General features: G+C 37.8%; 5 protein-coding genes across 7 annotated transcripts; 3 read left to right on the top strand and 2 right to left on the bottom strand.

The window, feature by feature from the left end:
• The first annotated feature begins 727 nt into the window (after window positions 1–727).
• Window positions 728–5,201, top strand: LOC130546198 (myb/SANT-like DNA-binding domain-containing protein 2). The gene is made up of 4 exons (XM_057321329.1): window positions 728–1,181; window positions 1,918–2,173; window positions 2,722–2,785; window positions 2,927–5,201. Exons 1-4 carry the CDS (start codon window positions 741–743, stop codon window positions 3,765–3,767), a joined length of 1,602 nt encoding a protein of 533 aa, XP_057177312.1. The 5' UTR covers window positions 728–740; the 3' UTR covers window positions 3,768–5,201.
• Window positions 5,202–6,963: 1,762 nt separating this feature from the next.
• Window positions 6,964–39,049, top strand: esama (endothelial cell adhesion molecule a). Of its 2 annotated transcripts, none has more exons than XM_057321048.1 (7): window positions 6,964–7,405; window positions 32,208–32,350; window positions 34,523–34,724; window positions 35,262–35,417; window positions 35,582–35,704; window positions 36,062–36,191; window positions 36,293–39,049. In XM_057321048.1, exons 1-7 carry the CDS (start codon window positions 7,336–7,338, stop codon window positions 36,756–36,758), a joined length of 1,290 nt encoding a protein of 429 aa, XP_057177031.1. In that variant the 5' UTR covers window positions 6,964–7,335; the 3' UTR covers window positions 36,759–39,049. The 2 variants fall into 2 exon arrangements, with proteins under 2 accessions (XP_057177031.1, XP_057177030.1); XM_057321047.1 differs by lacking the exon at window positions 6,964–7,405 and adding an exon at window positions 8,529–8,637.
• A 117-nt stretch (window positions 39,050–39,166) lies between these two features.
• fez1 (fasciculation and elongation protein zeta 1 (zygin I)) lies at window positions 39,167–49,301 on the bottom strand. Of its 2 annotated transcripts, none has more exons than XM_057321050.1 (10): window positions 49,000–49,301; window positions 46,400–46,765; window positions 44,807–44,858; window positions 43,040–43,126; window positions 42,721–42,886; window positions 41,461–41,738; window positions 40,494–40,574; window positions 40,305–40,380; window positions 39,836–39,901; window positions 39,167–39,492 (listed from the first exon to the last, which is right to left on the bottom strand). In XM_057321050.1, exons 2-10 carry the CDS (start codon window positions 46,711–46,713, stop codon window positions 39,476–39,478), a joined length of 1,137 nt encoding a protein of 378 aa, XP_057177033.1. In that variant the 5' UTR covers window positions 46,714–46,765; window positions 49,000–49,301; the 3' UTR covers window positions 39,167–39,475. The 2 variants fall into 2 exon arrangements, with proteins under 2 accessions (XP_057177033.1, XP_057177032.1); XM_057321049.1 differs by having other exon boundaries at window positions 44,807–44,906; window positions 49,000–49,297.
• Window positions 49,302–53,689: 4,388 nt separating this feature from the next.
• Window positions 53,690–58,238, bottom strand: vps26bl (vacuolar protein sorting 26 homolog B, like). The gene is made up of 6 exons (XM_057321230.1): window positions 57,792–58,238; window positions 57,064–57,220; window positions 56,620–56,784; window positions 56,262–56,437; window positions 56,027–56,169; window positions 53,690–55,947 (listed from the first exon to the last, which is right to left on the bottom strand). Exons 1-6 carry the CDS (start codon window positions 58,012–58,014, stop codon window positions 55,813–55,815), a joined length of 999 nt encoding a protein of 332 aa, XP_057177213.1. The 5' UTR covers window positions 58,015–58,238; the 3' UTR covers window positions 53,690–55,812.
• Window positions 58,239–59,263: 1,025 nt separating this feature from the next.
• On the top strand, window positions 59,264–84,077 carry foxo1b (forkhead box O1 b). The gene is made up of 3 exons (XM_057321229.1): window positions 59,264–60,069; window positions 80,356–80,547; window positions 80,635–84,077. The coding sequence occupies exons 1-3, from the start codon at window positions 59,494–59,496 to the stop codon at window positions 81,772–81,774; spliced, it is 1,908 nt and encodes a 635-aa protein (XP_057177212.1). The 5' UTR covers window positions 59,264–59,493; the 3' UTR covers window positions 81,775–84,077.
• Window positions 84,078–105,696: the final 21,619 nt, after the last annotated feature.

Genomic DNA, 105,696 nt, shown 5'->3' on the forward strand with positions numbered 1-105,696 from the left:
ATCAGCCGGTTAAAAATAATCTTTACTGGTTAAACACCTTCAAACTGTCTATGATTAAGTGAATTATTCATGAATAGCCCTAAACCGGGAAAATGGGTAAACAACACTACAAAGGCCAATAAATAAAATGTAAACTTTTAGCCAACGTAACGTTAATTGTTCAGCAACCTTTTCTCTTCGACAGCAAGATTATGGCGAGAAAACGATTGATTACGTACATTTACGTGCATTGTTAACAAACTGAAGGATTTGGGGCTTTACTCACTTTTGCTTAGTTATTTCGGGTGAAAGATCAGCAATCATGATGGTTAAATTTTAGTGGTGTACAGGTGTAAAAAAGCTTATCAACTCCGCCTAGCGGTCAGCAGTATGGAGGACGATAAATGTCAATGTATCGATGCATGTAAAAAATTAAATATAAAACAAATAAATATGTATAGAAATAGATGAAACAAATAAATACAATAATACAAAAAACTTTGTTTGTCGTCCTCCATACTACAGAAGGTATAAACATTGCAGGACAAAATAACACTCTAAAATGAGTAAATTGGATTTTCATTGCTAAATTTGTTAATCCAAACTTTCATTATTATTAAAATATATTTTTAACTGTTAACTCAAAACTATATAAAGATTAACAGAATGACAGCTGTCAATCACGCTGTTATCTGTCCGGGAGAGAGCGTGAGTCTCTCACGCGCCTCTCCCTTCCCCCTCCCCTTAGCAACAGAGGCAAGATGGCGGCCCCCAGTAACGCCGAGCGTTCTCCTGATCTATCGGTGCAGCTCAAGATCCCCAAAACCGAGGTTCCCTCTCCGGAGTCCGAGGATCTGAGTGACAGCAACCAATACCATTCCAACCCTTCCACCCCTAACAGATTCTCACCTCTGAACGTCGGGGTGTCGCTGTCCGGGGGCGCAGGCCGGAGTGGATCGGCCTCTGCATCCAACAGCTTCACCGCCTGCCGTGGCATGTCATGGACACCGTCGGAAACAAACGCGCTGATCGCCGTGTGGGGTAACGAGAGGCTAGCGGAGGCGCGGATGCAGCAGCTGGAGGTGGCCGGGACGGTGTTTTCTGGCAAGGCGCCGGGACCTGCGATGTACGAGCGGGTGTCCAGATCGCTGTCAGAGCTGGGTTACGAGAGGACCCCGTCCCAGTGTCGAGAGAGGATGAAGGTAAATATGAAATGTGAACACATGGCTGTCACTTAGATTTGATCATAGACTTGTTGTCATGTTTAGCTTTGGTTCACAGAGCTTTGGTTAAACTGTCAAAACAGCAGTGACTGTATGTCTCAACTCAAGCTTCAGACTAGTTGCTGTCACGAAGTTATAATCAGACTTTCAGTTTTTGTCTTATTAACCAAAGACTTTCACTTAGTTATGATCAGAGAATTGTCATGTTCATTTGGCATCTTGCATGATCTCCACCGAGCTCACACGAAGCTGTCAAAATAAAAACAACTGCACTGGCTTGATTTGACTGAATCATATCATCCTAAAGTTGCCTTTTGATTTTATAACACACATCACCAAAATGTAACGTGTCTTTATACCATCCTTTCCCGCTTATCTGATTTGCTGTTTTGTAAACAATTCTGCTTTCCTCATGAGTTGTTGTACTTACCTCTGCGGTAATAAATCAAGGTCAAATCTTGCTCAAGGAATATTCATAAATTCATATATTTTATGAATCAACCCTTTTGGAGTGTGAACCTACTGTATAAACTTTCTGTCTACTACCTTCGTTCTGGACAGTAAAATCTGTAATTCTGAACTTTGAATATGATCTTTCACTTCACCTCAGTACCATTTTAACCTCTGCAGTTGTGCTAGACATTGATTATATGAAATCTGTTTGAATTGTGTCAAATACAAACATTTTATAAATTGTCTTTCTTGTCCTCTACAGACACTGAGACGGTGCTACAGCCGGGTAAAGGAGCACGGCATTGGGAAGAGGAAGAGCAGTTACTCCATCGAGCAGCTGGAGAAGGTGTTCGGGCAGGGTGGCTGGGACTCCCAGAGCTGTCAGCCTGTGTTGATCAACAGCAGCGGTCTGTATCAGGAGATGGAGTCGGACGGCAGCACTATGGAGGACTATTCTCATGAAGACTGGTGTAATCAGGACCTTGCTGCAGCCTTTAATGAAGGAGACATTGAGACAGGTAATAATAAAATACAACAATATAATTAACATTTTAAAAGTTTTGTTGTTGATGTTGTTGATGAGTCCTCCCTTCTTAAAAGATCTGGGCTGGCACTTCAAAAGGTTAAAGGTTTAAGCCCACAAGCCACTTTACCTGAAGGTCTGTGCAACTTTGTAGACTATTACATGATGTATTGTGACCAGTCTTGTTTTTATTATAATATGAAACAAAATTCTGCAGAAAGCTCCACAGTTTACCATTGAATTTAAAGGTCTGCCATTCACAAAGTTTAATATGCTCTGCCCGCTTATATGTTTATCGTGCTAGAAAATGTGAATGATTTCAGCTTCAGATTTATTTGATCCATGTCACAGAATTCTGCAGATTTTTCTTTCACAAAAATGTGATACGTGTGATGATTCCCTGTGGGCCTAGTTATCACCCACCATCTGTGAAGAGCATCCATCAAGATGGCAAACTCAACCATCAAAATGTGATGGTACAAAATCTGTGTACTTTTCAGTCTGAATTTCATAGATTATTACATTTAATCGTGTCTTTCACAGAAGAGACCCAGCTTCCAAAGAACAGAGTTCTTCAGATAAGACTGGAGTCATCTGAGCATGCTCAGTGAGTTTCAACCCCGTTCTGTTTTCAAGCTTTTAACAATTACTCATTTTCTTCTAATGTATATTTAGATACAAATATGTAGACAGCACTTATTTCAACCAGTTAGTCAAATTATGTTCTCCACCACTGTGCTTTGTACAGACAACGGGAAGAGATGCAGAACGTGATGCGAATCTTGGAATCAGTAGAGGTCAAATGGGAACACTTCCAGACATGGACTGATTTCTCCCGTCTCCACCTGTCTAATAAACTAGCCATCTTCGGAGTGGGCTACAACACAAGGTGGCGAGAAGAAATCCGCTACCACTATGCAGAGATCAGCTCCCAAGTACCTCTAGGAAAACGTCTTCGAGAATACTTCAACCCCGAGAAGGCAGAGGGCAGGGTTATCATGACCAAGGTGCAGAAGATGAACTGGAAAAACGTGTATTATAAATTTCTGGACATAACTATTAGTGAAGCTCGCTGTTTGGAACTACATATGGATGTCGATTGGATACCCATTGCACACACGAGGGATGCTGGTTCCAGTAACGGTCCCCAGTACCTTTTGCCAGGGGGCATCCCAAAGACATACGGTTTATATGCGATAGGCTATGAGGAGACGGGTGTGTCCAGTTCAACTTACACAGCAGACAAATCACTAGAGGAGGTAGTGGACAGTTGTGACGATGAGAAAAAAGACGAGAGAATGTCAGCCAAAGTCACATACTGTTACCTCGGCATTGCGGAGGAGAGGACGCTACAGCAATGTCTGTTTCAGCACTTTCAGAATTCAGGCAAACACTACAGTCGTGCAGAGCCCTCAGCCATAACCAGATTCCTGCAGGAAAACTTCACCAGCCAGACCAGAGAAGGTGCTCAGTCTGGATTACCAATTTACATTAAGTTTATTGAGGTGGAGCTGGACTTCCTCTCTGCCGGATCTTTAGTTGAATGTTTAGAAACAGCGATTGGCTATTCCTTAAAGTTCAACAAGTAAATGTAGCAACTGTAATGGTTACATTGGCCAATAAGCTCTTTTTAAGCCAGGATATTTATTCCTTTTAAGCTGAGAAAGTATTTATGTGATATGTTGGGCACAGCCTGTTCCACAAGGGACGATACTTTCTTTTGCAGGGGAAATTGTCTTTATCAGGGAGCGAAAGCTTTCGGCGGCTGATGCGGGCAATAGCAGAAGCATCCAGAAAGTTAGGTCTGTTTATTTCAAAACTGCCTTGATTTTATTCTCTCCAGCCAATGCAACAGATCCAAAGCAGGAACTGTGTGTAAGAAAGTGAATCCTCAACTAGAAATCAAATTAATCTAAGTATAAAGTCTATCTATATAGAAGTATATATATTTAAGAGTATATATTGATATCGTCAAGCATTCCAGCATTTCCAGTTATAACATTCAAAGAATGTTTTCATAAGCGTTTATTAATGTTTTTATTTGTGAGCTCACACAGTGTCTTTATGTATGATTGTTTCCAGGTCACAGTCTTGTTTACATTGGAAGGACGAAAAATAAATGAATGAAATGAAGCATGGGTCATTTAATTCCCATTTAAAAAATGACACTTGATTTTTTTTCCCCCCTTTTTAGACAGCTTAAGAACATATGTTATTTCTTGTTTCGTTTATTTAACCCCTTTATACCCGTAGTGTCCATTATAATGGACGCAGGGTCTGAACGGATTAAATGGGAAATGCTCATGAAATTGTTAAACATGAAACCTTAAAGCTGGGATCTGTACATTTTCCCTCTATATCACCATCTCTGTTAAAAACAAAAACGGCAATGACTACAGGTTATACTGTTGCAAGCCAGGGTAAGGGGTATGTTTTTAACAAGAATGTTTATGTGCTGTACTTGCTTAATAAGATTAATAACATGAAAGTTGCAAAAACAACTCATGATCATTTCATCATGTAAAGTGTTGTTTGACCAGCAGATGGCAGTATAGATCTTGTGAGAAGCTGAAGGATGTGCTTAAAGCAGTGTATTGCATTGTCTTTAACCATAGAAGTAAAAGTTGTTATTAAATGTACCAGTCAAACATTAGCATGGCAGGTGCATTTTTACAAACAAATTTGATGTGTAAGTCATCAATTTGAGCTTGATGCAATACATTATGCCACCTGGTCAAATCAAAATGTTAAACTACTTTGAGCATTGCATTGTGGTGTTTTATTTAGCAGTGTGTGCTTTCTGTGTGCAACACTGATCGTGTAGTAAACTTTGTATTGGAAAGCGAGTCAGCGAGAACAGTGCTGGTATTGGTCAAGTATGTGCTGAGAGAATCAATAATTCAAATGCAAAGCCTAATTTCCCTGCTTAGCTTGTCACATGAGATGAGTCTCTCTCTTCAGCTGGAAATACCTACCCTAGGCAGTGTCTAACACTTCTCTATGGATGTTGTTCCACTTTACATAACCCTAAACGTTAAATTGTGCACATGTGTTTTTGTGATTGATGTGATGGATATACTGCAAGACTATATGTTATGATCTTGTTAAGTATATGACAGTTTTATTATTACTGTATTACTTCAAGCAGTGTATATTTAATAGCAATTCAACTTTAAAGGGATCTTGTGTTTGATTGGAACACAAATTGAACACAAACTATTCAATATAGCAGTATATCTAAACTGTTTCTCAATGGAATATGGGCTGTTTGAATGATGCTCTTATGGTGCTTTTTATGGCTTGACACTTCTAGTCCCTATCCACTTCTATTGTTTGAAAGTCCTGACATTCTGCTAAATGTCGCCTTTGGTGTTCCAAAGAACAAAAAGGCTAAAAAGACAATTTTTTTCTTTTTAGTGTATTCCTTATCCCTGAATGTCATGGGCAATTATTTTATTCTCATGGTTTTAGTTGCTTATCTACAAGTTGTTTGTTCTGTATGCGGTCATAAAGGATGGGTCACTGTTTGTTGGTCTGGTAATTGTGGTGAGATTATTCTGGCCATTTAAATTTGTTCTCTGTGTATCTGTGCAAAGCAGCAGTGACCTTTGATCTGATGTTCCTTCTACTGCTCTGAATTGAACAGCCTTTGAAAGGACCTCCAAAAACTGCTTCGGTGTTTTGCTTCAGGTTTTTACAGTCGTCTATGTAAAAATGACATGTTCCTTCAGGGTGTGATTGTATTTCATTAGTCTACCTTTATGCTTGGCGGTTCCTTCCAAACATCCTGGCTTTTTTGTTATCTTTTGAATTTTTGGGCACACTTTGCCATATGCGATTGTGTGCATTATGATATTAGCTTTGACTGCAAAAAACGTAGGATTGTGTCCGAGTTGCCCAGGGTCTAATCACAAAACACATCAGCCCCGTTTCTATGGCAACGTGCCATCCCAAAGAAACAGGAGTGAGGAGGTATTCACCTCTGAGGGCTGAGGCCACTGTATTGCCGTGACAAGCCCCACTCCCTGTCCTGATGCATTATTTCAAGAGACACACTACAGAGTAACTACAAAACAGCGGTGTCTTTTTTACTGGAAAAACATAAAATCGGGCTGCCTGTGTTCATTTTTGTCCTTGGCCAGGTCTAACAAAAGTGTTTTGGATTTGCAAAGCAACCCTGGCAACCAGCCCTGTGTGGTATGGTGACCCGTTAACAGCCAAAAAAAGTGTTTATTAACCAGGAGTATATATATATGAAGTACTGATCTGTTAAATATTATATAATGTTAATAAATGACTAAATTAAATTGTTTATTAAACACTATGTTTGTTTGTATATAGTGTTGGTACCACTCTAGGTGTCTTTAAATAATGTATATGAAAAAAATTATACAATGTACTTACTGTACATAGGCCTACACATTGTTTTTGCATTGTTGCTATATTTAATTAATATGTATATAGTTACCAAAGATAAATCAAGTCAATTATCCATTAGAAAAATAATCTAGTGTTTTATTACAGTAAAATTATAGTAACTATGCTTTTGGCAGATTGTTTAACATATAGGCTATTACCCAAGTTTTACTACAAATATCCTTAAACTGTGGTTATTGTGGTGAGACCGTACTGTAGTAAATTCGGGCTTACTACGATTTTACTACAAAAAAACGATGGTTACGATAGTTTATTTTCGTACGGGATCCCGTGTCTCATGCAGAAGTCACCTGCAGCAGGAATGATGACGTGACACGGGGCGTTCCGCACAAGTGCAGGTGCAACAGCTCGCCAGCATTCATTACGCACACAGTGCGCTTACTGTAGTCCGTACTGTCCTCTAGCAGTCTGTATATAGGTGTAGTACGTAAATAAACTCCAGTATCGGGCGAAACTATTCGGATATTTGAAACTGAACAAACGGACACTTGTTTAATCTGTTATTACCGCATTCAGTCGAGTCAAACATGATTCTGTTCAGATCGGCTGTAGCTCCGCTCTTCCTCCGCTGAAAATCGCTCGTTAAGGGGGATTTTGTTTAACAGGGACACTTGAAAGACTCGGTGCTTTGATTTGTCTGTTGATAACCGTTATCTGCTTCACGCGCAGTGTTAATACGGACGAGAGCGCGCAAAGCGGACACTCTTCACATGCTGAGCCATGGAGACGCCAACTTCAGCCAAACTTCACACCTGCCTGTCAATATTCACATTTCTGTGCTGGGTCTCGGGTATGTTACATTTACGCTGTTCTGTAAATATTTAGTGTGTGCGGAATACGTCTGGGTTATTTCGATACTTGAGATTTAAACGGAGAAAATAGGTTAGTACGTTGGAGAAAGGCAGCATTAGGGTTGTTTTGAGAGTCCAAAGGTTAAAAAAGACTACTGGCCAATAGGGGCTATTGGAAATTAGCCATGGTTTTATTATAGTGAAAGTGTATCAAATATGTTTTTAGCGGATTAATTGTCATTTGCATTACCACAGATTTACTATAAATGGGTTAAACTATACTGTAGTAAGACCAAAGTATATTTTTGGTTACTATAGTTTTACTATAAATAGTTAAAATGGTAGTGAGACTATAGAAAATGTGGTTACTGGAGTAAACCATTGTTCATTTTCATAAGCGGAACGATTTTTAAATCAAAAAATATCCCGAGGAAATTTGTGTTTTTTCTTTAATTCAGCAGCAATGTGGCCTATGCTATTCGAGCCACCTTCAAGTTGCATGAATATCAATATAGCCTATAAGATGGTATAACAACTACACACTATCATATTTCTTATTTTCGCCTCACACTTGGTAAACTAGGATACTGAATTATCACATCCCATACACACAATATTGCTAAATGTCCCACATTGGTGAAATGACACCCTGTATACAGGTAGAATTACATGCCCTTATAAAACACTGTTTTCCAAACACAGCTCTCATCAGTCTGGTTTCAGCCTAGGTGTGGTCATATCTGCTTATGGAACCATTTAACAAGCTGCTTTTCTAGGCAATAATGTCAAATTATTTTAGTTTGAAGTGCAAACAATTGATATTGTTTGGATTTGAGTGACGTAAATGTAATTCTTAAGGAACAGGATGTGTGTGAACTATTGGGGTACTGAGAGTGGCGGTGATCTTTGTTTTTGTACACGCGATTGCAGGTGCATCCTTCTCTCCGCTATGCCCGGAAAGAGGGAAATGGTGGAAAATTATGTGGAGTGGGTTAACAGCAGGGTATTGGCATGAATGGCACTATTATTAGATCCTGGAGAAAAAAGTAGATACAACTGATTGATGGGTGTTAAAACACAGAGCAACTTTTGAATTTTCACTTGATTCACGCTGACCCTATATAATATTTGCAATCTGAATAAATGGCTAATGACAGAAAAAAATCTAGATTGGTTAAAGTATTCTGTTGTTCTTATTTTACTTTACTGTGGTTTATGGCTGGAATACACGGTAAGACTTTTAAAATCTGAACAGATTTTTTTACATGTGACTTTTTGAAACTTTCAGATAGAAACACGCTAACTGATCAAATCTGCAGACTGGCACAGACAATTCCAGACTGAAAATCTGAGCAAAAGTCTTGTAGTGTATTTAGCCTTAAGTCAGATACTTTTTTAAGGGACTGACAGTTTCCTTTAGTTGTTGACTTGTTGCGTATTAAAGGATTAGGTTATACAAATAGGAGCTTTTATCATTTATTCATTGATGGTGCTCTTTTTTATTTACAATGTCAGCTCCTAACATTTAATGATGTAAACAAGCTACAGTAAATGGGTTTGGAATGACATTGGGATGAGTAAAAAGTTAATTATTTGATGATGCTTTTAAGTTTTAGTGTTAAGTTTGTCTCATTTATGGTGTCACTTAAGATCCAAAGATGCACTTTTTCATCCTTGTGACAGACCTCTTTTAACTTGCTAGTTTGTTGCTACTGTAAAAGTGTAAACCAATTGTGAAGCATAGCTACAGTTGTTTCTAACACAAATTGAGGATTTACTAAGCCGTCTGGAAGGCAGATGTAGGGAAAAACACTATCGCAGGTGGCTAAGCCAGGTGGCTGGGGTAAATTTAGTTTAGAAGAACATCATAGGTTATCATAATCCTGCATTGCTTTGCAGGCGTGTACAAGACAAAGCGAGCATGGTATTGATGAAATCCCTTGTTGGCCTTTTGGCAACGGTGGCATGAACAAAGTAAATTCAGGACCAAATTCGAGTTTGTCCTGTCTGTATATTTATAATATGTGTGTAGAAGCATAACGACTCCAATAGGTAAGACTGAAGCTCCAAAGGAAAATTTAGTTTGTTAAACAAAAGCTTTTGTGAAAAAAAAAAAGTGGTGACACAAATATGGATACTTTAGTTAAAAATATAGTTTAAATAAATCAATTAACATGTACACTTTAAGCAAAACATTCATGCATTAAACACTGCGTGCGTGCGTGCGTGCGTGCGTGTGTGTTTGTGTGCTGGTGTGTATGTTTATAATATATATAATATAGGGTTTGGGTCGGGTGTAATGTGTTGCATTTGTGCCAGGTTGGTTAGTATTTGGTTTAATGTGTATGATGTCCCTTATACGGAAGTGAGAAGCGTCCCTCTCTCTCCATGCTGTGTCCCTAGAGGAGCATGTTCAGTGCAGCCCAGGGTCATGAGAAAGCCAGTGGGCGACTTTCCCAACTCTCTTCCTGACCTATTGACATCTGTGGAAATACACACAAACACACACATAGTATGCACTTGTGAGTGATATCTATTTTCAAAAAGACATACAGTACCACATGCGTTTGGTAGAGAGGAGTAGTTTGTAGGATCATTATTTGCCATTTACTTTGATAAATATGCTTTTGTACAAAACATACTTCACTGTTTTTAATAGACGGTGTGTTTTTTACCTTTGACTTTTGTCACGTCACATCGTGCCGTTGCATCGTGTCAAAAACGTTGCAAGGCAATGAACTGTAGTTTTGGAGAATTCTGGTGGATATTTTCTCTTTGCTCCACACATATCATTTTTAATACTTGTGCACAATTATTAGTGAATGCAACACATGGAGTTTTTAGTCCAGAGTCCGAGAGGAAGTCGCGCGTTCATCAAATGAACAGAATGTGCTGTGGTGACAGGTTGTCACAACGATGTGTCACTTTTGTGTACAGAGCTCATTCAGGGTAATGATTCTACTCTGTTCCCTGAGTGTCTGATGAGAAAACAAAGAGAGAGAGAGAAAGAGGGATGGAGAGAGAGTGAGCGAAGGTTTAGATGGATGTATTGTAGCCTATATGATCTGTGAGAGATGTATGAATCTCACAAGACATGAGAACCTGTTAGGAAAATGTATTACATGTTATAGTTAATTAAATATTTACGTTTTTTTACCTTTAAATCACTACATAAATCCACTAAATTCAAAAACCTTAGTTGTGTCTGTTAAAGTATTTAGCTTTTTAAAACATATTGCCATCTAACGATGCTGGTGATTTCCAAAAATGCAGTTAATGTACCTCAGTTAATGTCAGAAGTAATCTTGGTGAGCTAGCTGAGCTTCTGTAGAGGGAGTGACAGAGTAATTACCACATCTGAAATCCAGCGTAATCTCACATTCCCGCTCAGGAATCAGCCAGTCCTAAAACGTTGTGACGGGATTTCACTACCTATTTTGCAGTCAGATTCTCACCTGCAGTTTTCTCTCTCTCCAGTCTTATTTTTTAATTGTATAATATATTTTCATCAATCTTTATTTATGATGTTTAATGTAACTATGTTTGAAGGCTATTTGAGAAAGATATTCTTTATAAACGGATAATATACAAATATGTATTGTGATTATTAGAAATCTAGTCTATTAGGCAATTCCAGCTTTATGAATGTGACATATTCAGTCAAAACTTGAAATATAAATTCTCTGGGAATGTATTTATTAGATTATATACAATACAATTGTATTTATATAGCACAATTTAAAGACACCCGGATGTAACCAGAGATGCTTTACAATAAGACAATGACCAATTTTAAAACAACACAAAATTACAATCAATAAAACACAATAAGACACGAGCTGTAACATAGGTGAAAGTTCGTAAAAAAAGTATCGTAAAACAATAGATCAAGGAATATTAAATGCCAAAGAAAATAAGTCTGAAGTGTAGACTTAAAAATAGACAAGTTCGGGAAAGTTTTGATGTGAAACAGGAGGCTATTCCATAGTTTAGGGCCAGCGACAGAAAAAGCACCTCTGTTTTTTAGTCTTGTCCTAGTATCAGCATATTGAGTCATCTGTTCATATTTTACTAAACCTGATGATCAAGCCCAGACATCAGAAAAATATCAGTCTAAGTGTTCTTTTTAAAAAATCACGAGTTATGGATGTGACATAAAAGGAAGCACAATTTTAGACACAACATACTTTTTATTAAAATATGCAAACCAGAAGCAATAATACTTAACCAATGGAGGAATGGCTCTTTATAGAATATTAAATTACTATATTTACTATATTTTAATATGTGTTCTCTTACCAGACTATGGTGAACTGTGTGTTAAAAACAAAATCAAAAATGCTATAAACATTGTAAAGAGACATTAATATTGACATCTGACCTATCAGTAAAAACTTATTTCTTAATATCTTAAGGTTGACATTTACATGGAATTACAATAATTATAAATAAACAACACCTTATGTTTATCTTGGAACCATTTAAGTGACAAAACTGTGTGCATTTCGTTTTTTCATAACACACTGCAAGATACATATGAAGAGGTTTCTGTTCTTGCTGCCACTTGTTCAGTGATGAAGGGTTTTGTTTTATGTAGTGGGGTTACTGTGTGCTGGATAAGCTGTTTGAGTAAAATGCACTTCTTTCTGTAGAGAAATAGACTCAGAAACATATGAGGGTAAAAGTGGATTCTTACACAAGAGAAATAAAGAGAGATGTAGACTTGCCCGGTCAAAGAGGTTGTGCCCACCTGTCAGCCCATCAGCCATTAGAGGATATAAAGCTTTAGCTCATCAGCAGTATTTCAGCTGTTGCGGTTAGACACAGCCCCCAAAACCTCATTACTGCAAAACCCAGTAAAAAACACCGTGACACACAGTTATTTATGACCTTTGAGAACGGTGATCTTCCCATAATTACACACTCGTACCTCAGACTTTAAGTGAGGGGTCCTGAACCTGTGTTGACATTCTGGTGACTATAACAATAATTTTGGCGCTGTTCTTATTATAAGCTGTAATTATATCGTCTCTAAAGGGGGTGTTAGGATCACTGGCGCACACCAGTGTTTTGAAGCATCAAGAATTCATTATGTTAATGACAACTTGCTGGTTTTATCTTCCCATCGGGCTTCCAGAGATAAAGAGTAAAGACACCCACTCAGAGCCATTTCACAAGTAAAATGAATGAACGTTGATTTAATTTGCATGTTGTTTTATTATTCCCTAGTCTATTGACAGACCACTTAATTTATTCTCCCCCAAATTGTAAAAATCTTTATGCTTCCCAGGGATCTTGAGCTAATTCAGTTAAGGGTATCAGGAGGTTGGGTTGTTCCCTGATATGAGCTTGAACTTGATTTAGTGTATTATAGCCGATAACAGCAAAAGTAAATTCCACGAATCCAAAAGAAAACATCACTTTTGGCCACTAAAGTCGCAGTTTCTGTGAATGACCCAATGGCCGATATTCCACATGCGTATTCCCTAAATAGGGAGGATTGATCCAGGGGGCCAAGCCTTAGGCAATGACCTCACGTTTCATGGTCTCTTGTGCTCGGGTTAAATCCTCTAAAATGAGATTACAATGTTTACTTTTTAAACCCCATTGTTTAGCTGTGCATTCTGTGTCAGGTCTGCACAAATACAAAAATGATAAAATATGGCAACAGTTTTTGAAGCTTAAATAATGTGATAAATAACTTTTTTGTGGTTAAAAATGAATAAAAAAAGTTATTGAGCAAGTACATAAAATAAGTCCCAATTCAATTTGTTTTAAACAAAGATGGCGATATAGAGGCAAAAGTTACAGATTGCTTTGAAAGTATTTTATGTATTTATAAAGTGTATGCCTGCAGTTTTATATAAAAGTAGTGTTTAAGAGACCAATGCCTAATTTTTTTTTCAAATTCATATATTGGCATCAACGATGAATAAACTGCAGGCGGTTATTGGTCCTCTCTCTGACATTTAGCGAGTGTGCTTCTTTCCTCATTAGTGATTGATCATTACCGTCATTGATTTTCTCACTTAAACCTTTTAGTCATTCATGTAGATCCTCATTGGCTCATTAGGAAGATATTTTTGGCTTGTAGAAAGAATGTTTGGATTTCTGCAAGTTTGGAAGTATTCCTATTCATTGCTTCCAATGCAATAAATAGGTCTATCAATGTTACATGTTCATTTAATTCAATTAATTATAACCACACTTGCAGAGAGCCAACAACACAGAATGAGGAGGGGACACGTTCGCAAGATGGAGGGCGTCACAGGCGTCTCGAAATGCTGCTTAAAAACATTTTCATTATGCGATTTGCTAAAATACAGCACGATGTAATGCAACTGCCAACTAATCTGCATGAGTACACAGAGTAAACTCAAAAATTATAAGGAGAGAAACAAGAAAACAGCAGTATATAATTGGTTAAATGTAGTTCATTTAAAATTAACTATAATAGCAATAATTTCCATGTGTCCCCTGATTTTATTTCTACAATTACAGAATATTTCTGCAATTTATGCTAATCTCCTAAAGGGATGAAGCTGTATTTGCGTTCTACTGAGCTAATATTTCACACGCTGTTGCGTCCCATCAGTTACATCAAGCGTGCACTTTAGAGGCAGGGTGCCGCAACATGATGTGATATGTAGCATTGAGGCACGCACATGTCTGGTGTGTGTGATTGTGTATTTGAAGTAATCTTCTGCAACATCGACCAGCGCTTAAACATTGAAATCTCTACTTGACACCTTATCACGAGGAAACATCCTCTATCCCAGAATGCTCTGCTCGTTACTTGAGACACTTTCTAATTTAAACCCACCCAAGGCCATCGATATTCCATCCAATCAGAGTTGTGCAATTCCAACCCGGTCTCATGAATTGCGTATAAATAACACGCTGCTGCATTATCGTGTAATACGTACGCCAAAGTTAGATTTTGCGTGCATATGATACGCCAATGTTTGCGTGCACCTCGCTGGAGAGCAGCCATTTTGAAACGTACATGAAGAGGAAACACTGAAATAATTAAAATAATAATGTTAGGTTTAGGGTTTGGGTTAGGGGACAGATTAATAAAACAAATTGCCGGTTAATATGCACGCGCGCTAAATTGGCGTATCATATGCACGCAAAAATAGACGTATCATATGCATGCAAAATCTAACTTTGGCGTACGTATTACACGATAATGCAACGCGCGTGTTATTTATACGCAATTCGTGAGACTGGGCTAGCACTTCTCAGGTCTACTCTAGTCACTGTGTTTTGCACTTAAGCCCTGGCTTTCGATTGTCACAAATCCTGGCTTGACATCAAACACACACTTTTTATTTCCCCTGTATGTTGCGAAATCCTCCTCCAAGCTCGACCACAGATCACTTTCTCCACCACAATCTCTGGAGAAACATATCTTTTTTTAATACGTATCTATTTGTTCCTCATTTATATGACCAGCGCTCTATGCATCCTTCAATTCCCAGTTTCCTCTTGACATTTGTGGAAACACTTAGAAAAATAATAGCCCAGGACCCAACAGAACGCCGCTTCCAAAAACACATTAAAGTGGATAAGAGAGCGGCCTTGCTTTTAGCCTGTGCCCAATCCATTACTGGCAGTCGGTCATTAGACATTCATTCCCACTCAAAACTCAGAACATAATCAGAACGGGAGGAGCACCAGAGTTCATCTTTCCATCGGTTTAAAAATGGTTTAAAAATAGCCCGAGCTGTCAGGAGCAGTCCTGCTCTTTTCCTCCACTCTCGATTATTCACGGTCCTAATTACTGTGTGATACATAATTGAGATCTTAATGAAAACCTGTGCATGTTCATTTAAACACTTTCACCTTTAACCTTCTGCCTCTCAAAGAACGACAGCCATGGAGAGCTTCAGAATACTAATGAGATTGGGAATAATTGAATTCAAACATCTGTGTTCTGGATTTTGTGGAATCTTTGTTTAATTTCAAATATGGGAGTAACAATATATTAATGTATTGCATATCGCTATACAAAAAAGTATGATGTCTTAGAGCCAGGCCGATTGTTTTAGGATAAGACGTCTGATTAATCCTGTTGGTTGCTTTGCCAACATGTGACCTGTGTCAACATTTAATTTTGTGCCTTAACTGCTTAAAAAAGTTCTTTATTAATTTTTTGTTTAGTTTTATTTTCTAATGACTATTTTATTTTTATCTATAGAAGGTCAAATTAAACCTTGAATGACGTCAATTCTTTAACAAAACTGAAAAGTAACGTTTAAGAAATAGATCTGTTATTTCAATTTCATTTCTTACATTTAATTCAATTAAAATGATCATAATCATGATGCAGTCGTATCCATAAACCCAGTATTGAATATAGACGGTTTTAGCAGAAACAACAAACAATTGTTATGTGGCTGGCCCAAATACGTAACTGCCGGTAGACATGCGCAAAGAATCTACTGTTGAGTATTTTTTTAATTGAAATTAATACAATTATTAAACAATCAAATATGAATATAAATTAATATTCATATCAAATGTACATAAAAGAAATAGCTATATTATAACCAAATACAGACCGTAAATTAACTTCACGCCAGGTGTATGCGTCCAATGAAACCGTCTATATTTTGAACCGATTTTGTCAAGGATGTGAAATACCAGCAGATCCTGTTTTTTATCGGAGAGTCCTGAAGTGAGGTGTCTAATAAAAACACAGAAAGATCCTGAGCTCCAGATTTGACTGTTTAATCGAGCCTGCGAGGATTAAAGGTGGATTACTTAGGCATTGTAAAGTATCAGCAAATTAGCTAGTGTGTTTAATCCAAGAATAGGACAGAGCTGACATACAGTATGTGTGTCTGTATGTTTTGAGTGTGGTATTCTTTTAAGAGTGTATCTTTCAGAATCTTTTCTGGATTCTTTTTAAGAGTTTAATCTATGATCCAGCGACTAAATTGGTTTTCTTGATGCACTGAGATCTGCATGAATGCACCCCATAACTTAAGATATACCATCTTTATCAAAGTCTTATTCTGCGGTGTACTAAATAACTACTGAATATTACATCTTGTGCAAGTTAACTATATGTGAAGGAAATCATTCTCCACAGGGAAGATTTGAAATGCGCATTGACAGAGGATTACCACAAACCTGAAAGATTGTGTGCACTCAACTACTTTGAATCTCACACATTTGAAATGTAACAAATTTATACCACCTTTGGAAATGCTAAGCATAGGATTTTATGATAAATCTTCCGATTTGCATTAAATATTCAACAGTCGTATATTAGCTCCAAGATAAGTTTTCATCTAGTTTATTTGTAGTTTGTTTTGACCATGAGTGACGCAGGTTTTTGAGTTAAGCAGGCGCTGTTAAACCTGCATACAGGTGATAAGTTGTGCTCTAACCCAAGTGAGGTTTTCCATTTCTGGTGGAACAATGAAGGTAAATCTCATGCCACTCAAGCTCATGACTGAATGAGCAGAAGAACATCTGCAAAAAAAGTCTTAAAGTAGAACATCTTGCGTATTATTTATTCATGCAGCAAAGCCGAGAGTGGAATTTGCTTACAGTTATTTCATCATGGCAGCGAAGTATGAAAGTTTGTCCTGGTTGTCTGATCAAATTTTCACAGGGCGGACAACGGCGAGTAGGTTTCTGTCCGTTCAGTCGGAAGGAACAGACTGTGGTGATCAACTCACATTTGGTCAGTGTGCTGTTGTGGGTTAGATGCGGTTTTTAAGGCGTAAATGTAAATTCACACGGAATATCGTATATTCCTGTATATTGCCAAATTGTTTGTACAGTATGGTGTATTGTTTAAGCGGAGACTATTAACTTATTATCTTGTTACTTTATAAATATCTTGACTATAAAGTTTAACTCTTTAGATCTTCAGTGTTTCTGATCATTTAGAAAAGGCAAAAATAAAGGCCTAGATATTTCTTTCAAGAGAATCCAGGCCTTCAAGAGAATTCAAGAGGCCTTTAGAATACAAGCAGTTAATGGGTGGGTGTAAAATGTTTTACATCAGGAAAGATTACATTTTTATTATTGTGACAGTGTTCTGTTTCTCAAATATTAAAGTCACAGATTTTTATCTTCTCTTCCATATCAATGAATTACTTTAATTTCTAACTTAAACTCGCATTCAATCTTCATCATTTTGGTTTCATCATCGTTAGCAATGTTGTTTACATCAGGATCTTTTATATCAAAATCTGTTTGTTAATGTCTTTCAAGTAATTAAAAACGTCATATACAATCCAGTTTTAAAACGCCGTTGTCTGAGCGATGCTTCATAATGACATTGTTAACTGCATTTTAATGATCACATTTTAATTGTGGTCAGAAGTGTTACAAATAACAATAACATGGTTTAGGAATATGATTGATTTTTTTTATTAAATGCTCTGTGTAGTGGCTGTGGTAAACCAGTTATTGTTTTCGTTCAAAGGACTTCATGTTATATTGTCAACATCATGCTGATATCATAATGTTCTCAGTGCTAGGCAAATATTTGTATAATCAGCCAAGGTGAAAAGAATGATATAAATCAGATGATGCTTGTTTTTTCTTTAAAGATTCAGTTTTCTGTTATAATGGCAATATCACTGTTTATTTTTTAAATGTCCTAATGTGAACAAACACAAACCAGCTCTAAAAGAGAAAGGAGAGATCTAGTAGTTGGGTGCCAAGTGGTTTGTGCCATGGAAAAGCATTTCAATCATCCTAGAAACTAACGTTTTTTTAATACAAAAATTCTCTACTTTTTAAAGTAGAAAATGGGTGATCGAGATAGTGAGAGAGAGATAAATCAAGGAAGAAACAACGTTGAGTCCTTTCCTCAAACTCTCCACTTCCTCTCGGGCTGCTGGCACTGCCTGATAAGCTCCAGCATTCCCGCACGGAGCTATTCCACTGCTCCCTGATCACTTCGATAACAGCGCCACGTAAATGAATACATTTCTCTGCCCTCATCTCGGGAGCGGCGAGTCCGGCGACTGAGTAATGCAGACGTCAAGGCTGTGACTAAACTTCAGCGAGAGAGAAAGCATCCTCAGTCTGATCGATTGTGGTTTAAAAGTCGACTTTCAGCTGCTGTAGTTATTTTTGGCGATTTATTTTAACACGTTTTTTCAGGCATTGTGAAGGAATAAGATTTGATAGGCCTGCTATAGAGAATAAGATTTTCTTTATGATGTGTTAACGCGCTAGAGAAAGAAAGTCACTGCAGATTGTCACGGTCTCCATTTAGAAGGTTTGCAATCTAATCTCCGAACGTTTGAAAGGAAATGTGACTCTGTTGCCCAGACCTCCACCCATCCTTCCTGAAAATGGACCCCGGCTGGAAAGAGAGGCCTGGAAATGAACGCTTTGTTGGCCGCCATTGTTTATTGTCCCTTGGGATTCGCTAATACAGAGGGCGGTTATGTCAGCTTTCTGCGTCCGTCTGTGGATTCATAATGCAAAGGGACAGAAATGCACAATATTAAAATTCTGTGACATAGGCTTGTAATTATTTTCATGGCATGAGTAATAACCAACAAAGTAAGAAAAGGTTGTATAGCCTTTGTGCTTTTCAATGCATTTTAAAGTAACGTTAGTATAGGTTTTTTAAAGCAATGATGTCACCTTTATGCACGATCACACACAGCTTTGCTATCATTGCATGCACGTAACCCACTTTGCCATGTGCTCTTAAAGGGACAGTGCTATTATAGTGCTCTTATAGAAATAAATCTTTGTCCCGTCTAGACGCAACAGAAATCCAAGTCTAAGTCAAAAGTAAAATTTTGAATATGAAATGATATCAATAAGTTAAGAAAATGGCTAATAAAAATATTAGCTGATAACTAAACTTCTTGATATTTTGGGGTTTTAATTGGTTTATCTGGTATAAGAAAGGCATACAAACATTCTTTGGTTTGGTCCTCCTCGATTATCTGTTCAAAGCTACATTATACTTTTAGTCTTAAACATAGCATAAAAACAACTAATCTGATCCTTGGGACTTATATCCCTTGCTTATATTCAGACAGTCACCTTGGCTGTAAGTTGTTTGGTAGTCACAACAGGTATTTGTGGAGGTTTTGTTTGAAGTAGCCTCTTCGAATGAGAGTGTGTGGTGAGATGCTTGCATCTGAAGACAGCTTTGAGCCATGAGAAGATTAAAGGAAAGAGACGAGGCTTAAGACTGCCAGAGTAGACAGAAACCAATCTTGAGCTACAGGAAAGTGTTGTGGGGGAAGGTGGTGGTTAGACATCCAGAGATTTAACTCACCTCCAGATGATCATCTTAAAACACACTCCTACAAAAAGTGCACGTTAGAAGCGACAGTTGCGCACATATTGAAATACAAAATTTTGAAACTTCATAGATGTCAGTCTGTTAGCAGCATTGAGCGCAGTATGGATTCTGGACAGGTGGATTTTTAAAGACAGATGCAAGTACTCAAATATCTTATAAGAGCAGATCCCAAGCCAGAACTGTGGTCTAAACCATTCTCTGGTTTTGCTAAACCACATCACTCATGTGGGAGAAACGGGTTTAAATCTGGCCTGCAACATGCCTTGATCTCATTTCCTCATCTCTCTCATCCAAACACTGCATCTTAATTCTTCCCTTTTCTGCATCCTTTTTTCTTATTTTCGCTATAAACCAATTTCAATAATGTTTTAACTCACCACACATCATCTCACACAAGCTTTACTTTGGTTCTACACGCAAACTGAGGGTTTTATGGCGTCTGTACCACCTGTGTTCAATAATTGGCTCAACCCACAGTAATCAGCCCATTAGTGGGTTGTAGGTTATAAATCACACCAGAGGATGGGGAGAGAGGGACCAAATACAAGAGAAACCAAGTGTAGTACTTGGTGGTTAAATAAATTAAAAGGTTTTTTGGTGACTAATAGGGATATTTGCAAAGCAAGATCAATATTAAAGGTCATTTTTTGATACAATATTAAAATTTCAATTACATAGTGAAATGAAATGATTAATTTCTGCAAATAAGATATTTTATCAGTGGTTGTCAAAAGCCAAGTTCTCACTTAAAGGATTTACAGTAATTTAATTTTAATATAAAGGGATTTTATTGGCTGAGGACATGCAACATATCTTGTATTTGTGTGTTTTCACATATTGCATTTGTATTTGAAAGACGTGTTGATCTTTGGCCATCAAAGGGCTTTGTGTTGTGTCGTGGGCAGTAGTGGAATTTTTTCCCACTCATCTACTATTCTGGTAGATTAATAGCTGTTGGCTGAGGAAAATGTCACTAACTGATTACAGCAGTAATGTTGCCCTGAAGATATGACAGTGACACAAACAATTACTTTAACACTCACAGCAAGTTGTATTTGTTACGTGTATACAACTGCGTGCCTGCATGTGTGAAGTGGCCACTTCGATCCAGCTCCATACACGTGTGTTTATGTGATGAGAGGGATTTTAAGAATAGGATATATTTGGCATTGCTAGATTTGAGAATTCACTAAACTTTGCGGCTTATCGTGTTATCATCTTAATCCACACTTTTTAAAGTTTGTTTGCTGCTGTTTTTTGTGCTTTGCACTTCAGTCTGAGGTGCTTAAGATTCTCTCATCTGTGCCAGTATAAAGCATGGCAGTAGGGGGGAAGGATGCTTCTGATTTCATTTCCTCTCATTATTTAATCATTTACATTCATTAAATCAAACTAAATTTAATACATATTTTTTACGAACATATACCAATATAAAAATCAAAAATTTCAATATTGCCTAATTATATAAAAATCATTGTACAAATTATTGCAAATCTATGGTGAAAGTTATATTGGCCAGCTTTTGTTTGCATCAAGGCAAGATGTTATAAGATCTAGACAGTTTCCATTTTTTGACCAAACTCTAGTCCAGCTAAAATGATGTAACTATTAAGTTAATAGTTAGTCTAGTGGACGAAAGCACAATTTTATGCATTGATCCCAAAGCGAGATTCTGTGATTTAAAAATGTCTTGTAGAGTTGCTAAAATACATTTTGGGAACCCCTGTCTAGAAAGAGCAGAGATTACATGTTCATGCAACCCCACAGCTTGTTCGTTTTCATTTCTGTACATTCAGCAGGATGAAGTACACAAATCCATCCTCTCTTAGCACTCATTCTCAGTGGGAGACAGATAAATGCTTGGACTGGTCCTAGTGGACCTGTGCGTGTAGCGCTTTCTCATTTCAAACTCATAGCTGCTCAAGGTCAGACTGCTCGCCCTAGTGCAAATAACTTTTCTTTGGAACCTTCGCAACAAGAAATCACACTAAAGTGCCACCAGCTTGTGTCTCAAGAGACTCACTTCTGTGGATCTGTGGAGTTTGTTCATGATCTAAAACGTCTTAAATTTGACGAACGTTCCTTTTCAGCTAGTTATATGTACTTACGTTTCTGGATTTCTAATTGTACTGTAATGCCATGCAACACAGATTTCAGTCAATGTCAGAAGTTATTTTGAAAACCACTTTAAAGTCCAGGCTGGATTTGGTTTAACATGCTTTGAATTTGCTTTGTTGAGATCAGGACTCGGAGGGGTGTCATATTTGAAACCTACAGTGTCGCCCTGGATGAGTAGAAAACTAGTTAAACGTTTATCTAAATTATACCGTCCCAAAATGAAGATTATGACACAGGTTACTATCACTGTGTCATAGTACAAACATTAAAATCAGTATATATGCCATCATAAAGCTCATCCTAGATCAGCAGGCCTTTAATGGGATTTGATATACGTATTATAAATATCAAGGCCACTTGTTAAGCTTTATCTGGGTTGTGGGTGTCTGGATGATGATTAATTCATGAGCACGTTGATGTCAGATTCAAACCACCTGTCAGTCAGACGTTGCATTTGCTCCTGTATGGCATCATCTGATTTAATTGGTTTATGACATCAGAGGTTCAACTGATATTGAAATATTAAAATGATTCTCCTCGCTGTTTCAACTTTAGTTTCTTATACAGTATAAATGAATCAAGCATAAAAATACACAGTAAATGGACCTTTTTGGAAACTTAGTATTGAGGGCAAAAAAAGTATAGGGTGCTTGTATTGTATACTCTCCTATGCCAAGTATAGACTATTTTGCTTTTTAACAATGTGTCTAACATTGTGTTTTAGTTCTAAATGTTCTATTGGGTGTATTTTGTTGTATTAATGTTTGGGTGGTGTTAAAGAATGAAGTGCTTCTGGACCCGTGTATTCAGTATGTACCGTAAACATGTTTTCTGTTGTTTTACGCTGAATGTGTGCGTTGTGGCAATCGAAAGCATTTCGTAGATGTAATAGCATTTCTTAAACTTTAAATAATTTATTGTTGTTATTTTTTGATTACCGTGGCCTAACCTGCCCCTGTAGGAATTTTGCCAAGGGTGGTGACGCTCAATACATTGTGTTTTCCATAAACAGCTCCTCTCTGTTCTCTCAGGGACTTTCTCTGTTTTCATAACGAAATATTTTCAAAAAATAATTTGCTTTGTGCACATTGGCTGCTCTTTCACCTCGTGAAGGGGCGGCCACAGAAACCAGTATTCACACTTGGGATATATTGTCATATACACAGCGTGAAAGTTTGATCAAAGGCGTGACCTCAGCAGAAGGAAACCTGACCTGCCCCAGGATGTGCATGCGTGCGTCTGAGACGTGCCACAGGATCTACTTCCTTTTGGCTTCTGTTTGTTTTGATGTTCTTCAGGTTAATCAGCTCCCTCAGAAGCACAAACACAAAACAGAAGTGATTTATTGTAGCCATATGAAGTTTCACCCCCCTCATGCCCAAAACGTAACATTCTTGATGTCTTCCCGGCCTTCTCGCCACCGTGTGAAGTGAACTTTACTCATTGGTTGTGGTCTTGTGTGTTTTTAGGGCAGGTTTATCAGTGGAATTACATTGGCAGATCCAAACTGTGTTAATATTCGCGACAGCCTCCTTAAACTGATGTGACAGCGTGTGGGAACAGTAAATCTTCTGAGAGTGTAATGTAATCCATCCCTCATGATGTTGGGCTTGTCTCAGGGTGTTGCTAATTCTTTTGCTAGCTAAGCTACGCTGCTCTATTTTTGGCTCGAAAGTGACATTTTCCAGTATGTATGATTTTTTTTTTCGAAGATAAAGGACAGAAAAAGGGCACAGAGAAAGCTGTATGTTTTTCTTTTTGATGGTATTCACTGCCACACGCTATATATGGACGCATATACGATTTCTCCTTGGACTGAGTAATTCTTTATTTAGCTAAAAAAACATTGTTATCGGTTCTCATGTCAAATTAAGATTAATGCCTAAGCTTGCCCACAAGAGAACTTTTATCTTCAGCTGTGTCTAAAAGTCTGACATATAAAGAGCCACATTTAAATGCGGGTCTTTATCGAAGTGTCCATACTGTTTCTCGAACGGGAACCGATAAAGAGTTTTTATCCGAGAGGGTGCTGCAGGAATCCGAATGAAGCTGTGCTTTTCCTGGCAAAAAGAGTCACACGAGCTGTGCAGTGCCTATAGATAAGGCTTGTTGATTTATCTGCACTCATTCTCCTTATTATTTAGTAGGATTGAGCTTTGTGGTAATTACAGGGATTGCCTTCACAGTTGGCTAATTCATTTTTGGGCATCAGATCAACATTATGTGGCTTAATTAACAAATGCATTAATTAGTCCTATTTTACACAAGTAGGCGTATTTTGATAACAGACTAAAAGTTATGAGGCATATAGCGAGGAAACTTCCCTGCATTCTTAAATACTAGAAATTAAATCGAGGCACAATTGGTCTATTTTAATTTGAATCCAAAAGGATTTTTGGATTTCAAAAATCCTTTCTGAAAATATATATTTTTTAAAAACGTTTATTATGTAGCTGCTGTGGCCACCAAAATGTTTTTGAAAATATAAAAATATACTTTTATAATGTAGCTACTGAGCCACCAAAATGTTGAATTGTTGAAATGTTGAATTGACAAATTGTGTTGAATTGTAGACAAAGGAAAACCGGTCAGTTTTTTTATTTGGTTTTGTTGACAAATAAACCGTAAATGTATCCTGTGGTGTGACAGCAAAATTTTGAGAATAAAACTAACTGCATCTAGCATGCTAAATATTAATAATATACAACAATATATTATGAACAGTTTTTCTAAATCATTTCTAAATTGCCCATTCATAGCAATAGAACTACTGTATGGCATCTCTATGATCCCTTCCCCCTACTATGGCAGTAAATGGGGGATGAGATCTGTTTGGTTACTGACATTCTTCCAAATATCTTCCTTTGTGTTCAGCAGAACAAAGACATTTATTTATACAGGTTTGGAACAATCTGAGGATGAGTAAATGATGACCGAATTTTCATTTTTGGGTGAACTATCCCTTTACCATGTTTCATAGTGCAGATGAAATTCATATCACATACGCTGACCCCATGCAGCGATACAGTGTTTGATTTAATACAGTCTTAAACACAGGGGTGATAGTCTCCTGTGCCGGATCAGATTGAAGGCATGAGGTTTGTGTGTCGCAGATGATCACATTGTGCATCTCCTGTAATACACAGGGTAATCCCGGCAAAATTCATCATGTTAATCCAATGTCTCCTGGACAGATAGCGGCACCTGCCACCTCTCAGTATTCTACAGATTTGACTCCCAGCTGTCAGTCACTAAGTTCGAATCTGGGACAGAGGAGCAACTCCATTGTAATGATTAAAACATTCAGGAGAGAGACTTCTGTCAAACTGAAATAGCATATTTCAGGATATTATAGAGCTTGCAGGTGTGGGTCTGTGTATATGTTTGTTTGACCTTGCATCCTCCTTTACTAATCTCTGTGGGTGTCTCAGGCTTTGTCTTATCTGCCTAGCTTAGTTTCCTGTGTGCCTGCTTTAACACAATGCACAGGAAACAGGAAGGAAGGAAACAGGAAATGGCTGCAGGACTAAAGGCTCTGCGTTCATTTACTGCTCGCTGTGGAAGTTGCCCATATATGATCAAGAAGAGTTTTTTTAAACGGTGGCTTTCTGCATTTTAGATAAGTGACACCAAAACATTTCCAGGCTCACCCAAAAGTATAAGTAAAGTTTCACAATTCTCATTAATGTGTGTCTGTATGTTTTTTAAATCATTTTTCTAAGTGGTGATTCTTATAATATTACACCGTGTCTACACCGGGCGCGACACGACACAACACACGGCTTGTTTAATGGGTTTGTCGCGTTGTGCCGCGCCGTATCCAGTGTGGACAAAATGTTAAATTATAATGGGTTCTAATTAGGGCTGTCACGATAAACTGACGATAAATATCACGTGATTTATGCACAGCTTTTGAGTGAAGTACGGGAAAATGCTGCTGCATCCGAAAGCCAGAGGGCGCTCTCGTGCGGAAACTCCAAATAAACACTGCAGAAGAAGACCATAACACGTTATAGAATCTAGGAAATGCCTATGGGCATCTTTTTATCACTGTTACTCAAGCCTCATCAGGTATTTTAATGATAATAAAGTATATTTATAATGATCATGTTTGACGGGTGTTGCTTTTTCAAATGCACGTTATAAGCGACTCAAACTCGCACTGCTTTTAGATCGAGCAGCATTTCCTACTGATCCCAGAGCCACGGACAAGCTACACATAAAAAAAATCGCCACGGACAAGCTACACATAAAAAAAATCGCCACATTGCATATCGCAACCAGCTCGATTACAATACGATTTAGTGGTATTGCAATAAATTATCGTGCAGCCCTAGTTCTAATGAGTTTCTGTTGTCATTTGTCGTGTCGCATCGCGCTGGTAGCATTCGGTGTAGACACGGTGTTAGCATCACTGTCATTTTTCAATGTATTACATAAACAAAACATAAAAAAAGCTTTCCTGTAGCTAAGTGGCTAGAGCATGGCGCTAGCAACGCCAGGTTCATGGGTTCGATCCCAGGGATTGCACATACTTAGAAACAAATGTATAGTGTAATGCAATGTAAGTCGCTTTGGATAAAAGCGTCTGCTAAATGCTTAAAAATATAAATATGTAAATGTTATTCATAAAAACAGTAGCCATTCATAAATAAGCATCATTTTAAGTTGGTAAAAACATTATTTAGGAATACATTGAAGTTGTATATTGTTTTTTTACATTACAATAATAAGAATAAGATTTGGTTTGAGAATGTGGGAGGAATGTGCTGTATGGTCAGGAAAATATCATTTCACGTTAAAAAAAGCCAACATTTTCTTGCAACAACCCAGGTTAGAAAAAGTACACTACACTTTATTTAATACACGTACATACACCGCAGGTCCCCTTACATGGAATTTGCCATGTTGTTTCTACAGTAGCCCAAAACGGACAAACTACTGCTCTACAGACGTGTTTTGTAAATAAATGATCTCCTTCGGGAAAGAAGTGAAAACGTGACGATATCTTTGTCCTGTGAGAGCCGTCGTTGTGCTTCAAAGGAGAGGGGTGGAGTGAGCTGTTGGTTGCAATTCGCCACCTTACCGCTAGATGCCACTGAATTTCATACACTGGACCTTTAGGTGTATTATAGTAAACGTTTTCACCTGGGAAAGCATGAATGATTTTGAATTCTTTATATGGATCCAGATTTTCTCTAGTCTCTGTATACCCTCTCTGCACAATCCGCAGGACTGTGGTGTAATTCTGAATCAGATTTCTCAGAACCCTCATTACCGCTTCAATTAACCTTGTGCTGCTCAGCTCCACTAAAGCCGATCGGAGAGGCGCTTATCAATCCTGTTGATCATCACATTCACACAGATTGTGGATAACACACAATCTTACCCCTGCAATTAAACTAATGACTTATAAATATTTCTCAAATGAACCGAACAGAGAGTCGCAGTTTGATAGAGCTGATGTTCTCTAGCCGCTGTCATGCGTTGTCTGTAATTACGGAGAGATGGTGGGGTGGAAAACTAGAAGAGAGAGAAGCCACATGAGAGATTGAAAAGAGGAAAAATACAACGATTGAGACTAGAATGTAAGAAGAGATCTTGTTTATTGAAGCAGATGTGTCTAACCGCTGATGTGTTTTAATGCATTTTCTATCCTCAAGATTTCGATTTTTGTACATGATTTGCCCTTGCAATGCACTGGAAAGTCGCTTTGGAAAAAGCATCTGCCAAATGCATGAATGTAAATGAGTATCAGTTGTTTTTAACATAACATTTTAATTTAAATACATTTTATGTGGAAAGGCAATTACACTTTTAGCATTCTGTATTACTTGGATGTACATTTTTTACAAAAACAATAATTGATGAACCCCCTGCGGTACTGCCAAAGACCTGCTGGGGGTGGTTGGAGACCCCATTTTCTTAAAACCACACAAATTGCCCCTACCACAGGGAATTATTACAGAAGCACTTGGAAATTGTCATATCAGTAACATGAAGGAAGGCAACAGTCAAACTCTGTGTCTCTCAGATGTGAAGTGGAGTGTGACGGTGGACTATCAGTTCTTGGATCGATCTGATCAAGCCTTTAGAGTCAAGATTAGATTTGTTATTTTCAGTTGGCTCTGTTTGTAGGAGCATCTTTAATTATTTTGGGTGTTCCCTTGTCTTATCTGTCATAACTTTGCAGTGCAGATAGAGGTCAGACCGGAAGTGCCGACCTCCGCCCCAATACACCACAACCACGCAAACTGTCAGATGCATCAAAGGGCTTTTATCTGAACTCCTTATCAAAGAATAAATAGAATAATTTCAGCTCTTCCTGCAATTAAAACCATCAACATCAACAAGTCTGTCATTTATCCACCCTCATGTTGATCTAAACCTGTACGGTATGACTCTATCTTCTGTAAAAGAATAAAGCAGATATTTTGAGAAATGTCTCAGTGGTTTTGTGTCCGTACAATGGAAGTCAATGGGGGCCAATGTTGTTTGGTTACCGACGTTCTTTAAAATATTTTTTGTGTTCTGCAGAAGAAAGAAAGTCACACACTTTTGAAATGGCATGAGAGTGAGTACAGTGAATGATGAAAGAATGTTCATTTTTGGACCCGATGCATGTGCACAATACAGTAAAGTGTCAGTTTTGTGTCAACGCAGCACTTATCATAATGGGATTTTCAAAGACATGCTTGCTGAATGAGATTTTTTAATTTGGTTCTTTTATATATTGTCAAATTTCTGAATCAGCAGTCTTCCACAATAATGCTTTAGGTTCACTTGATGTAAAGCAAGCGCTTTGCACAGAAAGCTTTAACACTGGAACTTTCTCTGAGGTCACACATGTGCAGTCACATGTTCCATATGAGAGGACTTTCTAGGACAAAACCCTTCATATGATTTGTCTTTTGGATTGAACGGTAGCACATCTCAACGTTTTGGTTGAAGATGACATCTCATCTCCTCTCCAGCTGTGTGGCAGCTGTAAGATTAATTCATGCTCATGATCGCTCCATCTTCATTCCATCCTCATTCCACTCTCTAACATATATTATTCACATCAGAAAGGATGAGAGCAGATTTAACAGTGAACTTCTGATGGAGGAGAGCATGGCTTTGACGTTGCTTATAAGAAGAGTCCCCTGCTTTCCTTCACTTATCTTCTGGACTTTCTTCTGCATTTCAGTCGTCGAGGGCAGGTCTACTTCATTATAAAGATTTCATCAATTCCAGGAGAACGAATGAAAAATAATAAGCACGGGATGTACCGTAGAGGGGTTGGGTATCCAAAGAACGTGATATTTACTCTTCATTGTCGTTTTGACATTAATGAGAAAAACCTTCCCTGAAATGTTCTTGGTTGGACAAAAGGAAGAACAAAGAAAAGCACATTTGCATTAGCGCAACATTTGCGAGCGCAGATGATGGACTCTATAATGTCAAGAGTCGTTTGCAGGCTCATTAGACTGATGGGATTGAGTCTGCTGGAAAGTTTTATCATTAAGGAGCGAAAATAATTCCTGTTTATTAGAAGACACTGTGATGTTTGTGTGCCACGTTTCTAGCATAACACCCGAAACACGAGGAAATCAGAAAAACAAGCAGACAAGCAAAATCAAAAAGGAGAAGTCTTTTTTTTAATTCATTTATCAAATGCTTTTTTCCAAAGTAACTTACAGTAGAACTGGGGGAATATTAAACATATTGCACTAACTTTCATATCGTGGTTGTTTCTTTTAGACACCAATGACATTCGAAAGAGAGCAAATGAATACTTATGGTTCAGTCTTATGTTTTATTCCTTAGAAAAGGTTTAATGTTCCATGTTTTCCGAGATCTATACTTTTTTCAGAGATTTCAGTTTCTCAAATAGTTCACGGATTTACTCAGACAGAAAAGCCTGAAAAAGTTAGAGATTTAATATGAATTTAACCAAAATGAAGACAAAATGACCTGTTATTTTGATTATTATTTCTATACTCTGTAAAACAAGGTGCTACAAAGGGTTCTTCACAGAACCATTTTTGGTTCCCCAAAGAACCATTTCGTACCTTTTTATGGTCTAAAAATATTTTTCCCACAACAAAGAACAGAATGTTTTTTCAGATGTTAAAGATTATTTTTTCGGAACCATTCAGCCATAAAATGGTTGTAATGTGGCACCTTCATTTTTAAGAACGCATATTTCAGGGAATTTTAGACAAAACAAAGCTGACATAAAAATTCAATAGTCTCTTAAACTGTAAAAGAACAATCTCTATGCAATAAAATGTTTCTTCTGGGAGTCCTTTGGCTTTAAAACATTTCCCTGAGGAGTTATTTAGAGCAGAGTGTCTCAATACTCAGAGTTAAATGACTATAATCAACTGGCAAAGGATCTGTTAGATCACAACACACACACACACACACACACACACGCATTCCTATGACATCACATCCTCATCACGGCATCGATGTGTTCTGGTCTCCTGTGGCATGTAAAAACAATCCTCTTTGTTACTTCGGTTGCTTCAGCCAATGAGGGAGTTTAATAGGAGGAATTAAATTCAACTAAGACGCTTATGTGGATCTGAGACACTGTGTGTTCTGAAATGAAACTTGAAAGTGCTCAAATTAATGAGCGAGGCTTGTGTTGACACAGGTTCCCTACTGAACATCAGCTATTGGATTAATCTCTTATTGAGGCTTCAAAGAGAGAGTGAGATAGAACTAGAGAAGATGTGAGATTGTTGGCGAATGTATGTGATGGTTCAGGATAAGAGGCTCTGCTGTGCTAGATGCAGATAAATCTCAGATTATAGACATACACCGGGCATACAAATACTGTACATGTACATTAGTGGCCAAAGGTGTTGTCCATTTTTGGACAACTGACATGTTCGCTCTTTATTCTGATGTTTTATTAAAGGTGTGTTTGGAGAGTAAACTGAAGCTCAGCTTTGAGAAGAATTTAAGGAAGCTTGGCAAAAATACACACAACACATGCAAACTGTATAAAGACATAACCCAGGAGAATCGACTACAAAATATTACTTTAACAAATATTAATAATTGACGTCAATGTAGCCCGTTTCATTTTCTGTGAGCTTTTGTTTGTCTGTGGATTTGAATTCAACCCATATTCCCTGATATGATGTGGTTTAACTTTTTGCCAAATCAAATCTGACAGAGCATTCAAAGCAAATCCCCAAACATCACGGTATTTCTGGAGTCTTTAGTCTTAATTTCTTTAGTGAAGTGTACCAAAGTTGTTTTGACATTATTTCTTCACGTGCTCATTTATTATAACTATTATTATAACTAGTTGTTTTCTTCACTTACACTTTATTTATAAACAAAACAATACAAGTGCGGATAATAATTGATGATTGTTTGCTGCCCTCTTCTGGTACTTGGAGTGTATTACATTCTGATTCGAGGTTACCATTTTTGTGTATAATAGTCATTGTGAAACATTGATTGAAGTCTGATCAAATTAAATTAAATTGAGTTTTTAAATTAATGCCTCTCATGAGTCGCTTTGAAAATTTGCCTTTAATACCGGTGCTCCAGTTATGGTTTTACCAACAGAGGGAGACGGATTGGAACGCAAGATTAAAAGATTTGTCCTATTTTGAATAAATAATACAACTGACCCTGATTTGCGAAAAATCTAAAAGGAAAAACCCTCTGAGTTTTCCCCTTTGACCCATCACATGAAATATTGCTAAAGATTTCCCATGAAACAGATTACTTTGATATGCATAATGCGCTTCAAATGTTATCCATTACACAAATGGTCTAAATATTTTGTAAGACGAGAGGTCGACAGAAACATGGGGTCAATCTAAAGAAGCACACAACGTCCATGTGCATGCTAGCAAACATCGGGCAGAACAAAATGTCCATGTGACGCCAAGATTCTTGTTTTATGATTAAGGGAGGGATACCACATGGGGAGCACATCATTGAGCCGGTGGACACAGCAGTTCTCTCTCGCCGCTAATCCTGAAACAAGATAGTTGCGTCATTCATTTTTCCTGTAGGCTACTTTCATTTGAAGTCCTAAAAGACGAGAGGATTTTAGAAGCAGATCCTCTTGAGTCTTTGCGCGTGGTGCATATCTGTTTCTCAAAGAGAGTGAGGGGAAGTTCCTGACCAAGCTGGCGGAACAGAAAGACAACCAGGACAGCTGGATTCAGCTTGTTTACCTCCACTTGGGGGAGTGTAAGTCACTCGTTTACCTCCACTTGGGGGAGTGTAAGTCACATCTTTTGAGAGCAGATGGAACTGTGGGTTCTTATGAAGAAATCATACTAATGCCAGTCATACTAATGGGTTGAATATCGATATTTAAGGATTTATATGTTGTTCATAAATCTTCTTTCTGGTTGCAGGTGACCTGGCCCAAATTCAGCTGCCCCAAAAAAATGTCGAAGTGATCGAAGGGAAGATGGTAGTGCTGCAGGCTTCATACACGGGTACTGAGATTCAGAGAAACACTGTCGTCTGGAACTACATGTCCAGCAATACAGAAATGGTGAGTCTTTTTGCTTTAAGTAGTTTTTTTAGCTTTTAATACATTTATTGTATGTTTTCTTTATTCAAAGCACCATTTAAACTTGTAAATCCCCCAAATTCATAACTTCATTCAAATTAAAATTAGCAGATGTGAACTATTACATTATTTTTAAATGATAACAGTTTGTGCATTGCAGAACTCAGAACTACTACCGTAAGTGTAACTGGTGGTTGTAATATCTAAGATATAATTCAATGGCTACTTGCTGTCTGGCTACCAAGACGTTTGAGATGTAAAGTGAGACAAAGGTCAAGAGTTCACACAATACAGTAAACCCCAAACCTCTTATACACACATGTACAGTACAACTTGTGTGGACATGTAGCCCAGTTTAAAGGATTGAGCGTAGATTTATAATGAAATCCGATAAGGTTATGTCATTCCAAATTAGATTTCAAAATGGTGGGGGTTATGGGTGGGATTGTAGTCGTTTGTGAATTTTTGTGAAAACGCCAAAACATTTAGCACCATCTGTGCATATTATAATTTGGATTATCATTTGCAGCATTTGCATTTATTATGTTTCTTGTGCTTTTTCTGATTATATCATTGCGAACTGATTATATGAAAAGCTGTTTTAACAGTATACTGTACATACTCAAGATAAATTGCAAGTTATTTACATTTTTATAAAAATCATTAAAAGTCATTGCCTAATGGAGCCCAATGTCAAGATAATTGCATACAAAGACAAACAAGCTACGTAGAATCGGTTGATTTGTTTTGTGTGATCACCACATTAGAGGTAAAAACATGATGAAATGAACAGTGCTGCTTGATTTATATTGACAATATAATTGCAAATACATACTGTAGGGAACATTCGACATGTTGCCCAGTACAGAACCACACTGTTTTAATTGGATTATATTGAAAACACTACAGTAAGTGGGTCATCTCATCATCTGCAAGCTCAGGCCATATTACCTCAAGATCTAGTATAATACCATGATTGAAATGTCCACTCTTGGCAGCATTTGTGTTTTATTTCGCGTGACAGTAGCATCTCATTAATCGCTAAGAAACCGCATAATCTGCAGATTTGTAATGCGCTGTATATTCTTCAGATTATTTTGTCACACAGCCTCTGTTCACGGAAAATTCTGTCCTCAACCTCTGAGAATGGTAATCTCATATCAAATTAAATTGATCATAGTGTCTGTCATAGCGTATCACGAGTAACAGATACATTATTCTCATTTGGCTCTGCTTTTTTGGTATTTGTATTTTTAAGATTTTTTGATATTTTACATGATTATTAGTTTTACAAACTGAAGAAAAATTGCAATATGTAAATTTGTGAAATAAGATCATACGCAATATATGATACAATAATGTTTGCATTTGTAAACTCATTTTGAATTCTATTCAAATAATTGTAAAACTGAAAATTATATAGCCAACATTTCACATTCTTTCTGGGAAAAGAAAGCATCCTTTCTGTCTCACAAGTCTCTCTGACATAGACCTAAAACTTAAAATTTTCCCCCTTGATTTCCTTCATTCATTTAACTAAAATTGACAATGTGACATTATATTTTGACTATACATTAAAATCATCAAGTTATTGCAAAATGCACATCTGCTATATTTTAATAAGTTTGATTTATCTACCCTAAAACAAACTGTGCTTATGATTTTGTCTCAAACAAACTGTATAGAATTTGCTTTAGACTGAATTGATCTGAGCAGAGTCTCGCACAGACACAAGCCAAATCACTTTACCATATTATACTCTATGATTAAAGGGACCGTTCACCCCAAAATGGAAATTCTGTCATCATTTAGAAGACATTTTGAAAAATGTTGGTACCAAAAACCGTTGGTCCCCATTGACTTCTATTGTATGGACACAAAAATCAATGCAAATCAATGGGGACCAATGGAAGAAAGAAAGTCATACAGGTTTGAAATGTCAAGAGGGTGAGTAAATGATGACAGACTTTGCTTTTGGGTAAAAGATCCCTTTAAACGTACACGTTTACTCATGAATTTAGCAGCAGTAAGCAGCACAGCAAAAATACAAGCAAACAAAAGAGACTAAATAAAATAGGCAATTAAGAGACGTCTCCTTTTTGCCTGACTCATTATCAAACATGCCTTTGTTTAATCGCCCTCATCTTTCTATAGATCATCTCATATGTTGGTGGACAGTTGAGTCACCGCAGTGCCCAGTTTGCAGGACGGGTCGGTTTTAACAAAGCAATGCCCAACACCGACCTGTCCCTGTTCATAAACAACACAAAAGCATCTGACTCAGGACGGTACATGTGTCAGGTGATCATCCCCGGGGCCTCAGGGCTCACTGGAGAGCTGACCCTCGATGTGAAGGGTGCGTATGTATTATCATATAGTTCAAACACCCATGCATCATCCCCTGAACTTGTTTTAATGGTCATTTTGTGAAAAGGGGCTCTCAAAGTGCTGCCTAAAAAATACAGCTCACTAGGTTTTTAAAAACACAGTGAAAATCACACTGGTGTAGTGTACAGTATACAGTATATTGCTACAGTGTTAAAAGGGATAGTTCGTCCAAAAGGAATATTCTGTGATTTGTTCACCCTCGTGTCATTCAAAACCTGTGACTCTTTCTTCTGTAAAACACAAAAGAAGATATTTTGGAGAATGTCTCAGTGGTTTGTTTGTTTGTACAAAATATCTTCTTTTGTGTTCTGCTAAAGAAAGAAAGTCGTACAGGTTCGGAATGACACGAGGGTGAGTAAATGATGCAAGAATTTTCATTTTTGGGTGAACCATCCGTTTCCTGAGAGCCTTCTTAATCCTGTTTGCCATTCAATTGCTTTTGTAAGCACACAATGATGATTTATTGTATTGCTATACATCACACACATTTTTTTGTCTGTTTTAGTCCCTCCCTCTGTTCCGGTGTGTAAAATTATTGGGAAACCAGTTCTTAAAGGAAACATCACACTCAGCTGTAACTCAGAATCTGGAAAACCAGCCCCCATATACAAGTGGACAAGAACCAGCCCCTCCTCAGAAGTCTTCTTTTCACCTGCGCTAAGTGAGCCTGTCATCATTTATCCCTGTGAATTTAATTATAATCTCATTTTGAGAAGTTGTGTCTCTTCAAATATTGGATATATAGTTTTTTAACATGAAAGTTTTACTGTGTGATCTTGTGTGTTTCATGTTTGATTACATATGCAATGTGTCGTGTTTTTGTAGATGAAACAGCGGGAACTTTGAAACTGAACAATCTGAGCAGTAATATGTCAGGAAAATACATGTGCATTTCATCCAACTCTGCAGGAGAGGAGTCGTGCTACTACGACCTGAACGTTATCACTTGTATGTACATTAGTGGCTTTCTGCTCATTGCACAATTGTGACCCTCCATGTGAAAACCCAGCGAAAGTCATTTTTTGTGATTTACTGTTATGTACATAAAATCATCCTACAAAAATGTCAAAAACATTGTGTGAAAATATATAACCTTGACATCTTTAATATTGACTGAGTAAGGCCATGTTAAAGTTCGAAATTGTAGTGAAATGAATCATTAAAATGAAATGCCTGCTATCCCAAAGTTATATTAAGACTTTAGTCTGGTTTTCACAGGCAGAGCCTCAAATATTTTCTCTCTTTCTAATAACACAATGCTTAATGAGTTCAATTATGTAACTATCTTGTTTTTTTTCTCTACAGCAACTAATGCCGGTGTCATTGCTGGTGCTACGGTGGGTTGCATTGTGGGGGTCGTCCTGATCATTCTCGTCATCTTCTTCTTGTGGACGAGAAGAAAAGACACGGAAGATGATATAGCCAACGAAATCAAGTAAAAAAATTTAGTAAAACATTTTTTTTTTGCCATACAGAGTATGAGAAATGTTACTTGAAGAGTAGAGTCTAACTGGTGCTGTTATGTGTGTGTAACAGGGAAGATGCTCAAGCTCCTAAACGCGTCTCATGGGCCAAAAGTGGCACCGGATCTGACATCATCTCTAAAAACGGCACCCTTTCCTCCATAAACACCAGCCCTCACCCACGGGACACCCACAACCACCATTATTACCCCCACTGTCACCCACCGTCTGACACCGCCTCCATCATCACAGCCACGGGCAGCACAGCCGGGTACCGCTCTCAGCCACCAGCAGATTCCACGCTGGAACGTACGTTGCCGGGTTACAACACCAACCCTTCCCTTCCCCGAGGACCCTTGGGACCCCACAGCACCAACGGAGGCTCCATGCACCCCTCAGTCCCCCAGACAGCCTCTGCACAGCCGCAGATTCCACGTCCGCCCATAATCCCCACCACCGTAACTGCTGCCAACATCTCCCGCATGGGAGGGGTGCCCATTATGGTGCCAGCTCAAAACCAGGCTGGCTCACTGGTGTAGGATCAAACTATTCTGCTGCACCTCTGAAGGTAAAACGTTCAAGTGGGGCTAATACCTGCGACCTCACAAACTGAAGCACATTGGAAAGGACAAATTGTAACTGATACTGTAAATTCATTGCCTCATTTTATGGAAACGGTGTAATGCAGTGTGATGTAATTTTTTACATTTTTATTTTTTAATAAAATAAATGTAATTAGGTATATGTAAAGAGCTTGAGTAATACTGCACATTTTCTTATTTTATACAATCATTGTTTACTGCTTTTTTAAGTGTTCCATAAAAGTTTTAACGTTTCTTTACTCGGTTTATGAAAAGTTGAACTCGTGATGAAAAGAGAATGGAAACTATTAAGATTATTTACGTTTTCCATGTAAAGAATCATCCATTTATTTTATTTTATTTAGGATATTTTTGCAAACTAAAGATGCTAACTTGCCTTGATGAAAACAAATGAAAATTCCATATTATAATATAGAATAATCACAAGAGCACAGAGAATGTCAACAGCCTCCACTTATATAGAGTGATATATATTAAGATGCTATACATTTGCCTTCTAATGTTTTCTTTGGCCAAAAAATATATCTAGTTAGAAACAAATCTGTGTTCTTAGCTCTTATGAATATATGGTAGCTCTCTTTTTAGAAGTGTAGAATTTGGCAGTAGCTTATTTATATATGTATAACATTTTGTACCCTATGATGTGGTTTACAACTATCATAGGGCTGATAATGTAAAAAATATAATTATGACTATTTATGAACATTCCTCTACTATAAATGTAATGTAATGTATTTTTTGTAAGTCAGTGGTTATCATTTCATGACAGCAGATAAAGACAAGATTTTTCTGTTAATAGGGTATAATGGATACAAACTAAAGATTTACTGTTGAAGGGTTCACACTGGTAACTTGCTGTCATTACACGTACTGTTTAAAGCTGTCTAAAACAAACAATATTATTTGTTAACAAGTGATCCCACACGTGAGATTATGAGGCTGTAGATGGAAGTTCTAAGGATAAAAGGACCATTTTACAAGAAAATAAGTACACAAATAAATAAAGTATTCTGTAAACAAAAGGACATTTGAGCATGACCTCCGATCAGACCAATATCATGAATCAGTCTACTTGTGTTTATAATTGCTTTGTGAGCAAATGCTGAATGGATTTCCATTACAGGGCACTGAATTTTACAACACAACTGTTTTAAATGCATTAAATATGTTCTAATACATTGCCTGTATGCTAACAAACTTAGTATACTGGCTGTATTCATGTCAGTCATGGTTTAGACACTGGACAACCTCAAACCGCTCAGTAAATAAGACATTCATGGTCTGTGGATGTTTTGTATTCATATTTTTTATTAAAAGGAACTGTAAAAAGCATTCTGGTAATAATGTATCGTCACTGTTATATGATCAGTAGGGCAGCGTTTGTGGCGTTGAGAATCTGAGATTTTTGGTAGATATTTCCTACCAATTTTTGTAAAAGAAGAACTTTGGTTCAAGGGTTCACCATCTATTCTTAATAGATACGTCCTTAGGGAGAAGCACGCTTATTTACCCTAATATTGTGTCACGAAAATGGCTTATTTGGAGAAGTAAATGTGTTGTAACATTCATTAACACAACAGCAGACGGTTGGTATCAGTCGCCTACATCGCAGATCTACGCTGACGTCACTATATTTTTAAATATGTGAAAAAATTGAAATGACCATTACTGGATTGCAGATTAGTGCAGTTTAGTATTTCTTGAAGGACAGACGAGCAGCAGTGACTTGCTTGTATGCAGTGACTGACCTCTAGTGGAATATAGAGGTATTACATACATTGAGGAGGAAAAGATAAACGGACTTTGACAGGGTTTGACATTTATTGGATCTATAACTCAGCAATACTTAACATTCCTCCATGTCCCTTAGTAAATAAGAAATATATACATTAAAAGATGTAAGCACAAGGCATGAATGACAATTAATGTTGTCAAAAAAAAGGTTCTATAAAAACAAATAGTACATTGTCAAATAAATGTAGAACTGTATATAACATACACAGGATGAAAAAAAATGGGTTATTCAAAATGAGATAAGTCACAAGGGTTTTCCCAACTTGGCATTAATGTAGAACACGAAACATGCTGTATTTTCAAACAACTTGGCTGAAATGAAGCCACAATACTAAAACAGCAAAAAGCAGAAAGTCAGGATGGAGTATTTTTCAAATGTGCTCTTAAATCAATGCATCTACGCATTGCTGAGATGAAATAATGCCCTTCTCATCACCTGCCTTCCAAACGGATGTGAATGATAGTGTTATGTAATATTGCCTGATGTTAGGCTTGTCTAAAAAAAATAAAAAATTGTACCTGATCATAGATTTGAACCAATCATAGTCTACCTGTTACCCTTACACACTCTATATGGCTTTTGGCCCATAGTGACATACGTAGAAAACATGAAAAGCACCAGGCGGTGTGAACCTCGTGGCTATGTAAATAAGGTAAGGGAGGAACTGCAGTGAGATGAGCAAGGGTCGAAGGTCATTAGATACGCAAGAGAAGGATGGTTAGATGTTCAGGGTCCCTCGCTTATAATGGGTAAGGGAGCTCATGCAGCTGGGCTGGACAACCGAAGGTCGGGAGACAGAGGTGGAACAAAGATACCTGCCCTCTCCACACTCTCCCCAATGGCAGATCACGCTCAGTCTTTAGGTAGGACACAGAACTGAAAGATATAGAAGTGCCCACATTTAATGGGGTTAAAAGGCTGGCAACAAAAACGTTAAGTTAAAGGTTTCTGTGTTTAAGCAAGCAAACTTAAACTGAAAATTATTTTGTCTGTTTTAAGAGGTGCTGTGAGTTTTCCTTTTAAATCAAAATATTAAATGAAGCATATACAACATTGTATGTGAATACAATTTTATATTTAAAAATTTTACAATACCATGTAAAATAATATAAAACCATACAAAAATCATTACAATAGTGATACTTTTATTATTATCATTTTTAAAAATAAAAATGAATTTGAATCTGATTTTGGAAAATTGAGAATGTTCTAGAACTACCTTTCAATATATAGTCAGTCAGAAGGGTTGGGACCTTGTCACTGTCCTCTTTGATGGCACAAAGAACTGAGAAAATGAAAATATACAAAGACGAGTTCATAGTATGGATGCACCGAAGTGACATTTTTTGGCTGTAACCGAATATAATGAAAGACTTGGCCGAATACCAAACACATTTTTTCCCTTTATTTATTTTGCCAATTTTTTACTGTTGAATAAATTGAATAGTCAAAATGAGCTTTTTAATATTTAGTCTTGCTTTTCAGAGAAAGGAAGTTAAAAAACTACAATATTTAACATCATCATCAGAGATGTCATTGTTCTGTAAAATTTTCATTTCACTTATTATATTTTATTATATATCTTCTCTAATGGACAACATGTATTATTATTTGGCTTTATAGCTCATTAAATATGAAAAGTTACTTTTACAATCATTACCTTGATGGCATTAGTGTTGTTGACTTACTTTTTGTGAGCATTTGCAAGTCTTCCACAGATGGAAGAGTCCCTTTTTTCTCATATGGAATGACTGTGTTTAGATACTGTTGACCACAAACAAGTAAGAAAACACTGTTCACGTAAGGGTAGTAGAGTCATGTTACTGCTTACATAAGCTCGTTTAGTTAAGAGCATTTACTGAAATGCACTTCCTCACCTGTCTTTCTGTCCCTGAGGTCCCAAAGGTTTGTCTAATCCCTGTCTGTAGGATGTTGGACAGACCCTCCATGCTGAAGCGCTGGAAAACATTAAAACATGAAATATTAAATGCCAGACATCCTTCATTCTAGATCTCATGTGAGATCCGGAATGAATCCAACCAGATCTCTAAAACCAAAGCAAAACAGATAATTGGACATTTAAGGAAAATTGCATGTTTTACATCCAATAAGCGGTTCGTTGTTGCTTATTATTTCAAACCTGTACGACTTTCTTCTGCAGAACACAAAAGAAGATATTTGGAAGAATGTAGGGAACTAAACAAAATCAGCCCCTATTGACTTCCAATGTCTGAACACGAAACCACCGAGACATTTCTCAAAATATCTTATTTTGCGTTCCACAGAAGAAAGAGCCATATAAAGGTGAATGTGAACTATTCCTTTCATATAAGATAATGAACTGCATGTATACTTAGATCAAGTTAGTTTTAGGAAGTTTATATGAAGAAGTTGCGTATCACAAAGAAGGATGCTGCCTGGCATTTCACGGCATCTACCCACATAGAAAACATTCAGAAAGCGTTTCATATTTGATTATGGTATATAAAATAAAATTAGATAGATGCTGAGCTTAAATGGGAAAATATGACATAAACCGGTGAGTGTGCCACTGTGACATAATAGAGACAGCACGATACAGATCCTCCAGTGAGACTGAGGCAAACCTGCAGTTACTCGGACGAAAGTAATCGGATAACAGCAGCATTACTGTAAGAGGAAGCCAGTATTGCCTTCACAGCTCATTCTGCGGGGGAATGAATGCTTTCTCTGCTCTTCCAGTAAGTGCAAAGTGCAGCTAAAGAGTAATGAGGCAACATCCATTAACCGCAGAGAAAAGATGTGTGAGCGTGCAGACCGAACGATCTTCAAGGTAAACATCTACCATGCAGCAACTACACTCACCTTCACAGGCATGGTCCCGGTTTTCTCGGAGCGAGTGGAGCCTTGCAGACTCATGGCTTTGTCTTTACGTTTGGTACGCTTGCTCAGGTCCCTCTGCTCCTTCTGTCTGTTCTGGACCTCCATCAGAGCCGTGATGAACGTGTTCTTCACCTCCTTCTCGAACTCTAGCTCGTCCCGCCGGGCCAGCTGGGCCACCAGTTCCTCCGAATACTCTCGGATCGCCTTCTCCATCCGACACAAGATGTCGAGCAGCGCCGAGCTCGGCATCAGCCCCAGACCTAAATGACAAAGAGCAAAAATGTTGAGTTTGAGAACACTTCTGAATTACGATTCTAGGCTTTGATGCAAATCTGTTGGGATCTTTATAGAAGCTGAGGAGAGTTAAGAAAAGTCTTAAGTTGTTCACCATCCAAGCTCATTGGTGACTTTTCAGTTGAGAAACTGTATTAAAATAACTCATTTGTGGTTTTAGTCGGCAGTCAAGTATTTTTATTTGTATCCGTTTTATTCTAAAGAGTAACATCTTTGATTTCAAACACATTTTTCACAGTTTCATCAGTCTGTGGGTTGAGAGAATGCTGAAACAACACATTTTAAAATAGAAACCTTCTCTACAGTATACACCCAGTTAGATCTCTCGCTCTATTCCTGGGGAGACAGAGCGTGCCCAGATGCATACTGCACATTTCATGACCTTGATCTGGCAGTATCGATCGAGACACGTTTATCTCTGATAGTAATGCTCCAGGACTCTGACTAATGATTGTAGTCTTACCTTAAAGTATAACAACAGCTATCCCCTATGCTTATTTATTTATAATATTATTACAGTTAAAGGGACAGTTCAGCCAAAAATGAAAATTCTGTCACTCTGATGTCATTGCAAAACGTACTTTCTAATGCGAAACACAAAAGAAGATATTTTGAAGAACGTTGGTAACCAAACAACACTGGCCCTAATTGACTTCCACTGCATGTACACAAAACCACTGAGACATTTCTCAAAATATCTTCTTTTGTGTTTCGCATTAGAAAGAAAGTTTTGCAATGACATCAGAGTGACAGAATTTTCGTTTTTGGCTGAACTATCCCTTTAACTGTTTGAGTTTTTGAATGCGATAAGGGTGAATAAACGATGCCTTTATTTTTATTTTTAGGTGAACTATACCTTTAACTGGTCTAAGTTTCATCATATCTAATTGAAATATTGAAAGATACACTTCACGTTGAGGTTAAAATTGATTGATTTTTAATGAGCACCTTCATAAGAGCAGTTGTTGTTGGAGGCCTGAGACAGCATGTGGATCTCTTCCAGGAGGGAGGGGCTGCTTTTAGAGGAGGAGATCCCAGTGTCATCTTCCTCCTCTTCCTCTGTTTCTCCAGGATCTGGAGAATTTTCCATCATCTCAGCGATCTCCTCGATAACCTGGTGATGAAATAATGGACATTTTAATGAGTATTTCAGTAGTGTCATTGTGTAAAAAAGTGTAAAGAACACTGCACTAATGCTTATGACCTAAACCGTGCCATCATCATATAACACATTCATATGCTAAATCAAAGTATTTGTAAGGTTCACCTGATCAGCTGTAATGAGAGGCTCATCGGTCAAACAGTTGGCATTTTCATTCTTCTCATTCATCTCGTCCTCTTCTTTCTCGTGAATCTTAAAAGCCAAAAAATCATGAGATGCTTCGTAACATGTTTGTGAGAGTCAGCAGCATCGATATGACATAACAAGGCAGGATTAATGGCTCCATTATACTCATTGTCAGTGTGCTGAGGAAAGTGCTTTCAAATGTTAGCAAAGCCCCTGTGGTTGCCAGATGTTGCATCCAACAGTGTCCAACAATAAACTCTGAATATAAAAACTGATAAAAAACTTAGCTGTTACAAGTTACAACATTACCAGAATATGTCCTGATCAATACACATTAACATAAAATAAAACTGGTGATAAAACAGCTGGATCAACTACACATAAAATGTAATTGCCATAAAAAATAATGTTTTTATGATCACATTTTTGGAGGTTCTGTGGGATTTTCTAACATGAGCCGTGTCTAGACGTGTATTTGGTGCAAAGCTTGTGACAGTGCTCTGGCTGAACGCCATGGAAAGTAGATCAGATTGAGTATTTGGCAGTGAGTTACCCTGCTGTACTTGCAGTCCATTTGGCATTATTATACACCACACCCTGAACCTAAAGGCTAAAGCTGCCTGGACCTCTAGATAATACTGCAGTCATTCGCTTCTGGGAAATACAGTAGATTCCTTTTGATGGTAAAATGACTGTATCATACAAAATAACTCAATCATTCCACTGCCTTTCAAAATATAATTTAAAAGTACTGAAGACAAGAGTGTTACGTTTTATAAAACAATTCTGAACAATACAATACAGACGGTTTCATCAGCCGCACGCACCTGGCCCGAAGTTAACTTCCGGTCTGTGTTTGTTTATCGGTTTGGCTAGTGGCTAATAATATACCTATTTATATTTTATTTCATTTATATTATTTTTAATCAATATCAGTATTTTATAGTACAATAATTGTATTAAATAAACCATTTGTTAAATGGGTCGTGTAACATTGTCACGTTTAAGTTTAGCCAAGTAACGGTTCTTCTACTGGTATCCCAAAATAATACTGGCCAAAGATTGTATATTAACAAGATGCGCCACTGCCGTTACAATGAAAGGGGAGGAATGCAACGCTCAATATGGCCGCTCTAGCGAAGGAAGCCCCGCCTTCCAGTATAACGAGCCAATCCTCAATCAATAAAGACTGAAGATTTTCTGGGGCGGGGCTCTAGTGAGGCGTTTGTGCAGGTGCAGTAGATGAGGCGACCTCGAAAAAGGGGATTTTTAGAGCAATTTAATCTTAGCAAACCAAAATTACGGTACAGTTCATGTCATGTTTAATTATTGATGGGAAATACATTGTTTAATTGTTGCATATGTATAAGAAAAACCGACAGCACACTCACTTGTGCAAGCTTTTTATTAGACCGACGTTTCGGCCACAAGCCTTTGTCAAGGTGTTTAATTGTTGCAAACATGGCCGCCGAGTGGCACGACTTCCGTAAACAGACTTTGTACTGGCTAGACATACTTTTATCTTGCTAGCTAATGTTACTTACTTCTTATTTCTTGTTATCAGAAATAATCTGCAGGGACTATAATCTTTGCGGATGTGTACAGTTGTGTACAACACAAAAGAGCGCATCCACAGTAACATTTGTATATGTTGTATAACCGTCTATAATATAAATAATATAATATAATATAATATACTATTAATGTAGCTGAAAGATATTACAGCAGAACAGATGGGACATTTACCTCTTGATCTGAGTAGTTGCCATTCAATGTTTCTGAGTTGGGGTCGTCCCAGCTGGACACAGAGGAGGGCATGTAGTTGTCAGTCAAAGCATCCCACACACTACAAGAACACACGTGTGAACATTTATATACACAGTGTTTCAAACAACACATGCAATGATGAATATGAAACACACGAAACACACGAAACATCATGAATAATGATAATTTAATAAGCACACATTTCACAGAGCCTTGCGTTATGTTCATATGAAAATGAGTTTAGATGAACAAAGTGTCAAATGAAACTGAAATCTTCACTATGATCTGTTGAGTTCATTGTACAAATGCACATAATGTCAGCATGTGTGTAAGATTCCCCTTGAAATAGTTACATGTCGTGTTTTCTATAACAGGGTAGTGACAAAGCTCTCTCTCATTTCTCTTTTCTTTCTTTTTCTATTTATTCATCTGTATACTGAAATGACTCTCTCCACACTTTGTGCTTCTGTTCAGCCATCCAGGGAACAAGTGCCCATTGACAAATGCCCTGATCTCTGAGAGCACACGGACACAAGCCCACCAGCCTCCATTCCAAGCTGGTACAGGCTCATAGTCTACCCATATTTATAAGGCTGTCTGATTCGTGTCTGAAGAATTCTAGATGCAGCAGTCCTGGTGTTCCAGAAAATGTAACAACCGCAGTACTTTAAAATACTGAGAATTATAGTCAGTACTAGCACAGGGACAGATTTGTGTCTGAACTGGAGCCAAGAACAAAACCCACGGGCAATGAGAACACATCACAGCGGGGATACAGAAAACAACACGCTAACAAATCATAAATCAACTGCATGTTTACGGCAGAAACAAAAAAGTCTGTTGAAAAAAATATGCAAATAAAATACACTTTGATCTATTTCGAAATGTGAAAGTGGATCCGATAGATTTCGAGCAAATGCATGCTCGCATATTTTCTGAGCTCTGAGGGAATGATCACCTTTTTTTCCAGTTTATTTCATAGTGACGACCTAATCTTCATTCATTTTCATATTTAAAGTTTAGTATTTGATCTCAATCAGTGATGTACCCTTTTCACTGTTCAAGTACACACGAATGTGCGCTATATTTAGACCAAGAGCTTTTTTAGTCCTATTTTGCGAGATGTCTCTGATTTAACAGCAGAAAATGGTGACAGTCATGTCAGCACAGACACATCAGGGCAAACAAAAGCACTGAGGCGTATAAAAATTGGCTGAATAATTCACAGCTGAACCCGTGGACACATACACGCCGAGAGACACTGTTGAAGGACAAAGGGCATTTTTTGATTGGCAGGCGAGTTGGCATGGATGTCAGACATAGCTTCACTTCTGACTGGCTGAGGGACGGCCAACTGGATGCATATTTATGATTTAAAACCATTTTTGATATCAATGCCAATAGTATCTAAAGCTTCTGTTGTTTTGTATTGTAAATGATAAAAAAACGGTGTTAAATATTCACACTATTTCGAATTGAATCTAAATGTATACTTCAAAACAAAAATAGTTTACATTATATACAATATGTTCCAATGTCAAACATTATGAAATGTGAAAGGTTTCAGCTTACTCTTCATCTTGAAGCCGTTCCTCATCCTCCTCGGCATGTGATTGGTTACGCACAGGTGCCAGACCCTCTGTCTTGGTGTTGTAGTTGTGGAAGCACACGTTCAGCTTCTCGTCGAATTCATTGACCAGATCCTCCATGGACTTGAAGCTCATCATCTCAGAGAAGTTCTCCAGCTCTGAGAAGTCCTCACGGCACAGCGGGGCAAGAGGAACGGTTTTGTGCGGCCTGTAGGGAGGCTCTGTATCAAGCTCCTCCATCTTGCAGGGCCGTAGATCCTCAAACTCCTCATCCAGGCACACCAGAGGGGCCTCCATTCTGATGCCCTCTAGATCACACAGTCACGTGGAGGTCAATGCTGGAACAATCCTGATTACATGAAGGACAATATGAGATCGTGGTCAACCATCGTCTCACCACATCAAAAATGGGAAAAAACATTTAATCTAAAGAACCTTTTTTCCACTGCAATGAACCTTTTGTGAGACAGAAAGTTCTTTGGAAGCCATACATCCCAAAATCGTTCTTCTATAAGTTTATAACTTATGACCAGGTATTACAGTAAACATATTGTATTTACCATATTTACTACCAAAATAATGCATGCATATAATTTTCCTGTTTTCTATCATTTCTTTTTAGATATCGTCACTGTCCTTCAGAAACCTCGGATGTCCAAATTTGCTGTTTTTCAAGGAATGGAAAAAACACTGTACTTTTTAAATGATTAAAAACTGTGTCGTCAAAGTTGACAAGCACGTTTTAATACTTTTTATTGGTTAGATATTTGCCAAATCTGGTGACAAACAAAGGGTGACAAATAATAATGATTCATGGCAAAAAATATAAAAAATCACGAAATATGGAGATACGAGGTTTCAGAAGGACAGCGGCGATATTATTGTGAAAATTGTTAAGTGTAATAAAAATTTGAATTGAAAAATGTAAACATGACATTACATACATAACAAAAATGTGGCAATTATGATTATGCAAATATACACTTTTGACATACATCTCATTACAATAATTTCTTTATCTTTGACTAAGTAACCGTGGTGTACGACTGCTTGACTGCACATACTGTAGTTCAAACAGAAGAAGAGTAATTGGCTTTCATTTACGATGCAGTTGATTCAGCACAGTCATGGGGATTTTTTTCCAATGAATTCTGGGACTCCATTGCTCCTCAAGTCAAACAGCAATTATATCTACCACTTAACCCACATAAACATTCTTAAACAAATGATTGCTCTATTAAAAATATATAAATAAAAAGCATTTCTTGCAATCATTAGTGCCTGATAATACACTTTATATTGATTTAAAAATATTACCATTCTCTATAAACTCAAAGTGCTCATGCAACAATGCATTCTGTATAATATATTATTTGCAAATCAAGACAAATTAAGTCCAATTATGTTACATAACGTCTAGCTACTCTTAACTTGTAGTTCGGGCATCCATTTCAGCCTGTGGTCTGACAGTTTCCATGAATGAGCTCCAAAAGCTTTATCAGGCTTACTGTCAGGATAAAAGCTGCAGGATAAAAAGCCATTTAAAACAAGCTTGCAAAAGCGTTAATGCAGTGCATTACATTACTCAGCAAAGTGCCATATATCACTAATGCTATAAAACACTAGCACCTCAATCTAGTGTGGATTTTTCTCCGTGTGTTGTGTTTCTTTATGCACTGTCCCTAGTTTAGTCTTGTAGTCTACACATGGATCTATGTTTGTGCTGACATATTTCTCTACCTGTGTGCTGTTTTTACCAGTTTAAAAAAACCTTAACATCAAATACCAATGAGCAAAGCAAAAAAGTAATTTAATGTTAGGGTGAAAAATGGCTGCCTCTCATTTACACTTCCTCTCATTTACACTTCCTAGGAAAGGGGGATGGATGCAGTGGGCAGGGGTGTAAATAGCATATTGACCTCAAATCAATCGATGGTACACAAACTGTGGCAATGGAATAAAACACTTTTGTTATTGAACAACAGTTCAGCTTTTATGACGTAATTTAAATGTACATTGCATTCTTTATCAGTACACTGATGAATGACAATATAATTAGTCAAAAGGACCACTTGGGGGACGAATTTCAATTAAAATTTAAATTGAAGACGGAATATTTTTTTATGTGCCCGTTTAGGGTTCTTGCACCAGGTGTGACCTACATCCCTCTAATATGAACGTGAACACGTCCATGTCACGAGATAAGATCAATGTAACAAGCCATGATGGGAGGAAATATGGCGGATCTCATAAAGCATGCCGGAGATAAAATACAACATCACAAATCAGTTCTGCTTGAATCATTTATAACCATTTCTTTAAACCACATCATATGGATTTGAAAATAGTCTTTCTTAATAATGTCCAAAATAGATACCTGGTGCAATATAATAATTTATAATATTTTAATATATACACAAATAATCATGTCTAATTCTACAAATCTTTAACAAAAAGACATTAAATAAGCTGCTAAAATGAAATATGGAGATCAAGGTTATCCCACTTCCCACAGGGAATAATGGGAAAACAATGGGGGGATGGAAGCAGTGTATGGAGGAAAGAGAGGCAGGAACAAATTACCTGCAGAAGAATCTCTCCTTGTGTATCTGGGTAGAACACGCCCCTCCTATTCCTCCGATCAGAGCGAAACCACCATCAGCAAATCTTGATCACAATGTAGACAAAGTCATTCCCATCACACTCACAAAAAGACACACGTTCCCAGTCGTGATGGCTGCACTGGGTACCCTGCTCTGGTCGGCGGCGTCTCGTCTAAGCCAGGCTCAGTGTTGTTCTCTGATCATTAAGAAGCAGCTGTCCTTTCCTCTTCCACGGAGCCTGCGCATTGCTACGGCAACTGACGAAATCATCACACCCCTCCCCCTTCTGCTCCTCTCCTCATGCACCTCACTCTCTCCTTTTGTCTCCACCCCCTACTCCCCACCCTCTCTCGTTCTCCTCATCTGCTGTGAGCCAGACCCTCCATATTCATGAGGATGGGGAGAGAACACTGAGGCGTAATAGAGAAAAGCTGTGGTTGGGCTTTATTCACACCTTGCTGTCATCGGTCACATCAGGGATGACTTGGCAGGATGCCCGTGGCCCCCTCATTACCCCCGAAAGCACGCTCAAGGGATTTTCAAGGAAGCCATTTATACACATTTCAACATTGGCTTCGTACTGTCAATCATTGCAAATGAAAGTGGGACAACAAATGTGCAAAGCTGTGCGTCAAGTGATTTTGTTGCCAGATCAGCGCTTGCACTTGCATGGATGCTTGATTAGATTGAGATGAATATTTCAGGCTGTCACGTTATTAGGTTTTTACTACATGAATATTGTTACCAAAGGAATTGACAATTTTATCACAATATCTATGCATGTTTTTGAACAAATATCAGTCAAATTGTGTGTGTGTGTGTGTGTGTGTTCTCTTTTTTGGTCAATAAATCATTCAAAATATGTGTGGAGACAGAGAGAAAGAGTTTTTAACCATGGAGGTTCTTAAGGCAAATTTTTTAACAGGTGGTGATGTATTTACAATATAATCATGTGTGAATTAACAAAATATCGATAATTGTGGTTTTTAATATCATGGTTTTTGCCAATACCAATATGTGACACCCAGAGTTGGGTCAAAATGACTAGTGAAAATGCTATTTTGTAGTTTTGGCTATTCTTTTCTGAAATTAATTATTGAATTAACGAATAAAATTGAAGAATTCATTTGCAAAAACAGATATCGTATTTTTTGTGCATTCCAATCAGGGGCGTAGCTACATGGTGGCCATGGGTGGCCACGGCTACCCCTGAATGATCGATGGCCACCTATCTGGCCACCTCTGTTGTGCGAAGCAGTTTTAAGATGCGTGTCAGAGTTTATGGAGTGCTGCGCAGATCATTTATCGTATGCACTGAAAGTAACGCGAGAACATTACTCTCGCATTAATATGATGTCATACGCTGATGCACTGACGCAAGCAGTCTGAGCGCTATAGCTGAACAGCTGCTAAACGCTTCGTGACAGTGTACCGTCTGTGTACCATGGAAGTTCATCACGAGCAGAAGGATCAGGTCAGTAAAATCAGTCTTGTTTAACTGGATTACATTCATTAATTACATTTTCGCGAAAGTTTAAGTGGGTGTACAGCAATGTTTATTTTCTATAAAAAATGCTAACTTACTTCAAATGATGGCTAGCAAATTATTTTAAAATAATGTTAGCACATGAAAGCATTGCAAATAAATTGTTTACGTTACATTCTTTGTGTATGTTTTTGACCAGAAAACTATGTGTAATGAAGAATTGGTGTAAATTACAGTAGACGTTAAAGAATTTCTGTCTGTAAGGATTTTTTGGTCACCCTAATAAAATCACTGGGTCTTACCTGGCCACCTCTAAAAAAAAAGTTCTGGCTACACCCCTGATTCCGATTAATATCAATCAAACTGCAGTTGGGTTGTATTGCTTAAGTAATAATAACAAACAAATACAGCTTACACAACAAAACACAATAAAAACATGATAACATAATAAACTAAACATGAGTTTTGAAAATGTTTGACAATATTTTTAAATGTAGCTATGTTTTTGCAAATAAACTCTTTAATTATTAAAAATGTATTAAAATGAAGTTAAATATTGAAAGGAATGAAACCATAACAAATAAGTTGAATTAAAAAGTGAGCTACAAGTCAAAAGCAAAAAATGTTTCTTTAATATGATCATGTTCACTTCCATTAAGATTTATCTATAAGCTATCCAGTGAATGAAAAAAGCTGAGTCAAATGCAGACTGACACAAAGACCATGGCTTATATGAACTGATGGGGCATAAAGAGGACTGCCTGTTCAGTTTGGTCACAGTATTGCTGAATCTCCGCGTACGTCACATACACACACCTCCTGTGTGTAACGCCACTATCCCTGCTGGCCTTAATCTTTCAAGGGTTTTAATCTGTGCCTCAGACTATAAACAGCCTCACACAAGCACATAGTGACGCCTTCCTGGGTCATACACAAATAATTGTGTGTTTGCATGCAAACCAGCTGCTTACAATTGGCTCCCCATATTCTGAGGATTAGCATCTGATTTTGCGGATTACAGACAATGCTTTCTAGGTTTTGTGAATAACACGACTGTGGCACACGCTGCATTAATAGTGCGTTGACATCACAGGATGTCTATTCCTTACGTAGCAAAGCTTCCTTCCCATGCCACAGAAGTGTATTGCATTTGTAGACGTAGCAGTTGAATGTGCTGTCTGAAACATGCAGCGTGACCAAACTACAAATGCAAGCGTACTAGTAATAATGGCTAGCAAAGTTGAATATTGTTTTAAATAAATAGCATAATACTTTATTATCGTGCTTTGTCATTTATGAACATTTGTTGGCTTAATATGTCCGTAAGGCACTATTCTGCTTAATAGACTTAAAAGGACCACGCAAGTCTTTTAATGGTTAATAAGAAAGAAAATGGAGTAGAAACTAACAGTAGATGGTCTTTATGGAGGGGGAGGAACTGTCTGCAAAGCTCAAAGACAAATATGACATCATCTCCCGTGGGAGTGTCAATCTTCACTAATGCAGGCTACTCAACATCTACAAAACTGTGATCATTAATCACAGGTTTTATTTTTTAGTTGTTTAAACAGACTGACTCTCTGCAAAAGATCCATTCCCAAATAAAAATATATGAATTGTTATTTTTTTAAACCGTTATACTTTGCTTACTAATAAATTATCGCAGAATATCTCCTCCTGTTCCCCAAATTCACATCCCACCCTCTTTACATTAGCTGTACAACTAAATGGGATGATGTTTAAAAACTACAATGACCTGATTTTGTCCGGGAAAGACTCGCCCTCCCTTAGCTCTCCTCCACAATACAGTCAAAAGACTCGGAATGAAGGAGGTCTTGTCGCCATGGTAACCGGGCAGCGCAGCTGAGCAATACGCTTTGAGCGGTTGCTGTGGTTATTGGTGAGGAGCTGGAGCTACCCATTAGCTCCACACCTCAACACCGCAGGCTTATGTCTGAATAATGGGGCAGAGACTTAGATTTTGCAGCTGGCGTTTATCCTGTGATACACCCTTAAAACAGTTTCAGTCTGCTGGGTTTTACCTTGCTACTGTTGACTTTGTCTTGCTGACAGGGCTACCCATAAGAAAATGTACCTTTTTGTAGTCTTTGGCAAATTGATTACCGTTTGTATTACCATAGTTTTACTATAAATACCATGGTTAAACTATGGTTATGAGACCATAGTAATTTTTTTGTTACTGTTGTTTTAATACAAAAAAAAACAAAAAAAACATGATTACTGCAATTAATTCATGGTTAATTGTTATGAGGCATACACTCATTTTTTGTAATTAATAAATACATATACCTGAACATAATGTACTGTAAAAAAGCTTTGAAATAAATGTCTTTGGTGTCTACATCCAGAATGTATACCCCACATGACAAAATACTGACGAGGTGTCATTAATTGAAGGGATGCTTCACCCAAAAATGATGTCATGAATTACTCCCCCACAAGTTGTTCAAAACCTGTATACATTTTTGTTCTGTTAAAAAAAGAAAGATGTTGGGAAAAATGTTGGCAATTGTACAGGAAAAGGTCTCGATACAGATGTGATCAATAATCATCCAGGTTACCCTCTCTGAAAATACAGCCGTCAGCACCTCAGCGAGCCGATCGACACAAACATCTACAGTAGGCCTAACTTACCTCAGTCAAGGTGCGCACACTCTTCAAAACTCAGATCTGTCTTTAGTTGGCTGTAGCCAACTTTTCAAACAATAAGATATTAAAACGAAATTTATGTACGAAAATTCAAGTAATTTATGTGCAACGTACTCCACAAAGTAATTACGAAGGCAGGCTACATGTTGGTCATATAATTTTCTCAGTATGTATTGCAAATCACTGTGCCATGAACGCTGTAATAGGCTATGAAGCAAAAATACCACTGATCTGTGAAAATGACGTTTTTTCTCCCTTCAATAAGGTGCCAGGCCTCCCTCTAGTGTTTATCAGGTGGCACTGCTGGCTGACAAACGAGATCGTTTACTTTTTTACAGTATCTTTTAAATAACTAACTTAACAAATCGACTTAAGATTTAATATTAACAAAATCTTAAAAGTCTTTAAAAAACACATTTTGTTGGGATTTTACTTATCAAAACAGTTTATAGTTACATTTTGTTTGTAATCGCTTGCAAAACACACCTCGTATACATAATGTACATCACCACCACCAATTTGAACTTTTATCTCTTCTTTGAAATATTTGCACATGTACATTTTCCTAAACTGACTTCCAATGCAGGTAAAATGAGGACACGGAACATTAGAAGTTTTTGTGAGGAGACAGTTCAGAGTTAAAAACAAATTCTGTATACAGAGAACTGAAAGCAGTTAGATCACTTGTATGTTCTTCCTATTTTACATTAGCACATTTCAGCTCTACGATCTTGGAAACCCCTTTGTAAACTCTGCTAGTACCTTAGAGCTGTCAATCAGCGATTTCTAAACCATTTCAAAATCATATACTTGCATTTCTGTAAATATATACTGTACATACATAATATTAATATAGAAATATGGTTGTTTATCTAATGCTGTATAAAGCAGCATGTTTTTGCACAATGATAAATGTCAAGAATGTTAAGAAACAATGAAAACATTTCCTTCTTTGTTTTGAAAAGATACACAGTGCTAAGTTGTAAAATCACATATGTTAAGTCAGTAAACATAGTCTGGCACATAGAGAAAGGAAGGGCAAATGTCATGACTATTTTGCAAAGAGACAGATCAATGAACCATGACATCAGTTACATGTGGAAGTTGTATACATGTGCTATATAGGCCTTAGCTGTTACGTCTTGCGTCCTGACATCAAAAGCAAGAGGTTACTCTATCGGCCAAACACAGCTGCAAATATATGCAGTCGCTCCTGAAGGTAGACAGAACAGTTTCACAAACATCACAGCAATTTGGAACCAATATTCGGACCATGGTGTGCAAGCACACGCTAGATTTACTGTGGTTTAGTTTATATTTGTTCCCTGACACAAGGATATTTTTCCACTTAAGTAAATGTAAGTACTAGCAAAAGAGCAATCTGTTGAAATTACAGCTCCAGAGAAAGCAGGTCATCATAGGATGATTCATCCTGGATGTTTTTGGATGGATAAACACCCCCAGTCCAAACACGACAAAAAGCAATAATTACAACTGGAGAGTAACTAACAAAGCATTCATTTGAAAGGCTGCAGCTCTATGAAAATGGGCATAAAGTGCCAAATTCCATCACTTCCAGTAAATCGTTTTATATGCTACTTCTGTTTTTCAAACAGTCAAGACCGCACGCTCTGTCAGAATTCATCAAGCTGGACCGCTACAGAGTTTTTTTAATAGGTTGTTAAATAGCGCTACAACATAAAAAAAGATGATTTCTGATGTTGGTCATAATGACACAAAATGCCCAAAATAAAATTGTGTCTATGACAATTGGAATCAACTTGGTCCAAAATTGTTGTTTCCCCAACTCCAACATAATACTGAATTTAATTTAAATGCTCTTTACACTTGAAAGTGTAGGAGCTAAGACTATCACTTATCAAGACACGTTCTGTTTAAACAAAAATACAGGTGCATTTTAGTTCAGCTACACAGTGTCAATAATTTGGTTTGTTTGCCAAAACACAATTTAGTCTAAATAGGGGTATATTTGGGATGATATGGCGTTTGGGGTAACCACCTAAGACAAGATTCACATTGGCTAAAACCCTGAAGCCCATAATCTCTCTTCAGGAATGGCAACAGAAGTAAAAAGGCATGGACTGGTACGCATACTGTATAAAAAAGGTTTTCTTTCCATGACAACAGTTTGAAATCACTACAAAAATATGAATTTGTTCTATGCTATTTCGGAAACAGAAACTGAACACTGTATAAATGTATATGTAATGCAAGAAAAACAATATGAATATTAAACGCAGGTTTTATAAAAGACTGCAAGTGGAATTTAGAGAATGGAATGTGTTTGTGTTTTCCAGATGGACTGTTGATATATTAAAAACTTATATGAATTTCTATTACATACAAGGAGCAAGATATTTCCACGGTGGCCGCCAGGACAAATTTGTAAATATTGAAGCATGGTTTTATGAATCAAGCATTTTGCTTTTCTTATCCATCCCTTTTAAAAGCTACTGTACTTACAGTAAGAATAAACTATATTTGTTAAGGAATGTAAAATCTTACGTTTACACTGCCCAAAAACATTGGGAGCTCAGGCCTTCTTTAAATCCATACGCACTTTCTTTGTAACACATGCACATACACACACGAGATGATGGGTTCACGTGGTTGAGTTTAGTTGCTGTCCTCTTTAGCCTGAGCGAGAGCTTTCTCTGCACTTGCTGAACCTTCAAAGCGTTGAGAGGCAATGGCCGCATGGTGGGACATGCTCTTTCTTACAATATCGCCTTTCCTCCACAGCGTGATCTCCTAGAAAATCCATAGTGTCCATTAATACACAAACTAGGACAAATGATGGATGGACTTTTTATTTGCTAATAAACTGTACCTGTTGCTTGAAGTAGCGTCTCTCTTCTTCGTCGATGAGCACGAGGTTCAGGTAATAACGTACAGAGAACTTTTTATTAATGTCTCTCATGGTAGGAGTCATCTCATACCCAGCCAAGAAAAGACGGATCGGGATGGATTCGCCTAAATAAAGCAGAGATCGGTAAATATTTAAAAATTGATGATGGCAGTAAAAATAAGGCAGTAAAAATAAAGTTAGCTTCAGAGTTACAGACCTCGGACAGGTGCCCCATCCATAATCTCGTATTTTGCAATGGTGTCGTTTTCATGGTACACATTTGGCCCCGTCCCTGTCGTTTCGCGTTTAATTATGTCGATTTCCATATGTTTGATCTTGATTCGCACCAACAGGAAATAGATCTTCCCCACAATGACATCTTTTAGGTGATACCTGCCATTTTAAAGATTTTTAGGAGAAAAATATTGGCACAAAGGGAGAACAGAGACAAAATTCAGCACCATTTACTATTTTAGTTTCAATTTTAACTTCTTTTAAAGTAAAATTATTTTAGCTTTTAACTTTAGTATGAAAGCATTTTGTTCACTGAGCCAGTAGCCGTTTACCAGACTTACTTGGACTTGTTGTACTCAAACTCAATGTGCAGACAGTCCTCGATTCCCACCTCCATCTTTATGGAGGAGTTGAGCTCTGGATACGTACTGAGCGTGTGCACCACAATGTCCATCTCTTTGCTGATGTCATTTAGTCTCCTGCTGATCGTGGCCCGCAGGAAATAACTGAGGGAAAAATGCACAATTATATAACACCATCAGAGATGACCGACCTGTATAATAACTTTTACAATTTACTACTTACGGTGTATTAAATGTATGGAAAGCTCATATGCAACATTCCTTCTTAAAATAAAATGTTTACATCAGATTTATGTATTTGATTAATGCTTTTATCCAAAGTAACTTATCTTGCATTTAAGGTGTATCAGTACGGGACAGAAACCCATGACTTTAATGCTATAGAACTATAGCATAGGATGCTAAAAAATGGCAAATGCATACCGAAGTTTCACATTTTGACCAGTGTAGGATTCATATGGTTTCTCCACATGCGTAAACTCGAAATCAAAGGTCTGGGATTGGGCCATTTCTCCAGGCCGAGCTAAATCCTTCACCAGAGAGACAAACTCATGGTGGTTCCCTCTGTCATAATACAACTCTGGAAAAACATAAGCAAGTCACAAAAGCAAAAAAAATATTACTTAAAGCATTTAAGGTTTAATTTCAAGATGTGTCTATTGCATATCATTATTATTTGTTCATATGTGGCTAAGGTTAGTAAGTGCAGTACAAACATTTTAAGGTAAAAATCTGAGAATCCAACTTTTTTTTATAATTTCTTATAGAAATACACAAGGATTATACAAGGAGCTAAATGTTGCCTAAATGCTAACGTAAATTACTCAAACAGTATGAAGTATTGAGAGCCCGGCTGTGACATACACTCGGTGTGGGCCCGTGGATAATAAAGTTACCGCCTTTTACAACGGATGTGTCATCTGTCACGAGACTGTCTGTTTGTAACATGACACTTCAACATATTTCATTTCTCACTCTATGGATTCCCTTAATTAAATAAACGTTACTAAACGCATTTGTCATGACTGAATTGAGCGCGCAACACGTCCATACAAACACAGATCGATGCCAAACCTTGATCTTTAATGAGCGGTTAAAAAATAACACAGCATTCAGTCGTAAAGCATTGCTCATCCAAGCGTTTTAATTACCGATTTGGCCGATAAATTCAATTTTGATGCCTTGATGTTCCAGCCTTTTCCCTGGATTTTTCAGGGTTACGTTGACTTTCCCAGAGACTGTCTCCCCGTCGTAGAACAGAAAATATTTGTCCTTTTTTCCATCCTCTGTTTTGTGCTCCACCTTTTTTCTCGTCTCGGCATCATTCAGAACTATGTCAATTTCAGCACTCTGTCCGAAACTGAAGAAGCTCATCCCGACACCTTGTGCTGGACTGAAATCCTTTTTGTATTAACAACTGGTCCGATTCCACATCAATACAATTCCGTTCCGTTCACCGACTAGCTGCTTTATATTCTGCAATACGTGTATTTTGTAATGGATTGTTTAAAATGATTTGCTAATTATTCATTTGGTCGCTTTTTCATTAATAACTGCGGATGGTTTTTTCAGTTGTGTACAGGCACAAGCTTCTGAAATTATTTTACTACCGGGATAGTGCGCGCACATAACTTTCAAAATAAAAGTCGCAAAAATAAAAAAAATCTAATTTAGTTTACTTTAATTGAAAAAGTTAAATAATACAAAATAGAATATGAATAAATAAACAAATAAATAAAAATGCAGTCAGAGCAATTAACAGTTTTAAATGAAAAAAAATGCCTTACCCTAAAGCCTATCATATATACAATATGATATTTACAAAAAGGAATTTTATTCCTTTAGAATTGAATTTCTTAAAAAAAAAACACACACAGCATGAAACACAGAATTGCATATTTCTTTCTCATATACGTTATTTCATTATTACAGCTTGAAGGTGAACATAGAAAGTAAAGTCTACAATACGTCACCAATACTCATTTAATTATACGTATGAGTCTTGCATAATATGGCAAATATATTTTTAAAAACGCAGACAACATTTCTACAAATTATAAAGTGTAACTATTAGCGATAATTTGTAGAAATTGTGTGATAATGTCTCCCTCTAGTGAAATAACGCTGACAGCAAATGTTCGCGTGGAGGCCAGCTGGAAATATTTAGGTACACATGCCACACATTTGTTTTATTGAAAGTATTAAGTACACATTTAGAAAGCCAAGTCTGAAGAGATTTACAAACTATTTGACATGCGGATATGTTTCAAATTGTTTCTAATCTCGGTGCACCCGGCTTCTTAAATCTTGAAGAAAGTGCTGCGTTTCACCGAAATACACTGCATTAAACTGATGATTATTTCATATTGGACAACTAAAAGGATGAATGGAAAGCTAAAATGGGTGGTCACATTCTTTCATGGCAGTCTAATCTTCTGCAAATCCTGTTTAACGGACAGGATAAACTGTAGTAACGTGGGTTATACAGACGCAATCTGTTTAACTTTTAAATAGGCGCTTGTAATTGGCTGACCTGGCTGTCACTTCAGATGTGGGCGTGGCTCTACTCACTCCACTCCACGCTGCACCCTGTGAGCGCTCATAAAACTCATTTCATTTAAAGCCGTGGTAGGCATGGTACGAACTACACATCGCTGACTTTTTCCGTACGACCAGACGTAACTTTGTTTGGGAAGAAACTTGTGCTTTATTGTAATCTAGATAAATTGAGATCCAATCATGTGTAATTGTTAGAGTTGGACAAACTAGTGGTTTCACCAGCGGATGTTAAAATCTTCACGGCACTTATCATCTGACCAAAGAAAAGTCATCTGATTTGGCTTTGATTTTGGGATGGCAGAAGCGCAGCAGCAACAGTTGGTTGACATCGACCCAGATTTCGAGCCTCTTTCCCGACCGCGTTCATGCACCTGGCCGCTGCACCGACCCGAATTCAACGAGCCGGGGAGCTCAAACACATCCTCCCCGGCGCCGTCCGTCAAGCCGGAGCAAGGCATTGTGGACTTTATTAACAGTTTAAGTTTACTAGAGGAGACCGAAGACTACACGGAGGAGAAGCCCGTTCTGTTGTGTAACGACTTCCACTGCCAGGACAACTGCGTTCATCCCCAGCAACAGCTTTCGGCGGCGTTGCATCCACAGCAGCCGAATCCCCAGTTGACGCACCCTCAACAGGTGCCGCCGCTCCCCGCCCCTGCCAGCAGCTCCAGCCCCGCAGCGGCCCAGAGGAAGAGCAGCTCGTCTCGTAGGAACGCATGGGGGAATATGTCATACGCTGACCTCATCACCAAGGCGATCGAGAGATCCCCTGAGAAGCGGCTCACCCTGTCTCAAATCTACGAGTGGATGGTTAAGAGCGTGCCTTACTTCAAAGATAAGGGCGACAGCAACAGCTCAGCCGGCTGGAAGGTAATTGCTCTCCAAGGCCAAGCACAAGTGCCATTTATTCTAGTGTAGAGGTCTCCATCATGCGTGCGTAAGTTAGAGTACTTCATCGTTTAAAACACACAATCATGTTACAAAGTATTTGCACGTTGAAAACGTTCTTTTGAGATGAAGTGCTCCTGAATGTAGAACCGCGGTATCTACATGTATGCATCTGTCAGGTGCTTTTATACAATATTACATATCCTCGGCTCGAACCCATAATCTTTGCGTTGCTAACACAATGATCTACCAGTCAAATAGGAACATGATTTTGCCTTAAATTAAAGTCAGTAATTTACTGTAAGATAAACAAGTCCGCTTACAGTAACGTAATTCTGTTGTACGAGGCATCAGTGTGGTAGGTGGAAAACGAGTTTAAAAGCCGAATGTGGAAATAAAAAAAAATATTTATACCAATATAATAATTATTATTATTTCCATACGCTAAAAAGAAAGCATTATATCATGGTTACAATAAGCCATCGAAATCACAGCCCAGTTGTGGATTCCCTCAGTTCAAACACACGAGACATGCGGTTTGTTATGGAATGTAAGGCGCGAAAGAGGAGGGACTCGTGTATCAACACAGTCTCATCCGCGCGGTTGGAGATGCCTGTTTAGCTAAACCGTTGTTTAATAGCCTTGACAGAAGAGCTCGTTTCGTGGTTGGCTTTTTTCCCTTCAGAAAGTAGAGGTTTAAACGAAGCCGCTCACATGTGGCATGCTCTCATAAAGAACGAGAAATTCGCCCAAAAATAAATGATCGTAGTTCACTTTTCTCCATGTTTAGAAGACGGTCTGCTCTTTTCCGTATAACGAAAGGGAATGTGGACAGGGACTGTCACATTCCAAACATGCCATAAAAGAATATCATGAAATTGTCCATATGACTTCTGTGCCAAGTTCCATTGATGTCAACCGTGGTGTGACGTGCGATGACGTGACATATTTGAATGTAGGAAAGAGAGAGCTAGACAGCCAGAGGGTAATATTTTCAGCTAATGCCATGACTATTGAAACGAGGTTAAACGTTATTGCATTGCTCCAGAACTTGTGATGTAGCACTTTAGGACAACTTTAGTTTTAATGAAATATGTTTGGCCTCTGTTTACTTCCATTATATTAGAAAACAAGCAGTTGCACTTTTTTGAGGTCTTTTTGGTGGTTAAATGTCTAACTACCGTAATTTCCACCAAGGAATGTGAGTGAACTGGCTTGAAGTCATCTGATTTACCTAAATTACCACCACTTTGAACGCTTTGAAATGCATGCAAAGCTATGTAGTAAGTCTCATGATCCAAGCATACATTTCTAAAGCCCTTGTGGAGTTTTAAGGTGCCTAATGACTAAAACCGACCGCCTTAAATACAGGGGACTATCTCACAAACAAGGTGAAGCAAATAGAGACTTTGTTCGGTGCTGAAAGGGTTTTTGTCAACCTGTCATTTATCTCTGCCGCACTTGTATTATTTTCTGATTCACCTCTCCACACAAGCCACTTTTGTTTCTTTGCCGCGTTCGGTGCGTAAATGGAAACGCAAATCCCGACTGTCACATATTTCATGGCCTCCTCCTATCACCGAGCTAAAAATACCTGCAGGATTACCAGTCATGACAGGGAAACACATTTACCTGAAAGGTGAGGTTCCCCACTACCACCGCCATCGGCTCTGCACGCCACAACAAAACGTTGTCTGGACCTCTGCATCGGTGACATTATAGTTTAAGCATTCCAGTCGATCGTAGAATGTTTCTGTCGGGTTGTATGGGCTGGACTGTTCTTTATCATTAAACTGTCTACATACCTGAGACTAGATCAATATTCTGCTTCCTGTCCCATTAAAATCACAGACAATTACGCATTCTTGTCTGAGATTCTCCCATTGAAGTAGTTACACTTGAGCACCTGAATGAGCACCTTTTTACTTTAAACTGACAGTATAATATGAAATAATTATGTATATGTTTTTTTACAAATTGACAAGAGATCAAAATCATTTCTGAGTTTTTGTCCTCCTTACCAGGCATGACTGTGATGACGGAGGAAGTTTTGTCAATTTGTTGTTTCTATTTCTGCAGCAGTGTGCCGGGTAGACCCGCCCATCGTGAGATCTCATTGGTCCACAATAACCGTATATATTAAATATGTTTTGAATGTCTTTTATTGTGGATAATATAATTGTTTGTGACTGATTTTATTGCATCATATCTGATTAGGTTCGTTCTTTGTCACATTCAAAAAGTCTCTAGAAGTGGGAGCCAAATGCAAAAGACCCTTCTGTTTGCAAGTTTGAGCCTTGAACTTGGGTGCAGCTTAAAGTCAAATTGATTGAGAGTTAAGACTCTGGGATTTAAATATCTCCAGGGGTCAAAGGTCAAAACTTAAAGGTCATGCCACCAAGTTTGTGGAGCATGTCACGGGAGTCCATGGCCATCTAAAAGTCAAAGCAAAATAATGAGGGTGGTGTTCAAACGCATTTTATGAGTTTTTGGCAACCCACAGTATGTTGTTTCATAACTCTCTTGTGTCTGTTAATACACACGCCATTGTTTACGTGCCATAAATAGTCAAACACACACACACACACACACAGGTAGAATTCCATGTAGGTCAATTTTATACCTAAACTCTCAAGTGCCCTTATAACCACCTTGAGTACTTTTAGTAAATTACACATACTTTTTGTTTCTGAACTCTATTCATATGTCTGTGATATAAAGATAGTGTCTGACCCAAATAATGGTACTGGTTTTCTTTGTCTGATTTAAACGCATAGCTTACTATTTATACATTTCAATTTTTTTGTCATTGACTGTTTTAGGTTTTCATTATGTTATTTAAGCATGCTTTCTAGTTTTTCCCTCTATTTTAATCATGGCTTTAAGAAAATGTTTAACTTTGGGCCCTGGTTTCAGCAGATGAACCCTGTTACCTTTACGTGCTTTGAAGTTCACCATAGGGTTCCCAGTAATACACACATGCAAGCTATACATTTGTACGGCGGGATTTTCAGTGTTTCAAATGCACACACATAATATTTGTACAACCTTATCTCGGAGCAGATACAAAATCGTAGCTTAGTTTGTCGGTCAATAAGTTTCGGCTGTAGGTAGGTGAATAGGTCACTTATTCTCCAAAACCAGTGACTGCTGAACTTGAGCGTTTGTGGATTCATCCTCAACTGCTGTATTCATCCTACAGCCGCAGTACATTCTGAATTTTAAATAGAAAAGCCTAGAAAATGTTTGAAACTTTAGAGTTTGTAAGCTCAGGACAGATTCTCGGAATCTATGTGACAGATAATTGTCAGCACATACAGGTGAAATTTGCAGAGGTTGAAGTTTGTGGTTTATAGATGATACCTGCTCTACATATGGGTAGCATGTAATTAGCATTGTGCAAAGTGCAGCAAAATTGAAGGGACATTTTATGCTTTCTTACACACGCACACACATTCGCAAATGAAAGGAAGTAAAAGGAGAAAAAGGTTGAAATGAGATGAAACTCATGCAAAGCTGCTCCACTGTACCGCAAACACATGAAAGAGTTTGACGCCGTGGCTCTGAGAGTTGGTGCAAACTCGATTTCTGTGGGTACCTGTGGCTTTTAATCTATAGCTGCATCAGTGTGCATGCATTGGGACTAAAAGTTACACACAAACTCTCTGAACCCATCAGATATCAGAATAAACCTCCAAACCAAAATGTCAGATGACGGCGACCGGATGTCAGCGCCAAAGATGTATTGCAAAAAGAGGGTTTTTTTGTACGATTCACCTGAAAAGTTTCTTAAAGCTACAATGTGTCATTTTTGCTCCAGAAGTAGCACCAAACAAAATATAATAAATCAATATGGTTCACAAAGTTTCCCAAACACTCCCTTAATGTGCCATTTGATCATACAAAACAGGTTCACCCCAAACGTACGGCATTGGTCAGTGTTGCTATCTCTCGCCACACAGACAAAGAGAACACGTTCTCTTGAGTGGTAAAACATGCAGCAAAATGGCTACTTTCAAATAGGAGAAACAAAGAAACCAGGACTAAAACACACAATTATTTGCTGAAATTAAAAGCAGTTGGACTCGACGGTGATCCTTACGACTTACAGAGGAACCAGGTGTCCTTGGACACTGATATGTTGCGCGGAATTGCATTTCCTGATATTGCAAGCAGCCATTTTGCCACTCAAGGGAGATTCTTTTGGCGTGTTCAAGTGGGAAAGTGACGTCATGTGCATACCCTCTATTTGTTACCAATATACTGAACCATAGGTTTGAATTTTACTAAACCATTGTTGATAGTCTAATCATCAAAAAAATATGAGCCTATGCACAAGTTTTCGGTTTTAAAAAAAGGAAAGAAACCTGCGTAATGGACGTGACAAAAAAGGACACTGTTTTTGAGAGACTACATACTTTGTAGGATTTCTGTGAATTAAAATGCACAAACCTGAAGCAATCATACCCAACAAATGGAGAAGGGATGTCTCTTCATAGAACTTGAAATAGTTACTTTATTTAAACCACCAAATTTGGACATTTTTGCTGTTAGTATAGTGAAAACCTTTGGTAGAAACTATTTTTTAATGGTAAGGTTGACATTTGCATGGAACTGCCCAAATCACATCTGTAAAATAATAAAATAATAGATGCCTAGAGTGTATTTTATGATGACAAAAATTGGGTGTAAGATTGACAGGAATTCACGCTTCACCAAAGAAATTCCTTCAAACTTGTTTGCACTTGCTACAAAAAGAAATACTGTATGCATTTTGGCTGCAAGCAGTCCCTGGACTCATCAAAACTAAAGCCATGCCAACCTTAACAAATTTTTTCCAGAAAGAAAGAAGACAATAAGCGTTTGTGTCATTCTTTGTAAAGCCACACCACAAGAAGTCAAACTCAAAGCCTCTGTATGTGCTTTTAAAGTCACGTGAGGTGTCTGGTACTTCTGTAAGCCCCTGTGAAACATATATATACTGTATTTACAGAAGATATAGGCATCCATTATTTTTTTTCAAAAAGGCAGATATTGGAGAGTAAATTAGATTTTCTTGTTTTAATTTTCGTCACCAAGAACACATGCATAACAATCTAGCTGAATGCATTCAAAACATTTTTTAATTTGGATATTGGCGCAAATTAATTGAATGTGAACAGATTTTGCATAAAATTTCATCACAAATATTCATTGTTTATTAACGTTTTGTACTTCAGTCATGCAGGACTTGGTGTGGAACAGGCATCAGGCCTTTATAGTCAATTATTACACGGCTCGTTGGAATGCTTGATTCTGATTGGCCAGTCGCGACATTTGCAGGTTCGTTATTCACAGATAACAACCTCTCAAAACTAAAAACACACGGTAACCCGGATGCAGCAAATCATTTTGACAGGTTTTTTTGACAAATTAAATGTAAATATATCTTTTAATAACATGGATGACATTATATTTACAAATGATTAAACCAATTTCCTGCATTCGGTAAAAAGAGCCAATAAAATATTTCAAATTCACATTTTATGGCAAGTAGCCATGTAATAAGCGGGATATTGTACAAAGCAGCCGGTTGTTATCGCAGAAATAAGCCCCTTCAGTGTGATACCTGACCCTCCGCTTCGTGTCGGGTCCTGATCACACTGTCGGGGCTTGTTTCTGCGATAACAACCGGCTGCCTGTACATTATCCTTTACTTATCAAGTATAGTAACAGAGCCACACTAGACAATCTTCACACCATGCTATGTAAATAGGCAACAACAGCCAGACGGTCATAGGCCACCGCAACCCTTTGTCGACTCCTATTCATTATACAGATAAGTGGAAGAATGCACCTCATTGACGCCACTTCTATGGAGGTCGAGGTACCATGGGGTGTCTGCATTCTTGTGAAAGCTAGTCTCTAGCCTCCCAAGCATATATTCTGTATATTATGTCCTCATGTCAGTGTTAAAATTCTCAGTCATGGGATTCTAAAACTAGAGTTAAGATGCCGTCTGGGGTCACAGGGCTCTTGTAAAGGTCAGAGGTGGATTTTTTTAGGCCCCACTGTACTTAAGTGAAATGCTATGGCTTCACTGCAAAATCGCAGGAGGTGAACGCAAGTTTTCTGACTTTGGGAGAGAAGGTGGAGGAGGAGCAGAAATGGAAGGGAAAGGACGTCACCGTAAGGGAAAAGCGTCAAACATCCGCCATTCCTGAGCCGTGCGCTCACTTCCATCTCCATGTGTTCCTTAAAGCATTTCCTCTGCAGCCTGTCAGAAAAATCCAGTGGCTTGTTTACAAGGGAATATCACAGTGGCATCTGCTTCTTAGTTTTTTGTTCAAATGTTTCTTACTACATTAGTGCAATGTTTCAGTTGTAGTTTGCAAAATGAATGTTCTTTAGATTTGTGAGTGGTATATGTATCATTGTTTCCTGGTTGTATCAGTCGCTGACATTGCGATGAATTTGCTCATTAGTTTCAGTGTGACTCAATGTTGAGTCAGTGGAAAATCACAAACGGTTGTATCTGATTTTAGCCATCACATTTCATTGGATCGTGGACGTTAGTCTTTAATATTATTGGTTAATATTCATCTTTTTCTGCTCTCACAGTCTTGATTACATCAGCAGAGAAGAAAAGTTCTTTCAGAGGTCAAGGGTTTAGAATCAGCTAGCTAATCAGCAGTCGTGGGATTGAGACTTTTTTTTCTTTTTTCATGATGCAGACTGATAAATATAACCAGTGTTGACAGACCCCCTATTGTAAGTTATTAATTGTATTTTTTTTACTGACACATTAAAAATACATGGTTGTTAAATGTCACAACCCCTCAACACCCCCTAAACCCCAAACTTCCTATTAAAAGGACAGTTGACCCAAAAATGTCATCATTTACTCAACCTCGAGTTGTTCCAAATCTGTAAAAATGTATTTGTTCTGCAAAACACAGAGAAAGATACTTGGAAGAATTCTTATAACCGAACACTTCTTGGCCACCATTGACTACCATAGTAGGAAAAATGACAATGGTAGTGAAAAGTGCCCCAGAACTGTTTGCTTTCCTACATTCTTCAAAATATCTTTTTTTTTTCGTTCAACAGAACAAAGAAATTTAGAAAGCAATTTTTCCTATGGTAGTCAATGGTGGCCAAGAACCATTTAGAACTATATACTGAACAAAAATGCTAAGTTTCACAAGTATAAATATATTTTTTGCTCAATATTTGTCCTCCCTTTACAATTATATTTGCACACCTACTATCAGAATCCCCACCTACCATCAACCACAAAGGGATCTCATTAAAAGGTCCACTAAATCAAACACGACCCTTGTCTCTCCCCTCTACCGGCAGCACAGATATCCTTTTCCTTTCATGTAAACCGTAGGCCGCTACTGGAGCTTTGTCATGTTGAGTCCGGTGGAACCTTTGGCTTAAGGTTATTTTTGCACTTTCCTGTAAAAACAGCGCACACGTCTCCCACAATGAATGATGATGCGTTTCCTGCTGAGTGGCTGGAAAATAGCGACATTCCCTCCTTGAAAAAGACACACTCTCTCACCCCGTCCTGGGACTGGAGGGGGGGTACTATGAGGGTACTAGAGTTTGACAACAAAACTGGTCGTCAGACTGTCTGGTTCATTGCAGAATATAGAACATGAGTCTGGTGTACAATGTAAAGTATATTTGCCTTTCTGTATTTGACTTGTTATGGTAAATGCGGGCATGCACATATTTTTGTTTTTGGCCGCTTTCTGTTTATTTCTTACTTTTCAGTCTTATGGAATGGACGAAACTGGTAAAAATGATGGTAAAAATAATGTTGGTATCTAAAAGTATTATTGAAAGAAACACATATTACATTTGCTTTGTGAATGATTTATTTTGAAAAAAATATTTTAAATAGAGAAGCCGGACATACTGTACAGTAATGCAGGGTAGCACTATGTTATCCATCATAATTTAATTGGATTTCGGAAGTTGTTGCCGAGGCAGAGAAAGTTATTTAATTATGATGAAACATTTTGAAAACAAACACTTTGATTTTACGAATACACAACACAACCAGGTACATCGATTAAGAAAGTAAGATCAATTTGAATTTTCATTATCTTAAAACTAATTTGACATGGATATGAATTTGAAGAATGTTGGCAAATAACTGTGCTCTCACAAAATGGAATAACATGGGAGGAGAACAGGAGGAGTATTATTCTTTACACTGTCTAACAATAACACACACACCCCTGCCGCCCCTGGGGAGCAGTTATGCACGTGCAACACACACTCAAACATAAACGCACAAGCATGAGTATGCACGCAGATACAGTACATGCATGCACAACGGCAGGTGCTTCAGAAGAGGGTCTCTCTGTTGTTTCTCTCAGGGGAGGCTAATGTCGGCTGGATACCAGGGGCAGAAAGACCCCCATACTTGCCGCCTTACTGGAATCTATTGTTTTTCTCAGTGGCCTGTGACATAAACCGTTACTACACGTGCAGTATGTAAACTGCCTTCAGAACAGCCTACATAATGTCTGCTGAAAGATATTTTGATTACAGGGAGTTCTTTATCATTTGTTAATTTAGTAAAGTTACATTTTAGTTGCTGATAATGTTGTTTTTAGACATTTGTCAGATCCTTTTATCCAAAGCGACATCAGTTACAGGAACACAGAAATTTCAGGTGACAAACTAGCAAATTATGCATCTAAATTTCTTAAAGTGATAGTTCACCCTAAAATGAAAATCTTTCATCATTTATTCACTCTCTTGTCATTTCAAACCTGTATGGCTTTCTTCTGCAAAACACAAAAGAAGATATTTTGAAGAATGTTGGTAACCAAACAGAGGCAGCACCCATTCACTTCTATTGCATGGACACGAAACCAATGCAACTCAATGGGTATGTTCTTTAAAATATCTTCTTTTGTGTTCTGGGGAAGAAAGTCATACAGGTTTGAAATGACAAGAGGATGAGTAAATGATGACAGAATTTTCATTTTTGAGTGAACTTTAAAACTGTTTTATCACTGTAAGGGGTTAAAGGAAGCGTTTGAACATTGTTGATGTGGGAAATCCACGATAAAGAAATGAATGTGTCTGTGTGTATTTGCGGGAAAAGCTTGAGATGAAAAGAATGTAGATAAGGATTCTCACATGACCTTGGCCTGTCTGTGTATGTCCAATCTTCTTCTTTTACCAAAATATGACATCACTTCCTGTTAGTATACTTGGTTTAGAGATTTTGCACTGGACCGATACCAGTACACACACACAAAAGACTGTTCGAGTCTGTTTGACAGAGAATTTAAAGGTAAAATCAGGTAACTGAGGGTGAAACCATGCTGTCCTTACTACAGGAATTAGTCATTGCGTGTGTGTGTGTGTGTGTGTGTGTGCGTGTGTGTGTGTGTGTGTGTGTGTGTGTGTGTGCGTGCGGTTTGTTACAGTGCAGGGGGTCTTTATGTGTGTTACTCTGGTATAGGGCTGTGCAAAAATATCGATACATGTAACTATCGCAATATTTTTTTTTCTCAAAAGTGTATCGATAGTGATACCTCTACTATCGATATATTTTTTTAAAATCATGTCATATATACATACGGCCAAAAGAAAGTGGAAGCGAGCATGGCGAAAAATATAAGAACGCTTGGAGCTCTCAGAGCTGATGTGTGGGTGTGCTTTGGTTTTCAAAATAAGTCATGGAGTAATGAGTTATATAAAATAATGCTGTTTGTAGGCTTCGCAAGTCATGACACAAGTCACTTGGCTACTGCAGTGCATTAGACAGAAAGTTTATTAAGAAAAGTAACAATGACATTTATTGTGCTTTCACGGATGTGACACCAGCACATTTACAGCACGGATGAAGCAGAGGTTTTATACTGCCCATGTTCAGTGTTTTAACTGTAATGCACCACAACAGCCAAGTGACTTGCGTGAGCCACCTTATTCCCCTGTGCTACCCACTTGAGGGGCGCAATCCACAGTTTGAGAACCCAAACCTCTGATCTAAAGGTCCATGCGTCGCACATCATGGCCACTCTGCAGAGGTAAGGGATGTTTTTACACTTATCCTTAAAGAAAACACCAGGTGGTGCACAGCATGTTGTATTTCTAGCTCTACTTTTTACATTTTCTATTTAAAGTATTGCAATATATCGCAAATGTGTATCGTATCGAAATACATAGCAATATATTGTATCGTGACCCGTCTATCGTGATGTATATCGAATCGGGAGGCACTTGCCAAAACACAGCCCTACTCTGGTATGTGAAGCATGTTAGCTCATTGTATTAAGTTTGGGTGACAGGAATCACTCCTTTACAGGGCCCCAAAGTGTGTGCGTGTGCATGTGTGTGTACGGGTTTCTATAAATTGCGGGGGCCTACTTTGTAAATTGATTATCAAACTAAATTATGCAAATTAATAAATGTAAAAATACAAAAACATTTATGTGAGGGTTAGGAGATTTCATATAATGTTTGTACATTATAGAGGTAAATACTGTATGTCTCTTGAAAGGCCCCACAATGTATAACAACAAACGTGTGTGCAAGCATTTTTACAGAATGCAAGACTGGAACATATATTAAAGCAAACATTTTAAATGTCCAATGCATAATTTTGGATGATTTATTGACAGAAATGCAATATAATATACTGTACATACTAGTAACTATGTCTTCAGAGGTGTATAAAGACCTTACATAATGAAGCGTTATGTTTTATGGAATTTTATGGAAACTTGCATGGAATTCTCCATGTTGTTTCTACAGTAGCCCTAAACGGACAAACTGCTCTACAGAGCTTCGGCAAAGAAGGAAAAATGTAATGACATCTTAGTATTGTGTCAGCCTCTGTAGTGCTTCGAAAGGGAGGGGTGGAGTGGAGTGAGCCGTTGGTTGCCATTCGAAACCTCACCACTAGATGCCGCTAAATTTCATACACTGGACCTTTTTGGTTTATGTAACCCAAAGGGAGCTGCTCTTTTGAAATTTTTTCACTAACTATGTTTTTTTAATTAGAGGATTCAGACTTCTATAAAAAATCTTTACTAGGACAGATCCAACTGTGTCTAAAAGCATAGCATGTCATAGCCAAAATTCTTTGTTGACTTGAAGTCAAAGGTGAAATAAATTAAAGACTCAAAAGATGAAATGAACAGTCACACTTCAGCGAGTGACAGAAATCTTGTCGGGTCACCTTGTGATTAGAACAGAAAAAAGAGAGCACAGCAAGTTGCTCTGGTTTCATGGCCTCAGATCCCCCTCAATCTCTCTCTTTAACACACTCGGTACATGCAATTATTTTAAAATATGGCATTGTGATCTATAAAATAAAATAAAAAAACCTGATGGTTGACATCAACTTAACAGCTTTTTTAACCAGTAAGCATATTCTATATTTAAAGGAACAGCTGAATCACCCTCTGTGTGTGTTTAAGCGTTGGTTTCATGCTGTTCTCTAACATGCTTTTCGTTGTCTCTGCCTTTCCTGCCCCTCCCTGAAGCGACCACATGAAATGATAAAATGACAGATCTGAGTTCAACCCAGGTGCTTGCTTGTGTCTGTGTGAGGTGCGTGGTAAAGGTGGGACTGGATTGGTTGGGTGGGGTTGGAAATCAGTTTGAAAACTGTAATAAACCTCTGTGGGTGTCAAACCTGCTTGTTGTGATCTCCCGCTTTCTTTGTCCCTATGTTGCCGTGTGTGTGTGTGCGCAGTGTGTGTGCGCAGTGCGCGTGTGTGGGAAGGGTAAACCCTACGGTATGGGGACAAAATGTCCCCACAAAGATGGCAATATCCAAAATCCTTGTCCTTGTGAGGACATTTTTTTTGTCCCCATGAGGAAACAAGCTTATAAATCATACAGAATTAACTTTTTTGAAAATCTAATAGAGCAGACAGTTGTGTGTGACTTTTAGGGTTAGGGGGTGGCTTAGGGGTAGGGAATATGATATACAGTTTGTACAGTATAAAAACCATTGCGTCTATGGAATGTCCCCATAAAACATGGAAACCCAACATGCGTGTGTGTGTGCAGTGCGTGTGTGTGCGTGCGTGTGGAGAAGGACCAAACGTGGAACTCGTTGAAAGATTTGACAAAAAAATGATCTGAATTGTTTCTCATTAGGGATGGGCGATATTATATCGTTTGTGATATACCGGTAGAAATTCCCCACACGATAGGAATTAGTCTTCCCGCGATATAAACGATAAATTCTAGTTGATGACGTATTTCTTTGTGAGACCCATTCACAGCTCATATGTGAAGCGAAAACGGGTATAGCGGAGGGCGGACGTGAAGCTGAGAAAGAGTTTGCGCAAATTGTTTAATACGATTTCTTGCCTATATACAGGATGAACTGAGCGTCCCGTGCGCAGCTCGCGCCCACATGTGCTTTCATAGCGACACAGCGTGCACAGCACTGCTGCCTGTTTACATACAGTACAAATGCGAGTTTGTATTACATTATTTTAAATACGTTTATGAGCGCATATAAGTATATGAGTCCATATTAAGCATGGATTATTTAATTAGATTTATTTTATCCGCATTTTTCTGTTCTCTTTCTGTAGCGCGAGTCATAGACAGATTCAGTGTATGTTGCTGTGAGAAGAGAAGGTTCACACAGTTCAAGAGAGAGTGATTGACAGCGTGATGCGATCGATCGTTTCCACCCAACAATAGAATATATACAGTTTTAGGTATGACATGATGTGTTTATTGAGCTTTAGTTCATTGAACTTTTCTTTACTACAACCTTTTGAAGTCGATTCTCACTATTATATTTTATATTTACAAAAATACTGTAGGTATATTTTAGAAGCTGTTTGATTTGGGGTAAGTTTTACTTTTTGATAATATTTGTTTTTCTGAGGGTCTAGACTGCATGCAGCTACTATCACTTGACGCAAAAAACAGCGGTGGATGGCGTTATGGATATATCATCATTTTTATCGTTATCGCAACAAATACCAGGAATTATCGTGATAGGGATGGGCGATATGGCCCTAAAACTCTTATTTCTCATAGACAACAGTGAGATTAAACTGACATCGAATTGCTTAAATCTGTCGCTTCTTAGATTTTTCTCTTTAGAAACAGATCCTTGCAATCTCATTTGGTTGCTCAATAGGACAGGCACTTATTTCTGTTAAACTCAATTTTTTATAATCAAATGCTTTCAGGTCATTCTTAGGTATTGTGGAATACATTTTTGGAGTCTCCTAAACTGCAAAAGATTTGAAGTCTAAACCCCTGACCAACCAAGATAACCTGAAGATTAAAGGTTTCATAGTATTTAACAGATTACTACTCTTTGAAAGCACAGTTTTGCAGTCAGACCTCTTAGTATTGTCGCTCAGAGCTGTGAAAACGTCTTTTACTCTGGGGGGAAAAAAAGGCGACTGATAAACAATGCTGCAATCAGTGTCTCTCTTCATGTGTCTGATAACAAAAAGGAGTAGTTTCTCTTATCAAACATAACTTCCTGCTTAACCCTGACTCTCATCACAGAGCAGTGCTTTTTTATCATGTATTAGATTATTTTACATCCCAGAGGTCATCGTTGCGTCCCGGATTGGGTCTGTTCTGTGCCCGTCAGGAGCCCTGTGGTCTAGCAGAGCGAGAGGGCAGACAGGCCTCCTATCAGCTTCACGCAGCTCTTCCTGAACGGATGGGCCAAGAAGGGCGATCAGACCTCTCTCTCTCTCTCATTTTGTTATTCTTTACAGTATCGGTTGGATTATCGTTCTTAAAGGAACAGTTCACCCAGAAATTTAAATTCTCTCATCATTTACTCACCCTCGAGGTTTGGTTGCAAGCATTCTTTCAAATATCTTTCTCTGTGTTCATCAGAAGAAAGAAATGTATACAGATTTGTAACAACTCGAGGGTGAGTAAATGATGACAGAATTTTTATTTTTAGGTGTACTGTCCCTTTAACACAGAAAGAGACTACAGTATGTGTGTGTGTGCTTGAACACTCTAGTATGTCATATAGCATTCGTTATTTGCCTTTTCCTGTCCCTCCTTTCTGCACCACATGAAATGAAGGTAAAGTGCAGACTGGGCACAATGTGATTGTATCTTATGTGTAATGGAGCTACAGAACTGAAGCACAGGTGCTTTTGGTACTGCGTTGAGATTTCCTTGGTATAGCTCAGGCGCATTCAGTGCAAGTCTAAAAGGATTTTATTTGAAGTGCCAGCCAAACATTGCCAGTCTGAGTGTTTAGAAAAGTAATATCACACCCCTCCTCAATGAGATTTGAAATGTCATTCATGCCTGTATACATACAGAATCTACAGTAAAGTCGCTCTGTGTACAATATACTAAACAAATATGAATAAATGTAATAGAGTAAGAAACCCGTATTTCAGGTTTCCATTCATAGAGGTTTCACACACATGTATGTATTCTTCACGTTTTCACTTTAGTGCTAAATATTTACAGTGAAAGGAGAGAAAAAGATAAAAGCGGATGTGCACAGGAGGAAGTGGTTTAGCCCATTGAAGACTCATGTCACAGGTTTATCTCTGAGGACCTCTCGTTGTTCTGTTGAACTTGTGCATTCTTGTTTATCTCCTCCGCTTTAAATCTCATTCATTGGCATTCTTCACTGGATCAGAAGTTTAGAAACGCACTCTCTTCTAGTTTTTGTTTACTCAATATTCGAATCATGTGTTGAACAAACTTGTTTGCAGTAACTTAAAATCTTTGCGCGTGAATGCAGGGTTTATCTCACCTGATGCATTAAGTTAGGTTTTATGATGTGGTATTAGTGTTAGCAACGTGAGCATCACATGAGTCTGCTTGTGTTTATACTGTAGGCTATATATGCAATGTTGCTCTTGAGTTTGTCACCTCAACCTCAAAGTGCTTTATCACGATCAACCTGTTTGTCTGTCAGACAGTCTCTCTGCCACTAAAATGATGCTAAAATGAGCCTTGATGCTCATCATGCGGGTGATACAGGTTTAAATCCGATCTATGTTCCCCTCAAATATTTTCCCATTTCATTTTTTTACTGTCAATAGCAAAAAGATACAATAAAAATGCTGGTTTGCTGCTCATTTGGCAGATATTATGCGTGACATTGGGGAGATTTTTGTGTTTTGTTGGCATGTTGAACATCATGCACCTGTCTGTCAGATCGCACCTGGTCTTTGGAAGAGCTGCTTGTTTACTCTCTGACCGACGACCGTTGTCAAGGTGTCACGGCTGACTGGCTGCAGTTAAACAGCTGTAAGGGAGTTATCCAGTCCGTTGGCGCCAATGCTTGAACATTTGATGTTTGATGTTCTGTGTCTATACTTCAAGTGACAAAACTTACCCATACAGATACAGTAGCACACGAAACGTACTGAAGTGCTTTGAAATGAGAAGCTTTGTTCGAGGCATTAACATAATTTCCACTGAAACAGGAATTTGGGTTGACATATTGAGTGGTTCCTCACCCTTTTTAAAATGGCAAATAACGCTTAGTTTACCTCATATATAGCCTGTAATTTGATGAGAAGTCTAAAATGATGTCCGTTGATCTGTATTTGTGGAAGTGAGAAGGTAATGCTGCGTTCACACCAAACGCAAATTAATTGCGGCGGGCGATGGAAATGAAACAATTACAGCTAGACCTCATTGACACCTAACGTTACAGTTTGACCAAACATGTGAAGACACTCCCTGTCGCACAATGTTTTTTGCATTTCTCGCTTAAAAAAAAGTCGCGAAGTCGTGACGCAATTGACGCAAATGACACGCATTGGGTGACTTCTGCACAAGTTAACTTGAGCGATAAATTTGCACGAAGAGCTCATTGACACATCCGGACACGTGAAGACCCTGTCGTGTAGGGCTGTCACGATTATGAAATTTGGCTGACGATTAATTGTCTAATAAATCATTGCGATTATGACGATTAATTGTCTGTTTTAGAGCTTTGACTTTTAATTCTCATACATTTTTTATTCAGCTTTGAAACGACCATATTGTTCTGAATATAAAGACTATGTTCTTTTTCTTGGAAATACATCGGAAAAAATTGTGTCATCATATATTTAAGGTTTAGGCTTTTACCTGTCAATAATAAACCGCCAAATACTTGTAAATAAGTAAATTGATCAGGGTGAATTGAAGCCACCATTAAAATACTATCAGTCATAGAAAAGCTTCTAGTCTGTTTTTTTCTCACTTGCAAGACTACAATAAAAGTTTTACTTTATGTTAATGAGATTTTGGTAGACTGGTTTTCACACTGAAATAATATTAAATTGTACTGCAGGTTATTTTTATGGTATATGCTTTAGTTTTTTTTAAGTGATTGTGTTGTGGTGGTACATTTTAAAGTATTACAATGCTTTAGTTACAATATATATAAATAAATATAGCAATATGCAGATGCACTACAGCTCCCCCTAGTGTCTTCTAAATGATAATGGAGATCTAAATGGCACTATCTAGCGATAGACATTATGAACGTGACAGCTATCTGCGTTCGAGTGTTTCCGTCAATTCCCTATTAGGTATGCACGTAATGTTCGGTCACGCTAGTATCATCGCGTGAGCCGATTATTATACGTACGCCCTAACTATATCGTCATGTTCGGTAATTTGGTGCACCGATGTTGCCCCGATATATCGCGAATGCAAAAACGCATGTTCGTATTGCCGATATGTGAATGGCCGATAAATTTTACCGAACATGACTCGAGAAACGATCAACTAGCAACCAGCGCAGAGAGAGAGAGAGACGTGCGTTCTTATTATGCCGAAAACTTTTGGCAGTGTGTGTGTGGAGCATTTTAAGGTGTCAGAGAAAGACACAGCACGGGACTTGCCGCACGGAAGTAAATTTCCGAATGAAAGCGTCTTTACCGGTCGGTAACTTGTGTACTTCAGACGGAAGCGGGCTGTCTGACAGTAGCCCCGCCCTCGCGACATCCTTTGACATCATACAGGGTGCGCGGCACACAGTTCCCTGACTAAAACAACTTGTCAAAGTATGTTCTGTGCATCCCGGCCACGAGTGCACCAGAGAACAGTCAGCTTCTGTGGGCGGAGTTTGGAGGAGAGACGTGAACTGATATGGTTGTCAGTCAGCATCAGTCAGAATTGCTTGCGTTCGGTGTTTTTTTTTCTTAAAATCATTTTGCAACGTAGCCTATAATAATCCAACAGTTTTAGTTTATTCGTATTTTTAGTTTATAGGCCTAATGTGGAATGACAGTTTTTAATGAAGTGTTTTGTTGTAGGGGTACAGAGTAACTTACATTACATTCTTTTACCAGTCAGTTATAGGCCTAATTAATATAGGCTATTACATTTTTTGTTTTAATGTATTTTGTTTTGCTCAATTTTATATTAAGTTGTATTGTATTTTATTGAAAAGCAAGACAAATTTTTAAAAGCAAATTTTGACTATTCAGTTTGTGCAATAGTGGAAAAAAATAGCTTAATAAATAGAAGAAATGCAAAAACCATGTTCGGTGTTCGGTATTATTCGGCCTTCGGCCAAGTGTTTCACATCATGTTCGGCTTCGGCCAAGAATGTTAGATTCGGTGCATCCCTAATTCCCACAAGTAATAAAGAGTGAAGAATGCAATGCTTCGCATTTAGTGTGAACACAGCATTAGATTTGAATGTTTATATCTTATAAACGTGATTTTGTTTTTCAATGTTTTGGAGCACAGTAATTTATAGAGTAGATATCGATATGGCTAACATATTCATAATAAAAGCCAAAATACTTAAATTTTCAATTTAGATTTCATGGGGACTTTTAGACCATTCATAAAAAGACAGATCGCCCCAAAAGTAAAATGTTTGTCATTTTTCTCCCTCACATTGTTACAAGGCCACGTGACTGTAAAACATTGTCTCTGTCTCGCTGTTTGTTATGTTGATGTGCTGTATGAGCTGAAGGTGATGTCTGATTAATAATGGCGGGTTGTTTTTTAATGCCAGTCAGTGCGTCTGCTGTCTGGGGTGTCAGACAGGATGCAGATGGGGTTTCTCGGACTTGTTTATAAATCCCTCAGGAGGTCTGACACACGTATGTGCACACACAAACACATAGTGCCTGACCCCCTAAGCATAGCTTAATGCACCTATCACTGCACCAATAGCTCTGAGGATTAGAATAGAATCACATTTTCACACATTCTTACACATACACATTATCATTGCACCTGTTACTATAAGCAAATGCACTGTTGTTTACCAGTTTGACACGAGTTGACCTCCAAAAATTCACTTTCTTTGACACGATGTTTACCCACAACACCAGAAAGCCAGTTTATCTAAAACTGTGGGGACTTGATTCTGGCCGACAAACCCTCACGTAACACCCTGAAAAGAGGAGTTTCGATTTGCGCAATTCTGAGCCCACTTCCCACCTGTTGGTGGAGAAACTGGTGCACGGGTCCATGTTTTTTTTCCTGTCACTGTGATTGACTCAAATCGTACCCAAAAGGGGATTTTAATTCACACTTTTTCACCGTTGCAGAAGGGTTAGGGATATCCCTGATCTGAGACCAAAGGTCACAATGCAGATTTGAAATACATCGCATACCTGTGATGAAAGAGGTCAGCCCTGTGCTGTGGACTGAATAAATGTCCCATGTGCTGATCTCGGAGCAGCAGTTGTAACAAGCTCGCACAGAACTTGCATTTTTTTGAGCTGATTGTGGGCAAGATCTGTGAATTTTTGAGATGTGTCAGAACCCAGATTTCTAGATTGCATCACACTTTAACCAGAATGTGCAAATTTCACTTTTTGAATTCTAGAAAGATCCCATTGAATATTATTATCTGTCTCTTGCTTATTTAAAAAATGTGATGTCTTATTCGATAAGAAAACTGTCACACCTCCCCTACCAAAATAATGCACATTCCTGTACTGACTCACTTCCTGGCTCTGTTGTGCATGTGCAAAGCGTGTTCACATGAGATCTAAATGTGACTGTTTTGCAAACTGCTAATCTGACAAGGGATGGTGCTCTTTTACGCATACGTATGCTCTTTCTCTTTCTTTTTTTTTCACTCTCTCACATGTTTTTTTACACACTATGGTGTCAGTGTCTCAGGGTGGAACGTTGCGGTACTGTGGGGGTTCTATTACAGTAGAGACAGACGCCAGACTGCCCATACGTCTCTCTGTCGCTCTCTGTGTGTGTTTGCAAGGGTCTTTCAGCACTACCAGAAAAGTTGCCCTCCTCTACACATAGGCACAGACACACAACAAACTCATCGACCCTGACTTTCTCACTATGAAAACATTCCCTCTGCCCGCCTCCACGAACCCTCCCCTCCCCTGCCCTCCCTCTCTCTCTCTCTCTCTCTCTCTCTCTCTCTCTCTCTCTCTGAAAAACCGCATAACTTTCCACCGGTGTACCTCTCTTTCTCATTGTATCTCTAGTCCTCCAGTTCTTCCTGTACCTCACACTCAGCATCCTTTCTGCTGTTCTTTTTTTTTCTCCTCGTTCGTTAGCCTGTGGTCCCATGTGGACAGCTGAACCTCTGGTTACCCAAGTGCTTATGATCTTGTACATGCTTCACAGAAGACACGTACAGCTGATTCATCATCTGTTCTGTGCACTTCTACAATGACACTTTCCCTTTTTAGACTATTTGTATTTAGTCTCTCCTTCTGTAAGCTTTCTGTAGACTTGGTCTTGGTTGATCAAATTATTAAATTAACTGTTCATTTATTATCAGATTATATAATTTGATATTAACTTTCAAAATACTAATAAAAGCTTGGAAGGAAATGGTTCAAGCAAGGACATGACTAATACGTTTTCCCTTTTCCGTTGAATTCACTGTAGCATTATGTGTACTAAAACAAGGTGTGCATTTTATTCATTAAATACTAGAACCGAGTAGCTGAAGTTGCTAAAATAGCACTAAATTTTGAAAAGCAGGTGGTTGATTTTGACTTAAGAGATATTGTGCTCATTTTCTCTTGATCAAGATAGTAGTTATTCATCACATGATGCTCAATTGTTGGAGAAAGTTCTTTTTCTATCTGGAAATATTCCCAGGGAACACACATACTGATAAAATGTATAGTTTGAATGCACTGTAAATAGCTTTGGATTAAAACATCTGCAAAATGCGTAAATGTAAATGTATGTCTCCAAACACACAAGCGTGATTGGACGATTACAGGTCATTTCCACGGCCTGTGATTGGTTTCAAATCAAACACACACACTCAAATGCAACCAGCTTTTCATATTGCTATCTCGTTTGTTTTTTTGTTTCTGGAAGAACTCAATCAGACACAATCTGTCCCTGCACAGTCGTTTTGTGCGGGTGCAGAATGAAGGAACGGGGAAGAGCTCGTGGTGGATGCTGAACCCTGAAGGGGGCAAGAGTGGCAAGTCTCCACGCAGGAGAGCCACGTCCATGGACAACAACAGCAAGTTTACAAAGAGCCGAGGACGAGCGGCCAAGAAAAAGGTAATTGAGTTGATTTTATGGCCGTTTGGTTTTGTGTGAGTTGTTTTTCATGCTTTGCTGTTGTGCTTTCCTCTTTTGTGTCTGTAGATGACCATGCAAGGTGGACTCGATGGCGGTTCTAACAGTCCTGGTTCTCAGTACCCAAAATGGCTCGGCAGCCCCAGCTCTCACAGCAATGACGATTTCGAACCCTGGACCACTTTTCGTACACGCGCCAGCTCTGATGCCAGCACGCTCAGCGGACGCCGTTCACCCTTCCTACCTGAGGAGGACGAGGCCGGCGAGATCCACATCGGATACCCGGGCACCAAACTAGGCCCCCTGCCCAGCCTCTCCGAAATAACAGGTTCCCTGGTTCACCATGGATCTGAGAGCGTGATGATGGATAATTTGTTAGACAACCTCAACATTATTTCCCCCAAAAGTAATGGGCAGGGAAGCCAAGACGCCCAATCCACACTGTCCTCACCCATGATGCAAGGTAGCCCCGGGTATCAATCTTACAACTCGCCCCAGCAGGACTATCGAAAATGCCTGTATGGACAGGGTCCCATCCCCATACCAACATTATCAGACAGTAAACCGGGGGGTTACGGACCTTTCACGGGCCATTACAACTGCGCTCCAGGCCTGCTTAAAGAGTTACTGGCTGCCGATGCTGATCATAGAAGAGACCGCATGCAGTCTTTAGAAACCATGGCCTCTCAGGTTGGAGACGGGGTGCTTGCTAGCTACGCTAGGTCAGGACAACTAGGACATGGTGGGAAAATTTTAAGCCCCCATGCACACCCACACACACATCCTCACCTCAACGCACACTCGCGACCGCTGCATCAGATGCCCTCGCCGCCGTTGGGCATGAACGGGTGTACCCTGGTGCCCCACGTGCATCCTGGTCGTCTTGGTAACATGAAGCCTCACCTGCCTCACAATCATCCTGCTCACCTGGGAAGAGGTGGAGGAGAAGTAGGGTTGCCAAGTTACACCAACGGCAACGGCTTTCACAGACATGGAACGGTTCATCACCACCTTCATGGTCATCCAGAGCGGTTGCCCAGTGACTTGGATGACATGTCGATTGAGCAGCTAGAATGTGATGTAGAGACTGTCCTTCATGACACACTTATGGATGGCGACGCCCTGGACTTCAACTTTGATCCTATGAACATTCAACAGAGTTTCCCTCACGGGGTGAAGACAAGCACGAATAACTGGGTATCTGGATAGATATTAAGTCAAATAATATTACATCTTTATGATGATGATTTGATTTGTTATCACATTGTTTTCAAAGCACTTAAGATAGTCCCCAAAAATATATGGACAATAAAACAAAACATGGCAACGTCCTTCCTTGTGTTAAAAAAGACATTAATGTGTCTTAAAAATGTATGACCGTCTTTGCATTAAATAACAAAATATCAAAACATTTTGTTTGAACATTTAACAACCCTTCGCAAGAAAAATCTTTTAGAAAATTGGTTTGTTAGGGCATATTGTGAAAGTATTTAGCAATTTTATAGTCTTTGTGTAGGATGCCTGAATTAATTTGGTGAAGTACACAACTGAGCTTTTTTATTTTTTGCCAATTTTTCCGCAAAACATGGCCTAAGAACCAAGACCAAAAAATAAGTTTTAAGGAACATGGCGAAAGGAACTTGACAAACGTTTATTTTGTTGTTGTCTATGCAGTGGAGTTCATTCTGTATATTTTCAGCATCACTTTAGTGTGCAAAGTGTCCATATACTTTTGGGAACACTGTATGTGCTAATATACATGTAAATGTCATAGACACCAGATCAATGGACAGTTGACCAATGCAGTTCTGTAAGTTATGGGCTGCATATATTTTATAGCGTGTTGAGAGATACAGATTTGAAACTTTCCTACCCCACAAGTGTTCTGTTTTTGCCATGTACTTTTCCAAAAGAAAATAGTAAAGCCAGTGTTGGATCACTCATCATTGTGAGCCAATGAGCAGATTCACGTCATAGTAGCTTTCCGCTCTTACGGGCAAGTGTGACAGCTCATGTCTGCTTCGGAAACATTACCAACATGTTTCATTTTAGTTCTCTCTTACCGCTCGAACTCTCTTTCCTCCCTGTTTCATTTCTCATTTGCATTTACCTCAGTCTGAACTTCTAAGTACAAAAATGTACGAAAGGCTCCGTTATTGTCAGGAATCAAGTTTTAGTATGTACATTCAGACTAACCAAAAGCAAAACCAAATTTGTGGTTTTGTAACAATTTATTTTGTAATTTTTTTGTTTCATTGGTCTCTATTCTGCATTGAATTTTAGTGATGTACAGTTCTGTGTATCATGTAAACTGGAGTGTATGTAAATGAATGATACATTACAGATTAATCATTTTCACATTCGATGGTGATGAATGAATGCCTTTTGTACAGAGATGTATATTTTGTTGTACCAATGAGATGGTAAATGAAATGTTTCTATAAGTAAATTTCAGCTTCTTGTCAGTTTAAATGTTTTCTCCAAAGATTTTTCCTCTCATCCAAGCCTTTAAAGTCTATAAAAATATATTGTGGCCTTTGCTGTATACAGTAAATATATAATGGGCGGTTTTCTCAAAATGCTTCATAAAAGTCAAAGCTATTCTTTGTAATATTGAAGTATTTAATCATCTGTCTAAATGTGTTCAGATCAATGACATGTTCCTTTGTTGTGTTAGATTTTGTTAAAATTGTGAATTCTCATTGAAAGACACAGAGTTCAAGACTACTTAAGGCTAAATTTGATTCTAAAAGACTTCTTAAAATGTTTTAATTTTCGTTTTTGACAGTGATTATATGATAATTTAGTGTCATTTAAGATTGTTCCCTCTGTGTTGTTGTCTTAAATTTGAAATATCGCTGCAAATGCAAATGCACACACGTTGCATTGTAACTGCATATCTACAAAATATTTAATGCTTTGAGATTTTATATCCCAACAGTGAGGAGAACCATGAAGGGTTTGTAAATTATAAAAAATATTTTTAACATATGCATATATTTTTCACAGCTGTTCAACAAGTACCCACAACCTGCATTTTATAGTCATTTTAGACTATGAATATTACAAATGTTCTTGTTTATTTCATCTGTATATTTATGTCACTGAATTTGTGTAATTTCATTTTTGTCTATTTGTGTGGATAGTTTGACATGTAAATGGTGTTGATTTTGCCTTATTTAAAAACCACATTGACTAGTTTTGTCTAATTTCTTTAATGTATGATTTAGTCTCTAAATGTGTTGGTGACAATTTTTGTATTTGCTGATGCTGACATTGCTCTCCGATGTGAAGTGATTGACATGGGGGGTGGTACAGTTGTGAATTTGAAACAAACTTATCATCCTTGAGTTCTTGTCAGAACCACAATGCTTTTATAGACTAGTTCAACATGGAGGAAGTGCCTGATAATAATGTAATGTAATAAAACAGCTATGAAAAATTGATTCTAAGTTAACATACAAACATTTGCAGCTGTTATATCAAGCCATAATTGTATATAAAAGTATGAATACATAACAAACTACGAGTCCATTATCATTCCTGCTGTGTTAATGTAAATGTGTTTGAATGTTAAGAGGAATCTGTCATTTGTTGCATTTAGAAGAATGAGTTTTTTTATAGGCAAGACTGTATTTACGTGCTTGGATCATTCAGTGTTATGAGAAAGAAAAGAAAAACATGAGACCCTTAACAAACATGAAATGATTGAGTCTGATACTATACAGAACAGTATAATTGACTTTCCGAGGCCCAAAAATGTTGTATGTGTTGCTCTTCTACAATATATGCATTTGTCAGGTTAAATTAAAAAGATAAGAGATGATGAGACATGGTGGATCAGGTCTTCAGGCACACATGTTGCCCATATGTTTCTCCTGATGGATCTACATACAGGGGTTAGAAAGGGCAGAGGAGAGGTCGCATTAGGACACAACACTGTAGGACATCATTATACATTGTGGGACACACCACAAGCATTGAACCCATAGACCTCTTGTCTGAATCTGAATCCACCTCTCTCTCTCTCAGCTGTAGGGGTTCATTGTTAGTGAAGCGGTGCAGATGCAGCACGCAAACACATTTTTTTGCACAGTGTGTGTGTTCTTTTGGATAAAAGGCCCTGAGAGTTTCTTCTCCATAGCACCACTGTACAATCAGGTTTCTTCATTGACTTTGGGTATAAACCGCACTGACCTCTTTAAGTCCTTTGAAGAGCCATCTAAACCAGGGGTCTTCAACGTTTTTCGGGGCAAGGACCCCTTAGATGAGAGATGCATGGAGCAGGGACCCCCTTATACTAAATGTGTAAACGAAGCTATTTAAATAGAAACAACCCTATTGTCACAGCAATATTATGTTAAGACATTACATTAGCACTATTATGTTATTGTTGAACATAGGCTAAATACTTTTCTGTGTATTATTTTTGTTTTTAATATAGATTGCTTGATTATTTTAAGGGATTAGCAGCATCAAACATTTTCATTTTACTGTGAGATGGACAATTAAACATTTATTTGAACCTTAGTTTTAATTAAGGCTTCAATGAGATGACTGACCCTAATGGCACAAAGACTATTCTAGTGGAGGTAGAGGTTGTCTCTGGATGAGAAAGAAATTAGTGCAGATTTGATGCATTGTGTTGTAAAATCAGGCCGTTTTCGTTTTCACACCTGATCGATTGCTTTGTTCCGAAACTGGGGGTTAAATCGCTATATTCCAATTTATTTTAGTTCGGTTCGCATTCACAAGTAAATATTTCCAAACGGACGAAACTTTGTTAATAAAAGTCATGTGCGAGTAAACTCTCCTTCGATAGGTCAGAGTGCATCTGTTTATTTTCCGACCGGTAACGCAAGTGATAATGAGCGTCAGCTGCGCGTAGCACCGGTCTCGCGTCTCACAGCGGAGCTCGTGAAGCATAAAAGGAGGAGAAGGACGTTAGAGAACCAGGCCTGGATTTTATGTTATGTTTTATTGTGTTTGTGTGGCCGGCAGTCGACTGTGAGGGAGCTGTCAGCACTTTACTTTCGTTTTGTTGTTTGTTTATTTTATTAAAAGTTTGGTTTAACGTTCGCCGGTTCCCGCCTCCTTCCTTCCTTACTTTGAGCACTGTGACAGGGAGCCATTAGCAAAACAATCCCTTTTGCGTCACGCAACTTTACATAATTACCCATCATACATTGTGATACAGTCTGGTCCGTTGGGTCGGATGACTTTCACACGTCTAGCGAACCTGACACTGAACTAAGATGCTTTTTTTTAGATTTACGCTTATTTGCCGAAGGAGATAACGTTTTTATGAAACACGCTCTGTAGAGCAGTTTGTCCATTTAGGGCTACTGTAGAAACAACATGGCAAAATTTCATGTAAAGGGACCCGCGGTGTACATAGATAGAAATAGCCCATTCTAAGACAATTAAAACATAACGCTTCATTATGTAAGGTCTTTATACACCTCTGAAGACAGTTACGTAAAATATATTGCATTTCAGTCAATATATATACTCCAAAAAATTACACATTGGACCTTAAAACCATCACAATATGAGGTGAAAGACCAAAATGTTATCAGTTATTATATTACAATAATTTGTTTAAAAAAGCCCTGTTTTTGATTAAAAAAGCCATACCCAAGGGCTTACTTTGATTCAGTAAGCATGTCACATGTGTCGTGTTCAATTTTTTGCCAAGCCTCTTTGAACTCTTCTCAAAGAGTTTACAGTCCAAGCACAACTATGCAATGTGCATTTTTAATAATACGTTTAAATACCCCTACATTTTCTGGTACAAGTTGCAAGCATCTATTTGTAGCACAGACTTTATTTAGTTTATAGGTGTCTACCCACAAACTACACACACCTGCATTACTGCTACATACAGTATGCACAACAAGGACATCCATTACCCCATCACCCAAGACAGAAATATGGTTCATGCAAACATTTCTTGTTCCCCGCTCCTTTCCCCATTTAAATCATCCAGGTGAGGCCCAGGCCACGGTTTGCTCTGGGAGGAAGTGAAATTGTGTATTTCTCCTCAGCCAAGAAACCAAAATAGAACCCCATTGAGACTTGAGCTAAAGTTCATCAGGTTTAGCTCAAGTGTGTCAGCATGTGGTACACTCATTTTGGGTCAGGACCATAGTACGAAAAGATTTATTTAGTCAAAAAAGATGAATGACAACAGTATTAGAGCAGCAAAGCCTTATTTAAAAGTTGGCGCCTGCAGGCGTTTCGTTTCTATTTTGGAACTACAGATCAGTATGTATTACTATTGTATGGAAAATGTATGTGTATGCTTTTGAAAAAATCTTGTTTTGAATGCGTTCCATTTAAAAACAAGTTTGGAACATCATGAGCATTGTGTACATAAGCCAATTTTTGTAATTTTGGCTAAATTATTCTTTTATTACATAATTATGCATTTTCACCCTTTTTAAATGCACCATTCCACAATGCTTGCTTTCAAGTTAACTTGACTAGTAAACACCATGCTTGCATGTATTTCACCATTTAAGTCATCTTCCATCATATTGCAACCATGTGGCACATAAACTTTTCTAAGTCTGGAGTTTCATTGTTGGTCGAGAGCTAAAATGTAAACAAATCATGTGCTACACAGACATTAACTATTAGACACGCACATTAAAGCTCTGGCTTTCATTAGTGTGCACTTTTTTTCTCTCTTACACAGACTTTTTCTGGATTTTACTTACAGTGATGAGATCCAATCTGTGTTTTTGGTCTGGTTTTGCATCTGCATGCAGTCTGGCACTGTATGGTGGTGAAAGGAATATTTCAGGTTCAATACAAGTTAAGATCAATTGACGGCATTTGTGGTATAAACAAAATAACTTGTAGAGGAAAATGTTAAACCTATAACAAGTTATAAGGGAAAGCTGAATGTTTTGCCACAAATGCAACGAATTTAGTCAAACTAGAGCACAACTTGCAGGGCTGGTGGCATGTTTGATTCATGGAATATAGAAAGGGAGTTGAAAGCAGTTTAGTTGTGAAACACACAAATAAGATTATTTCTCCGTATCTAAGATCCATCTCTGCTGTGAGTTCATTACGGTTGCTTGCCTGTACAGTAGATATGATGTTAATATTTTGATAATGCTTGCCCTTGATGACCTGTTGGTTAACTCAGTATAAGATGCTAATATTTAATCCGTAGTCATTTGTGCAATTAACAATTTTTTGACATGAATGTGTATTACCAATTTCGGAAAAATCTACCCATAGACCTTAAATGTCTTGCTAGTCCAGTTATCTTTAGTTTAAACATGTTTACCTTCTCTATAGACCCCAGTACTGAGCTCGGCTGGAGAACTTGCTTACTTGGTTTGTTTTGCAGACATTTAGCCTTTGGTGATGATGTAATGGAAAGTATGGGTGCAGTGACTAAAGGCTAAAGTCTGCTTTTAAATGTGAGGTGTAACCATGGCGATTGGAGACAGCATAGTGGATGATAGCGCAGGGTGATCAGCAAATGAGGGAACCAGCTGACATCCTGTCGTTTACGTATGGACCTTACTAAGCTTGAAGAGGAAAAATCTCTGCTGTCAAATGTTACTCTACATTATTGTGGAGTTTTGATAGAGTTTTATAGAATTACAGCTGATTTCACCAACTGAGCATTGAACAAAGCAATTCTGCCACATGTGTGCAGTTTTTCTGCGCAGTTTGGCTGGATGTTGCACTCCTGCCTGTAGAAACAGATGGCAAATAGATTTTTATGTAAGTGAGATGTTTGTGAGATCACGACAGTAAACATCAAGTGATGCATATAGAGTATGTAAACGCATTTAAAAATAGTTTTCTTGTCCCTGTTTCTCAACACACCCATTGTAATGTGTAGATTAACAAGCAGTTCATGTTCTGACAAGTCACCCGTGAACACAGCCATTTAACAGAACAGACAGTGGGGTATTACACAATAAATTCACTTAATTGGTTGCTATTCCCTATAGATCACAGCAGTACTCAGTACTCAGAGGGCACCTTGCCGTCTATCATTTCACGGCTGGGTTGAAAAATGTGTGTGTGTGTGTGTGTGTGTGTGCGTGTGCGTGTGTGTACAGGCTCAGTGGTACTTGTGTGGGACAAATTTGGTTGCACTTTATTTTACAGTACGTGTACCTACAGTATAGTGTACTTACAGTGTATTTACCTAAGAAAGTATTGGGTAGTAAAAGGTAAGTACATGGTATAAGTTTAGGGTTAGTACCTAGTTATTACCCAGTTATTATATTTACTGTAATAAGTACACAGTATGTACATGGGAAACAGGACTGTAAAATAAAGTGCTAGCCAATTGATGTGCATTTAAAAAGTTATGAAAATATGTATGAAAAAATAAATGTATGAAAATATGTGACCCAGTCTGTGAAAACCCAGCTAAAGCCATTTACTGTATTCTACATAAAATATTTCGGTAACACTACAGTTTAGGGGGCAATTCTCACTATTAACTAGTTGTTATTAGCATGCGGAATATTGGCTGTTTATTAGTAATTATAAAGCACATATTCTGTATGACCATACTCTACATCCCTAATCCTACCCAATACCTAAACCTAACAACTACCTTACTAACTATCAATAAGCAACAAATTAAGAGTTTATTGGGAGAAAATTAGTAGTTAATGGTTTGTTAATAGCGATTATTTCCCCCTATACTGAAGTGACCAATATTTCTACATACTGTAAAGAATATTCTGTGAAAATATAACCTTGATGTCTTTAATATTGACTGAGTGAGACCATGTCAAAGATTGAAATCATTGAAAGTTCATGACTAAAAATAACCAATATATACTTATTTGACCTTGTATACAAATAACACGCAGTCCAGTACATAATTTACATACTTTCAAGTGATAGTCTGCCCAAAAAGAAACATTTTGTCATAATTTATTCACCCTCGTGTTGTTCAAAGCCTGTATATGACTATTTGTTGTGTGGAACACAAAAGAAGATATTTTGAGAAATGTCTCATTGGTTTTGTGTCCAAACAATGGAAGTCAAGTCATGTTGTTTGGTTACCAAAGTTCTTCAAAATATCTCCTTTTGTGTTCTGCAGAAGCAAGAAAATCATTTAATGCAGATAAGTGAGACTCTGTGGTGAAATGTGTCTTTCCATCACATAATGGGATTTAACGACTGACAGAACAACTCGCAGCAGAAAAAAAAAACACAAAACAAACCAAGAGTTCCAATATCCTATATGCTGCATTCAAATGCCATAATCACAAAAACGTCCCAGTTTTGCTATTTCATAACATAACTCCAAAGAAAATTGTAGCTCATTTGTTATTGAAGCAGGTGAGAAAACAAAGCCCCTTATTGGTTAATCATGCATTAAAACATTATATAGTAGATGAACTGGGAATAATATTTCTGATTAATTAAATAACATATTTCAGCATTTTATCTGTAATACTTATTGATCATCGTAAACATTCAAAAAGAGCTGGAAAGGATCTAGAACATCTTTGTAGGTGGTTAAGGAGAGCATTACTAATATTGGCCGCCTGTTGTGCATCAGTACAGCTTGCTGTCACCACCCTCTCATCACTTCCTGTTCTTTAATCACATGATAAGGGCCAATGACGCCTCCTGGACCGGCGTCATGCGGCGTGTGTTTGTGTATGTGTATGATTGCATGTGTGTTCCACAGGGCGCACTGTTGATGTCAGTCACCCCAGGTGAGAGCCGGGTCTCCACCCAGCATCTCTCAGCCACCCGCTGACTCTCCCCGTCGTCGCGCTGGCCTAACTGGGCGGCGTGGGGAGAGAGAAGCCCAGGAGAAATGTTGGCGTCTGGCTGCGGCACTGCTTATTGGAATTAATCCGTTTTTTCTGTTGGTCCCTCTCTAATAGGGCAAGCGGTGTGTGCAGACATGAACTTACTTTCAGACACAGAGACTGCTGACGGAATAAACAAATGATGATGTTTTGAAGGGAGACAATGACTCAATGAAAAACACATCTTGATATCATTGAGGTGTGTTTAGCATTGTAAAAAGATTAGATGATAGAGAAGGAAAAATTCAACTTTCTTTCTTATACAGACTTTTAACTTTGGACTTTTTCTTATACAGAGGACGAAATTGTATGTACAGTATCTCAAAGAAGTGAGTACACCCCTCACATTTTAGTAAATATTTTATTATATCTTTTCATGTGACAACACTGAAGAAATGACACTTTGCTACAATGTAAAGTAGTGAGTGTACAGCTTGTATAACAGTGTAAATTTGCTGTCCCTTCAAAATAACTCAACACACAGCCATTCATGTCTAAACCGCTGGAAACAAAAGTGAGTAAACCCCTAAGTGAAAATGTCCAAATTGGGCCCAAAGTGTCAATATTTTGTGTGGCCACCATTATTTTCCAGCACTGCCTTAACCCTCTTGGGCATGGAGCTCACCAGAGCTTCACAGGTTGTCACTGGAGTCCTCTTCCACTCCTCCATGACGACATCAAGGAGCTGGTGGATGTTAAGAGACCTTGCGCTCCTCCTCCTTCCCTTTGAGGATGCCCCACAGATGCTCAATTTGGTTTAGGTCCCAGTGCCGGCAGCACTCATAAAGCCCCAGACCATGACACTCCCACCACCATGCTTGACTGTAGGCAAGACACACTTGTCTTTGTACTCCTCACCTGGTTGCCGCCACACACGCTTGACACCATCTGAACCAAATAAGTTTATCTTGGTCTCATCAGACCACAGGACATGGTTCCAGTAATCCATGTCCTTAGTCTGCTTGTCTTCAGCAAACTGTTTGCGGGCTTTCTTGTGCATCATCTTTAGAAGAGGCTTCCTTCTGGGATGTCAGCCATGCAGACCAATTTGATGCAGTGAGGCGTATGGTCTGAGCACTGACAGGCTGACAACCCACCCCTTCAACCTATGAAAAAATGCTGGCAGCACTCATACGTCTATTTCCCAAAGAGAACCTCTGGATATGACGCTGAGCACGTGCACTCAACTTCTTTGGTCGACCATGGCGAGGCCTGTTCTGAGTGGAACCTGTCCTGTTAAACCGCTGTATGGTCTTGGCCACCGTGCTGCAGCTCAGTTCCATTGGCCTTAACAATCTTCTTATAGCCTAGGCCATCTTTATGTAGAGCAACAATTCTTTTTTTCAGATACTCAGAGAGTTCTTTGCCATGAGGTGCCATGTTGAACTTCCAGTGACCAGTATGAGAGAGTGAGAGCGATAACACCAAATTTAACACACCTGCTCCCCATTCACACCTGAGACCTTGTAACACTAACGAATCACATGACACCGGGGAGGGAAAATGGCTAATTGGGCCCAATTTGGACATTTTCACTTAGGGGTGTACTCACTTTTGTTGCCAGCGGTTTAGACATTAATTTCTGTGTGTTGAGTTATTTTGAGGGGACAGCAAATTTACACAGTTATACAAGCTGTACACTCACTACTTTACATTGTATCAAAGTGTCATTTCTTCAGTGTTTTATACACTGTATTTGTATATAAAAAAATATTTACAAAATGTGAGGGGTGTACTCACTTCTTTGAGATACCATATATTAAATCAAACAACATTGAACCCCATTGACTTCCATTTAATGGACACAAAACCACAGAGACATTTCTCAAAATATCTTCTTTTGTGTTCTGAAGAAGATAAAGTCAAACATGTTTGGTATGAATACGACATGAGGGTAACTAAATGATGACAGAAATTTTATTTTGGGGTGAACTAGCACTTTAACAATGCAATAAAGCTATTATGTGTGTTGAACCCATCCCCCTGGTGTTTATATTATATGCTCTACCAGGATCTGTAAGAAAGTTAAATAATCCAGATATGCTATATATGAACTGCATGTCACACTGGCATTATCTCACAAACCAGGACCAATCTGTTTCAGTGTTTATTGAGTGTCTGATACATAATTGTGTCTTTGAAGATGGTGTATATTAATTCACAGCATATGCTGAGAGAGACTTGTAATTGTTATACAGGCATGCATTACCTAATGTGCTCTCCATTTTACCTACCACCTTATCCATCTTACCCTTACAGAGACTTAATTATGGCTCTGCTTAGAGGTTTTTCATTTCTCTCTCTCTCTCTCTCTCTCTCTCTCTCTCTCTCTCTCTCTCTCTCTCTCTCTCTCATGAATGTTGTTAACTGGCCCCCATTCACTTGCATTGGTTTTGTGCTCTCTCTCTCTCTCTCTCTCTCTCTCTCTCTCTCTTTCATTTATCTGTGCAGCTCCAGATTCTCCAGAATCTTTGGGAACCTCTGTACATTCTAACATTTACTGTTGCACAGAGATCTGTACATTGACCTCACTTTTTTATGTTGCAATATTATGAGCTTAAAGCGATAGTTTACCCAAAAATAAAAATTCTGTCGTCATTTACTCACCCTCTTGTCATTTGAAACCATTATGACTTTCTTTCTCCTGCCGAACACAAAAAAAGACATTTTGAAGAAAGTTGGTAACCGAACAGTACTGGCCCCCATTCACTTCTATTGTACGGACACAAAACCAATGCAAGTGAATATCTTCTTTTGTGTTCTGCGGTAGAAAGAAAGTCGAATAGGTTTGCCATGACATGAAGGTAAGTAAATGATGACAGAATTTTAATTTTTGGGTGAACTATGACTTTAATGCATTGTTTATTCTTAACATGATCATTAAACTAAACTTATCTAAAACACACAAACTTACCAAATATGTCAGATAATAAACTCAAATGATTTTTATCAGCAACTATAATTGCTTATTCGAATAATTTTTCTGTGTCTACATTTGTAACTCCAGAACGTTCACGGATTCACAGATGTGAACGAGATCAGTTTCCCGCACTGTCTGGTGTAAACTATGCAGGCTGGTTGAACAAATAAGCCATTGGCTTTTCTGATTGCTTTACTCTCTTAATAGGCGGATGGGATTCTGCTGTCTGTCCCATAGGAGCTCTCAATGTATAACTTTTAATCATCATATGTTACCATGGCAATGACACAAACAACATACAGTGCGAGCCCACGCCCTGCAACACAAGTGAGGTTTGAAGAACATGAAACCCCTGAGGGGAAATTGTTAGGAAAAACAATTGATCTTATATAAAAAAATCCTCATTTTATGGGAATGTGTGCAAAGCTTTAGCCTCACAAGAAGTTCAGGAACTTAAAGGGATAGTTCAACCTCAAATGAAAATTATTTTATTTAATCACCCTCTTGTCATTTCAAACCTGTATGACTTTCTTCTGCAGAACACAAAAGAAGATATTTTGAAGAATGTTGGTAACCAAACAACATTGCCCCCCATTGGCTTCCATTGTATGGGCACATTTCTCAAAATATATTCTTTTGTATTCCACAAAAAAAGGTGTCATATACAGGTTTTAAATGACATGAGGGTAAATAAAAGACAGAATTTATGTTTTTGGGTAACATCCCTTTAATGCACATTAGAACTAAAATTATATTTATTTATTTATCATTCAGCTATTTATTTAGCTCTAAAATGAGGGTTAGAGAAGAAACGCTGTCTTGATCAGTATTACGCAATATTGCTACTTTTGGCAACATTGGCGGCACGAAATCTCAGATTGTGTCTTGTTGAGGTGTTGAGGGTTATAGAGGTTATCTTTTTTAAACAAAATTATGGTTTTCGCTCATTGAGACAGACACCAATATATAAACAAAATACATGTTTTATAGTTTCATAACAGATATATACAGTACATGTACATGTACAGTTACAGGAAGACAGTGTATACATGTATGCACGAGTTTTGAAACAGAGGTTATATTTCAACAATCTAATTTAATCTCTATTACGAAGGACAGTTTGGTGTACAATCTGTTGTTTATGTTCCAGCAAACTGATTTAGCAATATCCCATTATGAACTCACAAGCGTATCACATGCAACATTTTTCTAACATAGTTTCTAAATCAACCAGGGAATCATAACCATATCTCATAGAAACAATTCCAGCGCTCTGAACACAAAGAATAAATTGGCCAAAGGTTAATGGGAATTATTGAAGAAGAATAACAAGTTGTAGGGGTGTAAGCCTGCTATCGGTAAAAATATATCCAGCTCACACACAGTATCAATGTAACATTTACATGGTGTGGTCTGTTCTTCAGAGGGATCAGGCACCAGCTGTGAGACACCACTTAATTACCTTACTTGAGCTGTGGATTAGACCCAGATGAGAAGGTACCACTGCTGGTAAGAGATCTAACCTCTTTTTAGGCAGGCCTGAACAGGCCCATGTTTTAGACCTGGGACAAAGTAACAAGTATCATACAGTACGTCCATCTCTGGAGAGTTGTGAGGTGTTGACAAGCACAGCTGAAGGGGGTTGTGCTGGTGCTTAGATGATGTGCAGTGGGTCTTTTACAAAAGGTTGTATTTTAAAGGGAAAATTATGTACAGTAAATATATATTGGAAAGTAATTTATGTTCCATTATGAAAAATGGATTTTGCTTATCTATATTTATAAATAATATTGCTCATTATGTGTTCAATCAACCTTATATACTGTATTTAAACAATTGATTGTAGACTAACAATTTGTAATAATTTGCATTTTACAAATTCTCATGTTCTGCTTTCATACCAACCTTACAAAAATAATTAATATTTCAAAATAAGTGAATTAAATAAAGTTTATTTTACGTATACTTTATGTAGTAAGTATACTAATACCAATTTACTAGTACTTGTGTAGTATTGTACTAAAGTATACTAATTAATGGTGTACTATTTCAATACTACTTTTGGACTAAATTTACCCACTTTTTTATTTATGAAAATATTCTTTTTAAATAAACTTTAAGTGTAACAGTAGTCAACTTTAAGTACACAACTAGTGCTTGAGGCTTATGTTTTTTGTTTATAAGTACACTTTGAAGTAGCCTATACTCTCAGTAAACTACTAGTTTTGTACTTGTTTCTTATTTGTATGCTTTTTCGTACTTAGCATTGTACTAATAGTTTACTATTTCTATGTAAGTTAAAAAAAAAACTTAAAGTAGAAACAGAAATGTTTCTATCATAGCTCACATGATTACAACTCAAAAGCTTTGATTTACAAAACTTTATAAAGCCAACAAAAAATTTTGATGCAATCCTTGAGCATTTTTAGTTAGCACCGTGCACCGTTTTTAACTCTATGTCTGAAAGTTCTGCCAGTAGAAGCATCACTTCTGAAAGGGGTTTTTGTATGAGCACTTGTTGCCTTCACTTGGAAAGTAGGTGGGTGGATGTAGCACTTCAGATACCGTGATACAATGATTTCTCCTATCTGTCTATCTCCGACACTCCGCTCTTTTCCTGAGAACAAAACACGTCTGTATAAAAGCACTGCTGGATGGAGAGTGAATTAAGCTAAGCCTGCTCTCCAGAGCCTAATGGAAAGGCCAATAATTGCTCTGTCTGTTAAGAGATACAAAGTGGGAAACATGGGGATAAGAGTGTCTCATTCAAAGTGTGAACTGGAATAAAAGGACTAATCATGAAGGCTTTTTTTCACAGCCCTAAAATGCTACGCTATAGTTAAAGGTCAATCTTCATTAGCGGGCTAGTTTTAGCTCATGCCATCCCCAGTCCGTTTCTCTTCAGGTTGTAATTTGGTCTTTATGAAAAGCAAGAGATATTATATGAATCAAAGGCCGTCTGAAAAAAGCACACGGCCAATGTAATAAAGCTGTTTCACAATGGTTAATATTCCTGTGTGGATAGCCGAGATAATAGCATCATATGGTGTCGTAATGGTTAATGTTACTCAGAGAAATTACCAAAATGGCTTTGATGTTCCGTTCGGGCTCTTTGGAAGATGGACATTATGAAGGTTATTTTCAAACGGCGTCATCCACAGCTCTCAAAGTATTTTCTAAAAGTTCTGACTCAAAAAGTAAAGAACTTGAAACTTTTGGATGCTGGTGTTCCCAGGAAAGAAATTTGGTGTTAACTCTTTTGTTGGACTGCTGTGGTGTGTTTGGTCTGATCATATTCCGTCGACCGCTGTCTATCCCCTTCACTCTTCAGGAAATTGTGTTGAACCTGTGACGCAAGGCAAACTCTCACAAGCTCATTTTGATTCGATTACGGCTCACCTAATCAAATTTAGGCTTTAATGCTTTTCTCAATTTAATCTTGGCTATCAAAGATGCTCCTCCATTCCTCACTACTGCTGCGGGGTTGTGAAACCAAGGGCAACGTGCCTTCATGATTCCCAAGAAAAGAGTTTAAAGAGTCAAACCGGATTATTTACACTAAAGGATGAGGAGGCCTCGCATTGGTGAAGGCCGAGATGCATATTTATAAGACATGGCTTGTTTGTATCTTAGCAGTCGTGGAAAACACAACCAATGTTTTCTAGGCAGTTTTTACGCATTTAATTACGGCATAAATGCAGTTGCAATGAACAGAAGTAAACCTGTCTGACTGTTGACCTCGCTGACTCCAATTAAACACATTTTCCTCTTCTAACAGCTGTGAACAAAAGAGCAGAAAAATCTCTGTGTTGCTCTTCATTTTCTCAGTAACGCAAGAATATCGTGTGCTTTATAATAAACTTAAACCAAAAATTTGCAAAGACAAAAGTTCATCGATCGAAGAGAGTACAGAAAACTGCACACAAAAGACAAAAAACAAGAAGCTAACCATTTTTTACCGCTTTTTGTAGCATATAGTCTTCATAAGTTGCAATATTATTATTTCGTGTTTTTCAATCTTTTCAATTTTTGAATTTAGAGAATAAAAAATAAACATGAAGTGGCACATAAACAGCTTTCTTTCTCTGCAAACAGCTGAGAAAATAGCTTGAAGAACATTGAAGATACTTTAAGTCAATGCTTGAAACCGTAACATATTTTCATTTTGTGGTGTTGTTATGAAACAATTAGCAGTTGAGACATTAGAAGATACGGGAATAGAAATAAAGAAATTTTTCATATAAAATACATGCCATTAAGATACATGACACTAAAACCCAGGACTACATTATTCTTGTCACAATAAATAGATATTTTTAAAAGAACTAAAGAATAAAAGTCTTTTTGGAAAATATTTTTTCTATAGCAGCAGTATGCCAACTCCTTTTTAGTTGTAATTTGAAACTTTAGTTTAAAATGTGATGTTCCATGATCACAAGCCTAATTGGCCGTAATAATACAGTGATTCAAATCGTGAGTCAAATAATTTCACCGACGATGGCATGAGACACAGCAGATGGGTCCACAGGGTGTCGTGTGTGCGCGGTATATGTTTTGTGCGAGAGTAACAGGGAGCTGCATAAAACATAAAGCTCACTTATAAACTTACTGTATGTCGCCCATTAAAGAGTCACTTTTAGCCAAAGCACCACATCTTAGGATGGAAATAGGATTTCAGACGAGGGGCTCACCACTGAATAGCGTCTCTTTCAGACACTAAAAATAATTGAACCCTGAGATATCAGCTATAATGAACATTATGCGGTTAAAACTGGGTTTCTTATGCATATACTATATGAATATAAACCTTCTTTGGCATTTTTCTTAGGTGGAGTGTGTGGGAATACACAATACACACAAAACGCAAAAAAAGGTAAGATGTGTAAGTATAACTAACTAAACATCTAATATTTTTAAGTTTAGCAAAGTTATTCTATTCTTTAAGTTGTATGAAGCAATTATATGAGAGCATGGCAAAATGCATAGCAAATTTAAATAAAATACAGATTTTTAAACAAATAAGGACAAACTAAATGGTAGTCTTTTCTTACATTTGTGCCATTGATTTCATTTGGACACACAGTATTTGCACAGTATTCAATGTAGCCTGCATACAATATTCTTCTCAGACACTTTATTGTAGGAACGTTACGTCAAAAAAGAAAAACAAATGTTACAATTTGGGTTAGCTTGGTTGGAGCGTCTGTGTTCTAGACTTTGTGAAGTGGCTTAATCTCACAATTAGTGTGATTTACTCAGCTGTTAAAAAGCCCAATGTGGTGAACAGGCACATGTTTGACATCTTCTTTACAACGTGTCAGCATGTTTCAGCAGAGGTGGAACAAAGGGAGATTCATATGTGTGCGTGAATTCCCCTTCATGATTCTCTTGCTTGGTTAAGAGATTATGAGCTGTCTGAGGAGCAGGTTCCAGACTGGTTTTGTCTGATCTTAGTCCTTACATTTGGTGAGTTAAATATATGTTTTATGGTTAATTGAATAAACCCAAGCTAACAAAAGTGACAAATAAATTTGGCTGCAGACTTTCCACAAAGTTATGTGTCCCTCCTCTGCATTCAGATAAACCACAAATGCACAATTTCAACACTTTTTAATCTACCCCAGTGTGACGTCTATATATTATATATATATATATATATATATATAACCATATACTCTGGGTACAAATGAGGTGTCCATTTTCAAGCTCCACTTTAAATCATTTTGTCAGTAGCTCATCTCTTATACAACTAATAGCAGAAGAATGAAGTCTTTGTCCAATTTAAAGCGATTTGAGGTTAGGTGAACAAAGATGAATGCACACACTTGTCTATATTTAACTTTTACCGCACTGACTATTACAAAATGTCAAGGACAAATGCTAAAGACAGTAACTGTAAAGGTATTTAAGTCTCCTTTAAGTATTTCTTTTGTTTATGTCTGTCTATCAGCGATGCGTTCTTAAACATCAATGTTAAGGTTAAGCTTTAGTATACGAAACCTACACAAGGATGATGTAATAAATGATACAACATTAGTTCAGAAGTGTGTTGCTGATATTTCATGTTGCAAGAGACCCTCAGCTCCCCCCAGCTTTAGCTAAAGCTTTCAAATCCACAGAGAACTTCTACTGTGAATGAAATCCTATAACTCACAGCTTAATAAATAAAAAAGTGTATATACTGCCTCACATAAAATAAATTGTAAGTGAAATGATGTACTGTGCAGTATGCAATGGAAACACATCCTAATATGTTGTCACATGACCACTGACGATTATGGATCAATCAAATTGTATAGGCTACAGCACATTTGGGCAAAGTTTCTCTGCACACACAAGACTACTATACTAAAGAAACAGTCTGAGTTATATGACAATTCACAGTTAATTATTAGAACAGTTAAACATGTAAGAAATAAATCACACTGCGCCACCCTTTGTGTCTCAAAAAGGACAGCCATTTATGTTGTATTATTGCTAAACAACGCCCTCTAGAGGCACAAGTCAAATCAGGCACCGTCTTTATAACAGCACACAGTGCGATTTCAAAGTTTCGTTCTTTTACGTCACACATACTTGGGAAGAACCTGCAATCTTTGCATGTAGGCTACTCTTAAAAGTAAATGTGCTTTAAAGGTTCTTCACAGCTATGCCATAAAAGAGCCATTTTTGGACCGAAGAACCATCTCTTTCTTACCTTTTTATAATCTGAAGAACCTTACGGAGAACCTTTTAAACAGAAATGTTCAGATGCTAAAGGTTCTTTAGAACCATTTAGACAAAAATGGTTCTTCTATGGCATTGTGATTCGTGAAGCACCTTTATTTTTAAGAGGTTAGGTAAAATACTTTTTTGAGTTGTGTATTAAATGTATTTTGTTGTAGACTATATAATGGATTCAAGGTTTCATTGCTTCCGATGGTTGTCCACCTGACAGAGAAGTTAAATGGCAACAGCAAGAAGATAATGGATACACAACTATCACAACTGGACAGAATGAACCACCTCGTGCTTGTTTGCTAAAAGCAAGCACATTTCATATAATTTTGCAGCCACTTAATTTATTGGTGAGTCATGCTTAAGCGGAAATAAACTTGTTTATGTCAGGATCTTGGTTTATTTATTTCCATGGCAACAGTAGTAGCATGAGCATAAACACACAGGGTTGATTTGAGGCTAGTTATAGAAAGATGGAGCTGGATGCGCATCAAAACGTAGGAATTGCACAAGAGGAACATTCCCTAAAACAGAACAGACATACTTGGAGCAATGAAACCACCTGCCTGCCTCTTTGTGTACCTCTACAGTGCTTTCTGTTTTTAGGGGCCAAAATTATGAGACCACACAGATCATCAAGAAATCAATAACTAATCAAACAAAAAAGTCAATAATCTGATAAACGTTTATGTCATTATGACCATGTTAACTGTTTGTATTAGGGTCAATGATGTATAAGGATTTTCAACATGCCCATTTTAAAATATATAAAATCAAAATATCTATTGCAGTTAATGAAACATTGGTATTCACATAAATGTAGATTCAAAATTTAAATTAAGTGATTTTAGTTTTTTCATCTATGAATTGGCCATAGCCTTTAAAATGTCATGTGGTGCAAAAGTGATTTATCTTAATTAATTTCCTTGACGTATGACTACGTTTTTTACAAATCTCTAGAAACAAAATATTTGCATTTCTTTGAGTATTTGCATTTCTTGAGTTGTTAAGTAATCATCTTAGATTTTTGTTCTATAATTTTGTCTTTTTCCTGGAAATCACATACAACTGATATAAATGTTTTTAAGAAAAATTTCACTTAAGCATATATTGTATCAGAGATTAATAGTTCAGCCACAAAAAAAATGTATTTTATTTTTTATTTAATACAATTATTGATATTATTACTCACATGATGAGTGGTCGTTATACACTGTAAAAAAGAAATGTTGGTTCAACTTAAAAATTTGAATGAATTAAACTTAAAAGTATTAGTTAACGAGTTTGCATGAAATTCATTTGACAAATTTTAAGGCAGCCAGGTTACGTATTTTTAAGTGTTTTTTTTTACTTATTTTTAACCCCCCAATTTTTTTTCACAGTCATTAACCCATTAAAGTTGTCATTGAAGCAAATAAATTAAACAAAAATTAAATTAAAGTACCATTCTACAAATTTTAATTCTACAAAATTGTATAAATGTAATGTAAATGTAATGATTTTTAATTAGTTAGATTTTAAGATTTTAGAGATTTTAAGTATTTAGATTTTATTATAAAATGTATTATACTCACATTTAAATATATTTTTATGAATGATAATGCCAATATTTTGTTCCCAATGGAACTGCAATTGATGATAAACAAACAATTCCCGTACCACTAGATGGCTCCAATTATCTTTTAAGACTTCCTTTTCATCTGCTTAAACTGCTAGAGACTTAAAACTATAACTTTGGCTCATCTTTACAAATGTTTGTTATTTACGAATATCTTTATTGGCTGATTTTAATATTAATGAAATATGCTATTCTAATGCTAAAAACAAACATTTCAAGCTTTGAAGAACACGCCATGTAATCTAGGATTTGCTGTTTTTAACTGCTAATCCTAAAGATTTCTACACAAGACCAGTGACTGACATCTTAATATATGGGATGGCAAAATGACAAGGGTGCTGACTTCTAATATAGGTTTCCGCTCATGGCCAAGCCAAACAACAGCTTTGATGTTTGTTGACAGTAGTTTTTTCCTCTGTAAAACAACACATCTTCTTTGTAATTATGTACTTTGTACCAGAGCCAGGCAGAGAACTATAGAAGGGTCTCTTAACTGCACGGCAGTCTATAACTGAAGTTCAGTGTTAGATAGCTGCTGGCACAGCTGATATGGCCACTATCAGGTTGTCACTGGAGCGTAGTGTTTGTAAAAAGGAAACAGTTATTAACAGCGTGTGAAAAATAACTGTGACAGAGTCGAGGCGTCTGTCAAGCTATCCAATCTCAGTCATAACAACATGGCTGTTTTCAAATAAGCCCAGAGTTTTAACACATATTAACTCAAATGAATGAAGCAAGACATTTGACGTATGGTAAAAGTGTATTCATTACACCAACCGATGGTGTTCAATTAGAAAGCGGGCGAAATAGTTCTCAAAGTTTTACAAACAGACAGAGAGAAGGCCAAGGGAGTTATTGTCTGACAGAGCAAAGGGTAAAAATAAATGTAAGTGCTCTGTGTGAAGGGTTTTTCGCCCTTTTCTCCTCCACAGAGTGCTGTGCTAGCGTTTTATGATTTGAGCCTGTGTTGTGAAGTTCATGGTTGACACTATGATTACTGGAGGGTGAATAACAGAGGGCCAGCTGTCTCTATTCCTCTGACCAACTTACTCCCTACGCAAGTACATTCTCAATCTTCACATTAATACAATGCTTCTTCCTATTTTCATTCCAATAAATGCACCAAATCAAGCCAGTATTATAAACATATGTCATAATATGACTACTGCACTTATACAAATTATGTATTTATTGAGAGGAAGCTACGAGTTTTAGCTTACTGATATTTATTCTTAATTTATTGAATTTTATTAAGGTAAATTATCCTCAAGTGGTATAACTTAAAGGGATAGTTCACCCAACAATGACAATTCTGTAATCACTTACTAACCCTGTATAACTTTCTTTCTTCTGCAGAACACAAAAGAAGATATTTTGAAGAATGGTGGTAACCAAACAACAGCGGTACCCATTGACTTGCATTGGTTTCGTGTCCATACAATAAAAGTGAATGTACTCCGTTGTTTGGTTACCAACATTCTTTAAAATATCTCGACAAAAGGGTGATTAAATGATGATGAAGTGTTAATTTTGGGTGAACTATCACTTTAAGTGGGGAACACACAAACTGCTAAAACGTAACGTAAATCTTCACAATACTGTAGGTTGCGTTGGACAAAGCATCTGGCAAGTGTAATAATAGCCACTTAACGATATTTATTTATGTCAAATAACTTTCTAGAATAATATAGATAGTACATTTCAGGTCTGGCATCGATGAAGGGTTTTTTGAGTAGTAATGATACTGTTGTGGTGTCTCAAACCAAAACAAAAATCACCCAGATCACCAACTCAGAGTGGAGTCAGTGACAATTACTGTTTCCTCAATGACTTTGGTTGTCGGCCCCAATGATAAATCTCTAGCAGAGAGACATCTGTACTGTTATATCAAGTATTAACAGTAATGAGGTAAATCTGCATGTAGCTCTAAAATCTCATTAACTCTTTTCATGGAATGTTTCATCATTAGCAGGTACAGCCCTGGTGCCTCTGTGGATCAGACTTGCCAGGTTTACTGAGTGTGCTGCGGTGCCATGCCAAGAGAGACCATTTAACATGATTTTTATGAAGTTTTGATAGGTGGTGACAGCTAATAACCATCTTGTGCGCTTTGGGATGCGACAGAAACTATATAACCACAGTTTTGATGAACGTTTTCCCTCAGGTCACAAACTGCCATCAGTCAGCTGCTTCGTGCCGTTGTGTTCAGGGGGGGTGACGGAACAGGTCTGACTAAAAAAGAGATATAAGTTCACAGTTCCAAATGATGTAGGATGGTAAACGTGTCATACTGACACTAATTCATTGCTGTCGTACTCATCTGTGATGTATGCAAATTCATTGTTTTCTGACCCAGCAACCTCAGCCTTTAAGTAATAGCCAAAGCAAGTTATATGGAGGTATTGATATTCTCATCATTCATTTCTTTACTTTAAAAAAATTACTCTTCTTTGTTTATTTTTTTAACATCACATTTAATTGAAGATGTGCTGGGGGGTTGATATGAGTCATACTGGTATGGGGTAACCAAAAGGTCACTTTTACATCTGCTACAAATATTAAGACGTTAGCGCGGACTAACTAACCCTGAGGGAAAAAAGATTTTAAATATAGCAAAATTGTATGTAGGCAGATGCTGCGTATAATTTGATATACAGTATAATGCATTTGTCCTACATACAGATTGCCACAAATTTGTAATATGCGAAACCACAGCTCACAGTCACACTAATAAGGGTGTTAATTGAAACATTGTGTTAGTGTAATAAAGACCACTGCAAGTAGCAACATGTGTGTGTAGAAACAAAAACCCTAAAAAATGAATTCAGAGCCAGACGGGACATTTTGACTGTTGGTTTCTAAGGGCATGGTCAATTGAGAATCTAAATGGTCCTTTCTATCTGAAAGCCTTTGCATAGTTTCAAAAAGATCTGTCTGAACAAATAGAATGAGATAATGCATGATTGTCTAGACTAAGATTGCGTTCTCCTTCAGATTTGATTGCAAGATTCAAAGGCAGAGCATTTTCGGTCAACTGTTTGGTAGGAATGCCTCCCATCACCAAACAAAGCAAAAAAAGGCCTCTCATGATGAGTGAATTTGGAGTATAGGGCCTACAGCTAAATATATCAGTATGTAGTCATATGACAATCACTCAAAGCACAGATCTCTGACTGCACCACATATCAAATAAGTCTTTCAGTCTGGATATTTTATGTGCATGAAGCGCAGTCCGTGAATTCTGCATGACTGACTTACGGCTGGATCACTTAACACAGGGGAGAGAGAAAGAGACGGGCTCCAACAATTTGCATTTCTCATCAGGGTCAGAACCGCTTCAACATGCAGCGAATCTCTGATGTTGGTTTTAGTTTACAATAAAATGCATGAAAGCAGCGATGATGAGATTGAATACTACAACATCATTATAGTTACATTTACCAATACTGCCACCAGAGAGACAATGACGACAAGAAATACCATTGCAGGACTGAATTATAATAATGGATCTTCAAGGAGAAATGCTGACAGTGAAGCTTCTCCTCTGTCTGATCCTGAAGGTCGTTGCCGCCTTCAAACTCATTTAGATACGCACCATCAATTTTTATGTGTCGTTTAGGCAAGGTGACACATGTGATCTAAACCTTGCATTCATGTTTCTAGTGTCCCTTTTGCAGTACAAAAAATGTTAAAAAGACATGGTAAATTTGTAATATTGTGAATTTGTAATCATTTATGGCATAAAACGAACAGGGTGACGGGGAAGGCACACTGTTGGCAACAATGCCCATTTATAAACCAATCTACTGCTGCTGTCCCGGCTGTAATCATTCAATTTGTCTTGGATTATTTATTTACCTGCATAAACTGCTGCTTATTTTGTTTTTTTACACCACATATAAAACGTATATATACTGTATATTACCTGACAGAAAGATATCACTAAAACGCGCGTCCTGAAAAATCCAATCCACAGAATTCTGTTACGCTGCCTCTGAAGGCTGTCCGAATGTGTTTCTTTGAGCTGCCTTCATGCCTAAACACTGCCTCCGAAGGCA

The sequence above is a fragment of the Triplophysa rosa genome, linkage group LG22 (assembly GCF_024868665.1).
Source record: "Triplophysa rosa linkage group LG22, Trosa_1v2, whole genome shotgun sequence".
Taxonomy (NCBI): domain Eukaryota; kingdom Metazoa; phylum Chordata; class Actinopteri; order Cypriniformes; family Nemacheilidae; genus Triplophysa; species Triplophysa rosa.

Bases quoted from the DNA above. Each gene is read 5' to 3' on its own strand.
- LOC130546198 (XM_057321329.1), top strand. From the start codon at position 741: ATGGCGGCCCCCAGTAACGCCGAGCGTTCTCCTGATCTATCGGTGCAG. The intron at 1,182-1,917 runs GTAAATATGAAA...TGTCCTCTACAG, and splicing joins AGTGTCGAGAGAGGATGAAG to ACACTGAGACGGTGCTACAG. The intron at 2,174-2,721 runs GTAATAATAAAA...TGTCTTTCACAG, and splicing joins TGAAGGAGACATTGAGACAG to AAGAGACCCAGCTTCCAAAG.
- esama (XM_057321047.1), top strand. From the start codon at position 8,550: ATGGCTAATGACAGAAAAAAATCTAGATTGGTTAAAGTATTCTGTTGT. The intron at 35,705-36,061 runs GTATGTACATTA...TTTTCTCTACAG, and splicing joins CGACCTGAACGTTATCACTT to CAACTAATGCCGGTGTCATT. The intron at 36,192-36,292 runs GTAAAAAAATTT...TGTGTGTAACAG, and splicing joins GATATAGCCAACGAAATCAA to GGAAGATGCTCAAGCTCCTA.
- fez1 (XM_057321049.1), bottom strand. From the start codon at position 46,713: ATGGAGGCCCCTCTGGTGTGCCTGGATGAGGAGTTTGAGGATCTACGG. The intron at 44,907-46,399 runs GTAAGCTGAAAC...GTGTTCTTGTAG, and splicing joins GAACGGCTTCAAGATGAAGA to TGTGTGGGATGCTTTGACTG. The intron at 43,127-44,806 runs GTAAATGTCCCA...TTGGCTTTTAAG, and splicing joins GCAACTACTCAGATCAAGAG to ATTCACGAGAAAGAAGAGGA.
- vps26bl (XM_057321230.1), bottom strand. From the start codon at position 58,014: ATGAGCTTCTTCAGTTTCGGACAGAGTGCTGAAATTGACATAGTTCTG. The intron at 57,221-57,791 runs GTAATTAAAACG...ATGTTTTTCCAG, and splicing joins TGAATTTATCGGCCAAATCG to AGTTGTATTATGACAGAGGG. The intron at 56,438-56,619 runs GTAAGTCTGGTA...TTAAAATGGCAG, and splicing joins TTTGAGTACAACAAGTCCAA to GTATCACCTAAAAGATGTCA.
- foxo1b (XM_057321229.1), top strand. From the start codon at position 59,494: ATGGCAGAAGCGCAGCAGCAACAGTTGGTTGACATCGACCCAGATTTC. The intron at 60,070-80,355 runs GTAATTGCTCTC...TGTTTCTGGAAG, and splicing joins ACAGCTCAGCCGGCTGGAAG to AACTCAATCAGACACAATCT. The intron at 80,548-80,634 runs GTAATTGAGTTG...TTGTGTCTGTAG, and splicing joins GACGAGCGGCCAAGAAAAAG to ATGACCATGCAAGGTGGACT.